The sequence below is a fragment of the Diadema setosum genome, chromosome 5 (genome assembly GCF_964275005.1).
Source record: "Diadema setosum chromosome 5, eeDiaSeto1, whole genome shotgun sequence".
Lineage (NCBI taxonomy): Eukaryota > Metazoa > Echinodermata > Echinoidea > Diadematoida > Diadematidae > Diadema > Diadema setosum.
This window is the reverse complement of record NC_092689.1, coordinates 24,862,530-24,992,987: the sequence shown is the minus strand read 5'-3', so window position 1 is coordinate 24,992,987 and position 130,458 is coordinate 24,862,530. Positions and strand designations below refer to the sequence as shown.

General features: G+C 38.5%; 6 protein-coding genes across 6 annotated transcripts; 1 reads left to right on the top strand and 5 right to left on the bottom strand.

The window, feature by feature from the left end:
* Positions 1 to 5,394: 5,394 nt before the first annotated feature.
* Positions 5,395 to 5,859, bottom strand: LOC140228803 (carbohydrate sulfotransferase 12-like). Its single transcript, XM_072309077.1, has one exon. It carries the CDS (start codon positions 5,857 to 5,859, stop codon positions 5,395 to 5,397), a length of 465 nt encoding a protein of 154 aa, XP_072165178.1.
* Positions 5,860 to 15,589: 9,730 nt separating this feature from the next.
* On the bottom strand, positions 15,590 to 18,028 carry LOC140228802 (carbohydrate sulfotransferase 12-like). Its single transcript, XM_072309076.1, has 3 exons — positions 18,005 to 18,028; positions 16,359 to 16,492; positions 15,590 to 16,082 (listed from the first exon to the last, which is right to left on the bottom strand). Exons 1-3 carry the CDS (start codon positions 18,026 to 18,028, stop codon positions 15,590 to 15,592), a joined length of 651 nt encoding a protein of 216 aa, XP_072165177.1.
* Positions 18,029 to 35,156: 17,128 nt separating this feature from the next.
* LOC140229215 (glutamyl aminopeptidase-like) lies at positions 35,157 to 75,454 on the bottom strand. Its single transcript, XM_072309486.1, has 22 exons — positions 75,031 to 75,454; positions 69,513 to 69,690; positions 66,809 to 66,905; positions 61,449 to 61,590; positions 60,675 to 60,806; positions 59,491 to 59,611; positions 58,862 to 59,016; positions 58,215 to 58,328; positions 56,918 to 57,052; positions 56,428 to 56,493; positions 55,404 to 55,469; positions 53,353 to 53,534; positions 51,622 to 51,707; positions 50,518 to 50,657; positions 48,281 to 48,336; positions 46,810 to 46,957; positions 45,458 to 45,531; positions 44,565 to 44,666; positions 40,080 to 40,250; positions 38,463 to 38,606; positions 37,127 to 37,208; positions 35,157 to 36,580 (listed from the first exon to the last, which is right to left on the bottom strand). Exons 1-22 carry the CDS (start codon positions 75,394 to 75,396, stop codon positions 36,434 to 36,436), a joined length of 2,904 nt encoding a protein of 967 aa, XP_072165587.1. The 5' UTR covers positions 75,397 to 75,454; the 3' UTR covers positions 35,157 to 36,433.
* Positions 75,455 to 90,132: 14,678 nt separating this feature from the next.
* LOC140228801 (uncharacterized) lies at positions 90,133 to 114,022 on the top strand. Its single transcript, XM_072309075.1, has 8 exons — positions 90,133 to 91,173; positions 92,452 to 92,614; positions 93,680 to 93,819; positions 94,820 to 94,855; positions 95,734 to 95,832; positions 96,510 to 96,645; positions 104,483 to 104,535; positions 112,982 to 114,022. The coding sequence occupies exons 1-8, from the start codon at positions 90,133 to 90,135 to the stop codon at positions 114,020 to 114,022; spliced, it is 2,709 nt and encodes a 902-aa protein (XP_072165176.1).
* Positions 114,023 to 119,756: 5,734 nt separating this feature from the next.
* LOC140228800 (uncharacterized) lies at positions 119,757 to 120,950 on the bottom strand. The gene has a single exon (XM_072309074.1). It carries the CDS (start codon positions 120,948 to 120,950, stop codon positions 119,757 to 119,759), a length of 1,194 nt encoding a protein of 397 aa, XP_072165175.1.
* Positions 120,951 to 121,255: 305 nt separating this feature from the next.
* Positions 121,256 to 124,411, bottom strand: LOC140228799 (uncharacterized). Its single transcript, XM_072309073.1, has 2 exons — positions 124,046 to 124,411; positions 121,256 to 122,878 (listed from the first exon to the last, which is right to left on the bottom strand). Exons 1-2 carry the CDS (start codon positions 124,409 to 124,411, stop codon positions 121,256 to 121,258), a joined length of 1,989 nt encoding a protein of 662 aa, XP_072165174.1.
* Positions 124,412 to 130,458: the final 6,047 nt, after the last annotated feature.

Genomic DNA, 130,458 nt, shown 5'->3' with positions numbered 1-130,458 from the left:
GCAAAAAACATACAAAATACGAAGGATGAAAAGAAAGACTTTATTTCACTATAAATCTCGTGATTTTCATCAAGTATTCGAGTTTGTCAAATAAACGATTTATTATAAAATTTCTTGAAAGTCTGATTAAAAGTCTGTTATACGAATGATTAGATTTAATAATCATAGGATCTGTCTTAAATAGCATATCAAATATAGAAGTGACACGTGCTGACACGAACCGTGTGTATCTGCGGCTTCTCATTCCGTCATGTACGTCAATCCACGTTATTCCTTAAATACACCCAAACTCCATCTTCGAATAACGTTATTTCATGTTCCGTCTTGGCTTCAGAATACATCTTCTCGAGCGCAGCCAAACACTTGATAAAGGCCGTGTCACACCTTGCCGGGCAAGCTTGCGTTCGACTTGCAAAGGACATTTTTTTTACTACCCAGAGGTCCCCGTAGATGAGCCGCACATGACAGTATACCTAGCACATATCTCACCCGTAGTCGCCCGGAGGTGCGCACGCAAATCTTTTTACCCGCAACTATGTTTAGGCCCTGTCACACCTTTCCGGGCAAGCTACGCGAGCTTGTTGCGTGTAGGGATTTTCCAGCATACCGGACAATTTCTGAGGGCGGACAAGGATTTGTGAGAGTCAGTGCATGCGTCTTACTTGCTGGACGCGTTCCACTTAATTCTACTTGCGGGTATACTGTGTGACCTGTGTACCAGTCGCGTGGGGGCTGACAACTCAGTGAAGGAATTCCTCTGAAGGAGTGGCAAAAGTCCCACGGAATGTCATTATCTTGGCTGCATACGGGGACTGCGAAGTACCTGCGTGGGGAGTTGCCTGCGAAGTGCTGCCGCTAAGGGCCTCCTACTGGCGTTCTGCGTGGACCTCTCCGGGCATCCCCGCGACTCACCCGGAAAAGTTTTGGTTATGCTCAGAACTTACGTGCGCACCTTCGGGCAACTACAAGCGAGATAAGCGCTAGGTACTGTCAGGTGCGGACCAACTGCGGAGAGCTCCGGGTAGCAAATTTGTTTCCCCGCAAGTCAAGTCGCAAAGCTTCCCAGATACGGTATGACAAGGCCTTGAGCATGCTCAAAGCTTGTTCCGAGTGAGGTCGTGGGGGTTTCGCTCGCAGAGGTACACGCAGAACACCAGCAGGAGACCCTTATTGGCAGCACCTCGCAGTCAACTCCGATGCAGGTACTTCTCAGAACCAATAAAGGGCTTTTTACACTTGTGTTTCTTAACCCCGGACTTTCTCTGACCCAGGACTATCGTTAGTCCCGTACCAATTTTTCAGCTTTTTACACTCGCCAATTAGTCCCGTACTATCTCTTGTCCGGGGCTAAGGAGAAAACTGACCTTTTTACACTCGTATTTCTTAGCCCCGGACTTTCCAAACCCACATGATATTCATAATTACGCTGTGTACTGTACACGTACACGCACGCACCGGCAGCACTTGATTACCTCGTTTCTGATTGGTCAGTGAGGGTCGGACTTCGTCTCCGTCGCTTAGCCCAGGATTATTTTTCGTTCTGTTTACACTCACTTGCTTGGCACCGCAATTGCGGTGCTAACCCCTGCTACTTTGCAGGGCCAGATAGTACCGTACTATCGGTGGGGCTAGCCCACTTTGGCAAAAACGAGTGTAAACAGAAGGTGGGCTAAGGATAGTCCCGTACCAACGGTGGGGCTAAGGCCCCCTTAGCCCCACCGCTGGTCCGGGGCTAAGCAAAAATTTACAAGTGTAAAAGCCCCTTTAGTCGCTCGTAACAGAAAACGGATCGGTTTCAAAGCTCTCACGCAGGTCACACGGAATGCACGCAAGTAGAAGCTAAGTAGCACGCGTCTAGTAGGTAAGAAACAAGTGCGAAACTTGCAAACATTCTTGTTCGCCCGCGGAAAATCTGCGTGCTGGAAAATACCTTCTCGCCTCAAGCCCGCGTAGCTTGCCCGGAAAGGTGTTACACGGCCTTTACATGCCCTCATCATGGCAATGCTAAAAATGAAAATGGCGATGAGAGTAGGATAAAAGATAAGAAAGTGAATCTCCGAAATTCATTTCTGTCGTATGTATTACATTTTTTATATTTCACGCAAGGATGCGTTTGCTCTAATTTGTAGCGTTCATCATGATGATTATTTCTTTTCCGGGGGGGGGGGGGGGGGGAATACAAAAATGGGTGGTCACAAAACACTTTTTACATCTTGATGTATCTAGATACCACCAGTTGTAGAATTATTTTATCGTCAGATACTTAAACCCATTGGGCCACTCGAATCTTGACACCATCAATAATACTCGGGCTTTACCTCGCAGTTATCAAATTATACTAGAACGCATCATTTACTTGTCAATATAATGTACACCTTTTTGAAATAAACGAAACACCTACCAGTCTTTGTAGAGAACATCCTCCTTGAAAGAGTAGCGTAAACAACATAGGCAGCAAGACCTAGTCCTACAAGGAGAGTGGACACTCGTTTCACCATTATTTTTGTTGTGTAGGCCTATATTATACGCAGGGTGATTCAAGTAAAGCTAAACACACTGTAGTAGTCAGTCGTGATTCGACCTGCTTCGGTTCTTAGCAGAAATACGATGAGTCTGTCAGGGAGATAAATTAATATAAATAGAGAGGCGGAGAGAGAGAGAGAGAGAGAGAGAGAATAGGAGAGGGAGATCAAGAGAAAAAAAAAGCATACTGTCTGGCATGGAGAAAATGAACTCGACTTTGAATAATCATTGATTTTCCAGGCGAAAGTGGCGATGTTATGATGATGGATTGTGATGAAGAGCAAACAGGACCACATGGGGCTCCAGGTCGTGAACACCACAACTGTTTCAACAATGATGCCGATTAAAGGGATCGTATAGTTATGGTTGAGACCTAATTTCAGGTTTCAAACATTTTTTGGTGAGATAATGAGAAACATTTTATGAAATGTGAAAGAGCATGTAATTCCATGAGGAATTCAATGTTTATTTGATAAAAATAGGTTTTGAAATGGCTGAGATATCCAAAACAGAGCGATTCTAATAAGTGTGGGACCCACACTTTATTACGATCGCTTTGTTTTACTTTGTTTTTGGATGTTTCAGTCATTCCAAACCCGATTTTCATGACATAAACTTTGAATGCCTCTTAAAATGGTATGTTCTGTACTATTTCATGAGTGTTTTCTTGGTATCTTGCAAAAAGTTAAAAGCCCAATTCTCATCTCCACCAATGCTGTACTATTCCTTTAATAATGCAAACTTCAGAAACGCGAACACCACTTCCTGAACTCGACCCACTGACTAATCCAACGTATTGACGCCTTGCTGAAGACTTTGTACAGGAAAATTAAAAGAAGTGATTTACTGTCGGCACGGCGTCATCTTATTTTTAAAATCAGCAAGCTCCATATCCACGTTTATTATCAGTGTACAAACTTTATACTAATATAGCCATAACATTAACCTCTTATACATAACTCTGTTGATATGTTTGAATGCTACATAGCGTACAAACAAACATAATGATGCACAAACAAACATAATGATGCACGTCACGAATCCGACATCCACGACTTAGGGCCTATTGTAGAATCCTACAAGTCATACAGCCAACGATCTCGACATCGGGCAAATAAGGCACATATGAGTCCAACACTAGCCAAACAGGGCCCACTTGTCCGACACTAGGCAAAAGGTCCATGAGTCTGACACTAGCCAAACAGGGCCCACTTGTCCGACACTATAGGCAAAAGGTCCATGAGTCCAACACTAGCCAAACAGGGCCCACTTGTCCGACACTAGGCAAAAGGTCCATGAGTCTGACACTAGGCGAACGAGATCTTCTAGTCCGACACTTATTACAACATGGGACTTAATGAACTTAGTGTCAATCTCGTGGACATTTTTTTTTTTTTTTTTTTTTTTTTTTTTTTTGCCTAGTGCCGGACTCGTGGGCCTTGTTTGCCCTTTGTCAAACTCGCGGGCCTTATTTGCCTAGTTTCGAGCTCATGCGCTGTATGAGTTGTGGGCTGCATGACTCATGGACCTTTTGTTTTCAATGTCAAGCTCGCGGGCAGTGAATGACTCATGGACCTTTTGTCTTCAATGTCAAGCTCGTGGGCAGTGAATGACTCGTGGGAGGATTAAAAGTCATGTGCAGATACATTATTTACTTTCATTCCAAGTGATGTCATGTTAACAACACCGAGTTATTCACTGAATTTAACTTATCGGAAGAAAGGAGAAGAAAAACAAAAAGAACAAACTTTCACAAAGTTATTGTTTACGTCCAACTTTTAAAACATATACGGATTGCGAAGAGCAATAGATGGCAAATCTCATTTCACTTTTTCCAGAGCATGACAGATCAACATATAATTTTGTTTCAACATGACATCAAAATACACAGGAGAAAGAAAGCCCTTCGGACGAACGGACAGACAAAACTAAGAAATTGCAGAGATAAAAATGAGCATAAAGGACCTATCAAAGGCCTATGCAAGTCATGGTTGATATCAGCTACTAGAGTTAGACAAATTAAAACTGGAGGACAGAGAACAAGGCAACTAACACACACACACACACACACACACAAACACACACACACACGCACACACACACACTCACATAAACACACAAAAAGAACAAAACGAGGCAAAAGAGTGCTTCTATTCAATGTTTTTTTTTAATGATATTTAGTCTGAATCAGTCCAAAATGATTACTATATATGAACTATAAAAATATACCGTACTAGTAAGTGCATATTGCTCATTTGAATAGGCCTCAGAATTATTACATCTTGACTTGAATAAGCCATATGAGAATTTTCCTATATACATAATTTAGATCCAAATTAATGGCCGGGAATATGATCACTTCTTCCTAAAAAAAAGAGAAAAAAGAAAAGAAATATGCAGTGACCGTAATCTATCCATCTATTTATCTATCTATCTATCTATCTATCTATCTATCTATCTCTCTCTCTCTATATATATATAATGATAATAATGCATACACAATGAGATATCAGTTCACAGCAGTAAATAAATCTGCCATTGACACAACAACCTCTTTCACGGAGTTTCCTTAATTACTACTGTTGTGAACTATATGTATATATATATATATATATATGATTTTGGAAAATCGATAGCTTAATGTTTGAATAGAGATATTCTTGCTATAGGCATAAATTGTATTTTTCCCGATTTACGGGCGAAGAAGTATGACATTATTGGATTGTTATGTTATATGCAGAGTGGAAGACATGTTCATTTCGTTCGTGGTGGCGTATGCAATTGCAAGTCATTACTATTCAATTTTATCAGTTTTCCTCGAAACACTGTACGCCTTTGTTTCATTCATTTCACTCGACGAATGTGACTCATTCAGTGATGAAGTAGTTCTTGAATGACACGTGGGACGTCATACCCAAAGAGGGCAAGATCTGTGACAATACCTGGATCTTGGATCAACTTTTGTAGAAGTTCTCTCGGCAGTCGAGAGTAGCTGTCGCGTAATGACTTCTCCTGCGAGCTATTGGTGACCCTGTGCTTGTGAAGCAGTCCCCCGGTAGACGGGGCGGTATCATTCAAAGCGTCTACAAGAAACGCCGCGTCTTCTCTCAATGTTTCAAATAAGCCAATGAAATCGTAGTGCATCAGGCAAGGCGAGCACATCTCGTTGATTTGTCGCCAATGGGCGTTCTTTTCGGAGGATGATGTGTAGAACTGAACAAACTCTGTGAATGAGAAATTTCTATACTTCAGTTTATCCTTCTCAGGAGATGATGGATCCTTACTTTTCAGCCATGTTAAGAGCAGCAATCTCCATTTGTCTGTACCATCTTCCATGATTTTATCTCGATAAGCCGACAACAGTCTCGAGAACGGGTTGCGCGCGAACATGAAACTCCTGTATGTTGTAATGACTTCACGCGCTCTTTCAGGATCAAACTTAGACAGAGGCACGAAAGACCTGTCGGCAGTCACGTGTACGCTTTGGTTGCGAACAATTTTCGACATTGACAAGAGCAAAGATTTCCAGCTGGTACAACCCACTTTGGGCACGAAACAGTATAACAGGTGTAACTGGGGTATTACCAAAACGTTGTTTAATTTGCTGAGCTGCTCAAGTGACAGTAATTCAGTTCGGGGGTCGAAGGTTATATCGAATCCCATTGACTTGCATGCATTGTAAAGCGTTCGCCGTCGTGTTGTCTGAACGGCACTGACAGTCGCATTCCAGTGTTTGAAACTGGATGGCTGTAAACCCAAGAGATGTTTGAAAGTGTTGGAAGGAAGAAGAATAAGAACAAATAATGAGTAAACTAAACAGAAAGGATGAGAATAACATTTTGAAATTCTGGCAAACACGCTACTCGTGAATCCTAAGTCATTAGGAAGAAACCGATGCATCGCGATGGTTCAATGGTGTTTCGTAACCGCGGGCGTCGATCCGTTTTCACGACACGGGGGTAAGTGGGGGGGGGGGGGGGGGGCAAAACTTGTAGTTGGAAGGTCTGTGCAAGGGAGTAAAGCAACAGGTGGAGGGGGAGGTGTGGGGGTATCCCCCTCCAACATGAGGGAGATTTATCATTTTCAGACCTGAATTCAGCGGTTTAGTGCACACTTTTGATTTTTTGATTTTTTTTTTAATGAGAGGAGAAGAAATATATTCACATAATTATGTGAATGAGTTTAGTGCACACTTTCGATTTTTTTGCACACTTTTGATTTTTTGATTTTTTTTTAAATGAAAAGAGAAGAAATGTATTCACATAATTATGTGAATGACTTAATCGCGGTTTCACAGCTCTTATTCCTTATTCTGTGTGTCAGTACATGTACTATATTATGTACTATACTCTACTAGTACATGTAGTAAGGAAGTTGACGGGGGGGGGTGGGGGCGGGAAGGGTGAGGGAGATTTTGTATTTTCATAATTGGAATTCAACAAACAATCTGGTGCACATGGTATGTTTGCCCACCCCCATACTTTCATGGGGGGGGGGAACCCTACCCCTCCCCCCCCCCCCCCCGATCAACGCCCCTGTTCTGTATGTAACGGATATATTTCTGAAGAACTCAATTTAATGGATATAGTAGTATGGTGTGACATGTTTAACGTATTGCACAACTCTTCTTGAAACCATGTTCATGCTTTCACAATATAGCGATGGATATCAGTGTGCCCCATAATTTCTGCAAACATGCGTTTCTTGCAAATAGATAAATAAACAATCAAACCAAACCAAATACGGGCATGTCAGCGTCTAATTAGCTGAATTAATTGAATCATTCCTGTTGTTACACCTACTGATTCATCGTGATACGAAATTTGACGAGGTGGAAATGAAATGAGGATTTCAGTTAACATCACCATTCCTCCTTAAAATTATTCTTTCGTTTTGTTTCATCTGACGAAAGAGCAAGGCTTACAAAATGTTAGTGTGTTAAAATCAAATGCGTAGCTGATGTTGATACTCACTCTATCTATTGCGTTTCGCAGTGCTCTTTCTTCGTATCCGAAAACTGCGTAAAACAATACATGACAAGAAAGACTGTGATCAGATGACATATGACAAACGTTTCCTTACACGTCTACACTAATTAAACGGAACTTTTGAAAAAAAAAAATCTTATGCCAAGTCGAGAGTACCAGCTCACTTCAACAGCTTTTGTTTGATTTGGAATGCTGGCACATTGGACGGTTATCAGCAATACTTACTGACTTTGATTGCTTTAATTTTGCTGTTGCTCATATTTTCACAGATTTGCATCGTATTATTTCCCTTTTTTCATAATCAGTGTCTGCATGACGGGATAGAGCAATCTCCTTTCACTGCGAAGTCTTTCTTTCAAAAGACATGTCCATGCTGTCCCACGATCATAAACTGTTAGCAGAATTGATTTGATGTCACAAAAATGAACCAATCTTACTTCTAATATATCACTCTATACGTAAGATCAATGTGAGCACTATCTTTGTCGTTGTTTAATCATAGACATTTTCCCTGACAATGAGTGACAATCTAATTATTTTTCTTCAAATATCCTGGTCAGTCTGATTATTTGATTAAGGCCGTTGAAGCTCTCTCCCAAATACATGGATGTGCACATTCACCATTCGTCGATCTTCAAAATGGTGCACTGTAGGAAAGGTTATATTATAGTTGTGACCCCCCCCCCCCCAAAAAAAAAAAATAATAAGTAATAATGATAACAATTTACTCCGAAATTCTGTGAAAATAATGCTGAATGCAGAGTAGCGATAGCACTTATTCTGGATAGCATAACATCTGTGGAAACGCCCTTGGGATTCTTTATTGGGCATTCATTAAGTCATTTGTTAGGGTCCGAAATCCTCCCCTATGAGTCTTTAGGTAATCGCCAAATGATTTATCGGCGATTTGCTTAGTCTTATAGTGACTGTATTGAAATGATTTTATTATCACTTGAATTGAAAATTTGCCTAAATATATATATATGTTTTTTGTTTGTTTGTTTATAGAAAATCATGAAAAATTACTGAAAGGCTTGTGAGACCTATGAGAGCATTCTTTGAAAGCCTCTTCCCTCACAGATCACTAGCAGACTCTAGTGAAGTAGTTCAACTTTGAACGAAGACCATGCCTATAGAATTTACTGATAGATTATTGAAAATCATAGAAGACCAATGAGAGATCTGACAAAACGATGTATTAGAGTGGAAGGGAATTTTAATACATACAGAATATTCCAACCATTGGGTTTGAAATGCAATTGACGGAGTCCTGGTTGAATATTATAGCCTAAAAAGTATGATAAACCACGAGGCCTGAAAGGTGTTCCCGACAGCTAAAGTTCATTAAATGAATGAGTTAAAATAATTTGAGGATGCAGTATACTTTATATCTAATGTTATTCCGTGGTGGTCAATTTGCAGCTTTCGTTTGGCGTCATTTATCTTTGGTTGACACGAAAATTTCTCCGATGGAAGGTCGAAGATGCCCAGAATGTTCTTCCCACGGAAGAATGTACACAATGTGATCTAACCTGAATTGCTTTATCCAATCACTGACTGGCATTTAAATGTCCCACACAATTTAATAAACTGCGTCCGACCTGAGAGTGTTTTCTTAGGTTGGCACTGACAAGATTTCGTTTCACTTGACTATTACCACTGTACTTACTATACTCACGAGGGGATTGCATTCTCACAAGCTAGGCTTTTTAGTAGTTCCCTCCATTTCCGACATTTTTTCCTTGAAACGATTCAGTTACAGTTTGCCTACGCATTTTCTTTAACAATGTTTTGTTTTCATTGCAACTGATTGCCAAATTGCCCTACATCGACGTATGTAGGGCAATTTGGCAATCAGTTGCAATGAAAACATCTCGACGGAAGATTTCATGAATTTGTATGTTTTGTTTTATTGTAAAAAAACTGCAACAATTTCGCCTGAATATGCAAAAGTCACATTGTACTCTATTTTAGTTTGTGTGTGTGTGTGTGTGTGTGTGTGTGTGTGTGTGTGTGTGTGTGTGTGTGTGTGTGTGTGTGTGTGGTTTATGCAAATGTCATAATGTGTTCTATACTTTTGTCGGAAATGAAATAATATGAAATGAAATGAAGAATGACCATATTCCCAAATAGGCAACACATGAGGTTTACGTTGAGAGGATAAGACAGTTCATTTGAGACAGACAGACAAGCAGACTAACAAACACCTACTTACACAATATACTCATGTACTCACATAATAATGTCGCATAATCAAAATTCGCCATCTCAGAGCGTGATAATAAATCAGTAGTTTCTGATCAAATCAGGCTGATTAAAGAAACGTTGCACACATGCATGAATACTAACCAGTCGATGTGGTGTGTGTGAAGACATCGGTGAAACTTGATAAAGTGCAAAAAACACAGGTGATGACACTGCATGTTATCAGAACAAATCGAACACCCATATTTCTTCAGGTTTGAATGCTTATCGATTATAAGTGATATGGTTTCGGAATCACTTCAGTAGCTCTGCCTCACTATTAAGAAAACCTCTGGACCATCCGATTAAGCATTGATGTGAAAAGCACCCGAGGTTATTTGTACGCACGCGGATTAAACTTTTGAGTTCACCAATCACAAGGACTCGAATATCTCCTGCCGAACACTGAGCTATTTCCATATAGATCCTGCATTTTAATGATTGTTTTCCAGCTTTCTCAATTAATCTATGACAACAACCAAGAAGGAGAAAAGGGGGAGCTCTGGGGGGGGGGGGGGGGAGATCATAAGAAAGATAGGGCACAGACCTTCCAACAGATCAATACCCGAGCGACGGAACATTACGCCTAAACAGAATTACGGCAGATGATATTGATTCCGGGAGAAGGGGGCAGATGGATAGGTCTGCTCAGAAACAATTAGCAGAAGTGTCAGTTCTATTCAAAAAGAGGGATATTTTAATGGATGAAAAGATCAATGCATTGGCGCGCCATCCGCAAAGCACACAAAAAAATCAGACTCTTCACTATGTTGTTGTTGTTGTTGTTATTTGAATTTATTTGGCGTTTATCATTCCTCGAGGAATATTTACGCCAAATCTATATTCATAAAATTTCTATAAATTTCCAAATTTTACCCTATATTATTTCCATTTTATTGCAAATAAATCAAAATTAATATATCATATCAAATCAAATAAATCTCCCTCACTGGCCTCGGTTCGAGTTGCCCAATCGACGATCGTATTTTCTGGCCAGTCCGGCTCGGTACCTTGAGCAGACTTCTCGGCAAGGAGGGGCCGTGATTGGCTGTCCACCTGCCTAGGCCACTCCAATACACGAGAGGGGCTCGATCGGTGCTCGTGATTAATCGGGAGTATTTAACGCGAATTTTATCACAAATGTACATGAAATTAGAAAAACAAAACAACGCTAAGATATGTATACATTAACGACTATACTTAATACAAGGAGGTTTTCGTCTTATCTCCCTGCTTAATTAGATACCATTCAATTTGCAAAGTAGTGGTAATGAAATGCTTGATCTGATTCGTCTCAAGAGCTGGTGATCACCTTACAAACTTTGTGCCAAAGTCAAAATCGCATGCGTTTGTGAGGAAATCAGTCCTGGGTCAAACAATGGATACGTAGCTCACCTTTCAGCTCTATAATACAGTATAATTCCCGATTGAAAACAAGATAACAAGACTACTTAAGGGGCGATCACACATCGCCGGTTTAGATGGCGGTTCATGGCGGTTCTCAAACCGCCGTGAACCATGTTCCAACGATGGCGGAAAGCACTTAAACGCGATGTACCTACGTTCTCAACACCTTTTGAACACGTCACTAACGCGGACTGACGCGGTATAGTAACACGGATCTCCCCGAAAGGTGGAGGAGTCCATACCAAACCCTTGTAGTTGGATGCAGTCAGAGCCCTTTCACTCGTCTTCAATGGGTTACAACAAGGGTGTATTGTTTTGTTAGGTACAAAAAGAGAATTTCAAAAGAAATTGCGAAACGTTGTAACACCCTGTGTATTTACAGATTGATATAAGTGATGCAATAAGCAATTGTCTTCAAGTTTCAACATGCTTTCTTTTCTCTCTCTTTTAACTTTTAAAATATCTGTATTAACTGTTATTAAAAAGACATACATGTCAAAGCAGAATCCAACATACTAGTACTTTACAAATTTCATGTTCATTTGCAGGTTTATATAGGAAGAGATGTAGAAGTACTTGCTTGTTTCAACATCTCTTTTTTTTTTTCCTTTCTTAATTAAGTTTTTACATATCTCTAACAACAGTCAATAAAAAGACATACATATCAAAGAAGAATATAGTATATCCACAAAGTTTCCTGTTTATTTACAGGTTCACGTAACATGATAATGGTGTATTTTTTTCAAGTTTCAACATCGCTTTTCCCTCTATACTCTCTTAAGTTTCAACATATCTGTATCAACATGTACTCTTACAAAAAGGCATACATAATCACGAAAGCAGAACCCAACATATTCACATAAGTCTTCTGTGTATAACTTACAGGTTCACGTAGCTGGCCATCTTTTAAGCTATCAAGCTTTAACAAAATTATGCACACGCCTTTTAAAGTAACTGATGTACTATTCAACAAACCTACCAACTTTTTGAAAATTAAATTTTCTGTTTTACTCTATGTGTTGAAATAAAAAAGTATAACGAAACTTCAGCATTCAATACAATATTTACCCGATCTAGTATTACGGGTTCATCTTTGCTTTTTCCCCATTTTTTATTGCTCCGCCACGAAGTGTCGCCGGAGGCATTATTCTCTTTTAAGTTCTACATTTGTTTTTGCATGAAAAGTAAATGGCGATGTTGACACGGTATTATCATGGATCTTGCCGTGCAAACACGGAGGAGCCGTTCTTTACACGGTGGACGGCGTTTTGAACACGGTCCATTTCAAACCACCAAGACCGCCACGAAAAATTAAACATGTTTAATTTTTCTGGCGGTTCTCCGCGGTTCTCGGGGTTTATGGCGGATGAGTGACGGATGACCAGGGTTTGTGTACGGTGTGAACACCGTCTTTGGCGGAGCACGGCGACTTGCCAAACCGCCATGAACCGCCATCTAAACCGGCGATGTGTGATCGCACCTTTACACCGTTCAAGCCAATAGCATCAGTCAAACGAAATTTATACTTTCCTCAGTCACATCAGTGAAAATGCTGCTAATCTTAGGAGAGTGGTATACAGAGATAACTGTTAAAATCAAGAATGACAATTACATTACGTGATGATCCCATCCGCTTACAAATATCATGTCCTATGCATGGATATATTCAAGATGTGTAATGATTTGGCGATTTAAGATTTCATGCCTCCGCCATCTCCTCGCCATCCAGACATTTTAACATTTAAATACAAGGCAAATGTGGAACGGAAGTGCCGGGTTCCTATGGCGTGTCTGCTTAGCCACATTCTGCGTGGAATTGGCAAACATTCTTGCTATTTTTGGAAAGAGGGAAACAGCGATGAAGAAAATGTTTTCTTAATCCATATCATGGGATTAAATTCGACATGACATAATTACTGTATATTCGAAGGCTATTTGAACTGTTTGAGTCAGAGAGTATATCACAACGGACGTTAAAACGGACGTGATTTTTTTTTTTTTTCGTCTTTATACATTCCACCTTGTGTTTTCCTTTTTGGCCAAATGACATTTAAAATACTTTAAAAATTAAAGTTGTTTGTTACGTGTGTGTATTCCGTTTAGTTAAAAAAATATTGTTGCAAGGCATATTATGTTCAGAGGCCGTTGTCCAAGTCAAGCGGTTGCTTATTGATAGCGGTCTCCCCCACCTGTACACTTAAAGATTTGTAATGAAATTTATGTATGATTTCACATGATTGTATACTTTTAATGTGACTTGTGAATAACACGTGTGATATTGTTATACTCATTTTCTGTTCTGAACAAGTGGACAAATAAAACTTACTGAAACTGAAAACATGACATGGTTTGCAAATTGAGGTTCGTGCTGTAGATTTTGACAAAGATTAGATAAGATTACAATGATAAACTTAAACAATACTGCTACGTGTTTACTATTTTGTTGGTTCATTTTCGTTTCAATTTTCGGTTTTCGATTTTCTGTTTGTTTTGCTTATAACCAACTTATGAAAGTTGACATTGTACGTAGATAAAACATTAGGAGTGCTTAAACACAATGGATATGAGTACAGACCATCAAATTGAGGCACTTTATTCCCATTCCGTACAGTTGTTCTGTGGTTGCTTACTCTTTATGCATTAAACCCCCTTCTTAGTGGTATGGAAACGTGATCCGCAGCAAAACTCAATAAAAACTTAACCATTCGCCTTTGTGAAAACATTTTTCTATAACGACAACTATTCCGGGACTTTAACGTGTGATACAAGAGCATGATTCCCGTATGAGTTGTTTTATAATGGTAGTTATTATCTCATCATTAAAGGCGGAAACTTTTCACATTTTCAAATTCAAACGCACTATAATTCATTGAGGAAACTAATCACACGCAATAATAGGAAGAATCTATGATCAACCTAATTTCCGTGACTACATTTGGTCATAACGTCAGAAATTGCCTATAAGCTGCCTGCAAAGGAGAATGAAATTCAAATATAATATGGATTGAGTGAACGCAGCAATATTTGAAGAACACGTCAGTGAAGTTTGATTAAAATCGGTCAATGCGTTAAGAACTTTCAGAATGTTGTCAAAGTTTCAGAGCGTTCATTGCTGGATGAGAGGACTACTTTTCGCATTTACCACTCAATATTCGGAAAATAGAAAGAGAATTCAACATTTCTTTGTTTCTGGTTCAATGAAAAAGCACTTGACTTACCTCTTTTAGAAAACAGGGAGAATTTAAGTAGCCTTAACGTATATCAATATAAAGAAGAGGAAATGTGTACTTTTCATTAAAAATGCGATTTTGATTAATTCTCTATATATTTTCTTTACATCGTTGTCACTGCATGACATCACGAAATGTTGTAGTCTTCTCATCCAACCATAAAGGCATAGAAATTAACCCAGCCATGATAGATCTGTGCTTGAAATGATTGAAAGTTTTTCCCACGGATGATTGTTTGGAGTTCGGCTCCAGTCTGTCGTTTTGTACCCTCCGCCAAACAAGAAGTCGACCTTTAGATGTAAGCACAGTATATTATATAAGTAAGTCTAGATCAATTTACTTTTTCGTGTATAGTTGCCCAAATAATACATATCAATGACTCTTTAACCCTCTATGTGTTACATTTAATTTCTGTCCGTAGATTTGTGGGTGAAATTAATTGTGCACATTTGATTCATTGGCATAGGAAGGGATAATTAGCGGTGATGAATTCAGAATCAGTGTGACTTAAAAGGTATGAAATTATATCACTGCATAGGATTTCATACTGTCCTGCCCATGGAGACGTCTTGTAAAGTCTTGCAACTGATTGACAAATTGCCCCACATCGACGTAAATAAGCACTGAATTGATCAGTGTTTTAGTAGTAGCCATGATAAAAATCATGGGCGTACGTACTCAAACAGGATTCGAACCTACGACCTCCTGATCTCCGGACAGGCGTCATCTCTACTAAACCACCGAACTTCCGCCCGACAGCAAGTATTGGTTCTAATCCTTAATGATTGTTATTTACGTCGATGTAGGGCAATTTGTCAATCAGTTGCAATAAAAACACCTCGACGGAAGAATTTTATGAATTTGAATAATTACGCAGTACCCGCTGCATGCTGTAAGGATTAGAACTAACACTTGCTGTCGGGCGGAAGCTCGGTGGTCTAGTGGAGATGACGCCTGTCCGGATATACATAAAAAAGAAACTCCTTTAGAGATATAATGAAAAGGAAGAGGGAAAAATTAAAAGGAAAAGGGGAAAAAAAAACAAGCAACGGATATAACATACGGAAACATCGCTCATTTAAATATATGTATGCATAAGAAGACATGTCTGTTCTTCCATGGGGTCCTAACACGATATTGATATTGAAATAAAAAGAGTTTGTTTTGACTGGATCTAGTGTAACCACGATCTCTAGTTCAATCGGTATGGTTGAGCAGCATCTTTATTGTATCTGGAATGTTATATCCAAAGAGTTCCAAGTCAATGGTCATTCCTGAGTGTCTGCAGAGTTTGCCAAGAAGTTTACTCGACAATTCGGAATAGTACTTATTCAATGATTTGTTTGCGGAACTATCTGTCATGTGCCCAGCAACACTACTATTGTATTCTGTCTGGAAGAATTCCTTCGCAATGTATTTCATCTCGTCTTTAAAGTTCTCGAAAAGGCCAATGAAGTCATAGTCGATCACACAGGGCATACACATCCGATAGTACTCTTTCCAGTGCGGATTCTTGTCTACGGGTGAGAGGTAGTATTTGATGAACTCGGCAAAGGATGGGCTCCTTCCCGATACCATGATCTCAGAAGCACTGTTGAAGTCCGTGCGTAACAGCCACTCGAGAAACCCGTCCTTCCACACAGAATTCGGGTCTATCGTCAACTTGTCACGATACGCTGACAACACGCGGCTGTAAGGGTTACGAACGAAAATGAAGCTTCTATAAGTTTTCAAAATGTCCAATGCTTCCGCGGGTGGAAAGCTGGAAAGCGGTGGGAATATTTTGCGCGTTATCCCGTGGATATGATACTTTAAACTACTCGTCTTGTCCATATGCTCCAAGATATCGGCGTTAGTGAGCTGTAGAATCCACCGCTTTAAAGTTGTACTGCAGACTTTCGGAATGTCACAATAAAATATTTTAAATTGTGGAATTACTATGACATGGTTTAGGAATCGGAGGTACGGTAGGACATCTTGGTGCAGATCGACAGTAGCGTTGACACCATGAGATTTGCAGGCGTGGCGTAGTGTCTCCTTCCGACGGAGTTGTATCATGGCGTGGTTGTAATTGTTCGTAGGCTCGACCAGTGCGTGCGCCTGCGGAATTGTGAGAGAATAAGTTGGAGCAATAAAGCGCAGAACCTCTACATGACATCAAGAAGAAGTTCGGGAAATTAACACCATGTTGGGGATATATTTCTCTCTTTTGACACAGGTATATAAACAGATGTAAATCATGGACCCCTAATGATAATTATGAGTCAATGTATGAATGACCAGCAAATGACATTGAATGAGTAAGGAGAATTTCTCGTACGCCTGTGCCTTATCCAGTAAATTGTTAAGGTGAATGTTACCATTCCTTTCCTTTCAGTTCATTTAGTCAATGAGGAAGGAGGAATGAGGAGGAATGAGGAAGGAAAAGATTTATTAAAATGCACCATCAGAAAAGCCAGCTTGTCTGAAGTATCATTTGCAATTTGCTTCGCTGATTTAAATGTTCATCGAGGGTAAAGAGTTGTCCTTGCATTATTCAACTTCTTTTCATACTTTTCTCACAAGTGAATGACCTTAATTTGTGAACCGTATATGTAATGCTTATTTTGAGAAAGCTCATAAATACGTATACAGTAAGAAAAAGACCAACACGCTATCATTATGGAGCCTTTACTAGTATTCTGTATTCGAACATCATTTTTGTCCTTACCTACATACACATACATTCAAACAGTGCAGGGCGTAATTGTACATGTCATGTTGTGGTAGATCGATACGTAAACATACGAATTTGTTCTTGCTAATTTCAGACTTGTCAGAAGTCCTTCTATAAACCAGGATTGAAGATATTGTGCGCCTATTTCTCATTATAATTTAACTACGTTTATTATTTTTTAAATACTATTTGAATTCATTTTATAGCTAATGATGAGTTTGTTCTATTTGAAAATACATCTTGTTTTGCGAACACATGCTATATCAACTCACATTTAATGTTTTATGTGGCTTTTGATACCTCTTGGCCCTATTTCACACTTCTTTTCTACACCTTCTGTACGTATTGTCTTTTAAGTTTTTCTTTGTACATGATATTACACCTCTGGAAGTTTTATGTCTAATGCTTATTCCAGATTATGGAGAACAATTAAACTGGTAGAAGAGAAATAGAATAAAATGAAATGATACAATAGAATATTATAATATGCAATGAGAGATAATGCAGAACCTTTAAGGGCAATAACCTAACTGCCTAATCTTGAAATAGCAGATTTCACCTCTGATAGAATAATCTAATTAATCCTAATTAAAGATACTTACTACATATCCATGACCTGTCACTGATCGGCTCTGCTGAGTGCTACACCCTGTAAACGTTCTTTGGGCGGATTTGTCTGCAGAGGAAAATATGTAAGATTCGTTTATATTCATTTCTTTTTCAAATGAAGTACAAAAATGATATGCCCTCAACTTGACAGCTGTTCATCCTTGTTGTTGAATTAAACACCTTGACAGGCAGCTATATTTCATGCAACATTATAATATTCACAGTAATATTTTGAGTACAACTTTATGTCGATTTAACGTCTTGTCCAAGGGACAGAGCATTCTTACCCAACAGCCGGAGTGGATTGGCATGATCACATGCAACATTGCTCAGCCGCACTCACTGCATGGGTCTCGAATTCAAGCCTATGCTTGTAACCATAGGCGTACCCAGGATTTTTTAGAGGGGGGTGTTCAGTGGCGTACCGTGGGTCAAGACATGGGGGGGGGGCGCACCTCATTGAAGCAACATCAGAATTGCATAACTGTACAATTAAATGCGAGCGAGCGGAGCGAGCGAGCTTGAAAATTTTGACATTTTACAGTCCCCAAACTGCCGTTTTTATATGTATATATATATATAGTATTTGCTTTGGAAATTAAGGGGGTTGCACCGGGTGCAACTGCTGGCAGTTGCTGGCAGTAACATCAGGAGAATGGCATAACGATTAAATGCGAGCGAGCGAAGCGAGCGAGCTTGAAAATTTTGACATTTTAAGTCCCCAAACTGCCGTTGGCAGCTATATTTTTTCGCTTTAGAAATTAAGGGGAGGGGGTGCACCGGGCGCAACTGCTGGCAATTACTGACAGCAACATCAGGAGAATTGCATAACGATAAAATGCGAGCGAGCGAAGTGAGCGAGCTTGAAAATTTTGACATTTTACAGTCCCCAAACTGCAGTTTGTAGCTATTTATGATAATAATATGTATATATATATATATATATATATATATATATATATATATATATATTTTGCTTTGGAAATTAAGAGGGTTGCACCGGGTGCAACTGCTGGCAGTTGCTGGCGATTAAACGCGAGCGAGCGAAGCGAGAAGCGAGCGAGCTTGAAAATTTTGACATTTTAAGTCCCCAAACTGCCGTTGGCAGCTATATTTTTTAGCTTTAGAAATTAAGGGGAGGGGTGCACCGGGCGCAACTGCTGGCAATTACTGACAGCAACATCAGGAGAATTGCATAACGTTAAATGCGAGCGAGCGAAGCGAGCGAGCTTGAAAATTTTGACATTTTACAGTCCCCAAACTGCCGTTTTTATATGTATACAATATATATATATATATAGTATTTGCTTTGGAAATTAAGGGGGTTGCACCGGGTGCAACTGCTGGCAGTTGCTGGCAGTAACATCAGGAGAATTGCATAACGATTAAATGCGAGCGAGCGAAGCGAGCGAGCTTGAAAATTTTGACATTTTAAGTCCCCAAACTGCCGTTGGCAGCTATATTTTTTCGCTTTAGAAATTAAGGGGAGGGGGTGCACCGGGCGCAACTGCTGGCAATTACTGACAGCAACATCAGGAGAATTGCATAACGATAAAATGCGAGCGAGCTTGAAAATTTTGACATTACCCCAAACTGCCGTTTGTAGCTATATTTTTTCGCTTTAGAAATTAAGGGGAGGGGGCGCACCGGGCGCAACTGCTGGCAATTACTGACAACAACATCAGGAGAATTGCATAACGATTAAATGCGAGCGAGCGAAGCGAGCGAGCTTGAAAATTTTGACCTTATACAGTCCCCAAACTGCCGTTTGTAGCTATATATAATAATATATGTATATATATATATATGTATATATATATATATAATTGCTTTTGAAATTAAGGGGGTTGCACCGGGTGCAACTGCTGGCAGTTGCTGGCGATTAAACGCGAGCTTGAAAATTTTGACATTAAGTCCCCAAACTGCCGTTGGCAGCTATATTTTTTAGCTTTAGAAATTAAGGGGAGGGGGTGCACCGGGCGCAACTGCTGGCAATTACTGACAGCAACATCAGGAGAATTGCATAACGTTAAATGCGAGCGAGCGAAGCGAGCGAGCTTGAAAATTTTGACATTTTACAGTCCCAAAACTGCCGTTTGTAGCTATATTTTTTCGCCTTAGAAATTAAGGGGAGGGGGCGCACCGGGCGCAACTGCTGGCAATTACTGACAGCAACATCAGGCGCTGGAGAATTGCATAACGGTTAAAATGCGAGCGAGCGAAGCGAGCAAGCTGGAAAATTTTGACATTACCCCAAACTACCATTTGTAGCTATATTTTTTCGCTTTAGAAATTAAGGGGAGGGGCGCACCGGGCGCAACTGCTGGCAATTACTGACAACAACATCAGGAGAATTGCATAACGATTAAATGCGAGCGAGCGAAGCGAGCGAGCTTGAAAATTTTGACATTTTACAGTCCCGAAACTGCCGTTTGTAGCTATATTTTTTCGCTTTGGAAATTCGGGGGGGGGGGGGGCGCACCGGGCGCAACTGCTGGCAATTACTGGCAGTAACATCAGGAGAATGGCATAACGGTTAAAATGCGAGCGAGCGAAGCGAGCGAGCTTGAAAATTTTGACATTTTACCGTCCAAAAACTGTCGTTTGTAGCTACATGTATATTTTTTTCGCATTGGAGGGAGGGGACGCCCGGTGCGCCCCCTGGATCCGCCACTGGTAGTCAAGGGTGTCGGTTTATGTTCATGATTGGGGGAGGTATGACCAGCGAGGGGGCGTCGAAGTGACCAAGCGGGAGAAGGATGTCCATAATCTGCACTTTATATAGAGCATCCTCTAATTTGTTTGTGTTTGTGAGTGTGTGTGTTTCATATAGATGGAAAAGTTAGGAAATAGCCAAGGTCAAGTCTTATTGGCAATGCAAGGCATAGACTTTACTATGTAAAACAACACTGCAAAATCAATGATCAAGCTTTGATAGCATATGTGTACAACCTATCAAACAGTGCGCAACATTGCAGCGACTCTTTTTGCCATTCCGATATTCTGAGTATACACTGCGCACATCCTGCTTGTATTCAAAATGCCAACCAGGAATCACGCTGAATCACAATCTTTTGTCGTTTCCGGGCTTTTTGAACAATGTTATACCTCTTTAATTATATGGTTAAAAGAAATCTTAGAAAAATATCTTCTTTTTTTTCTTGATCATCCTTTTATATCGATTTCAAAAGCAGCTTACTAACCCTTGAATTACCATTTTCGTAGGTTTTTTCTTTCTTTTTTTCCCCCTTTTTTTCCTTAATCAGCGGATGGGGGGGGGGGGGGCACGATGGGGGGGGGGGGGGGGGGGCACGTAGTTACCCCCGTAGTTACGCCACTGTTCCTAGACCTAGATATCTAATGAATTTTAGGCGCAATAAAGTCATCCAACCACAATTTGTAGACTCACACTCATTTATCTTTCAGTTTTAACTTTCAGTCATTGAAAAGATTCATATCTACTATTACTAAAGGTTAACCAAGTCCATGTGCTATTACTAATTACATTGAGTAGCAAGTAACTTGCTACTCCCAGAGCTTCCAGAGCTTGCTGCTTCCAGTAGGCTACTATTATACTGACTGTACTTGGTATATAGTCAGTGGCGTATCTTGGGAAAACGGCGCCCGTGGCAAGCGCGAAAATTGCGCCCCTAATTTCTGAAAAAGTATTCAACCCCAACCCCATCCCGGTAGGGACTTTAAAAAAGTCCTCATGATAAATGCTTTTTGAAGCACTTAAGAGGGGTCTTTTGAGGGTGATTTAAATGTATAGGCTACCCTAAATTTTGATATATTTTGGCGAGCGAGCGCAGCAAGCGAGCCGAAAATTTTTATATTTCAGCTTTATACATAACATGGAATTCTTGTCATTTTTGGTTATTAAATCTTCGAATTACAATTCTAGTGGCGTACCGTGGGTCAAGACATTGGGGGGGGGGGGGAGGGGCACCTCATGGCAGCAACATCAGAATTGCATAACGTAACAATATTAAATGCGAGCGAGCGGAGCGAGCGAGCTTGAAAATTTTGACATTTTACAGTCCCCAAACTGCCGTTTGTAGCTATATATAATAATATATGTATGTATATATATATATACAAATATATATAATGATATATTTGCTTTGGAAATTAAGGGGGTTGCACTGCTGGCAGTTGCTGGCAGTATAACATCACGAGAATGGCATAACGATTAAATGCGAGCGAGCGAAGCGAGCGAGCTTGAAAATTTTGACATTTTACAGTCCCCAAACTGCCGTTTGTAGCTATATTTTTTCGCTTTGGAAATTCAGGGGGGGGGGCGCACCGGGTGCAACTGCTGGCAATTACTGGCAGTAATATCAGGAGAATGGCATATAACGGTTAAATGCGAGCGAGCTTGAAAATTTTGACATTTTATGTTCCCAAAACTGCCGTTTTTAGGGATATTTTTTCGCTTTGGAAATTAAGGGGAGGGGGGCGCATCGGGCGCAACTGCTGGCAATTACTGACAGCAACATCAGGAGAACTGCCCTTCCGCATAGCGATTAAATGCGAGCGAGCGGAGCGAGCGAGCTTGAAAATTTTGACATTTTACAGTCCCAAAACTGCCGTTTGTAGCTATATTTTTTCGCTTTGGAAATTAAGGAGAGGGGGCGCACCGGGTGCAACTGCTGGCAATTACTGACAGCAACATCAGGAGAACTGCATAGCGATTAAATGCGAGCGAGCGAAGCGAGCGAGCTTGAAAATTTTGACATTTTACAGTCCCCAAACTGCCGTTTGTAGCTTTTTTTTTTCGCTTTGGAAATTAAGGAGAGGGGGCGCACCGGGCGCAACTGCTGGCAGTTACTGACAGCGACATCACGAGAATTGCATAACGATTAAATGCGAGCGTGCGAAGCGAGCGAGCTTGAAAATTTTGACATTTTACAGTCCCAAAACTGCCGTTTTTAGCTACATTTTTTTCGCTTTGGAGATTAAGGAGAGGGCCTGGGCGCACCGGGCGCAACTGCTGGCAATTACTGACAGCAACATCAGGAGAATTGCATATAAACGATTCAATGCGAGCGAGCGAAGCGAGCGAGCTTGAAAATTTTGACATTTTACAGTCCAAAAACTGTCGTTTGTAGCTACAAATATTATATATTTTTTTCGCTTTGGAGGGAGGGGGCGCCCGGTGCTTTTGGGCCCCCTGGATCCGCCACTGGTAGTCAAGGATGTCGGTTTATGTTCATGATTGGGGGAGGTATGACCAGCGAGGGGGCGTCGAAGTGACCAAGCGGGAGAAGGATGTCCAAAATCTGCGGGCACTTTATATAGAGCATCCCCTAATTTGTTTGTGTTTGTGAGTGTGTGTGTTTCATATAGATGGAAAAGTTAGGAAATAGCCAAGGTCAAGTCTTATTGTTGGCAATGCAAGGCATTTTAATATAGACTAGTATGTAAAGCAACACTGCAAAATCGATGATCAAGCTTTGATAGCAAATGTGTACAACCTATCAAACATCACATTGCGCAACATTGCAGCGACTCTTTTTGCCATTCCGATGTTCTGAGCACACTGCGCACATCCTGCTTGTATTCAAAATGCAACCAGGAATCACACTGAATCACAATCTTTGTCGTCTCCGGGCTTTTTGAACAATGTTTCACTATAACACCTCTTTAATTATATGGTTAAAAGAAATCTTAGAAAATATCTTTTTTCTTGATCATCCTTTCATGTCGATTTCAAAAGTAGTTTACTAACCCTTGAATTACCATTTTGGTAGGTTTTTTTTTCTTTTTTTCTTCTTTTTTTCTTCTTTTTTTTTTTACCATCGGATTGGGGGGGGGGGGGGCACGTGCCCCCCCCACCCCCCCCCCCCCCCCCGTAGTTACGCCACTGATTCTAATCATAGTGACGGCCTTATAGATAACGATTTGTACCAACAGTGTCCAACCCCATCCCGGTAGGGACTTAAAAAAGTCCACATGATGTGCTTTTTCAAGCACTTATATAGAAGGGGTCTTTTGAGGGTGTTTTAAATGTTATAGATATTGAAGAATTTTGGCGAGCGAGCCGAAAATTTTTGTATTTCAGCTTACAAAACATGAATTCTTGTCATTTATGGTTATTAAATCTTCGAATGACAATTCTAATCAAGATATAGTGACGGTCTTATAGATAACGATTTATACCAACAGTGTTCAACCCCAATCCCATCCCGGTAGGGACTTTAAAAAAGTCCACTTGATATGCTTTTTCGAGCACTTAAAAGGTGTTTTTTTTTTTTAGGGTGATATAAAATCTGATAAATTTTGATAAATTTGGCGAGCGAGCCGACAACTTTTGTATTTCACCTTACAAAACATGGAATTCTTGTCATTTTTTGGTTATTAAATCTTACAATATTCTAATCGGGATGTAGTGACGGCTTCATAGATAACCACTTATGCCAACAAACTAAGGACTTGGAAAAAATACTCTGAATTATTACGAGTGCCAGTGAGTGAGCCGAAATTTTTATATTTCCACGTCATCATTACGTTTTGTTCTTCTTGATTTGTTTTGTTTTTTTGATAAATTTTGGCGAGCGGGCGCAGCGAGCGAGCCGAAAATGTTTATATTTCAGCGTTACAAAACATGGAATTCATGGAATTCATGTTTTGTTTTTATCTTGTTTGATTTGGTTTTCTGCCCCCCCCCCTCCCCCCTTCTCCTTCCCCCCGTCCGGGCGAGATTTTCTATTTTTTTCTTCTTTTTTTTTTCCTCGTTTTTTTTTTTTTTTTTCACGTGCCCCCTTGCCCCCCCCCCCCGACACGCCACTGTTGGTAGTTGATACTACTGACTTAGCATGCAATGTGCATAATATAATAGGCTGCAGCGCAGCATGCATTGTACACACATAATATTACGCATCATACACAATTTACGGTACCGCGTACGGTATAATACCGGTAAACGGTGATTATTATGCGCAATGTATCTTCGCGATTCGGTCAGAAAGCAAAGCAGGGATCGGGAATGTCTACTGTTTGCGCGTCAGCTTCGCGCGCGGTGCAGTAACGTAGTATTAACACGTACTGTACACGAGTTCTTTAGTGCGTATGATATTATGTAACTCCATAATGTATCATCATCCACACAAACATTAAAACAAGGAAGAGAGAGCTAGAGAGAATGAGAGAAAATGAACGCAAAAGAAAGGAAAGGCGGAATTCAAAACGGAAATAAAAGCGGTAAAGACAGCTTTTCTTTCATTTGTCAACATCTAAGCATTGTTGAAGAGGGGTGTTGAATAGCTCAAACACCTCCCTTTTGCCCAAGGGGGGTGTTTGAACACCTTAAACACCCCCCTTTTGGCAAAGGGGGGTGTTTGAACACCCAAAACACCCCCCCTCGGTACGCCCTTGCTTGTAACATACTCAAGTAGTCGCCACTGAGCCAGCTTCCCGCTCAGCCTTTAAGAAATCATGATCCCGAACCAATTTTACACTCACTCCGAAATATTCATCTAGTATCAGACACAGCACAACACGTCATCATATCCAGAACACCCCTTGACTCAAGACATAAAGAGGAAATCCACCCCACCCCCCGAAAAAAAAAATCCAAAAGAAGGAGGAAAAATCCTTACAGAACCTTCAAAAAAATGACAAAAATCAGATAACAGATACGGAAAATATGACATATTAAAAATTAAAATTTTCGGGAAACATTTCTTGGCCAATCCCTATGAATATTCAAATGAGGGTGTTGATGTTGTCATGCCCTCACGATTTTTCATCTATGTTATAAAGGAAATTCGGAAAAATTGCTATTTTGGGCTAATACAGGTAAAAGCATATTCCCGAACCAAAATATGTCAAACGTAACATTTGTTCTTTATTTTTTTTTTGGGTGGTTTTAAAGCAAGTTTTATTTTCATGCGGATGAAATATGAATTTTTTTATCATTTCTGTATATGAAAAGAATAAAAAATTCTGATAACTTAACATCATTAACTTGCAGTTTAGAATATTAGTAACGACTGGTCAAGAAGTGTTTTCCAAAAAACAACAAACAAACAAACAAACAAACAAAAACAAGAAATTTCAGAATGTCATAACTTCCTTATTTTTCATCTGATTTTGATCATTTTTTCACTCTTCTGCAGTTAATTAATATTTACCTTTCTTATTGATACATTTTTTTTAGCGCATTTCTTCTTTAAAGGGAGGGGGCGCTATACATCATTTCTCACAGTAAGACAGCATAGCTTGAATTGGATGAGGTGGTGCTGGGTGCAGCATTCCTTTCCGTGATCAATCCCGTGGAAAAACAATGGACGGTTTGAAGTCGCGTGGAAAATGTAAAAATCTACTTGCCTATTTGTATTCATACAGGGGATGATGTAAAATCATTTTCTTCTTTTTTTCCTATCATTGTGCATTATTATTACCATTACCGTCATTGTCGTTGTTATCATTATCTTCATGTTATCATTATCTTGATGTTATCATTATCTTGATGTTATCATTATCTTCATGTTATCATTATCTTCATCTTTATGTTATTGTGTTGTTCCAACAGGGAAGGCCCAATATGAATTATATTTTTCTCCGTACGGACCTGTTGTCGTCCGATATAATGCAAGAATTCAGATCGGTGACTTATCACTCCGCATGAACGAGACATCTTACAGTTGGGAAAATGTAAAACGATTGATGTAAACATAAACAGGGATAAAATGTACCAAGTTGCCCTGTAAGTAAACAACAAAATCACATAAAATAACAACGAGTACAGGGAGAAGGGTGCTGAAGTACTGACGGTTCTTATGAAATTCACTTTCAAAATCATTCACAATATACATTGCCATTTTGTTACTACAATTGGCCAAATTGCAGAGTTTTCACTGAAAATTAACAGAAAGTGTAGAATACAAAGGGATCTGTAAGCTAAACTTTTTGTTTTAATGAAACAGTGATACTTTTCACAGCTAGCCAGCAGCAGAAAACAGTATCTCATCGGCCTGCACTCCTACAGTCGTGAAAATCCTTGCTTGAAATGTACCAAACAAGGAGAGCATTCTCGGTGTCCTGATCAAACAAGATATCAAACTAGCACAAGAACGAATGCATCGCACAAGTGATTCTGCTAATATAAGAGATCACCTACAAATTTTCTCGAATTTGACAATGACTCTTAGGAGGAAGGGATTATGGCTGCTAATTTATCGACTAAGAATGTGACATATATATATATATATATAGAGAGAGAGAGAGAGAGAGAAACAGAGAGAGAGAGAATTGCATAAAATAATTTTTCCGATATCACTGCACATGCAAAAATAGGAAGAACATTCAAATTCCGTGAACTTCTTCCTTCACAACAATGTCCGATTTTGAAGACTTTGCAACTACATCTGTTTGTTTCATTTTACCCAATAAATTATGTCGAACTTAGAGATTCATACTGATTTAACAAAATCACCAGCTCCTTACCCCTGGTTACGAAATGATACCCGTCACGGAGTTTGAAGATGAAGAAGGCGCATAAGATGAATACAATGACGACACCCTGTCGTCTCCTCTTGCTCAACATCACTGTCGTTGTCTGCTTTTCCTCTTGTGCAAAAGTTCAGTAAACGATATACTGTAAGTGCGATTCAATTCAATATCCTGGTTGACTCTGCTAGAGCAAAATCAAACGAAAAGATCCATTAACGTTTCCCAAAAGTCAAACTTAATAAAAGAAAATCTTGGTATCTTAAAGTGTCCCACCATAAAAAAAAACAAAAAAACACAGTGGTATTTGAAGCAATTGTGCAACATAGAAGAAACCGTGACGTTATTATCCGACAACCTGGGGTCCATACACTTGAAGTCGTCACATAAAAGCCTTTACTTAAATCTCAGAATGGCCAAAGTCTCTGTGATGTAGCTATGACAGACTTTCAAAGAGAAGTAAAATGCATTTCATGAAGTCTCTCAGAAGTGTGTCCTATGCACGAAAAGTCTCTGAGACTTTCATGAAACGGACCCGCGCTCCGTAGGTTTCTTCAACAAAATTTTGTGACACTTATGTGTTGGTGAAGTATTTAGAAATTACAACCAATTCCTCCAAAAAGGTTATCTTTCTTACCATGCTATACAAGTAGAAGTTTTCTGAGGTGAGGTGTGCTGTGATGATGCTGATCTGCAGAAGTATACGTACTACGTATGTCAATGTTGACATTGATCCATAAATTGATCCATATTTTGTCCATTTACACAGCACATCTATACTTTATCCGTATGTCAAGCCAGAACTCCTTGGTCAAGCCAATCGCTGTTTCATTATTTTTAGTGACAGGCCAAGTGGGCGGAGCTTATTTGTGCGTGACTGCAATGGAAGTGGGATGGGCCTGGGATCATCTGTCTCGGGGTTGGCGGAGATGAGGCTGTGAGGGTGTCCGCCAGTGGTGGCTACCTGTGTTGCACAGTGGACATAACACATACACACACACACACACACACACACACACACACACACAACACACACACACACACACACACCCACACAGGTCAAGTGGGCGGAGCTTGCTTGTCTGTGCGCGTGCATGACCGGCTGGTTGTAAAGTTTGGGTACGTATCGGGGGTCTCGGAGAGTGTTTTGTTTCAGGTTTGGCAGGGATGAAAGCACACAGCTAAAGAGAATGACTGCCAGCAGTGGCTACCTATGTTGCATTATTGACACAGCACATGTATGCACACACACACACACACACACACACACACACATGCATGCATGCAAATGTACTATACATGTACATAACTGTGAGTCAAAAAAAAAAAAAAAAATCGACTCTCGCGAAAGTCGCATTTTCTTTTTTCTTTTTCAGTCCCTAGAGCTTCGGCTCGTGCGAGGTTTGCTGTACCCAGGTACATTTTCCATAGCCTGTAGCTTGTCACTACAATGCACTTTCATACTCATTGTTGCCTCTCTGTACTACTCCCTCTGAGGAATATTACATTTCAGTGTTGTCATGGGAACTATTATCATGTTTTCGTTGTTTGTTTGTTTGTTTTTTGTGCTTGTGTTTGTGATGTAATGTATTTTTGTAAGGCAGCTCACCACAAGCTTTGCTTTTTTGAGGTTCTGCCTTCCTGTACAATAATTTTATGCATGTGATTTCCTACATGAAAAAAAGATGGAAAATAAATGTTATACAAACTTGAACTTGAACTTGAATGTGATACATGTCCCGTAGGCCTTTTCAAACTTTCCACACCTCATGCAGTATACTTTCGTATACACTGACAGTATGCCAGTTTTAAATATCATTCAAGAAAAAAGTGAAAATCAATGGCGAAGGTTTACACAGATGCCGAACATCATGCTGGATGGTATGGCTAATCAATACCAGATTTTTTTTTTTTTTTTTTAGTTGAGTTCCGTGAAAATTTGAAATTACCCTGGTAAACTGAATTCCTTGTCTGAAAACAGGTGAAGAGTTTGTTTGCAAAAACCGATAAGTCCATATTTGCCAAATGGAGATATTTGCGATTAAAGGTCAAGAAAAATATAGAGAATAATAAAAAAAAATTTACTTCTTTTGACCATAACTTTAAAAATATACAATTATATGTAGTGACCAATGTATCATTTAAAAGGCATTATTTTGTACATTATGACAGAAATTGTACTTCAAAATCTTCAAAAATGGACTTATCGGTTTTTGCAAACAAACCCTTCAGGTATACATCAGGGTTATTTTCAGCAGATTTGTGTCATGCGTTAGCGGCAATCATACATATACGTCAGTATATTATTCTGCTCTGTAATAGCATAGTATGAATTATTGCCATGTCATAATACTATCTATAGCTCTATCTCAGTTATATACGCATATTCTTAAAACGGATCTCTGTTAGCAGGGTAACGAAAACGGGAGTATAGATCAGCAAGTTCAGCACGTGTAAGCGGTTGAACTTGATCACTTTCTACAACGTAGATCCATCAGTTGATGTTCATGATGTACAATATCAAATACAGGCCAGAATTCACAAAGGTGGTACAAATGAAACCATGGTTTAAACCATGGACAGAAACCATGGAGCGCGAAGTATCGCATGGAACATTTCGTCCACGAAAAGATAATTTCGTTGACAAAACGGTCATTTTGTCGACGAAATGACCAATTTCGTAACAAAATATTCCGTGCGACACTTGGCGCTCCATGGTTTTTGTCCATGGTTTAAACCATGGTTTCAATTTTGTACCACCTTCGTGAATTCGGGCCAAAGAGATAGTACTTACTCATTTCTTGTAGGAGAAGCCCCAAGAGCCTGTTTGAAGACTGGAAAAGGCGTCGATGGACCAGGTGTCATACATCGCACCCAGCTCCATCACGTGTGTTTAATTTATCGAGTAAGGTGATAATCGATGAATCCACCGACACAGCCTCGATGATTAGCGCGTATGGACAAGGACATCAACAGGCTGACTGAATAATAATTGAACAGTTCTTGGTACCTCGATTATGAAGGAAATGTACTTGTCATTAATATAGCAGAATGTGCGATTGTTGTGATTCTTCTGGCTTGCATGCAGCCACTTGCACGAATCATTCAATGCGAACCATCTCGAAAATTACGCAACAGCTGAAAAACAACACTAGGTTCGCTGTTTCGCCCCCCCCCCCCCCTCCATTTTTAAAACAAATAAGGCTCCTGGGTTTACAAATAGTTGTGACCCAACAACTCAAGTTCAACATGAAAAGCAGCATGATATCATAATTGTTGTCGTTGATATACAGTCTTTTATGATGATCCTCTGAGTGATTCCATACAAACCTATTACTCATGTGTTGGCATATTGTATCAAGAGCTCAAAATGCATGTCAGTGCATGTCAAATTCTAGCTGAAAGTATCGCCTTTGATATGACCATTGTTTTTTTTTTATGTTAACATTTCATATTATTTACTCGGAGCATCTTTCAGCCACCTCAGTATAGATTGGGTTGAATTTTCCTCCCTAACGAGAGGACTTGAACCAAAGATTAAAAAACAAACAAACAACGGTTTAGTGTTTACGCCTAGGTCTTTCCGATATGATAATCGAGTCTAATAGACACGATAGTGGTGCATGTTTCTTGCGGAGACTTCGTTGTGTACTGTCATCTATTCAAAAGATGGTTATTTGTACTCCCATTCTCAGCACGGCCAGTCGTTAGCATAAGCTGAGGAAAGATCCAGTCAAATTGGTTCTTTGTTACGTAGCACATGACATTGCTAATTGTCGAGAAGTGCTGCATGTGCTGCTCATAATGCTCAGTTACGTGTTCCGTTTTCTTGACACTGATGTAGAAAAGTTGAGAATAGGATCAAAGCTATTATGTAGGGATTAAATGGAAAACTAAAACAGCAACATTTAAATTATTTTAAGAACATTAGTTTTCCAACCTATAACAACATATGGATTAAATGGATAATATCGAACTTTGACAATGAATTCTTTGCTTACGAGGAATTCTAAATGTGGATAGAGGATTTCAGAATCATGTAATGACCCCCCCCCTCCATTTTGCTTCTGTTCGCAAATAAGTAGACCATCCAAAGGGGTTTCAGTTTTATTCGTGGTCATTTCTTGTCGTTTTCCAGCGTCATTAATTTTGTGGTAATAAGTCAGTCCATCTATTTGAGGCACATCTGGAGGTGTTTAAAGTGCAAGATCGATAAAGCAGCGCGGAGAAAACACAAATCTGGACTGTCAATACTTGATGAATGTACATGCAAATCGTAGATCGTGCTTGCAAGTGCAGATGGGCTTATAGCACGTGGGAATCAAGAACCGAGTCTATATGTATAGTGGAGCATAATATTTAGAAAATTTGTATTTGTGATTGCCTTCGGTTCCTTAGCCTACTAATAATCTAGAGTGGATGGCCGATTTCCTGCTATGAGGTACGATTCACGTTGCTGGTTGACTACATTCTGGCACAACGTACGTGCTTATTCCAGTTAAAGGACAATTCCGGAACAGTTTCAACTTTAACTCTGAAAAGTAAGAAGAAAACTGTGAAAATTTGATCCCATAAAAATTTGGAAAGTTATGAAATTTTGGAGTTTCGTTAATTTTCACAAAACAGTTCTTGAGAATTTACTATGAATGTGTAAAATTGACATCATCGCTTCGTAAATTGCAATATAAACCCCTCAAAAAAGTTCTGCAATTCCAGTTTGATGTATCATAGTTCTCTTTGAACTACATCATTTTATTCAAATGTGACATCATAACAAAGCCTTATTAATTTTCTTTGCAATGACAACTCACTTGTTTACATTATGCATTCTTGGAATCCACAGTATATATAAATAAGTATGAGGAAAGGTCAAATGTGAAATGTTGCAAAATGAGCAAAAGTGTTTTGTATAATCCCCATTTGTTTTGTCTTTTCATAGAAGGCAGGTGCTTGGAAAGAATGCATTGTGAGATTATCATTATATTCCAGGTTTTATCCATGATTTAAAAAAATGCAGTTTGCAGATTAAAACTAAACATAAAAGTTGACCAAACAATCATTGAATGTAAAAGAACAGGGAGTCTTTGAAAGCGTGCGCAATTCAGCATTGTTAATTATATAGTAGTATTTTTCCATCGTAACAGTACATCATCAATAGCGGCATTGTTGCAACTTTTCACTTTTGATCTGTCCCCATACTCAGCTGGTTTACACATTCCAGGAACACTCAATCATAGCAAGTAAGGTGTCATTTTTAAGATAATTAATCAGGCTATATTATGATTTATATATAAGGAATACAATGTCTATATTAGAAAAATATGATTCTTCAAACTTTAATGGCAGAAATTATTTGGTGGGGTTAGTTTGTTCATAAAATCTTGATTCTTATATTTGCTCAAATGCAATTGGCCCCTTTAAAACATGCTTATACATGTATATATCGGACTGGTTATTACTTCGAAGCTAGCTACAAATAACCTGACATTTCACACTTCTATACAGCAAAATTGATTTTTTTTTTTTTTTTTTTTACATAATTAATGGAAAATTGTAAGGTGATGATATAATTTGCTCAGGCATGTGGACATTCATACACTTGTATATCCACTATTTGAGAACTGTTTTGAAAAAATTTCGATCTGACCAATATCTATTTTTTGTTTTCTTGTAAAATTCTGAATTTATGGGTAGTTTTGTCTTCCCAGGGAGTGTTTGTTTGTTTTTTTGTTTGTTTGTTTTTTGGTCTTCACTTACAAATTGCAATAACGTGTATTACATTGATTCTAAGTACAATATGAAACTGTGAAAATTGTGTTAAATTTGCATCCCAATAGATTATTTATACAAGAAGACGGAAAGACACAAATACTTACATAAAATGATTTAGTAATGATGATATAAGATTTCTCGTCTTTTTTCTGATTTGTTCGACTTTGTTAAACATTATTTGTTTGTCAATTTGGCACTGTCAGACTAAACATCGCCAAGGAGTGCCGTTTCTCTGTGAGATCGACCCCCAAATCCCATACAGGCAGTATGTATTACGAGTCTAGTCATCCGGCCTAACGAAAATTGATAAATTGAGTGTTAATTAGTGTGCATAAAATTTAATAGTCTTCTTCGCCTTCCAAATGCACAGCAGAACGAGTACACTTTAAACTTCCATCTATGTACTACTACATCAGAAAAGTGAATAACTAGTCAGTTTTCCTGTCGGTGATATCTTGTAATTGAGGCATAATTCAAGAAATGAAGAAAGTGTCCAATGTAGTAATCATGGTTTTGTTTGATAAACCAAATGAACTGAGGAATCGCTGAGTAAAGTCAAGCAGCGAATCATTTCACCTGTATACATGTGCAAAAACTTTCATTCTATCACACCACGAGCGAGCAGACATGAAAACTATGCAGCAATCAGTGGATGAATCGACCAAGCCATTCAATTTATTTTTTTCCCCAAGCATTTGTGTGAAAAAAGATTGTGATGTCTTACGTTAATTGTTCACGGTAAATTGTCTCCTCTGCAGCAGCATCATTGCGATGTATTTCAACACAATATCAAAAGAATAAAGAATGGACTTTTTATTTGGATCACCAGACATGACTCAGAAAAGTAATAAAGCGGCAGTATTTTGATTTTGGCCACGCCAAACTGTGCACGTGTAGCAAAGGAAATGAAACACCAATCAGTAACAGAAGGTATAAACAACTCAATTTGTTCATTTATTTTATTAATTTTTAGTCACTTTATGAGCCTAAATATTGTTGAAGGATAAAATCTGGTTTATCATTCTAACCCTCTAAGTGCTTATTAATAATTTGTGTATGTGTGTGTGTGTGTTGTGTGTTGTGTGTGTGTGTGTGTGTGTGTGTGTGAGTGAGTGTGTGAGTGTACAACGTGGTGTGTCTGCTAGATTAACGTCAGCTTATTAAATATGAAATCCGGGACAATTGCAAATAAAAAGTTAGTCTAAAATGAAAGAGAAAGATTAACAAGCACAACAGCAAACGTTTGATCAAAGTGGGATGAAATTGTGAAGTATTACTTGTACAGATCTTGAACAGTAAGTATGAATATGCAAATAGTGACTTCATTTTTTAATCAAACTCAGGCAAGCCCCAAAACAACATAATGTTGTATACTTTTAGACAAGTAAAATCGATCGCATTTTCGCCATAATTTGGTACACGATCAATGAAAAATTGTGAGGTGATGACATCATCAGCTTACTCCTGTTCAAGGTATGTTGTACAAAAAATAACACATCTTTGAGATTTCATTACGTCCTTAGTTTTAATCCGGTTTTGATCAAATTTTCACTGTTGCGCTTGTCATATATTATTCTTTCTTTTCAGACTCACTTTTAACTGGTCTGAAAATTCCCTTTAAAGCAACTGCTAGCAGCTTGTAAGTGTAACAACACCCTACGAATCATGTCCTTCTGATGAAAAAAGGTCGGAAAATTGACTTTATAACTTGGTTTCATGAAATATTTGTTTAGCATTTACGAGTGGCATGTTTACAAACGCTATAACATCGTGGTAAATTCTCCAGAACCCATTAATGAGCAAGTGTATGAGTTATGAGTCATTATTCTTAGATTTATGAATTCGATTAATTCAATTAACCGCCAGCGTGAAATCGATGTCACTTGTTGAACGAAAGAGGGATGGGGTGGGGTGAAGATTGCATTCGCCTGCATTGTGATTTTATTATTTCAAACGTTTGGATTTCACATCACATGTACCTGTGTATGTTTTATTTTGTAATCATCATGTTTAATGACCTTCTAAGTGCTTAATAATGATTTGTGTGTGTGTGTGTGTGTGTGTGTGTGTGTGTGTGTGTTTGTGTCTGCTAGATTAACGTCAAGCTTATTATATAGGAATCCGGGACAACTGCAAACAAGTCTAAAATGTTAGTCTCAAATGAAAGAGAAAAAATTAACAACCACAACAGCAAACGTTTGATCAAAATGGGATGAAATTGTGAAGCTTTATTTGTACAGATCTTGAACAGTAAGTATGAATATGCAAATAGTGACTTCATTTTTTAATCAAACTCAGGCATGCCCAAGAACAACATAATGTTGTATACTTTCAAACTATACTTTCAAACGTTTGGATTTCACATCACATGTACCTGTGTATTTTTTTTTTTTTGTAATCATCATGTTTAATAATTCAATAATGTTACCGTAGACATTAAAAGTACATTAGAAACACATTATGTACATCGCATGGTATATAATGCTCATTATTGACTATGCATGCAAACGCGAAGTAAAATGGAATTCAAACCTAATCATGAAATCCTTCTGTACTCTTTTGTTTCAATCTGTTCAGCACAACCAGCGTCATATGACATGAACCTTGTAAGTGCTACTTTGTTTTCGTAGAAGATATAAGACATGTTAACTTTATTCATGTAACTTACTCTACTATTAAGGCAATCAACCAATGTACAGATTCAATGATTTGTCACTCTTTCTTTTTTCATATTAAGAAAGTCGCAGTTTGCTCTCCAATATTCTGAAAAGATAAAAAATAATCATTTCAGCATACCTTTTTAATATTTCTGTTTATATGGCTCATTAAGCTTTTGCCAAGAACATGGATTAGAGATCATCACACTGCCTGGCAGGCCTTTACATTTGAGGGACATCAGAATATATTGCCTTTCATCTATTCAGGTATACAGACGATTATGAATCTTCAGGCAGTTCTCGGCTGGGATATTATACTTCTTTAATACAATGATGAACGCCCCTATTTCAAAGAGACTGATATTAAGTCATGATTACGTTTACTACTCACAGAGTGAAAACTTGACATGTGATTTATCTTTTTTTTTTTAAAATCATTTTTGTGCATTTCGAGACACCACTTTATTGCAGTCGTATACATTTCATGTTATTAAGGCAACATTAAATATGGCACTAGATGTAACCTTCTGGGCGTCTGGCGATGTTGTTCATACAATCTCAGTAAGATATTAGATAGAGTTTAACTCAAAATGTTTTACCCTTTAAGGATAGGATAAGCGAGTATACAGCATACCTCATACCCAGTTTCCATTGGCAAACCAACTACACTGTATTACTATTGAAGATAATTAAGGCAATACAAAGATTAAACTTAGTGGAATCTGAGGAAAACTTCAAAAATAGGTACACAACAGCAAAGTGCTCTAGTGAGTTGAATTTGCGTGGAAGTGGGGAACCCGACAGTTGTTGCAGTGCAAATATGGAATGAGGAAGCTACGCCGCATTCTGCTGCAGCCATTCGTATACGACGTCGGCGTTACGCTCAACCCAGTTGATGTTTCCCCGAACCTTTTCTAAGGCCTGTTGTCTGCCTCGCGCTCCCGCTCCACCATCTGGATACTCAGCGAAGAAATCCAGCATCTACAGCAATTTAAGCAAGCAAAAAATCAGTTTTGTCAAAATATAGAATTTAAGCTCTGAACTGTTTAAGAACCTTGGACCTGTTGAATTATTATAAGATGAAGTTCATCTTGGCTTGAGAGAAAGTTAAGTCATATGCCATTATAAGCAAAGCTCAGCAATTCAAGCAACTCTGTCGTAGCAGTGTTACCTTTAGCAAGTTCTTACAGAGGCCATGAAAACAGAAGCATTTCATAAATCACTTTTTTTTTTAATATTACCTTCTCTGATTGCAAACATGTAATTATGAATATGTCGCATACACAGACATTTGACTGCAAACGCAAGCGCGTTTGACACGCGCAGTGTGCCGGGCTCTAAGCGAGCGTGCAATGGAGCAAATCGTATGGATCCAAAATTGCACGGTAAATGGATCCACAATTGCACGGACGATGACGTCATAGTAAAATGGGCAGAATGATCAATGTCAAACAACCAATCAAATGAGAAGGATCTCTTCAGGCGTTATATAAACCCTCATGAATGATTATTAGCAAAAGCACATACCTCCTGAAGTTGGAGCTCGGTGGAGAAGAACTCGGTGAGGCCCGGAACCACTCGACCCAAATATCTGTTGCTCACAGTAAACCTAAAGCACCAGACATTATTGGTCAATGACGTGACAAAATCACGTTTCTTGACCTATCAAAGTTACTGTGAACACCGATATGATTTAAATTGGATATCGCTGTCACAATGAACACTTCTATTTCTGAATGCGCCTATTGCACTTTATGCAATTCCCGGATGTTGCGATAAAATTCTTGAAAACTAACGTCTGACTTTTAAGTTTTATGCACGTTTAAGACCAGGTCAGAACAATTAAAAGCACATCTTTCTTTTTTATTTCACTGGCTGATAAAGCTTCTTTGGCATATATGTACTTTTTACTTTGAATGTCACATGTTAGAAGCATCATTGTATATTATGTTCTACCTTTCCTATACTGCGTTTTATATATATATATATATATATATATATATATATATATATATATCTACACACAATTTTCACTAAATAAAGACATTATTACCCAGTAAATGTGGGCATTTTGAAAATTTTAATTTCGCCTTGTTTTGACAGGTTTCTTTGCAAATGTCGGGCATAATTTGCATAAATAAAAATGTTAGACTGAAACCTATTAGAAAAGCGTCCTGCTGACCCTATAACTTGATTACATTTTCAGAAACAGATTTTTCCAACATTTCATTTTGTTTCATTTATTTTTTTCCATAAACAAAAATATCGCTGTAATATGGTACAAAATTATTACCAAATAACAACGATGAATTGTGCAAGAAGATGAAGTGGCTTAAAGGAAACACAAATACGTACATAAATTCAAATAAATATCAAACAGCCTCATATTGTATGACACCGGGATTGATAACTCCGCACCTCAAAGATTTCTGAGGGCATAACAACTTCTGTTCTTTCTTTCTTTCTCTATAATATGTCTCTCTCTTTCTACTTTTGTTTTTTCTTCAAACAATATAAAATGTATTCTCCTCTCTATCCTCCTCTCTCTTCTGTCTGTCTGTCTCTCCTTTTGTTTTTCTGCTGACTCTCTGATATATCGCCTAGGAAATAATGCCTGATATTATGACTCATTGAAGAATTTGACAGTTTATCATTCATTTTCAGTACAATATCTTCATGTCACTATGTGTGATGGAATCTACAGAAATACGAAATTTCCTCTGCAGAAACAACAGCATGTTACAAGAAGATATCACATTTCCTTACTAAGCATAACATTTCTTGAAACAAATCCTCTTGTAAATGATAGATTATTGCTGAACATTTGTGGGGGGGGGGGGGGGGGGTTAATGGCTAAACTCACCTTTCCACTAAGATCGGCCAGTTTTTCCTGACCCAGTCCCACGCGATAGGGTTTCCGACGGGGTTGTCGCCCACATAGCCAATTACGGTGAAGAAATCCTGGTCTCTTACGAAGCTGTTCTCAGACAGGAGTGTATCGAGATAGCTAAAGGGGGAACAAATGTATGCTTTCTTCAACTTGATACTTAATTTTGCTCTTTGGTATTGCTATTTGGGGTGTGGATATTCTCGCAAACGTTGTTGAGATCGATTCATGGTTTTGCACCTAAGATCTAGAAGAGACACAAACTGATATAGCAGGAATGAGAAAATTTCGATGGCGAAAAAGTTTCAACACGAACAAAGAAGAGTTCACATACAGTTCTGGTAACTCTCAGAGGACTCAGTTTTAACCCCTTAGTATAATTTACAACATATTGTGTTTTCTTGTATTTTTTAGGTAGACGCTGAAAAGGAGCTTTAGTATATTAACATTAATCTAAATGCCATTTGGAATACATCGTACCGTTTGAACCGTACCGTAAAAACAAACAAACAAACAAACAAAACTAGGTAAATTGTTCGATGCAAAAGAGCACTAAGAACAGAAATCAGGCTATGCGGTTATAATATCAGTGGTAGAAATACACGGAATACAGAGCAATAAGTCTACACAGATTGTAGATGTTGGACCCGCTAGATACATGGACCAAAAACTGAGCACTTGATTTCCAATCAAAGGCTACCGGTCCCTCTAGATGTGGCTCACTTCTGGGCTGGCTATCTGATGAGCATTGTGTGTGAGCCATTGCATTCTCTTCTACATAAACTGAGCATTGTGTGTGAGCCATTGCATTCTCTTCTACATAAACTGAGCATTGTGTGTGAGCCATTGCATTCTCTTCTACATAAACTGAGCATTGTGTGTGAGCCATTGCATTCTCTTCTACATACTACTGAGGCAGGCTTGGGACAGAAGAAAGGCAACAAAATAAGTTCTATGACTCATTATGAGTACACACACACGCACCGTATACGACTTTGTACATAAATACATACGAAACGGAAAGGGAGAAGTGTGTCAAAGTATGTTTGCACATGCATGCGATGGGTTTGATTTCCGTTTTCTGCTTTTGTGTAACATTTTGGCTACTTTTGCTTCAAGGGTGGGGTAGGGTATGGGAGTAGGACCTGGTCCAGCTGGTTTATTGCCACTTGGTCTAATGTCAGATGCTCTACTTCCAAGTTCGTCTAACACTACTACGGCTAAACTCATTTGTCTACTATCAACATCGTCGAATGCCGTTTGCTCTAATCCTTACTTGGTCTAATGCCCAGTTGGCTAATTATAGTTTCGTCTTATGACCAGATGGTCTAACTGCAATTTGTCTCCTTGGATTTTTCACATTTTTTCCTAATAAACTGTGGGTCACTTAGACGAAATGGGCATAGTCAATCTGTAAGTAGATCAACTGGTAATGAGGCTTACAAGCAATAAACCATTGGACTATAGATTATAATGGTCGTTAGACGAGCTGGTTGTAGACGAAACGGAGTGAGACCAAGTGGGTTGAGACTACGTAAATGGCTATTAGGCAAAGCGGGAGTAGACAAGTGATAAATCCCTGGTCTGACTTACTTGGACAGGATCCAGGGGATCCTAGTCTGAGCCATGGCATAGAGAAGTCTCGTTCTTTCAGAAGATACGTCCTCCTGCAGGTATCGCAGTCGTAGTTGATTCCACTCCTCCTGACCGCCGATTTTCTGCATGCCAAATTCAAACACGTCGGAACGAAGGTTTGGCGACACGCTGCATGACAACGAAACAAGAAATAAAATTTCTTTTATATCCAGTAATCTCTTCCAACATTGTGAGATACACGATAATAATATGGACAAAGAATCCGAAATTAATCATCAGTTGCTATCAAATCGTTGAAACAGATATCAGTATATTAGCATTGACAGCATAAGAATTGCACCTGAATACAAAGATCTTGACCATCCATCTAGACATTTTGTTATCCCTTCACGTATAAAATGATCCAATGTTTGCTTTCGCTCATGTAGAAAATACAGTCGAACTGTGAATTCGCATAACACATCGATGCAGTGGCGTAACTACGGGGGGGGGGGGGGGGGCATGGGGGGCACGTGCCCCCCCAATCCGCTGGTAAAAAAAAAAGAAAAAAAAGAAAAAAAAAACTACCAAAATGGTAATTCAAGGGTTAGTAAACTGATTTTATAATCGACATGGAAGGATGATCAAGAAAAAAGATATTTTTCTAAGATTTCTTTTAACCATAATCTAAAGAGGTATTATAGTGAAACATTGTTCAAAAAGCCCGGAGACGATAAAAGATTGTGATTCAGCGTGATTCCTGGTTGGCATTTTGAATATAAGCAGGATGTGCGCAGTGTACTCAGAACATCGGAATGGCAAAAAGAGTCGCTGCAATGTTACGCAATGTGATGTTTGATAGGTTGTGCGCATTTGCTATCAAAGCTTGATCATTGATTTTGCAGTGTTCTTTACATACTAGTCTATATTAAAATGCCTTGCATTGCCAGTAATAAGACTTGACCTTGGCTATTTCCTAACTTTTCCATCTATATGAAACACACACACTCACAAACGCAAACAAATTAGGGGATGCTCTATATAAAGTGCAGATTTTGGACATCCTTCTCCCGCTTGGTCACTTCGACGCCCCCTCGCTGGTCATACTCCCCCAATCATGAACATAAACCAACACCCTTGACTACCAGTGGCGGATCCAGGGGCGCACCGGGCGCCCCCTCCCTCCAAAGCGAAAAAAAAAATACATGTAGCTACAAACGACAGTTTTTGGACTGTAAAATGTCAACATTTTCAAGCTCGCTCGCTTCGCTCGCTCGCGTTTAACCGTTATATGCCATTCTCCTAATGTTACTGCCAATAATTGCCAGCAGTTGCGCCCGGTGCGCCCCCCCCCCCCCCCCTCCTGAGTTTCCAAAGCGAAAAATATAGCTACAAACGGCAGTTTTGGGACTGTAAAATGTCAAAATTTTCAAGCTCGCTCGCTTCGCTCGCTCGCATTTAACCGTTATATGCCATTCTCCTAATGTTACTGCCAATAATTGCCAGCAGTTGCGCCCGGTGCGTCCCCCCCCCCTCCTGAGTTTCCAAAGCGAAAAATATAGCTACAAACGGCAGTTTTGGGACTGTAAAATGTCAAAATTTTCAAGCTCGCTCGCATTTAATCGTTATGCCATTCTCCTGATGTTACTGCCAGCAATTGCCAGCAGATGCGCCCGGTGCGCCCCTTCTCCTTAATTTCCAAAGCGAAAAAATATAGCTACAAACGGCAGTTTTTGGACTGTAAAATGTCAAAATCTTCAAGCTCGCTCGCTTCGCTTGCTCGCATTTAATCGTTATGCAATTCTCCTGATGTTGCTGTCAGTAATTGCCAGCAGTTGCTCCCGGTGCACCCCCTCCCCTTAATTTAAAAGCGAAAAAATATAGCTACAAACGGCATTTTTGGGACTGTAAAATGTCAAAAATTTCAAGCTCGCTTGCTTCGCTCGCTCGCATTCAACCGTTACACATGCCATTCTCCTGATGTTACTACCAGTAATTGCCAGCAGTTGCGCCCGGTGCGCCCCCCCCCCCCCCGAATTTCCAAAGCGAAAAAATATAGATACAAACGGCAGTTTTGGGACTGTAGCGTAAAATGTCAAAATTTTCAAGCTCGCTCGCTTCGCTCGCTCGCATTTAATCGTTATGCAATTCTCCTGATGTTGCTGTCAGTAATTGCCAGCAGTTGCGCCCGGTGCGCCCCCTCCCCATATATTTCCAAAGCAAAAATATATAGCTACAAACGGCAGTTTTGGGATTGTTAAAATGTCAAAATTTTCAAGCTCGCTCGCTTCGCTCGCTCGCATTTAATCGTTATGCAATTCTCCTGATGTTGCTGTCAGTACTAGTAATTGCCAGCAGTTGCGCCCGGTGCGCCCCCTCCCAATAATTTCCAAAGCGAAAATATATAGCTACAAACGGCAGTTTTGGGACTGTAAAATGACAAAATTTTCAAGCTCGCTCGCTTCGCTCGCTCGCATTTAATCGTTATGCAATTCTCCTGATGTTGCTGTCAGTACTAGTAATTGCCAGCAGTTGCGCCCAGTGCGCCCCCTCCCAATAATTTCCAAAGCGAAAATATATAGCTGCAAACGGCAGTTTTGGGACTGTAAAATGACAAAATTTTCAAGCTCGCCCGCTTCGCTCGCTCGCATTTAATCGTTATGCCATTCATGTTACTGCCAGCAACTGCCAGCAGTTGCGCCCAGTTCAACGCCCTTAATTTCAAAAGCAAATGTGTTATTATATATAGCTACAAACGGCAGTTTTGGGACTGTAAAATGACAAAATTTTCAAGCTCGCTCGCTTCCCTCGCTCGCATTTAATCGTTATGCCATTCATGTTACTGCCAGCAACTGCCAGCAGTTGCGCCCAGTGCAACGTCCTTAATTTCAAAAGCAAATATATTATTATATATAGCTACAAACGGCAGTTTGGGGACTGTAAAATGTCAAAATTTTCAAGCTCGCTCGCTTCGCTCGCTCGCATTTAATCGTTATGCAATTCTCCTGATGTTGCTGTCAGTACTAGTAATTGCCAGCAGTTGCGCCCGGTGCGCCCCCTCCCAATAATTTCCAAAGCGAAAATATATAGCTACAAACGGCAGTTTTGGGACTGTAAAATGACAAAATTTTCAAGCTCGCTCGCTTCGCTCGCTCGCATTTAATCGTTATGCAATTCTCCTGATGTTGCTGTCAGTACTAGTAATTGCCAGCAGTTGCGCCCGGTGCGCCCCCTCCCAATAATTTCCAAAGCGAAAATATATAGCTACAAACGGCAGTTTTGGGACTGTAAAATGACAAAATTTTCAAGCTCGCTCGCTTCGCTCGCTCGCATTTAATCGTTATGCCATTCATGTTACTGCCAGCAACTGCCAGCAGTTGCGCCCAGTTCAACGCCCTTAATTTCAAAAGCAAATGTGTTATTATATATAGCTACAAACGGCAGTATTGGGACTGTAAAATGACAAAATTTTCAAGCTCGCTCGCTTCCCTCGCTCGCATTTAATCGTTATGCCATTCATGTTACTGCCAGCAACTGCCAGCAGTTGCGCCCAGTGCAACGTCCTTAATTTCAAAAGCAAATATATTATTATATATAGCTACAAACGGCAGTTTGGGGACTGTAAAATGTCAAAATTTTCAAGCTCGCTCGCTTCGCTCGCTCGCATTTAATCGTTATGCAATTCTCCTGATGTTGCTGTCAGTACTAGTAATTGCCAGCAGTTGCGCCCGGTGCGCCCCCTCCCAATAATTTCCAAAGCGAAAACATATAGCTACAAACGGCATTTTGGGACTGTAAAATGACAAAATTTTCAAGCTCGCTCGCTTCCCTCGCTCGCATTTAATCGTTATGCCATTCATGTTACTGCCAGCAACTGCCAGCAGTTGCGCCCAGTGCAACGCCCTTAATTTCAAAAGCAAATATATTATTATATATAGCTACAAACGGCAGTTTGGGGACTGTAAAATGTCAAAATTTTCAAGCTCGCTCGCTCCGCTCGCTCGCATTTATTTATACCGTTATGCAATTCTGATGTTGCTGCCATGAGGTGCCCCCCAATGTCTTGACCCACGGTACGCCACTGCATCGATGGATAACAGTTTTACGCATGCAAAGCAGGGAACACCATCCTCTGTTAGCAAAACGTATATTTTGTCCTGGTTCGATGAAACCTGAAGGAATGGAAGTTTTAGCTCGAAGTTCGACTGCGTAATTTAAACATTAGTAAAATGTCGGAGGAATTTGTACTTGTTATCTAGTGAAATTACGAGGTTATACAAAGATGCTGATGGACCAATGCATTAAAGATGAAGAAGTCATGAGAAGATTGAGGCTCGCCAAGATACTTTCTGCAACGAGTCAGTATCTGTGAAGGCTGTTCACTTGATACTGAAGACGTAAATGTGAGAACATGCTTGGTCACTTCTAATGGAACTGAAACCAAGTCGATACTGTATCTACTCTCCGTGAATGATGAGACGGGAGTACGAATGATCTACTTACTATGAGCCATTCAGATAGTCATTAAAAAGGCGGACTGCCTGGTTGATGCATTCCCGATTTCCATGTTTACATGCCAAGTCGATAATGTCAGATCGAAGGAACCTGCAAGACAACGACAACATAACCTTGATCTGATAATCACTACGAAACGAGAAATGGGGTCACTCCATATCGTGATGTTGGTACTCAAATTCAAATATAATATCATTTATGCAACCAGCTATATATCTCGGGTGGTAGCCAGAAACTTACTGCTCACAAATATAGAAATGACAGAGGTGAAACAGAAACGTGAAGTCACACGACTTTCCTTTGCATCATCTCCCTAAGCACTAGTGCTTCCTTATATTTTCAGCTTTCTTGTTTGAATTAGCTTTAGTATTCACTGAAGAGGGTAATTTCAAACATAAAAGCAAAAAAAAAAAAAAAAACACATAAGATTTTTCAGCGGACACCACAGTTTTGGGAGGATTGATTTTTTTTTATTATGACAAATAGAGTGTTACAAAAAAGTGGTGAAAAGGCTTGCTTATAAATTCATAATTATTGCGACGTATTTCAAAATCAACAGCTTGATATTATGTACTTATGAGTTTGAGGTGCTATGAAAAAGGTATTCTCAAAATTAAACTTATGTGGTGTGTGACAAAACTCGAAATTGAATAATGCTGAATTTGTACATTGTGTTTAAAGAGGCTAGATGAAATCATATAGGACGTTAAATCCTCACGACCGACTTTACTTCGTTGGCTTCATAATTGCTTCGATCATTCTTGACTTTGAGAGAGAGAGGGGGGGGGGTTTCCCCTGTCATACATCACTTGTTTCCCCCTGATTACATCATACGACAACCCCCTACTGTGGAGATGAGATCCTGTTGTGTTTTCTCTTACCTATCCACATGAGAGCCTGTGTCAGTCCAGCCTAGCTCCTCAAATATACCTCTCGTTAGGTTTTCAATGTAGTCCTTGTAGAGACGGAAGAATATATGAATGTGAATATTGATTCTTCTTATTCGTGAATGTATGATATGTTTGAACACTTGACTCGTGCTAATTGCTCTACTACTGGTCTGACTATTTTATGTGATATTTTTATGGTTATTATTCCCACCACTTCGCAGAAAAAGAAAAACACCCCCGACATTTTTCACGATAAATCCGTAACCGCAGCGACGTTTCATGACTTTTTTCTTTTAACTCTTGCGCAACTATCGTGCCAAATTCGCGACCCCCGGGTACGCGGCTCCGAAGTTATGCAATATTTTGTAAGCGCGTGCCAGACCCAAAATTACTCAAAAACGTGATTTCATGTACAAATTCAATGCAAATTCTGTTTCTAGCCCTAATTCATAAATGCATCATTACTTTTACTTTCATTGATTAAAATCAATTCATTTCGTGTTCTTTATGATTGGAATAGTGTCGCCGAAGATTTCCATAAAAAAAACAACAAAAAGCAAAAATTCGAAAACAATGAAATACACAAGAAATCTAAAAGCAATAAAATTCAAAATTTTGATACCGCCATTTTTTTGATGTACAGTCAATAAGAATCGCAAAAACAGTACCAAGACAAAAAAAAACGCAGTTTTGGACCTTTATTTACAGATTACAGCCAATTTTTTAAAGATTATCTATTCAGTTTTGTGGATTACGTTGTGGGTGACGCGCGTGCCAGTTTTCTCGCGATCACGCGGTCAACGGTCAGGATCGGGAGGAGGTGAATTACCCCCCCCCCCCCCACAGTCTTGCTAGGCATCAAAATAGCCCGGTCATTTTAGTCGAAAACACATTATTAGCTTGCCCGATTGCCATTCCTAATTCTTCCTGCAGTTTTTTCGCCCAAATTCAGTTCAGTTCAGTTTTTATTTCTGTATTTCAAAATCAATACAAATCAACAAATCAACAAAATACTTACATAGTCATTTACACAGCTAATATTCGTAACGTTTGGATCTTACATACATTTTCTTTTCTTTTTTCAAGGACGAATATCATATATGAAAGGAAGCAATAGGAAATGATGAAAATGAAATGCAGGGGACCATCATCATAAGCTAAGCTTGACGAGGAAGATGGCCCCAGGTAAAGAGATACATAAAGAAAATCTTGCCACTCACTGAGTGGGGAGTAATTGTGCGAAGGGCACAATAAAGAGATACATAAGAAAATCTTGCCACTCACTGAGTGGGAAGTATTGCGTGAAATTGATTTCACTCCATCAGGCAATGGGTTGCACTTACCCTGTAGAGACCGTAGCCCGGATTGAATCGCATTAGCTCCCCCATCCAGAGTAGACTGTCTCTAGCTGTGTCCCATGGTACAAACTCCTGCTCGCGTGTCAGGTACTTGGTCATGTCAAGGGGTATATTGTACTCCAAGAGGTTTGCCCTTCAGCGTTCAGTGATATTGAGGAAAATAAGGAAGACAATCAGAGCTATAGGGTTGGATTATTACATGTCTAGTGTATACTCCGACCTATCTATCTGTCTGTCCGTCAGTAATCAAAGTATCTATTAACTTTAAAGGGGAAATCCAATCCAAATATAAGTTAGTGTGATTAGAAAGAGTAATGTATTACGAGTTCAGCGGTAAAATTTTGATCGAAATCGGATGAAAAATAAGGAAGTTATGACATTTTGAAGTTTAGCTAATATTTGAGGAAGCAGTTCTTGAACGGTCAATATGAATATGCAAATGTCAAATTGAGCATGTCATATTCTTACAACTTGCCATATAGTTTGTACATAAAATTATTAAATTTCAAGTTTTCTTCATTCAAACAAAATTATGCCCGAGGCTCAAATCCTGATATATCTAACTGCACTATTCTGAAGTTATTCAACAGGGAATAACATCATGTTTCACACTTCAATAACAGAAACATTGAATTTTCGTCATTCTTCGTACATAATCAATGGAAAATTGTGAGCTAATGACGTGGTCAGCTCACTCATTTGCATTTTAATATCCACTGTACAAGAACTGTTTTGCAGAAATTAGCAAAACTTGAAAATCTTATTTCTTCCGTATTTTTCATCCGATTTCAGTCAAATTCTTACTGTTGAACTCGTAAGATTTTACCTTTTTATCAGACTAATTTTGGGACTGGATTTTCTCCTCTAGGTGAGTATAGTGCGCGCGGGTTTGTTTGTCTGCCTGTCTCTCTTTCCGACTACTCTTTATGAAAGATATGGCACCTGTTCTTTCAGTCCAAGTCAAATTATAATCGAATCAAACATGAAATGACTCCTACATTCATTTGATGTGTTTTGGTGTGTATCTCTAAGATGAGGAAGAAAGAACATTTTCTTAACTTTAGCAGAAAACAAAAGAAGAAAAAAAATCACAACGAAATCTTATATTGCAAAACTTGCGTCTGTACATTACAATGATTCAACTGTATAGGAAATTTTCATGCATTCATTTAGGCCAGGGAGGTGACTCACCTCCCTGTTTAGGCCTACACGTTAAGTATTCAAAAATGGTTCAAGTTATTCCTTACTAGATGCTGTATCGGACATTTGATTTTGCTACAATTATTCTTGGTGTTGAGTGCAAAACTAAAACTAAACAATCGGTCCGTCATGTGATTCTCATTGACAATGGCTTATCTCCAAAACAAGTAAAGTGTTATCGCGCCATCTTCTGATTAGGAATCTAAACTCGGAGGCTGTAATCTACGCTTTCGAAGAATATACTTGGATACTTTACCTTGCTAAGTTGAAGGCATCATCGATAAGACCAGCTCGTTCAACCGACATGATATCCTTTGTGGAGAAATAAGAATGCATTTACATTATCATTATCTCTACTTCAAGAGTGGAGGAACTGCAATTCCATAATAATGTTTATGTTGACTTTGATAAATAGAGCAAACTCAAACGCACGGTATGGTAGTCGTGTATCCAAAAATCGGACTTGAAAAAAACAATATTCTGGAATCCAAACTTTCACATGTTTTCTCCTAAAAGTAATAAATAAGACGAAGCAAGTGACGGTGTCATCCCCTCCCAGCTTTCTGCTTACTTTCTACACAAATTAATATAAAAGACTTTGTTTTGATCTATTATCTTACAACCGCACGGAGGCCAGCTATTCTACCCCAAAACTCATTGTTTTTAGGCTAGGCACAAGACTACAATCAGTCGATGCGAAGGATACAACTTATTTTTGTTGATTCTATGTAAATAATGCCGAAATCTAGTTAAGATTTATGATCAGCTCAATAGGAGACTGACTGATGGCATCATCAACTCCGCCAATTTCCGTATGTGACGATTTCTAATATCGATGATTATGAAACATGTGAATTCCAAAACGCCATAAGTTTTTTATTATTATTTCAGATCCAACTGTGACAAACTCGCTACCATTTCATTCGTTCGTATGGTTTCAGTCTAATCACTGAAGTGAACAGTCATGAAAATGATGCTGAATTGTCTTTAACATCTTTCCCACCTTAGGAAGCTATAGGGCGTTAGCAGCATTTGTCCTTTGAAATTATACAGTTTATATCTACTATTTAAATGGGTAACGGTCATGGCCGGCGGAACCGTGGGGGCCGTGGGGGCTCGGGCCCCCACACTTTTTATTACAAAGGAATACATAAGGTGTCATCATTTTGGGCCCCCACACTTTTTTTTAACCCGGAAGTACGTAAGTGGCACTAAATAGAAATAAATAGAGATCTTGAAGTTTGAGCGCGGTAAGATGTTTTTCCACTGAAGACCTATTTTTTTTAATCTTTCAATTTTTATTAAACAACATCAAACAAAATTACAGAGATCAAAAACATGATTATACAAATAAAAATAAACAAGAAAAGAAAAAAAATAAGATTTTAGGCAGCATACAAAAACCAATAATGTCGATTATAATTTACTAAACAATATACATTGTATCAAGTAAAACAGTGTTATAACGAGGTTTTTAGGAACATATTTTTACAATTAACCCTTTGCTTCATCAGGTCCGTAGTCTATCAAGATACAGAAACAAACAATAAAAAAGGACCAACAAAATATGTGGCACATCCGGGACTCCGGATTCAACTACATCCAGTCTCCATTTTCGAAAATGTAAAGCAAGCTTACCCTTTTTCTTTGCCAAAAAATACTCTAAATCCTTGTTAGTCTTAAGACAAGCTTTCAATCCCATGAACTCTGGGGTGGTACCCTGAAATTTACAAGTATAAATATAATATTTTACAAGAACAAAAATATAAGTTGAAATTTTGCTTGTCAGCCGATGAAACCCGGAAATGGAAGGGGAGAGATGAGCTGAGGACCTTTTTTCTTTTTTTTTTTTTTCTTTTTTGCTTGTTAGCTCATGAAACCCGAAAGTGGGCCCCCACACTTTTGAAAACGCTCCGCCGGCAAGGTTGAGTGGTTGTATCACTCCGGATTTTATTGGGACAACATTTCTAACATGAGTCTTGTGCGAGCTCTATCACGAGGCTGCACAGGACAGAAAAAACAAACAAACCCTACAATATTTGTGGCTCAAGTAAATCGGTATATTCGAATTAATATAGAAAGATCAGAACATAATAAATGTGTGTGTGGTGTGATGTAACATTTTATCTGAGTAAAATGTCATTAATGCGTAACATAAATCAGTCCATGATGATACATCAGAGATGTTGTCTTTCAACAATGACTTCACGACAGAGTATATATAAAGCAACCTGTGAATTAACAATTATTTAATGTGATGTCTTGTCTACTAAAGACAATTAGGATTACTTCCTAATGACTAGTGAAACTTGCTTTCTGTGGATACATGGGCTGCGTGGGAAACGCTAAATCATTAAATCATTCACGGATGATAACGCGTTTGATTTTTTTTTTCATTTGACATTCACGGAATATTGAGAATCTAGCTGTAATGCAGTACATAAAATTATTTGACCACATTGTTGAACAACAACTTTCGCGTAGTGTGTTTACCGGATTGGCGGTGTCTAACTGCTCTAACTGCTGGCTGAGGGAGTTCCATGTGGTTGTGTCATAGTTGACACGGTAATATCCCATACGACCCGTGTTGGCCACCAACCAATTCCCTTCGCTTCCATCCTTCTGGTATTCAACTGTGTAATTAAAGAAATATTAAATCGAGATTAACACTTTAGTAGAAAGAAACGAAATATTATAATCTCTTGAACAGTTCTTATTATGGGAAACTTTATCTTTCCCCGCGGACGATGTGGACCTATTTGATAATAAAGCGCCGCTTCACATGTGTCTTCAGCTCTCCCTTTGTAACGATCATTTTCAATATAAAATAAAAATTCGATTTTTCTGTATTTCTGTTCTTATAGGGATCAACGCATGTGATATTTATCAACTTTTCGACCATTACTTTAGTACCAAAATCTTGTGCAGGGCCCGCTGAAGAAAAAGAAGAAGAAGACCTCCCCCCCCCCTCGATATTTTAATACTAAAAGAACAAAACTCCCATGATTCCCTAAAATGATATGACAACCTACACTCTCTCTCTCTCTCACACACACACACATGCACACACTCTCAAAATAAGTTTCTAGGTCCCTTTTAACACTCCCTACCAATCTAGATTCCTTTTATTCTTTTTTTGAGGGGGGGGGGGGGAGGGAAGAAATCTTCTTTCTAAGGCATTTTCATCTATGTTTCTATGCAACCAGAACTGTCACTCTTCGTCCGATGGGAGTCCTTGTTACAGGATTCTTTACACCCACTCTCATCTTTGATTCATACAAACCTGATTCAATTTCTTAGCTCTTGTATAAAAAGCGCGTTCTCTTTTCAGCGTATGCCATGCCTCATAAAGCTCTTCAACATATACTTGCACTTCATCTACGACTGAACTCATATTTCATGTTATTTCATTTTTAATTAACAAAAGGTAAAAACAGTGAATTATTTGCATATGATATTGACACAGAATTAATACAACATTGCAAGAAAGGCAAACAGCGAACGGAAGCGCAACCTATTATCCATGCTGTGACTATTGTGACTATCGAAACAATGTCGTTGGAAATGGAGTTCAATACTGCTCTTGATATTACTTACAGTTTCCTCCTTCCCATCGCATCCATTCTCTCCTCTCGTTATCATCGTTCTCGAATTTATGATACAATGGGATTTCCCAGCTGTAGCTGTAATCGAAAGAACAAAATATATAGCACTGTATGAAAACTCGGATTGAAACTAAGAAATCATGATATTCACATCAGATGCCTCGTGACAGAATAAAAATGAAAGTGCATTGAAACTTTCCTGCCCTTCAGTTCAAGATTTTTAACTTTAACATTTTTATCAGTCTGTCAGCCTATATACGTAAGTCTAACTGAAAGAGGGTTGTTGCAATTGAATTGCTCTACTTCGGGGGGGGGGGGGGGCATTTCATGAAGCATTTTGTCCGACAAAGTTGTCGGACAAATTTGCTCTCAGCCAATCAGATGAAAGGATTTCAGTAGCCTGTCTGTCAGAAAAATATCCGACCAAGCTGCTTCATGAAATGCCCCCACTGTACTCTGAGTGCTTGTCTTGCTCCAGTCATAACGACTTATTCCAAGATGACCAGGGCCCTGTTTCATAAAGCTGTTCGTAAAGTTACGCATGACTTTACGAACGACTGAAATATGGATTGCCAATATGTGTGCCCATTTCCCCCTTATGTTTTAACAAAGTACGACTGAATATCAACATTTCATCTACATGGGGGCAAAAATACACTTCTATGTAAAAACCTGTGTTAACATGTAATAATCATGTTCATCTGCAAATTTCAACTACAGCTACTTAACAATGATTAGGAAACCCACTTGGCTTGCCATATTTAAGTCGGTTGTAAAATTGCGTATGACTTTACAAACCATTTTATGAAATAGGGCCCTGATCGTAATAAGTCCCGTTATTACTAAACTAATAAGCACAATTCTGCTTAATAATCTGATGCCCTCTTTACCATACTCTAGCAATGGGCTTTTGGCACCTCGATCACCTCAACTTACTTTTGCTGAACTATGGGGCACCAAGTGTCGCATGCCCTATAACGAAATGTTGTCATTTCGTAACGAATTTAATGATTATTTCATCGACGAAATGTTGTCATTTCGTATTTTTTCATCGACGAAATGTTGTAGAAATAAGGCATGCGACACTTGGCGCCCCATATACTGAACAAGTATAGTTACTGTGATTTATATGAGAGCTAATCCCGGGAAGGTATAGTATTGTACTGCATGTATAGAGTTGTAACACTGTGATTTCATTTTTTGAATATTAATGTGGAACGTGCAATACAAAATTTATCAAATTGATAGAGTTAAACTGGAAAAAAAAAACACAACAACAACAGGATAGTGTAAATGTTGTACGAATCTGTCCCATAAGAGAAGAAAGTTAAATGCAGAAGTTTTTACCTGCAAAACAGCACTGCTTGTCACAACCAAACTGCATTGGTCTTAGAAATCAACATGTTGGGGGACATTTTCTGAAATTTACTTACAGGATATCAAAGACACAAGAGCAGTGATCGCTTTCTAACAAACTTTAGCAATGGTAGCTCGAGCTCCGAGTCAAATATATTGAGATTATATATTGTCATTAGTGATGTTTGTTTTGTTTTTCTTTTTTTGCCACGAGCTTTTGCCACGAGCCTTTTGCAAAGGCAATTCACAAAAATTTCAGCACACGCACACACAGAGCGCGACCGGCGAGCTGCGAGCTCGCTCCGTTCCGATCGCTGTGTGCGTGCGAATCCACTGCATAAAAAGGCTAAGAACGTTCTAAACCTACTCAAATTCACTTCCGTAGAGATCTGCGCTCTTATTGGCCGACGGGTCAACAAGGAACCACTCTTGTGAGCCGACGAGATCAGTGTCATTCGTCCTCATGGTTACGACAGGAAATCCCATCTGCAGCGTCCAGGTATCCATGACTCTTTTCACGTCTATAGGGGCGTTGGCTTCAATAGAAGCCTGCATAAGAGAGAGAAATAAATGAGCCTGATCTTCAGAATCTCTCAGGGAAAAGGTTCAAAAAGGTCTGATAGTCTCGCAACGGGATGTATGTTAATAATATATAATCATATCAAACTGAAAATTCCCTTGTTACAGTCTGATATGATTATATATTTGTATGAAATGTACCCAATAATATGAAATGATTTATTCATAATCGTATCTTATTGTACCACTGCGAATCCATTGATTAAATGGTCATTATAGACTTATGTTAGTTAGACCAATACTGCTAACGAGTGCAGCAATATTAATACCAGTGAGTCATTTTATATTTACTTTTTATTGGAAGATTACAAACAGAGTTAATTCAAGGCGCATTTTTGTTGTTGCTGTTTTCTGTGTTGTTATCGTCCATACCTCCGTAGTTTTCTTTTGTAATGATTGCATTGGTTTGACTTGTTCTGTTTTGTCAACTTAACTGACATTTTTTTTTCTTAAATCTGTCAAAGGTATGTATGTTACAGTACAATGGGTAAGCTACTCACAAGGGCTTTTCCTTTCTTGCTGCTTCCCCCACCAATGGCATTGTCTTTGTATGTAGTCATACCGCCACATTATTTCTACTTGTATGTCGTATGTCCTATGAATTTTTCTCTTTTTGTATCTCATTTTGTACATTTATGTTTTATTGTATGCTCTGTATATTTTTAATGCTTGGTGCAATATAAACTAAACTAAAACTGAATTATATCACTTCACAGCCCTGATGAAGGTCTTAAAAAGACCGAAAGCTCGGGAATAAACTACATAATACGTTGAACTGGCTACGTCAGTGAATGTCCTTATCTTCTCGCACAGAATAAATAATAAAGGAGCTACACTGGTTCTGTACACGGTCGGGACCCCTTCTCGCACACACACACACACACACACACACTCTCTCTCTCTCTCTCTCGATATATATATATATATATATATATTATAAACATTTTTATATAATAACTTTATCCTCCTAGAAATAAAGATGAGTAAGCTTTTACATATATTTGGGGGAATGGCAACTCACATGGCTAAGTATGAGCTCCACTGAAAAACTTCAAGCTTAGTTTACAAAAATTGTCCTCTTATATTGTGATAGAAGCATGATGAAGAGAATTACGATCAACATTATCCACATCAGACTGTATTCACAGAAAAAGATGCCTTTTTGAATATTGTCCCATCTTGCTATGTACATGTGTGTCTGCTTGATTTTTTTTTTCTTTTTTGATGTGGTAACATGCTTTTCTTTCGACTGTAATTACGGAGATACGGAGGTCAACATTTATTAAAAAAAAAACAGTTCGTCAAATGCATGGATAATCAGTAGGTTTAAAACTCATACAATTGCTGATAGATTGGGTCTTTGTTCTCTTCATGAGAATATTTGAATTATATGCATCTGCGACTGCACAGAGGAGCCTTTCTGAATGAATGATAAACGTATATGTCCTAATCACAGCGATAATGACAGAAATATTGATAACAAAGGGAGCGTTCCAATATGTATGAGCTACATTTAATTCGGTGTTGTTAGGCCTAATCTATAAACCTTAAGATTAGGGGTCCATTGACAATACGTAAAGGTATTTTTGTTGTTGTTGTTGTTATAATAGCTGCAAATCATAAAACAAATTTTGATTATCTACTCTCAACTCCCTATAAAAACGAATCGCGTTATCAAGCCTCTAACGATCACCACAGTCGATCAGCTGATGATAGTGTGCGAATGTGTGTCACGCTAGAGACAAAGAAGCATTGTAGGCCCCTATTTGTGTGCGTGTGTGTGTTTGTGTATGTGCGTATGAATTCCCAAAGTTGCACTAGATCTTACAGACAACTCACATTTGTCAATTCAGCCCACAAGTCATCCGAGACTGCAGTACTGTAGATGTTGTTTTTCAAGAAGTTCTGTGTGAAAGAAGACGTACATCATCATAACGAAATCATTTCTCATGGAATCATTGCAGCCATAACATTTATTGATGGTATACATGATATTCAACTATTACAGTTATTTCTAGTATAACCATAACACTATACTGGTATATGATCACACAGATTCAGTGGCGGATCCAGAGATCTTTATTTTTATTTTTTTTAAACAAAAGAACAAAATAGGGGGAGGGACAAGTTCGCCCCCCTTTAATTTTTGTAAATGCGCCTTCCCTTTACGGAATTCCTGGATCCGCCCATGCAGATTTATCGATTTCATACAAATACTATCATCATTGTGATAATTAATTACATTTTACAACAAATCATCATGTTTTCATCATAATGATATGCCATCATCATGAAAAGTAATCGTGGCAGTGATTGCAAGTTTTGCATAACAGACCTTGCTATTGACTCCTTCTTCATAGAGAAGTCACGAATTATTTGTTGACTCAAGAGAACATCTATTTTCAATAAGCAAGACTTGCCAAAAGGTTTAGTGAACTAGAACGATTTCCTGGCAAGCCATTATGGCCTGGCGATATCATCATAACCATTTTTTTTTTTCAATGTGCCAAAATATACCCAGGGGATCAGATCATTAAAAAAAAGAGATTAGTTCGAATAACTTCTGACATTCTTTCTTTCTTTCTTTTGGTCTCTGATGGCAAGATGTAATGAATTTGTCATGATATTTTATAAGTATCTTCGAATTAGATCAATGAAGATGCAAATCGGAAGTTCAGGTAATTGCGTGTTTAATAACTACATTTATTGCCATCAGCTTGCAAGTTATTTCATCGTTATATTCGTTTTTATTGTTTTCGATATAAACGTGCACGAAGCAAAAAAAAAAAAAAAAAAAAAAAAACGAAGAAACCAACAAACAAATAAAAATCTGATAGGTTTCAAGAACTATATTGAAGCTTACCGTGACTCCTGCTCTGAACACGTCCTCTCCCAAGATATTATTCATCATGCGTATTACTGACGCTCCCTAGAGTTGAAATGATGTACATTGAAAAGACACAGGTCATAATTATTTCTAAGCAACGCTTTGACCCCCTCCCCATCTTACTAAACGGCGATTCCGCTGCAATCCTCAAAAATCGAGAAAGCGTGACATAATATCGTGGCTTGATAATTTCAAATCTTCTCCTTCATACCCTGAGCGTTTCTGAAGCGCCAACGGTCGCCACCATCTTACTAGTCAACACAAGATTTTGAACATGTACAAAACATTTGCCATCTCTTTTATTCACTTAAAAGAATGATAATAGCAAAAAAAAAAAAATCAAAGCGAGTTCGAAACTTTATCTTTCTGCCTTTTCTTGAAGTCTCAAATATATACAAGATTGCACTGATGAACAAGTAGGCCTAAGTTACTTTGTAAGTATAGATAGTGTAAGTCCGCGACTCACTTTACTGTACGGGATTGAGTCGAAAATCTCATTGATTTCGTCGGGGTGGTTGACTTCCACAATAATGGGATGTGACGATACAATCTGGTCCAGACCCATTACGTAATGCAGGTCAGATGTCACGAATTGCTCCATCTGATGAAAGAAAGGATGTGGTCAAGTACTACATCATATACATATAGGCCTGTCTGTGATCTGCATGTAAAAAAAAAAAAAAAAAAAAAAAAAAAAAAATTATTTATAGTTTTGGTTGAGACCTAACTTCAGGTTTCTGACACTTTTGTTGAGATAATAACCTCTTATGACATAATAATGTAAGAGCGTGTAATTCCAATAGCGATGCAATGTTTATTTCATAAAAATTGGTTTTGAAAATGGTTGAGATATCCAAAGCAGAGCAATCCTAATAAAATGTGGGACCAACCTTTTATTAGGATCGCTTTGTTTTACTGTGTTTTTGGATGGCTCAGCCATTTCAAAACCAATTTTCATCTAATAAACTTTGAATTCCTCTTAGAATGGTATACTGTATAATTATTCCGAAAGTGGTTTCTTGGTATCTCGCAAAAAGTTAAAACCCTGATCCTTATTTCAACCACTACTATACCACCCCTTCAAAGTGCATTGAGCAAGAAAACCTGAGCAATATCAAATCAAAGGAAGGAAGAAAAACAGTATTGATGAAGAGTGAAAGTAAAACGAAGCTTTACTTTTTTACATTCGCATTAAAATGATGCTAGAAAGAAAAACAAAATGACGCAAAATTACTAAGAACTACACCATAAAATTCTTTCGTGACGATATATCCAATCTGGTGTTACGGAAGAGAGCGCACTACAAGGGAGTGAAAAACATGTATCTGCATGAGTACAGGGTGTCAACCGAAGAGATTGTCCAATTTCTTAGTAGTACATGATCTCTTGGTTGAGATTTTAGACCACAGCATAGAGCCGTAGGCAGGAACATTATGTCCAGTGTCCGGAAGAACAAGAGGAAGCGCAGTGACCCAGTGGTGGAGGGTGGTGGAGGGCGTTGGAGAGAAGTTGTTCTGCCTCTCACACGAGGGAACTTTTATCTTTTGCATTTTTAGAAATGGAATACAACGATGTGGTGCACACTTTAGGAGTAACATTTGGAATAATTTTAAATCAGTTGTATCATGAATAATAATAACTGTTAGTTATTATTGCAAGTTCCAACTGTCACCCTCAGCCCCCCCCCCCCCCCTCCCCCCAAACTGGGCTACAACACCCAACACAACAACATCCAACACTACAACACTTTGTAGGGAGCGTACCATTTTCCAGGTCGGCTCAGCTTGGTCGACCCCGAGGTATTCCACGTAGCTTGCAAACCCTTCGTTTAGCCAGAGATCGTCCCACCAGTGACAGGTTACGATATTGCCAAACCACTGTCAGCGGACATTCAGAGAGGCAAAATAATATGATTATATTAAGCTTCGTAGCGGTCATTGAGCAGGACATTCCAAGCTCCCATTTTGTTTTCGTCACGACTTGGTTAGCACGGACAACACTTGCATAATTTCCCTATATTTAACATGTTGCATACGATGACTAGTTATCAGCTTATTCCTTACTAAGTTATAGTTATATTACCAGTAGGCCTATGCATTTTTTCGATACATTACAAAGCAAGTAGCATATATGCCGAAATATTGTGTTACCTGCAAGCATTTACACATTTCATTTAAACTGAATTTTACGCAGTAAGTCATGTACAGACTTTTGGTCTTTGTTTGGTCTCATGATTATAGAGTGTCTAAAACATTTGATCTGAAGTTAGCGACATTCACTTTGCCTACTACCATAAACGGAACAGCTCCTGATTGCGATAAGTGCTTGTAAAAGCTGTCAATCAAAATAGAAACGGCGCTATAAAAAAATTGTACGTATGTATCATTATCCTTATCATTATCATCATTACCATGTGGGCGAGTTCGTGGGAGACCACAGCAGCGACACGCTGCTTGTTGCTGTTCGCCGACTCGAGGGGATCGTAGAGAAGGTTCGTCTCGCGGTACGTAATCAGACCCCAATGTTCCATGGCTCCGCTACTGAAATCAGGGATGGCGATCATGTCTGTGGATATAAGGAGGTAAGGGCTGATTTATCTCTCTAGAAATAATCTCTATTCTTTGTCCTAATTGTTGGCTTTTTTTTTTTCAAACAAAGCAGTAGAGTTCCCTCAAAATCGGGTAGGTATTAATTCATACCGTAGAATGTTATTGTCTACTTAACCTAGGATTATTCTAGAACTGTGATTTTACCACAGGACTTATAATAGGCATCTATCTACATTAATGGTAATTAGTGAAACATGGTTATGTCTCCTTAGGATCAGTGTACTGAAAACCCAGTTATAGAAGCAAACGCTCTGCGTGTTTAGTGAAATTGATAAAAGACATACAAGTGAAAATCATTGCTTCTTAAAAGGGCATTGCTATTGCGCGGTATAGGAGTGTACAAGCTTTTTTTTTTTTTTCAACAGATTGCAAAAAAAAAAATAATGATTTGGTCTGCTTTGAGGCTTTATGATTCTGATGGCTTACTCACCAAGTTTGGGAAGTGGGTATGGTATATCAAAGTAATACTCGTAATACTCAGTGATGTTCACACCGATGCGCAAAGAGTAGTCCACTTGATCGATGACATCGGGAGGGGCATACACACGGAACTAGGGGGGGGGGGAACAGGGGAGAGAAGAGAAAGAAAAAGAGAAGGTAAAGAGGATGAGGAGGAGGATGTTGGAAAAAGAGGATGAAGGATGATGTAGGAGGAGTGGTAGTGATGGGAAAAGAGGGGAAGAGAGAGAGAGAGAAAGACGGAGGGGATAGAGAGGAGAAAAGAATCATGAACATGGTTCATGGCAAGAAAGAGTCACATTTTGTAAGCACAATAGTAATAATTTGATTAATATATCAGATAGAAAGCTACGAAATTGTGAAGTTTCGCTCTTTTGATGATGTCATCGCCTCACGACTTGCCATATGGCTTGTACGTAATCATCATCTTATATTTTTTCTTTTTTATAGTTACATACATTCATCCCCCAGTCTCAAATCCTTTATCTTACTAATCATTATTCTGATGTTATTCTGCCAGATGTTTTACGCTTTTACAGAAAAAAAAAGAATAGGAGAATAAAAACATAAATAAAAATAAAAATAAAATTTTCATCCTCTTTTCGCGAGGTGATGTCATCAACTCGCTCAGACGCATATTCACAAAAACTATTTGGGAACTGGTCTGCAAATGTTTGGGAAACCTTATAATTTCATGACTTCCAGAAGTTTTTATCCAGGTTTTTAAATCTAATATTCTCTGTTGTGCTTGTAAATGTTACTTTTCATGTAACTTTTAACTGCTGCAGCTTACCTATCACGAGCTGTCACGTTTTATTGTGTTCACCACTGTTTTACTTTGGCGTGCCCCCTGTGTTTCTAATTCAAAGCGTGACTTCTAGTGGAAATTTTTTATCTCTTTTTTATTTTTATTTTATTTTCATTTTAATTTTTCTTTTCTATCTTTTTTTTTTTTTTTTTACAGTTTAAAAATCCAGCCCGGGATCCACGACAATCACGGCTTGTCATGTTTGCCCAAACCCTCCCCCGCGTTGTCTCACGTCCATCCCGTTTTGTCCACGATGACCTGAAATGTGTTGCTGGAACATGGTATAAACGTTAATAGTCGAATGTTCCTTAGAGCTTGTAAGGTTTGTTGCTACGTATTGAACTTACCGGAATACCGCTCGTGAGGTTCATCTCTTTGTAGTCAAACTGGCAGACAATGAAACACGCCAGATACGAACTCATGGGAACAGACGGGTTAAAGTGCGTTATCTCTAGGCCACTTTCATATGACTCGGTGCGCTGGAGACAGAAGTAGACACATTTCAATTATTAACGTATACAATGTACTTTGGACAGCAATATTATTGTAACCGTCGAGGGTAACAGCTTCAGTGTCATTGCTCTTCTAGATGGCGCTGTTTCTCTATTATCCTGATATATACAGGTGTGTACATCGGGCCCGCAAGGCACACAACTCTTCACCTGTTGAAGCTGTTATCCTCGACGGTTCGAGGGGGTTGAAGAGGGACGAGACATAAAACATCTTATTCAAGGAGGAGATTCGAACTCCGAATCCTTCTGTTTGTCAAAAATCAACGCGCAGACAATACACAAAAAACAACAACAACAAAACAAACAGACACGACCAAAATACCTCTGGATTACCTATAGACTTCAGAAGACTTCATTGGCGGCCCATATGTTTTGTATTGAATTAAAGTTGCTCTTAAATACAACAATATTCTCACTCTTCATCATTGCTCAAATACAATCGACGGAAACAAAGAGGCAGAGGGAGAGGGAGGGGAGAGACGGGGGGGGGGTCGGGAGATTGAATGAGAAAGTAAAAGAGAAAGAAAGAAAAACGAGGCAAAGAGGGCGCACGTGATAACAGTAAAGACTGACAGACAGACCGGGGGGGGGGGGGGGGGAGGAACTTACGTTTTTATCCATGTTGGAGAGTGCAAAGTAGTCGGGAGGATGAACAAGAGAGGTGGTGTACCGTGCTTTGAAGGCGGGCTCGTCGAAGCAGGGGAAAGCCCGGCGAGCATCTGTCGGCTGGAACTTACTCGTTGCGATTGCCCTGGAAAGCATCATCAAACATCATTATAGCGAGCAGGAAAAGAACGCATAAACACATCCTTTGCTTATGTTTGCATATTGACATGAATTTCCAAGATGACTATTGATAAGTCACAAAGTCATTATTATTATTTTTTTTAATAAACGCGTGCGTTACGTCCTGTACGTATGTGTGTTTATTTATATAATATGAATTCATCCATTATCTATTATTTTCTAAACTACATTGTGTATCTTCCAAGTGTGATTGTGTTTCTGTGATCATTGTTAGTTTCACGGATACAATTTCATCTCGATATGATTGGAACGGAGTGGAGAGAAACAGGGTAAGAAAGCAGTAAACCGTAGTCATGGGTTTCGGCTTGGTTTACCATGTACAATTTGTACACCGTACGAACACGAGGTCGCTCTGCATTGATAACTTAAGATAAAAGATGTTAACGTCAAGTTGTTGGGAGTTTCGTAACAAGACTGCAAAGTTAGTGCTGAGTTAAGTGTAGGTATACACTTTAATGGAGGAATTAACACGCCCTCGGTCCATGTCTTTTGCATTTCTCTTTGTTGTGTGTGTGTGTGTGTCTGTGTGTGTGTGTTTGTTGACTTGTAAAATGTATTATATATACTTAAACAATTGAGATATTCTTCAATTACGTTTGCGCGAAGCAAAAATTGCTAAAGATCAATGTTTGGGAATCCTTTAACTGTATGAAATTAGATAAATTGCCAGGTGATGATGGTTTTATTATTGAGCATTTGGGAAAAATTGTTTAGCAACTACATGATTTGTATATGCTACATACGAGTTTTATTCGGTTGATGAAGAGAATTGAAGTATATTTCGTTTACAATGGTTGGAAATATAATATTGTTTTAAGATGTCTCATTAAGAAAAGTATATCAATTTTTATAACAAATGTCATTTATACAGCAATCATACACTTTATGAAGTAAGATAGTCAAAACGTTTTTTCATTTAAAAAAAAAAAAAAAAATCACCCACATTTTGTAAGGCCGATACGGTTTTGACATAAGTCTGGTGATTTCAGTATAAATTACATGGAGTTATATATTGAATGAAAATCTTTTCAAGTTTGATTGTGTTGAAAATAATCAGTGTTCTTTTTACAAGTAAATGGTCTAAACATATTATAAACATTTATTTCGGGATTGTGTGTATGTTAAGCATATGTGGTAAGGAATTATTGATACGTTTGAGTTGACAGATATTCTGAATGCAGAGTGGAAAGATATTACGAAACGTTTTTTTTTTTTTCATTAAAAAAAAAAAGAAATCACCCACATCTTGTAAGGCCGATACGGTCTTGACATGTGGTAAAGAATTATTGATACGTTTGAGTTGACAGATATTCTGAATGCAGAGTGGAAAGATATTACGAAACGTGAAGTTAAAAGATATTCTGAATGCAGAGTGGAAAGATATTACGAAACGTGAAGTAAAAAAAAAACCAAACAAACTTGTATGATAACAAGAGTATCTTGACTGTATTTGCATAGACGTGGCCAAGCATATTTATTTTCTTTTTCTTGCAGCATTATCTTCCCAGTATCAGATAAGTGTAGTTAACTTTGCCCTCGACGCACCGATCGAACCAACAGGGAAGGTGTAATTAGCAATCAAGGAAACTAAGCGCCTCGATTTCTGATGAGTTTGACTATTTAAAAAGCAGTCACTCACAGCCCATGACGATGGGTGTAGCCCTTTGTCAAAGGGTGACTGGACACCCTTTGGTTAAGATATTATGGTATAAAAGTCGTTATTAACTATTCGATCACGTTCCTTAATAACCTTATCAACTTGCGAGCACAAAGAGATAGCCATACAGCCACCACGGTGAGATCATATAATCTGCATTACTTACTGCTTAAGTCGTCACTTAGAATCTAATATTATTATTTTATGACATACTCAGACGGAGCAATAAGTGTAGACGCACACACACACCCACGCACACACACACACACACACACACACACACATACATGAACGCACAATTTTCCCTAACATGACAAAATACAGCACACTGCAAAAGTTAAAGAGGTCTTCTGTTATGTTCAGAACTCTGTTTAAAACAGAACAAGTAAATGATAAAATTGAGTTGCAATATCACCGAAAGTGATGTCTAACTATCTAGGCTAGCTTCAGTTAATTTCGACACGATCGATGGGATATGAATTAGTGGAGGCGACACATCACATTTTAAACTTCAATTCCTCTGCCTCAATACGCTTAATATTTTACATCGTTTATCATGAAACGGTAGAAGGGAGGGGGACGACCAGTGAGCAAATGTTGACGGCACCAGAGCCTGTTGTCTTTGAGTAATTACCATGACATACAAATAATTTCTTGATTACGGCCTGTGTACTTTGCATGATTAACGCTAAATTTTAGTCACATCTTGCTGATCGATCGACTGAAAATCAATGATCCCAAAACCAACCGAACTAGACGTGACCTTGACTTTCACGAAACGATGGCAGCTGACCAGCAGGTGAATAATCGTTTATACACCTAAAATAGAGCAAAGACCTATTCATTGAGGCGACACAACGTATACGTATATGTGTATATGAAATATATATATATATATATATATATATATATATATATATATATATATGTATATATATGTATTATATATAGAGTACATTGTCCACGTGTTTCGGCGAAATGATAAGATAAAAAACAAAACTGGAACAAAGTTCATGCTGTATTCACCTACGGTTTATTTCTGCACACAGAAATAAACCGTTGGTGAATACAGCATGAACATTGTTCCAGTTTTGTGGGTTTTTTTTAAAGATTTTATATACATGTATATTATACAAATTAAGACAGAATTTATTGAATAATTACATTGTGTAAGTCCACTGAAATTTCCCTGTATCTTGTTTATGTGCCTTTTGCTGCTGTGTTGGTTGTTGTCATTCAAATCAGTTAAGCCTCACTGTTTGCGCTCTGAAATTCCTCCACATCAATACTCTTCTTCCTACCGTAAGACTTCGGAACGCTTGAACACCTGGCTTTGTTGTGCTCAACTCAGTGCTATACTGCCTGGTAATTCTTTTTTGAATGTTAGTAGGGCCTACTTGTATGTTCACTCTTTAGGCTTTGTATGCATCCAGTGAAGAGAAATGAGAAGTTGAGGTATATATATATATATATATATATATATATATATATATATATATTGTTACTACTAGTACTATTAAAGTGCCAAACGTGATTCCGCATCATTCTTGAGTTGGTGTTGATAATATTCAAAGAGTAAAGTTCGCAGCGGTAGGCATAATCACCGTTATCTGACCTAAAAAGTTAGGAAAGTTGAGGCATTTCAAATTGACACTATCATGACTGTTTTCAGGCAACAGCGATAGTGAATACGCCATGGCCTAAAAGTCTGCCATTAACATGCGTACATTCACTGATTTGTATCTTTGTTTGTTGTTTTTCACACACGGAATCAAAACATAATGTTTATATTCTTTGAGACATCTTTCTATATAATTATTATATAATAATTGTGCTGCAATAATCTAGCACTTACAGCATTGCCCACAAACCATTGGGAAGGGCGTTAGTTGATGACATCATCATTCCAGCTAATTAGCATATCTGGATGTGACCAATTTGTGGAAAGATGCAGAACTTCAAAATATCAAATAATGATGTATAGTGTTCTGTTCATCATCATTACTTTCCCTTATCCCTTAGTATGGTCAATACACTTCATGACGAGGATCTGCAAGATCGTCTACTAATGAAATAGGAAAGGTATCCTGATTATATCCAACAATTCTATCTTCACCGTGTGACTATGAGTTTTTATGCATGGCTGAATTTGCAGTCGTCACATTGAGATGGGCAGACGATTACAACGTTTGTTTGTTTGTTTGTTTGCTTGATTTTTTTAAAACAAATGTTTAAGGTGATATGATAATGTTAATTCGTTGCAGTGAATTTGAACTAGTTAAGGGTACTTCGAGCTTTTTATGTATCCAATGAAGAGGTTCTGGTATAGTTGACGTGCTTGGTGCGGGAATCTTATTTCTTAGTATTTATCGGCAACAGTAGTATCACACACTATGTACCCAATCAATGGTATAATACGCCAGATGACATACAGCACAACTCTCTCACGAACACACACACACACACACACACACACACACACACACACACACACACACACACACACAAATAGTCAGTATGTTAAATAGAGCGCTTGATTAGTTGAAGTTGCGTGAAAAAAAATAACACAGTCCACTTATAGTCAACACGAAACATTTGCACGAAGGGACGATTTATAATTAGTTGATTACGAGACTCTTTAAACTCTTTCCAAAAACAAACAAACAAACAAACAAACAAATGAAAAAGAAATCACAAAAAACAGATCTTGATTTTGTTTCCATTTTGAACCTCTTGGCCATCCCAGAATCAGAAGAATAAAAAAAAAAAAGTCATGCAGTTAGGAAGGCCCATTACATGCTTTCAGTAGCGTTATATAAGCTAGACAACTAGACATAATACTTTGCACTTCCCTGTATCATATAATTATCTCTCTTCTATCCTTTCTGAAGGTTACCCTACCAAGTGATGGGAGGTTTATCTCCCTATTCTAAAAGTAGGATTAGGAGGTGTCTGTTTCTAGAAAAGATCTGGACTTTGCATACGATAACGTGGGGTGCACTGTTCACACATGCAGATCCTCATCAATCGATAGAGCGGACGCATCCCCGCACCGCGCTGCGGTACGCAGTACGGGTGCTGGAAAGGGAGACCCTGTTTCCTTCATCTCTATGGTACAGTCACAACAAAAATTCAACTAATTTCTGTTTTGCTTTGTTTTGATACCGTCATTGTCAAGACTCCTGAAGAAGGCGTGGGACGCCGAAAATTTGAGTCGAATAAACTTACGCTTTATTCGCGAAAAATGCAGTACCAGTTTGTTCTTTTACATTATTAGAAAAGGGCTCTCGCCGATATAACAAACTTCTTGGCACCACTGAAATCACTTCGTTATAACAAGAGTCATACAGTGTGTGTGTGTGTGGAGGGGGGGGGGGGTAAAATATGTATGCATACATCTATCCATATTGACATACACACTTTAAATATTGCCATACATGACTGTGTAATAATCACATGTTTCAAAATGAAAGCACCTTGTGGTAGGGACAATGATCAAACTCACCTGTCCGTACCGTCAGCGTCCTGGTAGACACTCTTGTAAAATCCCACTATGGTCTCATTCAACAGACCGTAGAAATCGATGATTATTCTGTAATTGCCTGGGAGAAATCAGTGAAATCAGTAGAGATTTGACAACATTAACTTGCATAATTGCAATAACACTTGGGGCGCTGTAGTGACTAAACACGGTCGAATAGGTTTTCAATAGCACGATGAAGATGATGATATTGATGATGAATCCTTATTTTCCGAGCCTGGGTTTGAGAGTAGCAGCAGTGAAGGATTTAGTATGAGAACTACTATTACTCTTACCATTACCATGTGTTATTTCCTTCATCATACTACCTCTACCATTGTCATTATTACACATAGTCACGGGAAAGAAACAGAATATTCACATTTGCAAAGGCCTTAGAAATTGAGCCTAATATTCAATTCAATTCAATGCAATTCATTTATTTTCATTCTTCTCTTTTTTCCAACAGAACACAACACAGTATAAATTAGGAATTATATCACAAACGTATACATACAACTTTGCAAATTATATCAAATGATACAAATAAAGTTATATGTAACGCCCGTGTTTCGTTGCAAACGCGACAGCTAACAGCGCACTTGCTCCTATATGATAGTCGTAGCCTACTTGTGGGTAAGGGGATGCAGGGGGGCGTTCACTCAGCAAAAAAGAAGAAAAAGGGGTGACGATCCAAGAACAGGTCCCTAACCTTGCGAGATAAAACACCTGTATAGAGAGCAAGGGGAGAACACATCTTGCTTGATCAACACAGTTCTGCAAAGTGAAGAACTTGTGCTGACCCACGCCAGATGATGTTCATTCAGCTCTCAGGTAAGAAAGGGATTTGTTTATCAAACAAACGCCGGGTGCGAAGGTGGTCGCTTGGTGGCCTTTTCATCAGGAAAAAAAAAAAGAGTTTACCAAGGAGGGAACTTGAACTCAGACTAGAGCAACTGTATGTTCTCCAACATACCCGTGTCACACATGTATAATGCATGCATACTTGCAAAAATAATACAAGGTTATGTTTCAGTTGAGGAAAAAAAAAAAGAATTGAGAGGTCCACTAAAAAGCAAGCTTGTAGATTGTGAACCACTCAAAGGAAAATCTAATGAAATACTTATTTGCATATACTTAGCACAAATATAATAATCACAAGACGGAACAAATCAGGAGACACACACCAACATGACACGACTAGACAGAATGGATGGAAAAATGAAAGGAAAAAAAAGGAAAAAAGAGAATGCCTACACGCTGATTAAGGAAACGAAACAGGGAATTGAAGAGGTGCTTCGAACAGCTGGTGACTGCACACAGCCGTGCTAAGATTATAATGGCTATTTTCATTATAATGAATTCGGAGATTAATTGATTGATGGTTGGATGATGAACCCTGTGGTTGATGAGACTTAGCTAATGAAAACGAAACATCAGAGAGGGTTTAACAGAAAAGATTTCAACTTCCGCTTAAAAGAATACAAAGATGGAGAATTTGTTATTTCGCAGCTTAATGAATTCCAGAATCTAGGGCCTGTGTATATAAATGTATTCTGAGCCAATAAAGTTCAACTCAGATAATCGTTGATATGGAACCTGTTTTTATCTTCATTATTTTTCTTTACTATGATCAATGCGTGTATGGTAAAAGAAATAATAAACACTACCAAAAATATTTTCAAAACAATTCAATATATATTTTTTAAAGTCATTCTCAGATAATCACCAAGAAAAGTCTTTGCAATATGATAATGATGAACATAGAACATACAGTAAAATAGTGACAATTTTCTTAGCAATTGGATTGCGACAGGCAGTGCAGTAACGAGAATATCCAGAGGTGCTGGTCTCCATTATTTGTTTACGCGGCCTTACACAGACGATTAAACTCTTTCAACTATCGATCCCAAATAAACCACAATATGCTATCTGCGATCGTGATTAAGCCATTTTCCCAGTGTCCATTATCTACGCATTCTTTATTTATTTATTTATTTTTTATTTTTTGAGGGGTGAGACCGTATGTAAGCCTCCGTATAGTCACATTCACATAATGTCTATACATTTATAGGGTAAATGTACGCAGAAAGCCAACAAGAGAACTTCAGAAGACAGTGTCAGAAGACCCCCCTTCACCCAGCCCCCTGAATTTGATGAGCTCGATCTTTGCTCCCTGGGTCAGTCTGGTCAGTTTGATTTGTGTACACATTACGAAGGCTTGCTTGGATAAGGCCTCTAGACTGATTTAGATATCTCAGATTTGAAATCTCTCTCAGGTTTATCAAAAGTCGATTTGATTGAAAAAATAATGCACGATTTAAACTATAATGCTTGTTCACATTGTTGTTCACATACTAACTCTGTGGACATGAGCCAGTTTCTTGATTGTATTTCGCCCTTCAGTGACACGTAAACCAACGTAAAGCTTGCTCGCCGTAACAACGTTAACAAACGGTCTCATTCATAATGTACTTTCATTAGGCATTTCAAGGGCATTGCAAAACACGTCGATATTCTCTATGCTCATGAGTCAGATACCCTCTTCCATCTGAGATTTAAAAGAAAAGAATATATTAGTATGGGTAGGAATTAAAATGGCTTAATGAAAGGATAGGGATATGAATTAACGTACAGCTGTCAGGATAGCTGTCAGGATAACTAGTCATGGCATACAGTAGTTCATTACCTATGTTCAGGCCGTTCGTCAGTGGAATGACAAGAAATTCGTTGGGCTCATAGAAAAATGGATCAGCATCTTGCGGCTGGTCAATTCCATTCTCATCGATAATTTTGACATTGTAAGTTCTCATCGCTTTGATGTGGAGGCGTGGGTACATGACAGGTGTATTTCCAGTAACTTCGACCTAGATAAAATAAAAGAAAGAAATATAGTGCAGATATACGTTTGCTGTTGTAGTAGCGTTTTTTGTTTTTTTCTTTTCCACTTCAGGTAAGATATCTATCCACTCGATATGTCGTAATTGCATACAAAGATAAGCAGTAGGCCTACTTGAACCATCTTCAAACATCACAACAGGTCAAAGTTATTCAATCCAGGTGCTTGGCTTCAGTGCACTAAAAGGAACTTCCAGTACAGTAATGATTTAGTCTAACAAGTAAGAGTAAAATCTTACAAGTTCAACAGTGGAAATTTGATTAAAATCGGGAAAATGATTGGGGAAGTTATGAAATTGTGAAGTTTTGCTAATTTCTGCAGAACAGTTCCCGTACAGTTGACATGAATATTAATACGCAAATGAGTGAGCATCACCTTACAAGTTTCCATTAATTGTGCCAAAAAAAAAAAAATAATAAAAAGTCAGTGTTTCTATTATTGAAGTATAGAACATGTTATTTCTTCTTGAAGAACTTCAGAACAATAATCCGTTGGATATAATCTGGGTTTTAGACTGGGGCGTAATTACGTTTGAATGAAAAACTGGACATTTCAAAATTGTAGGTGCAATGTATATGGCAAGTTGTGAGGGGATAAGCATCATTAGGTAATTTCTTTACTACTTGCATATTCATATTAACTGTTAAAGAACTGTTTCCTGAAAAATTAGCGAAAATTCAAAATGTCATATATAGCTTCGTCAATTTTCATCCAATTTAGATATAATTTTCATCTTTGTGCCAAGACGTTTTCATTCCTTCTTTTCAGATTAACTTTCAGCTGCACTGGAATTGCCTTTTAAAGAAGAAATCTACCCCACAAATAAATAAACTTCAAAAGAAGAGGAAAATATTCTCTACCAAATGATTAAAAAATGACAAAAAAGGGACGGTTCTACAGCCACTGGTTAAGAGCACAATTCATTCTTTTCTTACCAGTCATAACTGTGTTTTTGATTTCTAAATTTCTGACAAATACCGGGGACAAATAGTGAGAACGTGTGCAAGTCTCATTTTCTTTAATGCATTGTGATCCACTTTGTGAGCAAGCAATTGCCAATTGAATTATAACCCATCGTGCCATCGTGCCCAGAAAGCTTTTGTCCTTTACACACATCAAAACACTCAAATGTGAATGCAAACAGTCTTGAATAAGATAAAAGGAGGTGAAAGATAAGAAGTTTAATCTTTATTTGCAACTCCTCCTGTTTGCTAAATAAAGCCTTCTCGTGACCAGGCAAAGGTAACACCAGTTGCTACTCAGCGATAGCCGAAGTTTGCGAAGTTCCTCCTGCAATTGGCAATTAGTATTGAGTTAAAGAGTTTAAAGGGATGGTACTGTTTCGGTTGCGATGGGGCTTGATGTTTCCAACGTATTTTGATGAAGAGTTTTTGAGATAATGAGAAACTTCTTATGAAATATGAAAGAGCATCTAATTCTAAGAGGAATTCAGAGTTTATTTGATGAAAAATGGTTGTGAAATGGCTGAGATATCCAAAAAAAGTAATCCTAATAAAAAGTGGGACCCACCTTTTATTCAAATCACTTTGTTTTACTTTGTTTTTGGATATCTCAGCCACTTCAAAACCAATTTTCATCAAATAATGTTTGAATTTCTCTTAGAATTGTATGCTTTTCAACGTTTCATGAAGTGGTTTCTAAGTATCTTGTAAAAAGTTAACTGAATTCTTACCTCAACCAGTACTATACCAGCCTTTAATCGAGTGAATTATCATGATGAAGGCATCCATTGGCTTTCCATTATCACAGATTTGTATTAGATTTTGGAGAGGAAAGTTAGCTATAACTAACTATAACAAATTACAAGATAAACCATTTTGATGCTGCAAAATCTCCCTTGATCCTCATTATCACGAAAGAAACAAAAGATGGCATTAGAAAAATAGAAACTAGTTTTAATTGGCTTTGCTTGAATATCATGTGGTATCTTTTACTTTTCTCTGTATGCAATACTATATAATCACAACAATTCATGGTCGTTTCATCCCCGTTTTTTAGCCACATATTGGTTTATGTTGTAATGCAGGGATTGTCTCGTGACTAAATTAACATCTGTGTCCTATATAATGCATCTGACTGATATTATCAGTGACTTAACACGTACATGGGCATAAAATATGTTCATATGTTTTATTTGGAACATTATTGTTTTCTGACACTGATGCCATTTTCGAAACATCTTAAATGTTTGGCCCAGTGACTTTTTTGAAATTCTTTGTTTTAAATATTATGAAAACTGTTGCATTTCACTTTATATATCTATAATGAGTATTGGAATGTCTACCTCATTCCTCAGCGATAATCATCTGATCATTTCCCATAAATCAGTTGGGTTTTAAAACACTTACATCAGTCATAACTGTAGGGGGCTTTCAACATTAGAAGAAAAGATGATTCAATGGGCTATACAATGAGTAAGGAGCATTGCTATGTCAGTGTATGAAATTAATTGTATTGTTAGGCATACTTAAGCCTCAAAAGAATCACCGAATAGTATGGGTGAAATAGATAGATATAAACATATCGCCCAAACCGAATGCGTCTGTATACGACCAATGACTCTGGGATTTGGTACAGATAAGCAATATCTCATCGAAAATTTAAGAAAGCGCTATGAAGCCATCTGCAATGCTTAGTGTCATTGGCCCGCCCCATATGTACGCCTACACAGCTTGAAATCGGTGGCACTGTAATTTAAACTATACCCTTATCCCGGGTTAAAAGGTATCATTCCTATAAGAGAAAAGGTCAAGTGTCAGATAAGATTTCTCGGGTGTCGTGTCAGTCAGTGTCTGTTTATATTATGGTGAAATGGTCTGTGAGGTTCAGGAGGATAGGCCTACTTTGGACCATAGAATGTGTGTGTGTGTGTGTGTGTGTGTGGGTGGGTGTGTAATCACGTTTATCAAGACAACGTTCTTTAAGGAAGTATCAGAAAATATTCAGAAATATTCCGCTGATAAATAGGGGAGCGTTTGAATCGATGTTTGTGGTTATCTTCGTAGAGCCGTGGCCCCAATTACACCAAGCTGATTGGCCGAGGCACACTGGTCATAATTGTCCTTTTTTACAGAAGAAATCCTCCCCAAAAATAAATAAACTCTACAAGAAGGGAGGAAATATCCCTACAGATATGACATGAGGAAGATATGACACTTTGAAATGTCACATTTCTTCGAAAAACATTTCTTGACCAGTCCTTACGAATATTCAAATGAGCGAGTTGATGATATCGTGCCGCAACAATTCTTCATGTATTTTACATATGAAATTCGGAAAATTGTAATTTTTAGCTTTTACAGGTAAAGGCATGTATTCCCGTACAAAATGCTAGTATTATATTAAAGTTAACATTTGTTCTTTTTCATTTATGATTGTTTAATGAAAGTTTTATTTTTCATACAGCTGAAACATGAGATTTTTGTCATTTCCGTTAATGTAATGAATAAAAAAAGTGAGTGCATGTTATAATCAAATTGCTGATTTCGATATTCATACCGACTGGTCAGGAAGTGTTTCCGAAAATTGTGAAATTTCAAAATATCATATTCCTTATTTCCTATCATTTTTTCACTGTTCTGCACAGATTTTTTTCTCTTTATTATATAAGAAAATGATAACATTTTGGAGTGGATTTCTTCCTTAAACAGTTGCAGGGGCTGTTGCAGGGGCGCATTACGTCACAATGGACTCTATTACTAGTATCAGTTTCTTGAAGCGCTGCAAATGCGTGTGCACGGATCTGAACGTTGTTTGGAAAACAACCCGAATTATACACACACACAAATTCACACTTGTTAAATTATAAATCAAATTATAATTATAATAAACCCTTTCAACAACAATTTTTCACACTGAAAATCAAACTCGGCAATTGACCTTGCGAACATAACGAGGCCATTTTTGAAAGACTGTTTCTTCACAGAGGGGGAAAGGGACAAACCTCCATGACACAAGAATGCTGTTTACAGGCTGAAACTGTACGACAGGTAGTTGTGGAATGACTCAGCATCAATTTCCCTTCCAGGGCACTGAATCCTCCTTAATCCTTTCTCGCAAGATGACAGCTATCAAAGTGTAGTGTGATGGGTGGGAGACGATTAATGCTGCAAACAGGTGGAATATTCTTCACAGGTGTAAACATAAACTTCATGTCTGTTCATATAACTCTTGCAACACAGCCTTACAAGAAAGAAAATGATGACTAGATTTCTTCTTTGTTTGTTTCAATCAAACATATAGACGAGATCGATCCCATGTTTTCGTATTTCTTGCGTCATGGAAAACACGAGCATGTAAGAAGGAGGGATTATCATCCTATTTCAGTTCACGTAGAGAGCATGTGTCCTTTTCATTATCTTTAATAATTTTGTGCAATTCTTTCTATTTTTCTGTATATCGTTCCACTACTGTGACAGCCGGTTTTCGTATTTTCAGCGAAAATGGCACATGTATACATCAACCGCACGCAGAAGTCATCAACTTTTGAACAGAATGATATTAGACCTCATTATGATGTGCTCTGCTAATAATTTTGCGCGTGCAGTAAATCCCTTTAACCCCTTTAACGTGAGTAAGTGAAGGATCCAGGGGATGTTTCAGGCTTTGGGAAATTATTTCACTTCCGCTTTTGAAGGAAGGCCAAGAAATCTCATAGTCAGTCGATGTATAGTCAAGGACTGCTCAAAAACAGTTTCAGGCGTGCATAATCAGACACAGTCACCTAGTGAATCCAGGAGGGGAAGGGTAACATCAGGTTTACTTTTGCCTGTTAAGGTTGTCGTGACAGTAAAACATACATTGATACTCCTCAGGACTCCTGACGGCGTAGTGGACTCAAGCAGAAAGAAACTTTGGCTTACGAGTTAAGGCATTGGAGACTGGTATATGATTGGAATTTTGTAGCTTCTTTTCATCAAGATTTCTCTGTCATTTCTCCTTTAATTCAACGTAATTTTTCTGTTTTCATCTGACTATTATATCGTTCATCAATCCTCTTTCGTAATTGTCCGTTAGGAGGTATAGTTTTCGTTTGTTGGTAATTATTTTCATATTACTGCTTGGTGAGCATGCGTGCAAAATAAGATGATCTTCGGGGTGTATTATCGACTATCTCGGGAAATAGACAAACAATAATATTACAACATAATCATTAACGATAGCCATGACGTCATCGTTTACTGTCCTCTCCACAATATTTGTCTTCTCGTTGCTAAGAGAAGTTCTTGTTTAGATATTGACTTTGTCTAATAGTTTCTAAAGTTGAAAATAGGGGCTTGGAACGAACCTCGATTTCTACGTGACCAGTGAAGTCCTCTGTGGTCAGATTTGGGTGCAACCTCAGGTGGTAGTGATGGGGGATAAGATTTTCCGGTAACCGTAAATTCTCCCATTCGTCGGTGTTGGCCTTCTCTACCGGTGTGTCTTTGGGGATTTGGTCCCATTTAGGAGAACCAGCCTCATCCATGCCATCTCCATTGACGACAAGGACCTCGTCCCCCGCCTCCACCTCGCATGTCTGTGACTGGGGCAGGAGGCCACAGAGCAGCCCGACCATCAGGCAGAGGCACGCAACGAGTACTCCAGCAGCAATCAGCTGACTGCGGCGGAGGAAGTAGCCACCACTTTTCCGATAAAAGTCATCCTCGATCATAATTATTCCTGTGATTGTCTCTCTTTTCCCACAAGAACTCAGTTATGCATCGGTTGTCGATTCAATAACAAGTGAATGCGGTCTCTTCGTTCACAGCCAGGACTCCGCGCTCGACTATTGTCGCCGCACTGTTGATTCAAGATGCTGATAGCGGCGCGTTTCTGGACGCACGCACAAACCTCCCCTTTCCGATGTTTCGCGATATTGAAGCTCCTTGGTTTCTACAAGGAGGTATACAGGCCTACTTGGCAAGACACTTGGTTTCAACTGCTTTGATACATGTCTTCCGTAATCAATCCTTCAACAAACAGTAATATTGCCACTGTTATCAGAGTAATCTCGCTGATACGCCCCTTATATGCCGGTTTACGATTCAGCCAGTGGTCTAAATTAGTGATTTGGGACTGATATTATTTCCAAGCATTGGGTCAAAAGCCATGTTAAAGTCCTACCCTAAACACAAGCTGTATGGTTACTCCGCAGGTTTATCTCCTACTTGGAGATTGTTCTTATAGGCCTATACGTACAATCTCTTTGTTCTCCCAGCGGCATTCTTCAGCATAAATTATCATTTCTTTACCCCTTTATTTTTCAACGAGGCATGGATCTTTTCCAGACACCAAACCCCCTCCCCTCCACGTACCCTCCGAAAATGTTTAACTTCTTTTACGTCATGCCCTGGGGTCATGCCACGGCTGACATCATCTATGTAGTTGTTTAACTCGTATAAATCATACTATATAAGCATAGCAGTACATGGATTGTTTTACTCATTCGTTATCTTGAAATGGACCGAGGTTTCCTAATGGCTGTTCCGTGGAACAGTTTTCGTAACAACTTAAGGTTATTAGTCGTCAATAATGGAAATAAAAACAGTTTTACCAACCTAATGTTTCTCTATAATGATGCATTTGACTGAAGTGATTTATGTCAAGTTTGTACAGTTTCGGCATAATGGAAGTGTCTCCGGGTAGAATTCTAGTATGGCTTGATATTTGTTGAGATTAAATTCATAGAATAAGCTCATAAACGACTGATCTAATATCCAGTCCTTGGAGGATATCTTGCCAAAATATCCTTGCCTATATAATAGACATTATGTGTTTACCCGATCATTAGGTGATCCGAGCTAGTATCCTCTCAGATCACCTTCTGATTCTGTTTTTCCTTTATTCTTTATTTCTCCTCAAATCTTGTGTAGAGATTATCTCAAAAAGCTCTTTGACTATCAATTTCAAACTTATACCATAATTTATTATGTCCTAAGGACGACAGTTGTAGTTTATTTTGTAATCGATCGTGTTTATCTATATAACCATCTATTGTATAAGTTATTCAATTCTATCTATTTGTATTTTCATCTAGCAGTCTATTCATTCGTTTATCCTGACTTCCAATCTTACAATTTCTTGATCTTTGATATAAATGGTGAAACAATGTGACAGCAGCAGGTTCTTGGAACAAAACTGTACATTCTATAAAATATGTGTCCAATCTTTGTTGATAATCACCGTTTGTTCGTGTTAACTAACTGTATTTCAGATTTGGATTAACGAACCCTGTTTATTTTGGAATCAAGGAACTTCTCTAATTTACGGACTGACATCTACCCTATTTCAGTTTCGGATTAATGAACCATATATATATATATATATATATATATATATTTTTTTTTTTTTTTTTTTTTTTTGTACTGTGAACGTTAGAAAAAAAACCCGATACTTTCGTAAATCATTTTGGTTGCAAGAAAAATCCCAACTAAATAAATTACGTTATTGCTGCCTGAGCGACCTACATAGCCGGGAAAGATTGGGAGAGTGTCATTTTATTCTTAGCCTCGGAGTATCGGAGTATCTAAAAACCCCTTTATCCAAAGAGGCATATCGAAAGTCTGTATGGTATATTGATGTATATTGACTGAATTCTTGCAGTTACTCCCTTTAAAAATACAGTATAATCGCATGTAGGTTGATGAACAGTGAACAATAACTGAAGACTTGATATTTTCAAAGTAGTTTGGCCAGCTCATTTACCAAAACACAAACTAGGCAAAGTGCGTGTTGAAGACTTGGTGTGTTGGGTTCATTTTCATTGCATCGATATCAGAAAATATATAGGGTTTGTGTTTTTATGCTGTCCTCATCACTTGAATAGCGGCAAACTTCAATATGAATATCTCTTTGACAAGGACATTTTGCTAGACTGTCTAAAAGGAAACACAGTTTTCCCGTCTTTTCGAATACTGCATTTGGGCCCTGTAGGTTAACTCGAACAACAATGATTCAAATATTTTCAATTTATCAAACGCAGATGTCTTTCGTGTATTCTACCATAGACACACACACACGCACACACACATGCACGCGCTCAGAGAGAGAGAGAGAGAGAAAAGAAAGTGTCTAACTGTGAACAGCAACCCATTCAAACCTATTATACGAAAGTATTTGCGCTGGATGATATAAATCAGTATATTTAGTTCAGAAACAATTTGAACCATGATGTGCATCATCAGTCTGCTTTCTACGGAAATTATACAACAGTTTGAAGATGAGCAGGAAAACGAACTGTTATTTCTGTCACATGTTTGCTAAGAATGTGCGTCAATCATTATGTGTGATTAAAGAAAGTTGACGGTCGAGCCTAATCGCACACACCATATGCCTGTGTTTTGAAAATAAATAATAACGATATTGAAATTTTCTTGAAAATCACTTAGGACGGACAACATGTTTTTTTTTTTTTATTGGAAACATTGACAAACAAGAGATCTAAATTCATGTTATGTAATAAAATGACATCATAAAGTGTTACTTGATTTTTCAACTCTACGATTATGCTTGTTAGAAGTTCGTTATATGGAGGTCAAATTATATCATTTATCTCAGTTAATTATGAATTAATCTGAGCAAGGTTCAAGGAGTTGGTACATTATTTTTTTTTCTGTGATAAGAGTAGTCTTCGCCATATTGCAGATAAAAAACAATAACTTGTAAGTATGTAAGTCTTTTTTTTTTAAATCTGCAATACTGTGGACCCTTTAGTACTCTTATCAGGGGAAAATCCAATCCATTCTGATATGGTCGAGACTCGCACTTTAAGATGAAATTGCAGCAAAAATAGATCTAATTGATATATATATATATATATATATATATATATATATATATATATATATATATGGACTCGTAAATTGCAATTAGAAAATTATTGAGAGAGAGAGGGAGAGAGAATCCGGCAACCAACAACGCAATCTGCACCTGCTGTACGAATGTAGAACCCATTTTTATTTGAGGGATCGAGGGAACCAGCGGGAGTCAGGGCTTGCTCATATTTCTGTTGTCATGGAAACGAAACGGATTTGACATGACCTCAAAATACTTGAGATGTTGAGTTCATTTTCCTTCACTTATATTTGCAGAACTGAACATTGTGAATCTTCTGGTTGATGATAAAGAAAAATCAACACGGGCAGCACTTTTCTCATAGACTATTATTTCAATTTCAATTTCAATTTATTTTACACTTCTAATGTATTAACATTGCATCAGAAATGATAGCACAAGTTCTTTTACCTTGTCAACGACGTACAAAACAAGAGAAAATATACATACATGATAGTAACACAATAATTATAATGATAACTGTACCTGCTCTATTACCTTGGCACCAATACTGTGATCTCTGTGATATGATTATGGTTGTATGAATTGGAAAAAATGACTGCAAACAATAAAACACCACGTAATACACCCAACCAGGCATGAGTAGGTTATTTAAAACAAAAACATTGCATTTCTAATTGTTGGCTGTCCTTTAATTGTCACAGGATTTAAGGTCGTTCACACCACTACTAGTAACTTTATAATCTCAAGGGAAAAAAGCACAATTTTGTGGTTGTAGACCAAGTGTTTTTGTGTTTTTATTTCAAAGGTGGGGGGATACTAGGCTAGTACGCAATGAAGACACGCAAATACGCCACAGACATGTATGAAAATATGAACAATTAAGTACGCACGATACATCCTAATACTGACGAACTGGAATACAATCGTAATCAGAGCAGGCCTAATTGTTGTTGCTGAAAATCTTCCCTCCTCTGTATGGCACTCTTCTCCTCCACGTCATCATCAGGATGTTCCATGTATGACGTAGAAACAATTAATTGTAATATACGAGGTCACTTAAGAGAGAGAGAGAGAGAGAGAGAGAGAGAGAAGGGGGAGGGGAGAAACACAGATTATTCAATTTTTTTTATTTCATTTTCGGATTGACGGACCTTCGGAATAACGATATTCTATTTTCACCTTAACGAACCTTTGGAATAACCAACCTTATTACCCATTTTCAGATTAACGAACCTCTAGATATAGGTCCTACAGGAAACGTGTGTGTTTCGGAATTAACGAACCTAATGCTGCGTTGATGGACACCATGTTCCCGGCGGCCTGGGCAGTCGCTGCCCCATTTGCCCGTAATGCGCCTGTGGGTATAGATGGAATGTTCTCCTGTATTTTTCCCTCTAGTCTTGTTTGTTCCAGTCCTCCATCCGATGAACATGTAGCTATAGACGCCATCAAGGCGTCTGGTCAGACTAGACTACACAATATTTTCCGTCGCGTTCCACTACCAACCGCCCATAGTTTGTTACGGCATGATATACCAGGGGCGTCACCAGCTTTTTTTCAAGGGGGGTGCGTTTTGACACTTTAATAACGAGTTTTTGGACAGACATTTGGAATATAGGAAGCTCTCCCAATCCCTAGACTTTTACTGTTTTGGGGGGAAACCAAGCGGGGAAAGGGCACCGGCGTAGCTAGGATTTCATCTTGGAGAGGGGGGGGGGGGGGGTGTTAGTATGCGAGGGAGCAAGCAGGGGGGGGGGGGAGGGTGTGGAAATGCCTGTTGTCCCCCCCCCCCCCCTCCTCCCACGGTGACAACTTTTTGCATTTTGATGTTGTAATTTAATGGTGCAATTTATTTGACGCAGGCTTTTTCTTGCGTGTTTTTATCGACTTGAAACTGTCCCACTTGATGTTCAATGTAGCAGTACATTTTGATGGAAATTGTTGTTGAACAATGTGCCTATAAACTACATCATTTCAATAAACTTCTTGTATTGATTCTTACGCTGATGTCATGAACGCGGCCAAGCAACTTAGCGATAGGAGTGAGCGTGGGGGAGGATGTGGGAGGAGTGTCCCCCTCCCACGGTGAGCACTTTTTGTATTTTGATGTTGTAAATAGTGCAATTTGATGCAAGTTTCTTTGCGTGTTTTATCGACTTGAAACAGTCTCACTTGTTTAAGTTATCAGTACATTTTGAAAGAAATTGTTATTGAACAATTTGCCTGTAAATGGCATAATTTAGATAAACTTCTAGTAATAATTCTTAATCTGATGTCATGAACGTGACCGAGCCCGAGCAAGCGGAACGAGCAAGGGAGGAGGTTGTCCCCCCTATAAATGGATTATAGAATGACGGTGTGAAACGACAAATTACTGGCAGCAATATCAGGAGAATGGCATAACGATTACATGCGAGCGCGCGAAGCGAGCGAGCTTGAAAATTTTGACATTTTACAGAAAAAACCCCAAACAAACTGCCGTTTGTAGCTATATTTTTCGCTTTGGAATTTAAGGGGGGCGCGCATCGGGCGCAACTGCTGGCAATTACTGGCAGCAATATCAGGAGAGCATAACGATCAGATGCGAGCGAGCGAAGAGAGCGAGCTTGAAAATTTTACATTTTACAGTCCAAAAACTGCCGTTCTTATATTAGCCATATTTTTTCTCTGTGGAAATTAAGGGGGGGGGGGGGGCATCGGGCGCAACTGCTGGCAATTACTGGCAGCGACATCAGGTGCATAACGATTCACTGCGAGCGAGCGAAGAGAGCGAGCTTTATTATTTTGACATTTTACGGTAAAAAACTGCTGTTTGTAGCTATATTTTTTTCGCTTTGGGAAGTAAGGGGGGGGGGGCGCACCGGGCGCAACTGCTGACAATTACTGGCAGTAACATCAGAAGAATTGCATAAAGATTAAATGAATGATTGAAAATTTTGACAATATACAGTCCAAAAACTGCCGTTTGAAGCTATATCTTTTTTTGCTTTCGAAATTAAGGAGGACGCACCGGGCGCAACTGGTGTCTTTATGGCAATTTCTGGCAGCAATATCAGAATAGTTTAAATGCTAGCGAGCGGAGCGAGCGAGCTTGAAAATTGTGACATTTTACAGTCCCCAAACTGCTGTTTGCAGCTATATTTTTTTCGCTTTGGAAATTAAGGGGGGGGGGCGCACCGGGCGCAACTGCCGGCAATATACTGGCAGCAACTTCAGGAGAATGGCATTACGACTAAATGCGAGCGGGAGGAGCGAGCGAGCTTGAAAATTTTGACATTTTACAGTCAAAAAATTGCCGTTTGAAGCTTTATTTTTTCTCTTTGGAAATTAAGAGGGGGGGGGGGGACGCCCGGTGGGCCCCTCCCCCTGGATCCGCCACTAGTAGTCAAGGATGTCGGTTTATGTTCATGACTGGGGGAGGTACATGACCAGCGAGGTGGCGTTGAAGTGACCAAGCGGGGGAAGGATGTCCAAAATCTGCACTTTAAAGCATCCCCTCGTGTTTGTTTGTGTGTGTATTATATACATGCAAAAGTTAGGAATTAGCCCACGTCAAGTCTTTTTATTGGCATTGCAAGACATTTTTATATAGAATAGTATGTAAAGCAACACTGCAAAATCAAAGATCTAGCTTTGATATAACAGAAGCGTAAGGCACAAAGGTGTATACATTCTACATCACATTGCGCAACATTGTAGCGACTCTTTTTGCCCTTCGGATGTTCTGAGTACACTGCGCACATCCTGATTGTATGCAGAATGCCAACCAGGAATCACGCTGAATCACAATCTGTTGTCGGCTCCGGGCTTTTTGAACAATGTTTCACACTATATACCTATTTTTCACTATGGTTAAAAGAAATCATAGAAAATATCTTATTTCTTGATCACCCTTTCATTCAAAAGCAGTTTATAACCCTTGAATTACTATTTTGGTAAGTCTTTTTTTTTTTTTTTTTTTTTTTTACCAGCGGATTGGGTGCGAATTGCTTTTGACCACGATTTTTTGTTTTGTCCCTGGTGCACAATAAAAAAAAAAAAAAAAAAAAATAGAAAAGAATGATTATTTAGCGTCCGGCGTTGAGGTCGCTCGCAGACTGAAGTTTTTTTTTTTTTTTTTTAAAGGATGTGAAGGGGGGTTCGTTCGCACCCAACGCATCCCCCCCCCCCCCCCCCCTGGTGACGCCCATGTATACGCGCAGTCGTGTTTTGTTGCATTCACCCCGTTTTATTACGGCATACAAGGTTCTTCATTAGCAGTTGGACTGCCGTGGCAGTTTTATTCTTTACAGTTTAAAACTCTGACGCGGTGCAGTTACCAAAATATGCCGTGACATGTTACAACACATTTTGGTGAATTGCACATTTTGGTAAATTACCAAAATGTGCCGTGACATGTTACAACACATTTTGGTAAATTGCACATTTTCGTAAATTACCAAAATGTGCAGTTACCAAAAATTAATGTGCCATAACAACAAACTACATTCTTCATAAAGGTATGTACATACAACATATCTCGACTGTACTGCTTTGGGGTTTGGAGAAGAACATTTTTAAAGTTTACCCCCTTTTCCCTTGGGGGCCCTCCCCCTGGGCCCCCTGGGGGCCACATACTCCACATGAACAACTTTAGGTCCTTACCCCCTAAGCATGATTCCCACCAAGTTTGGTTGAAATCTGCCCACCGGTTCGGGAAGAGAAGATGAAAATGTAAACAGTTTATGCACGACGCACGACGCACGACGTACGACGGACGACGGACGGCGGACGAAAAGCGATCGCAATAGCTCACTCAAGCCTTCGGCTCGGGTGAGCTAAAACGTGTCTTGCCTGCGTCTTTACTGCAGGACCATATCACCTATAACTCCTTGACCGTATAATAACTCTCAAGCCCATCCATTGGTTTTTAGTTCAGTTACCAAAAGAATGCAGATTGTCCAAAATGTGCAGACAAATCCACTTTTAACTGCACATTATGATAACAGTTGATCCCGTCAGGTATAGGTGCACTATCGGCACATTTTGGTAAATTGCACATTTTGGTAATTTACCAAAATGTGCAATTATGTTCTCAATAAATATCGCATTGTTTGGTAATGCAGCGGTCTAATTAGAAGCCGCGTTTTATACCCAATCATTTCTCGAAGTCAGACAAGACAAACAGAGGAGTCTTGACACACAACACAGGTATGTTGTAGAAATACCATTCGAATTCAAATTCGAATTCGACATGTACATAATCATATCTGATGTAACGGAATTAAGCAGAAATAAATCAAATCAAAATCAAACTCAAATTCCCCTTTTCAAAATCAAGTATTATTATTATTTCATGCCTTGTATAAGTGGCCCAAACAATGATAAATTCTAGCATTTGCAACACCATATTTTTGGGGGTGTTTTTTTTTTAAATCTTATAACATAAAGATGTCTTTCAAAATATTTATCTGTCGGAAATTACTCACGTATTGCTTTGATCATGTGTCACATGGGATATGATTGCTTTGTTCACAACGCAAATATGAAAGGTTTTCTCGCCAGACACATTTCGTGACTTGAATTTCTTTTCAAAATATCACTCGATATGACATTTTCTGCATATTGCTTTAATAAGATTTCACATGAGGTAGGAAAAGATTGTCCACAATGCTCATAATCGAAGATTTCTGTATGCGCATCTTCTCGCCTGACATAAATGTTAAAACTTGGATGTCTCACCAAATTTCTCTAAATAATCTTTTGATGATAATTATCTCGTATGGGGTACCTTGTAGACAACGCAAACATATAACTCTGCGCATTTTTCTCGCCAGATATAATCTATGTCATGACTTGCATTGTCTCATCAAAATATCTCTCAAACAGATATTTCTTGCATGAAAGGTGTCTAGCGAGAAAACACGCAGACAAAAATCTTTCATATTTTTATTGTGGATAAAGTAGTCATAATCCATGTGAAACATGACCAAAGCAATATGCGAGAAATTTCCGATTGACAGATATTCTGATAAGATATTCCTTTCATGAGGTATGTCTGGCTATTGAATAAAAGAAAATGGGCAGATAGAAATCTTTCATAATTGTATTTTGGACAGCTCATTCACACTCCAATTTATTAAATATCATCAAAGCAATATGCGATGAATGTCCAACTGAGTGATAATTCTAATAAGACATCCATTTCATGAAATATGTCTGGCGAAAACATATCCAGATGGACATAATTATGCGTCATGGACAATGCGTTCAAAGCCCTTATGAAATTTCATCAAACAAAATCAATGTGCGAGAAATATTTTAATGAGACATGGAAAGTCATGAAATAATATCATTAGCTATGGAAAAAGCGCCAATAGGAATCTTTGATGATTTCATTGTGAAGAGTGTATTCGTAACCCATATAAAATAAATTATAACCAAACAATAAAACAATTTGTAAGCGTATCACGTACTATCAGGGCAATTAACCCCCCCCCCCCCCCGCTAAATACTGGTTAGTGATACGGTTAGAGTAAAGATTAGGATTAGGGTTAGAGTTTGGGTTGGGGTTGGGATTAGGTTCAGGATTAGGATTAGGGTTAAGATCAGAGGAAGGGTATGGGAGAATTGCCCTTAGAGGCAATTGCCCTAGACCCTTTGCGAAAAAAGAAATCCGATTAAGAGATATTTTGATGAGACAGCCAAGGCATGAAATGCGTCTGGTGAGAAAACGTGCCGACAGAAATCTTTCATATTTTTGTCATGAATAAAGTAATCATAACCCATGTGAAAGATTACCAAAGCAATATGCGAGAAGTCTCCAATTCATAGATATTCTAATTAAAGATATCCCTTACTTGAAATATGTCTGGCAAGAAAATTCGCGGATAGAAATTCTTCAAAGTTTGTGTTGTTCGCAATGTATTCATACCTAACATGAAATATTAGCAAAGCAATTTGCGAGATTTTTTCCATTGACAGACATTTTTGACAAGACACCCAAGTCATGAAATGTGTCCGGAAAGAAAATGCACAGAAAAAAAGTATTTCATATTTGCCTCGAGTAAAAAGTAATCATACACAAGATGAAACACAGTCAAAATAATGTGAGAGGAATCTGTTGTATTGAATTATGTTGTACTGTTGTATTTTGGATGTACGTATCGTTTGGAGATACATGTCGACTGTACGATTTTGCTGTTCTGGCCAACCATAGATATGTCTGCATCTACATGCATTGTCAATTTATATTCAAATATTCTGCAAATTGTTTTAATCGCATATATTCAACAATGTATTCCTTGTTACTTGTTCTTATGTAATTTTTGTATTGTGGAAACTTTGAATAAACTTGAACTTGAACTTGAACTAGATGATGCGAGTGAGCGAACGTGTACGCGTACCCGTTCCGTACCGTACTAAATGTGCACATGTTGCTGCCGCTGGTGTAGTAGTGTCGCCACTGCATGTTCCATGATGATCTACGACGACGAACGTGCTACGTGTAAAACTGGCATGACAGACATGGACTCCAGTAATTTACAGTAAGTGTGAAAATCTTATCAATACCACATATTAGAATTATCACCAGTGGAGGATATAAGGAATTACTGGTATAATTATATTTTCGAGTACAGCGTACTGTTTTTCTGTTCCTGTGATCAGCAGAAACCGCATTGATGCATTGGAACCCGCAAGTATTTTTTAGTGTAGTCCCACATATTCGCATTTATGCACTCATGCAGTGTGGCTGACTGCTGCTGTGCACTGCACTTGTTGTAAGTTGTATCAAAATGTATGTACCACTAGAGGCTTAGATGTAGATGTAGACTAGTCTAGGCCGACTACAATTTTGTATCAAAGAGTGGTATTTATCATGGTAAAGGCATATCTAAGCCTAAGCCTAAGGAACAGTTTACTATCTAGGCCTAGACTATATGCCCTCTGCTCTGGCTCTACTGTGATTACTAACGTCGTTACTTAGGCCTAGAGCTAGATCTAACGTACTTAGACTAACCTTGATCTACAATCCACTTCCTATCTTTATTTTTAGACTTTAGTTTTGTAACGTTAGTACTTTTATAAATATAGATTTAAAAGGCACATGTGATTAAAGTTTCAAGCTCAAGCCATCAAGGTGTAATAGTAATACGTTTCGTTTACCACTGCCACAGTCGTGACGTACAGTACCAGAAACAGACGGACACATGCCTAATTGGTGAGACTGAGTTAATAGAGCAAACAGGAAACGTCGTTAGAAATAAGGCAATCATATGCAGGCAGTAGCGTTACTGCTTGTGTGGTAATCGTGTGATAATCCTGATGTCTCAACAACTCTGGTCGTGACTTGTGTTGGTGTTAATTGTAAGAGTGCTCACAATTGTAATCACCTTGTACTGCACTGTCAAAAGTGTAGTGATGCATCACTTCTATTTGAAAAGATGTTCAGTTCAGCATCATCTTTCTGTATTCTTGTCTTTCTGTCATCTTTCTACCCTACTGAATACTATTCATAGTCGCAGTTGCTAGAGTAAAATATCCCGTTTGCGGCAGTTTAAGCATTGTTAGGGGTTTTTCCAACTAGTGTAGTAAACAAATCAGGCAAATTATTTTCAACCATTTCATATATCATAGACAAGATTATTCATTAACGCAATTGTTTTCATAAAAGAAATTTACCATTGACCAACGCAGTTTTCATGATTTACCAGAGCAAAACCCGTCACAATTTTCGCCGATAAGGGCGATATGCGACGTAGTATTTCTGCTTGCGGCACGATGTATAATCCCTATGCAATACGCGCGTGGTCCGCGATCTTTAGTTGAACGCCTTCACATGTCTCGCGAACATTGCGTAAGCGCCAATTCCCATTGCGAAAGCACGTGAAAATAGTGGGCGCACATGCATTGGCCGCAAACAAGATCGCAATTCTGGCGGTGTTGTTGATGTCTTTCTCGTGTTTTTCTCATTTTTTTTCGATGGTAACATCCACTTTCCGAAAAAAATGGCGGCCCACATCGGCTCGCGAAAGTTCTATTTTACGTGAGGATATGTTTTCAAAATCCATGAACATCGAGAAAACAACAAAAAATCAAGTTTCTTGGACCATTGTTTCTTAACTGTTATGTTAAGAAGTACCGAAAATTTCATTTTGGATGCGATATGTTGTCATTTAGGTGAGAAAATTTCACTTTCGTCAGAGATCGTGCCCATTTTATCGGTTGGTTTTTGTTGATTGCTAGTGTGTTAGTATATGTGTAGTGTGCATGTAACAGTGCAATGCAGTGTTAGCGGTATATTACCGTGTATGTTGTACCTGCCGCGAACGGCTGCAAGGCCGCTTACTGACGCAGTTACTCTACTGTATGTAAAGTAGGAGAGTCTATTCTGTCATCGGACATTTATTTTTCATTGCTGTGGAAAGAGTTCCATATGTACCCCCCCCCCCCCCCCATAACCTAGGACTCCAGGGTCTGTGTTACCCTGGGCCCTAGGAGTAGGACTGACTTTAGGACACACAGATCAATCATCAATGTTACCCTAACCCTAACCCTAACCCTAACCCTGACCCAACCCTAAACTCCGACTAATAACCCTAACCCTAAAGCCACCTGAATTTAATCATTTTACTTAAATATAATACGTATCACTTTTTTCAGTTTTATGAGGGGTACATATGGAACTCTTGCCGTCCTGGAAATTATGAATTTCAAAAAATTGTGAATTAATCCCTCTTCAAAGAGTTATCTTTTATCGAGGTCTAAAATCACATTATGAAATTCCGTACAAGATTTTTGTCATGGAATAATTGACATCTTTCACATCTGCACACCACAATTACTATTCATACTAATGATTCACCATACAATGGCTGTACACATTCATACTTGTATTCACCTGCATTCACCTGTCTTGTCAGGCCTCTGGAAGGACATTTGTCTTGTAATGCCCTCCCACTTCACTTCATTTCCACTGTAGAGTCAATGTCAAACTTGAAAACCTTTGGGTTCTTTATTACAGTATTGACTGCTGCTGTTTGAGAAAACTACTATGCAGCAGTACAAATTTGTAGGTGACTCTGTTGTACTTTTTTTTTTTTTTTTGGCAGGACCGAGTTGTCAACAAAGAGAAAAACAGTAAATGATTCTCATAATTGATATTGTATGGTAAAAAGTAAAGCATACTGAACATTTCAAACAATTTACCTGGTGAAAACATGCGATAAATCTACTATATCTCCTTGTGAATCTAAGATAAAATGTGAATTTCCTAGTATTTCTACATTTTGGTATTGCATTTTGGAGATTTCGGCCCATACATTAGTATTAAGAACAGTCTGCAAAGTCCCACACATAGTGAATGTAATTATTACATCTGGAGATATACACATCCGGAATTACCATACATGTCTGGAACATGTATATCAGCTCAGTCATGTATTGCACTGCATGATTCTCATCTTGAAAGTGGTCACTACATGCAACTTTTATTCCACTGAATTTGAGTGCATCAAAGAAGGAAAAAAAAAATATCTCTGAGCTGTGAGCCAGTTTCTCCCAGATCCAGTTAGGCCTAGATTTATGCTACATCGGGCTTAAGGTCTTGCTGGCAGTGGAAATGGGTGCATGAATGCATCACTGCTTTGCGATACACAAATTCAGTGTGTCCTTTGATCTATTGCACTGTTGGTCCGCTTGATTTACCTGTTTGAATAGTTGTCTATTGCACTTCCATTAAGAATGAGTGTGGGATAACTGATTCTTCAGAATGTCATGTCGCCCAAATTCATCTAATCACATGGCAAGGATATAAACATGTGTTGTATACTGGCTTTTATTTTTTCTGTGATTAACTCTTCTTCTATACATAATTATAGCATTTGATTTTAGTCAGATGCCAACATTGTCTTGGTCAGGCATTTTTTTTTCTAATGGTTCATTCATATACAATTTGTGCGTTTATGTGTAACCTGAGTCACGTTTATACCATGATTATTCAAAGACATGTTTACAAATCGATATTTAATCAGTGGTATGTGTCTGTCATGTACATGTAGACCTTTAGTTTGTTAGTTTTTGTCTGCAATCACTCATCATTGGGGATTATCCTGATTATTTGGAGTAGTTCTGTTTTTCTGATTGTGCCGTACTGTCAAACCAGGGAGGTGGGAAGAGATCTTCCCTTCTCCCTGGTCAAACATTTGTTTATAAAAAATGCCTATGTTGACAGAGCAGTATATTTCTTCTGTCCTCAAATTCTGTAAAATGCTCAATGGAAATTATACCTAAGATGTGACCAAAAAAAAAAAAAAAAAAAAAAGTTACCTCTCAATACTTTTCGTTCAGGGATAGACAAGGTTTCATGATGCCATGGTGTTATTAAGCTACATGTAGTGCACTGGCTCGTTTTCTCTCGTTTCCAGTCAGCAGGTACACTGCAGATGAAAAACTGAAAGTATTGTTGGTCTCCATTTGTTCTTATCATTCACTTCGTTCCTCACTAGATTCATAACTAATGGGATAGTAACATCTTGACAGGTATTCTCCCTGACCTCCTATCTTCTAGTAACTACTCATTCTTTCTTTCAGAAATTAAGGACAGGTGCCACTCTCATGATTTCCGTGCAAGATGTACCACATGGATGAAAGCACAGAGGAGGACTGGGAGTTAGAGCACTATGGATTGGAGGGAAGCCATCCTTCAGAGTCAGACGATACTGACAGTGAAACCATTCTGTACAGACACATCCACTATGGACAGAGTGACACGGGAAATTTTCACACCAATGATGCTGTGGAACTTCTTCCATATTCATCCAGACATTTCAAGACGTGTGGAGAATTGCAAGATGAGAATTGTAAGAACAAAGCACACTTATCTTCCTCCAAAAGGAATGTTGATAAAAGAAAGCAGAATGATATGTGCAGGACTTCTTGTGATGACTGTGTCAGTGATAGTGAAATAGAGAATAGCAAATACAAGGTAGGATGCAATGGTAAACAGGCTATGCCTAGCAATATATTTGGCACTTCATCCAGTGATTCAAATACCCAATGCCACCAGAAGCATAGCAGTACTAAGAGTGATACTGATGAATCTGATGTGATATTTGTGGCAGAGGAGGAGAACTGTAGTAGAAAGGAGGGCAAAGTGTGTGATCATAATACAGAAGCTCCTTTTAGAAAACATTCCCCAATTGTGGGAAATCCCAAGCGCAAGGCTACAAAGGTTGACAGAGAAGGTTACAAGGCCATGTCTGTAGTAGAAGGGAGACAAAAGCGTAAAAGCTCCGTGAATGTTAAAAGAGTACATCCAGCAGAGGTCATCGAGGTACATGACTCCTCTGACTCCACAACAAAAGACAGCCCTTCACCCAACAGCAAGCAGACTCAAAGTTCTGATCCAAGTCCGACAAAAGAGGTGGGGCTGGATTTCTTCATTGACAGCAAAGGTATGCATCTTGATGAGATGAGGAAAGACAAGAACGATGCACAGCTAGCTTGGAGGCAAGAGAAGAGGAAAACGCAGGAAATGTTGAAAGAAGCCTCCGAGCTGGGCTTTGTTCACTGGAGCAGTGATGAGGAGGACTGCATGGTAATTGAATCATGCAGTGAGGAGGAAGGAATCAATGTCCACATTGAGGATAGAGGCACATCGGTCCAGGAAAAGGTAAGCAACTAAAATATGTGCAAAGCTCTACGATGAACCTCACGCCTTTCTTGGGTATAAGTCCTGCTACATTCCAGTAATATGCATTTACTTAACCAAAATGGACCTTGTGTAGTATTTATTGTTATTTTTTAAGGTAAATACTTACATTTGCATAATCGGGCATTTAGGTGTGTTTCTGTTTAATGGTTACAATTCGTTAACTAAACACAGATTTTGTCTGCAAATTGTATTTGCTTCCCATGAAGTAATATTGATGGGACATTGAAAGGAAACACAATGTGCTAAATATCACAAAACATGAGCATACTGTATTCAAATGAATTGAAGCATTGATCTACAGTATGTGAGTGCACATGTATCACTGTATTTTAGTCATGGATTATTGCCAGTATTGTTTCATGAGCCAATGTTCAGTTATGACAGCAGAATCATTTACGACTACTCCGCCCACTGGCCAGCGCTGCGTGTCTGTAAACAAAACATGGTTACAATCACTGATCTCAAATACATGGAGAGCAGTGGTTACCTGGGTAATGTCATGGTACAACGTTGCAGTAATAACCCTAGCTGGCTAGGGTAGAAGTTTGCAAAAGTTACCACAACAATGCCCTGAGCAACATTTTTCAAGGACCGTTTTAACAAGCAGGGTAAAAAAAAGTTAATACTTGGATGCTACCTGGGCATTGTTGCAGTATTAAGGCCCTGTTAAAACAGGGCTTTAGACTCTGCCTAAATATTTTGTATGTGATTGCAGAGGGAAAATTTAGACTTTTTTACTGGTAGCTTCTAGTAAGGCAATTATTTGCTCATGTGATTTTGGAGTTACGCAGATTATATTGTGTGATATCAGTCGTGTTAAAGAGCATAACTTTGCTAGAGTGACAAGACCTCATATCTACAAAATGTCAAATGTTTGGGAGAGCAAAAAAAAACCTGGCAGCCAAAGCACTATATCAAATAAAATAACCTTTCCTTTGACATGCCATGGTGGCTGCATTTTTGGGGGAAGGACAGCTAGGATATGGACAGAACAGCCTGGCTGAGAACAGCACTTATTAAACTGAATATCTGACCATTAATCCAAAAAAGTCATTTTCATTTCAATTTGAGATACTAGGTCTTGTCACCCCAGTGACGTTTATCATTATGGTGATACTTTATTTCATGTTTACAGCAGTGTGAAAAGAATGATATTTGCCTGATATTATCTTTCCTCCTGTCATTTTCCATCCATTTTTATGGGTATCTATTGTCTGTTTTCACCTTTTTCTGAAGGGTACCAAGGCCAGAGGTCAGTCGAAGGAGAAGCTTGGACGCTACTACGTCCAGTCAGAGCAGAATTATGTCAAATGCCACAACTGCATGGAGGTTGGTCATGTCAAGGCTAACTGTCCCAAGCCACCCTATGTGCCTGCGTGTATCTTTTGTGGTGTCAGGGGTGAGTACTTGGTAATACAGTATTTATTATTTCTACTGTATGGCTGTTCATTTATACATATGTAGGTCAAGAATTCTTCAGAAGTTAAAGAGTGGAACTTTGTCTCCTAGCTGCCAAGAAAAATAGGTGATGACGATGGATAATGACAATGATTATGTTAATTAGGGTGATTATAATGATAAAGAATGAGAATTGAGAGAAGGAAGGCAGAAAAAAGGAGAAGAGAGGAATAGGAGTGCTGTTTTCAGGACATACCAGGAAACTTTTGAAACTGGATGCTTCCTTTTCAGCTCATTTGAGACAATTCAAGCTATAGTCAGCCATTGTGATCATTCACTGTCCGGTGTCTTGTATTGTGCTGAACTGCTCTTGAAAAATAAGTGGCAGGACATAAACATAGCAGGACATAAACAAACGTGGCAGAATCATAAAATAACAAGTTCACCTAAATATAAGTGTGGATTGAGTGAATGCAGTAATATTTGTAGAAAACATTTAATAGTGAAAGTTTGAAGAAAAGCCAACAATCCATCCAAAGTTATGAGTTTTTGTTTACAATTTGTGATGTCATACTATACATGGAATTAGATATGTAAAGAAAATATAAAGAGAATCCACTTTTTTTTTTTCTGACATTCCCCTGACTAGTTTGTGACATACAGTATGTTAGGGTAATATTATTTCCCCAGCCTTCTGGAAGAGGCAAGGGTTAGGGTTAGACATACAAAAGTGTCCTTTTGTTATGTGAGAAAAGCGAAATATGTTGAATTTTTGTTGCTGGGCCTTGTTGTATCCTGTGGGGTCATAGTTTTAAGTTTATATAGCAATCATGAGAAAGGAATGTAACAGTAAAATTATGTGTCCAGATGAACTCATATCTAGTAATATCAAATGCTTCTTGACTTGAAAAGCATCAGTTTTCTTCATTTAAGAACTTATTCATAGCAAATTTTGCTTTAATTATGTATATATTTTTAGTAAATGCAAGCCATGACATGATCATTTTAGAATTTCTTTTCAGTGTGTATGTTGCCTTTTCCTATCACGCACGTTCATAATGTACAGGCCACACAGACCGTGAATGCCCCAAAGCGCTGTGCTTCAACTGTTCCCTTCCGGGTCATCAGGCCAGGACTTGCCCAGTGAAGAGAAACCTACGCTATGCTTCTTGCAACAGATGCCAGATGTCTGGTCACTTGAGAAAGGTCATACTTGAATCACAAATTGCCATTTTCCTTTCCTCATTTGTTGTACAACAAATATTTGAGGACAATTTAAAGTTTGATCAAGGAAGAGCACTCTCCCGACTCTGGTCATTGTAGAAAATCTATTACATTGCTAAATCTACTAGTTAACTGAGCTGCAGAACATTCTGTTTTGCTTCCTAATACTAAACAATTTGATTGACATTCTTAGGACGGTCTTAGGAGAAGTTGTATTCCTATATGAAAGGGAGATTTAGGGGAGGATCAATGTAACTATGATTGCAACAGGTGAGAATCAATGGAATTGTGATGATAGTAAGTTTAAGGGTAGTACTTCTTCAAAAATCTCAGGAACATGATGTGTAGTTGTGCATGCTGCCTGCCCAGAACCTTGGCCTCACGCAGCAGAAAACTAAAAGATTAAGTCAAATCAAGTCCTAAGTAATTGAGACACAGTTTCAATGTCTGTTGACTTATTTTGTCATAAATAAAACAAATAGGGTATTGACACAAACAATATAGCACAGATAAAGTCTTCACAAGTATTTTTGTTGATGAAATCAGAGAACTCAGATATTGTGTTCTAGCCATTTGAGTCTTGTTTTCTCAAAGTTTATTTCAACTTATTCAACAAACAGAATATGACAAAAACAAAAAACTGAGTTGGAAATTATCCTGAGATGAGTAATGGTGCTCAGCATTTTCATTTTGTAGGGGGAAAAATGGGATACCTATTGTAAGTAGATTTTTCAATATCATTGCAATTGATTTGTTGCTTTATTTCAGAGCTACAGCTTCACTGTCTTCGGCATAGCAAGGAGGAAAGCTCACACCTGACATCAGCATTTGAGTAGATTCAATCATTATCAAAATCTCTGGACTAAGTCTTGGATATGTGAAATCATTTTGCAACAGTGTATGGACATGTAGTTAGCAGTATCAGTTTAGATAGCTATATTATTTTTATAACCTCTCTATTTCTCTTTTCTTTTAAATGCAGATGTGTCCGGACCTTTGGAGACAGTATCATCTTACGGTAAAAAAAAAAAAATAAAATAAAACAAAAAATAAAAAGGAATAAAAAAGCATCTGATATCGCAGACCAAACTATATTGTGTACTTATTTGCACAAAAAGGATTTAGCAAGGAAAATAAATGTGATACATTTAATGGATTAAAGATTCTTCCTTCTTGACAGATATTTCATTTCAAGTTCATAACAGAGATAAAGATCAAAGTTGTTCTGCATGGATCACAAGTAGTAACCCGCACTCATGTCTCTAAATTGTCATACACTGCACATATGAAATTCTGTGAGTGCAACTCGATGAGCATAACAAAAACATGTAATTGTCATATGTTTGATTGCATTGTGTGAAGGCAATATGTAACAAGAGAGAGCATCACAAGATCATGAAATATGAAAAGCAAAGCTTTAATTCCTTGTATGTGCAAAAAATCAGAAACCTTAAATACATCATTTGAAAATGATTCGAGATGTGCATAATTCCTTGTTTGTTATGATAATGATGATGGTGATGATAATAATAATAATAATAATAATAATAATAATAATAATAATGATAATAATAATAATAATAATAATAATAATAATATTGATAACAATAATAATAATAATAATGATGATAAGAAGAAGAAGAAGAAGAAGAAAAAAAAAATAGGGGGGTATTTATAATGCCCTTAACCACTCAGTACCATGCGTTTACAGTGTTCACCATTACATACAAAGTCTCCTGTAAATACTCCAAGCTTGTGTTGCTTCATGAAATGAGATGAAAATATGGCATATAAATAGTTTATGAAGCTTTATTTATTGTAAGGTGATGATGATCGTTAACTGAGTATGACCCTCTTCTTTTCATCTTTTTCTCTCTCTAAATCTATCTTATTCAGACTGAGCATGGACCACTTATGACTGCAACAAGGTCTGAAAAGAAGACAAAGAAAGATGTCTATTGCTCCAATTGCAGTGAAAAAGGACACAAGTATTATGTTAGTATGCATGCAGTGTTCTTCATGAACATTCTCATCCATTTGTTTTGGGGGACTTCTTTTGGTCATACTAACCAGCAATGTCTACGATTACATAATGTTGGTTTTCTCCATCTACTCTCTGTCTGTCTGTCGGTCTGTCTGTCTCTCTCCCTCTCTTTCTTACTCTCTATGTCTCTTACTTACCTTTCTTACATACTGTAAAAGTGGAAATTTTCGCGGTGTTGAAATCTTCACGCATTTCGCGCGACCAAACTAGCGTGAAAATAAAAGCATGTGAATATATTTGCTTGCTATGTGTTCTCGTACTTGGTGTCCTGATTCCGCTAAATTAAAAACACACAAAACTCTTCGTACCAAGTGCGAAAAATTAGTTGCGCGAAAATATCCACTTTTACAGTACCATGTAGTCTTGTTTGATTATGGCTTGAAATTGTCCTGTTATTTGCAACACATCTCATACTACATACATGTATTTCTTGCTGTATGCTCATCTGCTTGTTAGTGAAAAGGGTGATGTATGTAAGTGTGTGTCAATCTGATATTGAACCAAGGCATTTCTGTCTCTAGTGGCACAGTGCTGGTCTTGCAGTGGGAATTTAGACAAAACTTGCCTTTGTTCCTATTGTCCTGTGATGTCAACCATGTCTTTTGCCTGTAAACATTTCTCTTGACAGGACTGCCATTCTGAGAGGATGGATGATTTCATCATGTTTACCTATGATGAGGTCTGCCAGTATGACACCAAGTTTGTGAGGAAACAGACAGCGGAGGGAAATTTTCCATTTTACAATCACCATGGAGACTGGAGAGGTATGTTTGTATGCAGGTAGTCAAAAAGTATGATATGTATCTCAAAATTTGTCTTGGTATGTATCTGCTAAGAAACTGTTGAAGATCACTAATTACGTTCAGATGGTGATCCTTAACTATGGGGCACCAAGTGTCGCAAGGTCGATTTCACGATAAACTCATCTCATCAACAATTCATCTTAAAATCAGTCATTTCATTGTCGAAATGACTGATTTCTCACAAAATCAACCATGCGACACTTAGCGCCCCATAGAGGTTAAGGATCACTGTCCGAACGTGACTGATGTGACATAACATGTATATGCATGTACAAACTCATGCACTACCCAGGTTAGGGATTAACCTTGTTTTTTGTATTTGTGTGTGACCCAGTGAGAGATGAAGTATATCTGTCTTGCAATCCTCAAAACGGTAGTCTGAGGCTCACAGTATAAATTAATTTTGTGTAATGATGTTCTTTTCTCTTAGCCTTATACCAATTTCTTCACTACTCCCTTTTTGTTTGATAGTCCCAGATGCTTAACCCTAACCCTAACTATGCCAGGCTATTTAGGTAGATGATAGAGCTGGGGGGGCTCCCAGGCCCCCCCCCCCCCCCTCCAGATCTCAGCCATCGACTGCGCGATCGTGACAAAAATTGGCATACATGTTGCCTGTGACATAATCTAAAGTACTATGAAGTTAATTTTTAAAAAAATTATCATTATTGTTAGATTATGCTAATTTATGCATAGTGATGCATGAAATCAGACACTTTGGTATAAATCACTAAATAAAGCTCAAAACAGGCACATTTTTTGTGTAAATACATGTATTGTTTTTAGTGTCTTATTAAGTATTTTATTGTTTTTTTAATTTCTTATGTATTTCTCTGTTTTTTCGACTGTATTTCTATGTTTTTCATTGTTTTTTCGATGAAATTTGTCCACGACATTGTTCCAAACAAGAAAATGTGTTATTAATTGATTTTAATCAATAAAACCCCCAAATAATCATGCTTTTATGAAATTTGCCTGTAAGCACAGTTTGCATTGAAATTGTACACGAATTTATGTTTTTGAGCAATTTTTGGTCTGACATGCACGTACATATTTATGCGCAACTTTGGAACTGCGCGCCCGGGCATCGCAAATTAGTTGTCAAAAGATGCAGGAGACTCGAAAGAAAAAAGTCATGAAACGTCGCGGCGATAGCTTTTCAAACCCCCTCCCCCCCCGGCCTAGTTAGGGTTAAAGAAAAAGGTCTTGTAGGGAGCATTTCAGTGCATCATTTCTCAGCGTGCCATATAGGTGTAGAGTGAGTACTTATTATGTGTTTTTTTACTTGTTTATCCTTTATGTAGTCTTAGTAGGAAATCCTGCGTGAATGTTCTCCCTGTTTTGATTACTGTATAAGCTGTTGTTTTCGCGAGGGTTTAATTTTCGCGAATTTCACAAATAGTAGAGCAGATAAGCCGAAGAATTGTGCAAAATTTGACTAAAGCATGAAACTTTCACCATTGTTAGTACATGCTATAAGATTAATTTTAAGATCGGGAGGTAAGTCTGAATTGACCTCTGATGACCTCTAGAGGTCAATGACCTCAAAATCTAAGAAAATTGATATTTTGCGTGATTGGTTAATGATAAACACAGTAATGATGTACTAAAACTTAATTTTTGTCACAGTGAAATTGTCTTTATGTTCCACAGAACCCTGACAGGTTTCTACCTTTGACCTCTGATGACCTCCAGAGGTCAATGACCTCAAAATGTCAGAAAATTGATATTTTGCATCATTGGTAAATGATAAAACACAGTAATGATGTACTAAAACTTAATTTTTGTCACAGTGAAATTGTCTTTATATTCCACAGAGCCCTGACAGGTTTCTATCTTTGACCTCTGATGACCTCCAGAGGTCAATGACCTCAAAATGTCAGAAAATTGATATTTTAATGCGTCACTCATAACTGAAACACGATAATTATGTACTAAAAACTAATTTTTGTAAGAGGAATTGCCTCAATGTTCCACTGAGCCTTTCGAGTCAGATTTCTACCTTTGACCTCTGATGACCTCAGATGACCTATGATGAGGCCAATGACCTCAAAATGTCAGAACATTGATATTTGGTGCAATTGGTTGATGACAAGCATGATTTAGATGTTATATTCATTTGTATTACAATTGAATTGTTTTCCTATTCCACAGAGCAAGAGAAATTACTCACGTGTCTCTACCTTTGACCTCTGAGGAAGGTGACAGGTCAATGACCTCAAAATATCAGAATATTGATATTCTATTGATAGTCAATGGTCAACTTTGTATTACCCGATGTGCAATCATTTATGTTATAATAGAAGAATCTTGTCATTCCATGGAACATTGGTCATTAGCCTGTGCATTTTATCCACTTTGACCTCTCAGGACAATGAGAGATCACTGAGGTCACATGTGTAGGCTTACCTGTATTGATGTTTGGCTTCATTGGTGAAATCGTAAATGCTTAATCATGTACAAATCACGCATTGACGTTTTGATCAAAGTATGTATGCATATTCCACAGAGCATTGGTTTATAGTAACAGGTCTCTGAAATGTGAGAGGTCAATTACTTCAGAAATAAAGCTTAAGTTTCTTGAGTGATGGCAGTGACCTCAAATATAACTGTTATGTTTGGGTTAGTTATGAAGACTAGCAAATATAGGCAAATATGGCCATTATCTCGACACTCGAGGAAAACAAGGCCCACGAGACTGATATACAGAGTGTTTAATCTATTCAGTGTAAGTCTCATAGATTTTTCCCCCATTTGTCGGACTCATTATGGGACTGGTTTGCCTAAGTGTCAAGCTCATGGGCAATATTTGCATAGTTTCCAGCTGGTGGGCCCGTATTGGCCAGTGTAAAGCTGGTGGGTTGTTAAAGTATGACTGCGATGAATGACTCATGGTCCTGGAGTACACAGTCCACAGCTGCGACATCATGGACCATCTTGAAAACTTCGACATACTGTGAGGCCCAACATGCATTCCACATGAAGCAATCCTGTGTATTGCAACTAGCTATTGCCATCCGAGACCTACCCAGGGAATAGATAAGCCTTCATGGCAAACCATGGAGAAAGCGGATTGTGCAAAATATTTTGGAGTTCCAATAGGAGGCTCAGCTGGAATCAAATCGCCACAGCAGCTTAAAAAGGTTATACTTCAACCAAAGACTCTCTCCAGACGAAGATACGAGTATCATAAAGTTCAGTTGTTTTGCTACTCCATGCCGCTCAGGACTGTCCTGGAATATGCATGCATCATCTGGGATCCATTCACCCAGGTGAAACATCATGAAGTTTGGAATGATCCAGAGAAGATACGCACTCTTTAGCTGCAATGACCATCATATGCAAAACAAGCAGTGTTACAGCCACACTTGAAAAACAAAACAAAGCAAAACAAAACAAAACTACAATGGCAATCCCTGTAAGAAAGTACAGCACAGGCAAATTCAGCGATGATGTTCTGCATCAAGAACCCCACAATATCCACTCCGCAGGAAGTTGTGGCTCTATTGCTGCATTCTTCAAAAAGGGCAAATGACCAAAAATGTCAGGCATCATTTGCAAGAACACAAAGTAGGCCTACTCCGAAAAAAGGTGGCGGCTACTCTCGGCCACTGTCTCTTGTATCTCTTTGAAACACTTCAGGAGATAGATACTCAATATTCAGCTCTGTTATTAAAGATACATAATATGTCTCTCTTTTTGTTTTTGCATTTGTTTGTTGTTTTTTGCTTCATATAGCTCTTTGGATATCTTCTTTAACCAATTAAGAAAAGGCTGCATGGCAGAATATCACAAGATTACACAGTATAATGAAGAAGAAGAAGAAGAAGAAGAAGAAGAAGAAGAAGAAGAAGGAGGAGGAGGAGGAGGAGAATAGGAAACGAGATCTGCTGTCAATGATGCAGAGCCAATACCAATCAGTTCCATGGCAGATCTTAGTCGGCACTGCAAAGGTTTGGATGTCTCTTTCTGTTGACAAAGGATATTCTAAAGCTCCAAGTAAGTCCATGGGGTGGTTTACATTGTCTGGGCATAGAGGGTTGGGCTGGGTATATGAGGATATGATGCTTTGTTATAACAATTAGGTCTGAGATATCTGGGGGGTTTTTATGTTCATTTTGACCATCCCGCATGGATCTCCAACGAAAAGGAATGATAATGTGTTAGACCCAGCCGCCACCGTGTTTTTTCAATAGATGTTGATATTACAGCGTAGTTGAGAAAAAAGTAACCGCTCATTGTCCTAGATGGAAGTCAAAATTGAACTGTGTGTGGAATACTCTGCATACAATTTTGGACACACACACACACAGACATCAATATTCTTACATTTTGATGCATATCTTTCAACATCCTCCAGAGGTCAGAGGATCATCGCTAATGTTCATGTGAAATGAGTACACGCCTTTTGAATTGCTCACTTTTATTGCTATAGAAATACACAATATGCGCATCATGTCAATCATTAAATATTGTATCAGTTTCATTTTCAGTCTTGGATTATTTTTTCTATGTACAAATAAAATCTTGGCAAAGTAAACAACTTTCACATCAAAATATAAACGAGAATACTAAAAAAGAAATAGATGTAATAACGTGCAAGGCAAATACCAGGCCTACATCATCTTAAGGTATACAGGTGAAGGAAATCACCTTATTGATAAACAATTTACTTGACTGGGATAGCGACCACTGAACAATATTGTTTCTTAAAACTCTCTCTTCTTTTCAACAAGTGGAATAAAACACATGCACATACCGGGGCATCAGTTTGGAGGAGGGGTGGGGTGGTAGCAGGGATAGTTGACCCCCACCCCATTAAATTCTGAGATGTGGACTATGTTTTGTTGTTGTTAGTTTTTGTTGTTGTTTTTTGCTTTTTTCTTTTTAGACAGAAAACTGCCCAAGTTTTTCACTTTAAGTGTGCATCGGATTGTTAAAATTTAATTCTGAAATGCAAAATCTCCCTTCTGTGAGAGGGGATATCTCCTTTCGATAGACTTCTTCCCCCTGCTTGGTTCCTTCCACAGATATAACATACTTTGGGGAATGATAATTTCCCTTATTCTATGAAAATGTTTTTAAGAGATATTTTTATTTGAATTCCAAAGATGAAAAGGCTTTCCTATATATGCACGATTGTTCATTTTGGAGGGCAAGAGGCATTTGCCCCGCCTCCCGAGAAAACGAGGGGGAATGGTGGGGACATAAAACTTTGCCTCCAAGTATTTCCTGAGATGGAGTTTTTTTTTCTTCACTTTTTTGACAGAAAATGAATTGTCACTGAACATTTCAGCTATAGTATGCACCAGATTAAAAGGCAGAATCTCCTTTGCATACCCTCTCCCCCACACTATCTTTCGTTATGTCCCCTTCCATATACGCTCAGTGCTTTTGTCCCATTTTTGTTCTATATCATCACAAAGTATGTACTAGATCTTTAATTTCAGTTCCGACATATTAAAGAAAATCCCTCTTGTTGGAGGGGGTGGTGTATCTTTCAATTAACAATCCCTTCTCGGTTTCTACCCTTAGATTTGGTACACTCCTTTTACTGATAATTTCCCAAATATTCCATCATAAATGTGTATACTAGATTTTTTTTTTTTTACATTTCTATTCTTTCTGCAAAGGCTCCCTCGCATGGGAAGGATTGGGGGACAGCCCCTTTCATACCCTCCTCTCGCTGTATCAACCTCTCCTCCATGCATTAATTATGGCTACACATTTGGGTATGGACTTTTTTTTTTTCAAAATGGTAGTTCAACCAAGAGTGGCACGAGATCATTGAATTGCAAACAAAAGAATGCAAAAGCTCCATAATGTGGGAGGGGGATACTTCCACCCACATCCTTCTGTCGATTGGTCTCCCTCCATAGATGGCTGACTTACTACACCTTTTTGATACAAATTTCGAGGTATTCCTTCAAAAGTGCCTGTGTGCCAGGTCGTTGAATCTCATTTCTCAAAATACAAGAGCTCTCTCGAATGGGAGTGGAATACCCTACCCTCGCCAACGCTGCGCTTGCTGGGTTCCCATCCATATAGACTTGGTACACCTTGGTGATCCATGATTTTCTAAATATTCCCCAAAACGTATGCATCAGATTCTTAAAAAAAAACAAAAAAAAAACTTCGTCTTTGGGAGGAGGGTAGGTGAGATGCGCCCACACCCCATCAACTTCCGTATAAGTGATGACGCACACATTAAACAAGAGCTACACTGAATCACTGATTTCAGGTCTAAACCTGCAAAAATCCAATCCCCCACCCACATCCTCCCCCTCCCCCTCCGCTTCATTCCTTTGCACCATGAACTTATGCTTTTACATATTTTCCAAGTCCCCCCCCCCCCCACGTGAAAACAGATCGACACCCCTTGCTCATACCCGACTTAGATAATTACCTGAAAAGTTCTGCGGAATGAGTAGCCACTTTTTTGGTAACAGAAATGCATGGTTAGCAAAGCCCTACATTATAAACAATTATTAACTATTAACTATCGCAATATCAATATTAACATCCTCACATTTCATTCGAGGTATTTGACCTTGTGTGATTTTCATAGGTGAACGGTAATGGCTCGTTAATAAGCAGGGCCTACGAGTGCTCTCTAGAACATCATCATGTTTACCATTGACGATGCAAAATTATTCTGATATTTTGAGGTCATTGACCTCTCGAGATCATCAGAGGTCAAAGGCAGAAACTCGTCTGTGTGCCTTGGAATATGAAGACGATGTCATTGTACACAGATATGCTTGTTTTGTACATCTTTACCATGTTTGACCTTTCACCAATGATGTCATACTTCAATATTCTGATATTCTGAGGTCATTGACCTCTCAAGGTCATCAGAGGTCAAAGGTAGAAACCTGTCAATGCTCTGTGGAATCAGAAAATGGTTTCCCTGAAGTATAGATGCATGTTTAGTGAATCATAACCACATATATCATTCACAAATGTCTAAAAACATCGATATTTTGATATTTAAAGTTCATTGACCTCTGGAGGTCATCAGAGGTCAAAGGTAAAAACCTGTCAGTGCTCTGTTGAATCTGGAAATGATTTCTCTGTGGTATAAATGCATGTTTAGTGCAACATAACCACATATATCATTCGCAAATGTCTAAAAACATCGATTTTCTGATATCTAAAGTACATTGACCTCTGGAGGTCATCAGAGGTCAAATCAGACTTACCTCCCGATCTTAAAATAAATCTTATGGTATGTACTAACACTGGTGAAAGTTTCATGCTTTAGTCAAATTTTGCACAATTCACGTGATTTTGAGGGCTTATCTGCTCTACTAAAATCAGTGTTGGACCGCGAATGTAGTAACACCTGAAAATGTCACCATGTGCTAGGGTGATAGTGCACGTACAATAGCCTCAGTGTCAATTTGCGAAAACAACATCTCGCAAAAATGTCTGTGACCTCCTCACTCGCAGTAATATCTGTATGCGAAAATAACAGCATATACAGTAAGTTCTTACTGGTATTCAGCTGCATGTAGAATACCATCTGTACTGTGAATCACTTGACAGACCATATCATGGCAGGTGGAGTCTTTTGTATCCATTATGAATATCATTTATGTGAAGTAACCATTGAGGATGGACTGATTTTGCTACAACACGCATTTCCCACAGACTTCTGCCCGAGTATACTCAGGACTCATCCTCAATGGGTTTAGAATAAGACTATCAATGTTTTGTCATGCCTGTAGATGTATACATTTGATGTTTTTTGAAGAGAGATATTATAATAAAATGTTTTATCATTTTTCATACACAGATATCATACTGCGGGATAGGCAAGCTTTGCTACATCAAGGTCAGAAAAGAAAGGTTTGTAGTGAATGGTTTTCTCTGAATTTTTCTTGGAGTTGAATCTTTTGTAGGCTCTTAAGCAATCATCTATTTGTGGCATTTACAGCTGGAGATTTTATGGGACTTTGGCTGTTTAAAGTAGGTATCCCTCAAGTCATCACTAAAATTGATGGTTTGTAATTGAGAAGGTTTTCAAGTGTATCAAATTGTACAATTTTGCAAACCTCATTGGACAAGAATATTGTGTAGTAGACTAATTAGATAACTCACTCATTAAAAATTTGATTGATGTTTTACAGAAGTATTTGGTGTTAAGATGAATTTTGACATTGAAGGCTGCCTGTGCACTTGCAATTATCATACATTGTATTTCAAAGCTCTTGTGACTGATGGAAAGAACCTAGTAAAATGAGACTTACAACTATCAAAAACTAAATCTGTCCATTTAGGGAGGGGGAGGTGGACATGATTTATCTCGTGCAACTGATTGACAAGTTGCCTTACATTGTCATAAATATGCACTGATTATACAGTGTATTACATTGTAGTCGCATACTCTGGATTTAAACCAATAATGTCCTGATTACAGGACAGGCATCATATCCACTGAAGCACCAAGCATCCACCCAAAAGCCAGTGCTGCTTGTAATCTCAATAACCATACAACATGTACTGCATGTTTATTCAAATAAATGAACTCTTGCTTTGAGTTGTTAGCTTACCTGAGCCATAGGCTCAAGTGAGCTATTGCAATCACTCATTTTCCAGCATCTGTCATGCATCATGCATCATATGATGCATGGAATGTAAGGAATGTAGAAAATCTAGAAGTTAGAAATTAAGAAAATCTTATTTTTAGAACCAGAAGTGATAGAGCAAAGTTGATTAATTAATACTATTAAGTACATTGATGACTGTAGTTTCAAGTTTGTTCATGGTGGAATCAGGAGTGCCCCTTGTAGCCCGGGGTTAAATTGCCACCTCAAATAACATTTTCATCTTCTTGGGTAAGCATAGTCAAATTTTTCTGAAACTTGGCAGGTATCATCGCTTGGGTGATAAAATACATATTTTTACAAATGGGCACCATTCCTCACCTGGGGGTCCTCTGGAGCACAATGCCCGAGGTGAGGGGGTTGGCGGGAGACAGACAAAACCTCCAAATTAAGGAATCTTTACAAATCTTCACGTAAACCATAAGTGATTTGAGTTGTACAGTTCGTTTGTGGCAGACCAAAATGCATGGTCGGATTTTTAGCAAATTTAACAGGGATTATTGCCAGGGTGATAGAATTTGTATCTGTGCAAATGAGCACCATTGCCCATCTGGAGGCTCTAAGGGACACTCTACCCCTTGGGGGAGGGGAGGGGGGGGGGGATAGGGGGAGGGATGGGGAGGCAAAGCTGCCAATTTTAAGGAATCTTTTCAAATTTTCTATGTAGCACCAGAAGAGATAAGCTAAGTTAGTGCTATGATTAAGTACATATGTGACTGTAGTTTCTAGTTTGTTTATGCATGTAAACATATTTGTGCTATATGCTAGTGCATGTTTCCTATATTGCCCTGGGGGTTGGATGATTTTGAACACATCCCACTCGGTTGCCTTTGAATGGGCACCCCTTTGACTATATGATGATTGTAAAGCAGTGTCTCTACCGTTTAAAAATCATGAAAAGTAAAGTGTCTGTATTTACCACTCAACAAAACGACTTTACATGCATGTACAGTGTACAAGTGAGTTTGCTTTGGCATATACATGTGTAATGCATGTTTTGTTAATCTGTTTTGGGATCACGACGGTCAGGGTAGGGGTGATCTAGGCACTTTCCAAGGGCTTGACAAAATAGATATTGTAAAGCAACGTCTCCTATATCACCTTAATTGCATTTTACGAAAATAAAAGCGTATGTGCTACACAGGAGGAAGAGGCATGTAACCATGGAACATTTTTCGCGGTTGTATACTGCATGTTTTTCATTGCCTTTAGGATGTATGGTGTTACTTTGAGGGCCATTCTCCGATAAAGCGTGCAATTACCGTTGTAGAAATGACAAAAAATCAACATCAGAGATTTCATTTATTTTTCATCATTTCAGAAACTTTAATCCCTTAGGAATACAAAACAGTCAATGGGTGATTTTTGAGAGCCCATACTTTTCCTAGAAACATTTCCAAACGTCCTTTTTTTTTTTGCATAATCACTATTATTAAAACCAAATATCAGATACGTTACTGGAGGTAGCATCACAAAACTGTTGATTGTCTGCTTATTTCTTGCTTTAGAATGGCAATGATAATGTAAAACTAAAAGCTTAAACATCTACAAGCATCGTGGAAACATTTTGGAGTCAGCTTTGATCGAATCTGTAATAAGAATGATCGTAATCTATCAAATGAAGGCTAAATAAAAATCAAGAACATGTACATATTATGGCTTGAAATATGTTTCCCTAATCTAACTTTTTACCTGCATTTGAATTACAACAATAATCTCATTGATTATGTATGCAACTTAATGAACAAGTATTATAACTCTCATAAATAGCAAATGCCAGGTAACATCTCTGTCAGATTAAATACATTTCGGATGGAAAGAAGAATGGTGTGTGGTAACGTATCTGACGCATCAGACGTTCCGTTAGTATGCAATTTTAAACCCAACACCAATCATGCCGATATATTCATTTTAACTTGTAAGAACATCACAATATGATTATTTTTGTTAAAACACGGCATTTCTAAACGGAAAAAAATGTTCTCATCATCAATAGAAGATTAGATCATTCTTCAATAAAACTTTGAGATGTACGTAAAATACGAGTCAAGCAGGCACAGTTCCACAATGCTTCTTTTCTGATATAGTTCCGAAATTTCGTTATTATGATACACAGAAAATGGTAAGAATGAAATTGGAAAAGATATAAGCAAGTGATAAATATAAATTCAAATTCCATTGTTCCTGTCTGTAATAAATTAGGTCTGAAGAACCAATAAGCGATGGTAACGTATCTGACAAAGTATTTATGTTTATTGACATAATAAACTACCAATTTACATCAAACCCCGATCACTCAAACATATAATTCAAAAACCTGATGCAAAACGTTTAATAGAAATTGTTAGACATCAAATCCTATCGATATTTTCAGAACATAAACCAGCAACGAAGGGAGTGATCTTGACTTTAACCATAATACTAACCCCATTTTATGTAAATAAGATGCAACACTATGATGAAAGGTAATAATGAAAGGTAGACCGTTCGTGTAGTTGCGTTTGCTGTGAAGTTGAAAAAAAAAGGTGGGTACCAAAACTCAGCCTCTAAAGTCTTTCTATGTTATTGTGGAACATAACACGCACATATGCACACACACAAACACAACAAAGCAGAAAGAAAATGAATTTGTAACATGTCTGACGGCACTTTTTGTAAATGCCACAATAAGTGATAGTACATTTCTGGTTTAGATGAGTATAGGTTTTAACCTTTTGCAAGATAATAGAAATCCACTTACACAAAATACTTTAGAGCATATAACTCTATGAAGAATTTAGTATTTACTTCATGAAAACGGCCCCGAAGTGACTGAGATGTCCAAAATAAAGTACAAGAAAGTTGCCAAATAAATGGAGATGAGCCACCACATTTTGTTCGAAACTTATTCTTTTACTTTATATTGGACATATCGGCCACTTCAAAACCGATTTTCTTCAAATAAACTCCTAATTCCTCTTAGAACTATCCTTTCAGCAAGTCATAACAAGAGAGCCCGTTGTAAACCGGTTAAATCCGCGCGCAAAAGCGTGGCGCGTATAACCTTTTATTTTGTTGGTAACGTATCTGACACTTTTGGTGGTAACGTATCTGACGTGCCGTTACCGTTCTCATACTATTATCTACTAAAATATTCATTTTCTCAAAAAAATTTTGTTGTGTGATTAATCATTGCCTTAAGTATTCAAAAGTATCTGAGCTTCGTTTTTATTTACAGCATACTTTTTTCTAAATGAATCAAAGTTTAAGTAATGTATCTGATGTCAGCTTATCGTAACATGAGGCTTCCGCGTCTTCGGATCAGTATATTTATTTTGTAACAAGAGATTCAATGAATAAATCATGGTTCCATGTATGTGTAAGGTTGACTTTGTTTAACACATGAAATTACACTGCCATGCGGCATTTCTTTGATCTTCTCTCAAGAGTCTGAAAAAAGGGTAACGTATCTGACTGCGATTTGGCGACATGATATAAATTATCTCTTAGAAAAATATCAAAACATCATATTGTTATGTAATATTATTTATCATTCAGACACTCGAGGGGCAATGTAATGAGGTACAAAAGATTTGATCTGAATGATATGTTAACAAGTAACAACTTGTTACATATGAACACTTCCTGTCCTGGGGACATGGGGTTTTTAGGGTTACATCAAACGTCGGATCGTATTTCTAATATTATCCCGGACATCCCAATAGCTTTATTGGTATTTATTTTACAGGTCCGACCTCTCAGATGAATTTAAGCAAAAAAATAGATTTCTGTGGGACAAAATATCGATTTCAAGTGTATAAACATGCTGGCGACACGAAAATCGCAGTTTTGCACGCTTTATCGGAGAATGGCCCTTGAGCACCTCCCACGAGGTGGTCTCTGCAAGTGAACCCTTTGGACTGCATAGATATTGTAGATCAATGTTGTTATTTTATCTCTACCCTGGCAATTCTTATAGAAAAAAAAAAGTGTCTTGATATGGCAGGAATCCAATTCAATCCAATTCAATTCAATTTTTATTTCATTTTTCGACAAGAACAGATAGACATCACTTTCTTTGTAACAGAAAATGAGGTGCATAAAACTATGTCGCATGAAAAGAATGTACAATGATTACAGCACCATACGATAATTATACATAATCATAAAACTCAAGTGATAGTCATAAAACTCAAGGAACGACCTTTTTTTTTTTTTTTTTTTAAGACATGCACTTTTGGTATTGGTATTTGCATTACAAAGGGTCATGTATAGAGGCAATTAATGTGGGCACTTCCCATATAGTAGGCTCCCTTCGAATGATAATCACTATGTCAGTGTAAGTCAAAATTGCAGAGCAATATATCGTCTGTTGACTCCATTGAATTTAATTAAATAAAAGTTTCTTTGCTAGAGGACCAGAAGGACCCTATTTTGACTGGACTAATGTGATCTATGACAAAATGTGTATCCAGTTTCAGTTAACAGTGCTTCATTTCTTTCAGAAGTACAGTATTTGTTGTAGCAAGGAGGTTTAAGAGATGGAGTTCGAACTGGCTGTAATTATTCAAACAGTTGTCACTTTTCTATTGATGTACAAAAGAATTCCACAGGTGCATCTGTGCCTTTGGTGACGGGGTTTGATGCCGCCGTCTTGCTGAGCAATCTGAAGATTCATTTTGAACGTTAACTTAATGTTGGCTATATTTTGCTTGTTTATCTATTAAATGAAACGAAATCTCACTTAATGATAAAGCTCATTAAACAAAGGCCAATCCCTTCAAGAAATATGTGCAAAAGTGTAAATCAGAGCTGTATCATGTGAAAGTGTTTCAAACTGTACCCTCCCGGAAAGCCGGTTTTATCACTTTTCCACTTAATTCCTCCAAATAAAACTGATATGGAATAATCTTCGAGTATAGTTCTATATTAATAGATATATCAGATTAGTGGCCGGGCACGGCCAGTTGAGTAATTTTCATTTTCATTTCATCATTTTTTGCGCAATTTCTATTCGCGCATCCCCGTGTCTTTACCATTTTATACCACCTATCTTTTATAAGTAGGGATGGCGAAAAGTAATTACCATCACAAAGACATATTTTCGTTAGAAAGTGGCTGATGATTATGCAATGAGACATGAGTCAATTGTCTTCCTATCTGCGCGGCAGATCCAGTGTGCCACATGCTTCAAATACTTTCGAGTGGCGGCATCAAACGTGACTTCAAAGGAAATACGACAGTTGTGACCCCACTCTCTTGAACCTCCTTGGTTGTAGTAGTCCATGGAGTATAATGAGCTTGCTTTGGTATCGTACAGAAGTCCATGCAAGACCCGTTTCACCAACATTGATTTCAGTGAGATCAGTGCCACTTGGTGTTTTCAGTTTCACTACGCAAGTCCTTGTGACTGAAACATACCAATCAGAAAAGTGAGATAGCGAGACTGAAACCAGTGAAGTGAAACTGAAACCAATGAAAAGTTTGTTGGAACACCCTACAGGACTGCAAGAAAGGAACAGCCATGAACTAACCATTTTTGTTGGGAGTGGGGGCTGGGGGCAGAGGTGGAGGAGGGTCTCATTTTATGAGAAATTGACTTGATCTATGTTCTATGCCTAATTGACTTGAACGAAATGTCAGCTTGTCGTATGATTGTGCCAAATGCAAATCAAAAAACAAAAAAAAATCCAGCTACTGAGATGGAATATACATAATACACCACTAATAATGAAAATTGTGATTTCTGGACAGCTGTATAATAAATAATGGCTACAGCAGGGCTCCACACTAACTTTTATTTTTGGTGGCCCGATCGGGCCACCAAAATCATTGATCTTTATTTTTTGGTGGCCCGAAAGTAAAATCTGGTGGCCCGAAAAAAAAAATAAGAAAAACATAGGAAAAACTAAATCGGTCCTACTAAACATAGAAAATAGATATTAAGTATTTCTGAAGTGATACAGGTACCCATGTCTAAACTAAAGGCAAACATCCGACCTTTTTTGGTGGCCCGATTGGGCCACAAAAATCTTCATTTCTGAAATTTTGGTGGCCCCGGGCCACCGGGCCACCGTTAGTGTCGAGCCCTGGCTACAGGCAAGTTTGAGTGTAACCATGGTAGTTATGGTCTCTCACAGGTTAGGTCTCAACTCCAGTCAATTGAATTTACATACTTATATAAATTTAAAATAGTGTTTATCGTTGAGAAGGTGTTGCATTTTTTGTTTGAGAAAAACATTGTTTTCATCATAAAGTTGCCATAGAAATGACCTAATTTGGGCTCAGATTTTTTGAAAAAGAGGTCACAAATGGGCCCAATTTTGCTTGAAGAAAGGCAGGAAATAAGAAATACATACACTAGCAACTTATCTCATGATTAATTTCAGTTGTATAATGAACACTTGAGATATCCTAAAATTCCCATTCATTTTTCTGGTTTGGGGGGTGGACATATACTTTCAAAAAATTACAAAATATGTTTGTTATGCGATAGTTGCCAGTTGACCCCCAAATTCAGCCTCAATCCGCTGGCCTATATCTCTTGATTACTGGACAGGTGTTGCATCCACAAGATAACCGAGTGTCCACCTGACAGTCAGTGCAACAAGACAATGCAAGAATTCATTAATTTTAATAAATACGCAGTACCCATTTCATGCTATACAGATTAGAACTAAGTTATCGCTGCATATTTGATGCATCACGTGTTACCCCGGGGTACCGTAGTACCCCGGGTAACCGCGTTGTGTAGCGCCACCTCACGTCCACTCGAGGACAGCCAGAGAAAAATGCATGCACTGCGTGTGCGTGTACATAGCATTCCCATGCCACTGCATGTTATACTATGTGTGCATGGAAGCTGCCATACCACTAGCGTATGCTTTAGTGCAGTGCAGTGCAGTGGCTAGCGCGCGCTAGCTCCAGCACCAAAATAATTTCCTCTTTTTGGTACCCAGGGTAGAACCTTTTTAAAAAAATAAATAATTCAACAAAATGGCTGATTTTTATTTGGTACCCCGGGATACCATTTATGTCATCATTTATGCCAATGTAGGTCAATCAGTTGCAATGAAAACTATTCGGCACAGGAATTTCATTAATTTGAATAAATATGTCGTACATACTGCATGCTATAAAGATACACTGGATAACCAACACTTGAGTTTAATGGCATCATGCTCCAACAATTCCTTGCCATTACAGGGGAATGTACCTCCAGTAGGTCGTTCATGAATATGATAAAATACATAAGTGAAGTATAGGGAAAACAGGATAAATCTATTCAAAAGCTGTGAATTTGAATTTTTTTTGAAAATGCATGTGTCATTATTTTGAATAACAAGGTCACAACAGTTCATGATGTCACAGTAGGAAAATGATATCAAGAAGATATCATGAAAATTGAACATAGCTTATATTCTTATTTTTTAGCATGTAGTAAAAGAACTGTTGACTTGCTTCACAAGACAGAGGCAATTATGTTTTTGTCAACTCCTGTCAATTACAGGAAGTTGGAATCTATGCAAATTTTATGGACTTCTCTGTACCTATTTCCTTTATATCATTTTGCTGCTGGAACATCATACATTGATGTAGCCTTCTTTTATTTTTTCTGTGTTCATTGCATGCACATATATTTCAGTTAACTTCCCCTTCGAGGCATTTAGTAATGAGATGTGTTATTTTTTATGCTCTTCCTTCTGTAGCTCCCTGCACAGGAAGTAGATGATGTTAATGGAGTGGAGATAAGCAGGGGAGAAGAAGGTTCAAGTAAGAAACGCCAGCGGGTCACCGCACCTTCTGTCCAGGCAGGGAGTCAACATCACATAACACAAGACAAGGTTACTGAAATACAGGTAGGAGTGAACGAAATCAGAGATGACAAAAACATCAAGAGTATCGCCGACAGAGGCTCAAGTGATGATGACCCAAATCCTGCTGGTCTTTGTCTGCCCATCATAAGAAAGAAATCGAAGAAAAAGAGCAAGAAACCTCACCAGTGTGTCGTGTCAAACAAGATTCAGAAGACCAGCAAAACTGAAAGAGAGAATCTACCAAAAAGAGGGGTTAATGATGCATTTCCACATCCAGCAGCAGCAGACCAGAGAGAGGAACAAGTATCCAAGAAAGAGAGACGGAAACTTCGCAAAGAGAAATGGCTGGCTAAGGAACGGCAGCAGGAAAGGCAGAGACTTCGCAAAGAGAAATGGCTGGCGAAGAGACAGCAGCAGTCATTAGCAAATGGGAGTGGTGATGGTTTCACAAAGCACGATACTAGAAATCCCGGAGGTCACACATCCACACGAGGCTTTGTTCTTAACAGAACTTTGTTCCATGATGGTAGTCACTGTACTCAAACAAGTATCTCAAACTCTGAATTCATCAGTGAGGACTTCCCACGGAGCAGCTCCCAGTGCGATGGCATACTGTTTTCTGGGAGGGGACAGAGGGAAGACGGCGTCCAGAAAGGGCACCAAAAGAATAAACTGGGTCAAAAGATTAAGAGCCAGCTGCTACATCTCAGGGAGAGGCTTGGAGTGGGTGGGGCTGAAGCAGAGGGGAATGGTAAGAGGGACAAGAGAAGACCCAGACGGAGAAAGAGTAGGACCAAAGGGGAGACAGGGTCAAAAGACATCAGTATCAGTGGTTTGTTTGTTGCGACGCAGTCTTCCGCTCCACCTGTGGGAAACCATGGCGATGAGTTTCAGCATGGGAAGAAGAGAAGAAGGAAGCGCAGAGGAAGATGAGTCCAGATTAGGTGTGGTTCACATGGATGACATTCTCTCGGTGACTAACCCACAGGCCAACCCAGAAAGCATATTACCCTTCTTTAAGGGTCGTATCCCTCTCAGGCAAACGTTCCCAGTATTCCTTCACATTTAATGTTATGATGTTGATGCGTCATCGACATGACACTCCTACATGTGAGGATGATCCCAGCTTCATGGGTAGACTTGAGAAAGAAAGGTTTTCTGGGCATTATTATTCTCTTTTTTTTTTTTTTTTTGCTTCATGTAATCTTCCAAACATACCATAAAAAAGGGACAAAAATCATTGTACTCTCATTTCAGGATGATTTATTCAATGACATTTTCAGTTACCCTAGTCATTTTTTTTTTTTGCCTGAAATCAACATTTGCTATTGCAATTTAGTACCTTGTATGTCTGAGTCTTGTGCAACAAGAGTCACCCTTTCTTCCACTCCTGGGTTGTGATCCTAGTAGTTCAGAATTTTATCAGTCTTTGGCTTCATGCAGTTTACTTCCGGAAAAAAAGTAAAGATATTCTCTGCAAACAAAGTCTGAGCGATTCGAGTCCAAAGAGAGAATTTCTAAAATGAATTTAAAAAAAAAATGTTTTTAAGAAGATAAACATAGAACAGAGAGCTAAATTGTACTCCATAAAATTGATGTTCGACATAATTAGCCATTAAACTCTTCAAATGTATTAGTGCTATTTGGTTTTCCACTGAGGACCTAGTTACAAGCTATTTCATGGACTTGTAAAACACATCAAGCATTTCGCTACTTCAAGTTTGAAGTGAATGAAGGGGCTTTCACACTGGACCTGTGTAGAGTTCCATACTGTTGTGCACCGACTGTGCTGTGCCTACATAGCAATACGTGGATTAATGCAAAGGGGCAGGCAAAATTGATGCAAAAAACCCAACATGTATATTTTTTTTTTTTCGCATAGAGCACAGGACACAGAAAATATGCAGTTTATACACAAGTTTTCACAACATTACTGTACACTACGCCTACACAGTAGTATGCAATGCTACGCTACTGTGTGCTAATAAATGCCTACGCAACCATTACACTACCCTGTGTCAGTCCAATTTAAAATCCTTTGAGTCTGGATCCAAGGATTTACCCAAACACTTTTTCTAATCTTGTGATAGTTATAAGTTTGTTTCCTTCAACATTTTTGTTTTTTCTAAATAATGAGTACAAAACATATTTCGGCATAGTAGCTATGCCACACTACACAGCTCTATGCAGGCCTGGTGTGAAAGCCCCTGTAGTTGTTATGAGTGGCAAGACTCGAGCATATCTGATAGTCGGGGATAAACTTTAATGGCTTGCATACAATTTAAATATGCTCAAAAACTGCTATTTTCAGTGGATTCACAACTCGGTATCACCCACAGGAAGCAAAATGGAACAAGTTTCTAATTTTATTATATTTCAAGGTGACTTTGTGCCACCATTACTTAGTAGTCTGTGGTTGATGTTACATTTGTTTGCTTGATAATATGCATCATTGTCATGAGTTTTGTAACCACCTCCTCCCCCCCCCCCCCATGAATGTATGTGGAATGATTGTGCATTTCTATTTTTGTGCCCCAGGGGATAATGTTAAAAGGTATACACATATTGGTATGCAGTACTTTTTATGCCTCCGCCACGAAGTGGTGCCGGAGGCATTATGTTTTCGGGTTGTCCGTCTGTCCGTCCGTCCGTATGTCCGTCCGCATTCGTTTACGCGATAACTTGAGTAATATTAACTAGAATTTTACCAAACTCGGTCCAAGTATAAAGTATGATGGGGCAATGACTTGATTAGATTTTGGGTGAAATCAGCCAAAGGCCAAAGGCCAAAGGTCAAGGTCAAATCATGAAATTGTATTTGTTTACACGATAACTCAAGACTGAATCGAGCAAATTTCACCAAACTTTGTCCGAGTATGATGTTTGATGAAAAAATTACTTGACTAGTTTTTTAGAGAAATCGGACAGAGGTCAAAGGTCAAAGATCAAGGTCAAATCCTAAAATTTATCTGTTTACGTGATAACTCAAAACTGGATGAAGCAGCTTTCACCAAACTTGGTCCAAGGATGATGTATGATGGGGCGATTAGTTAAGTAGATTTTAATGACATTGGCAAGAGGTCAAAGGTCAAAAGGTCAAGGTCAAATGCTATAAATGTTGCTATTTCCCCCATATCTATGCAATGCCTGAAGGTATTTTCTTAAAACTTAGTGTAGACATGTACTACTGCGTAAAGATTCTCCAGAGAGAGTTTCATGTCATAAGGTCAAAGGTCAAAAGTTCAAAGGTTAGGTGAAAATGTTACAATTTCACTTTTCTCGCAAATGGTTCGATGTATTTTCATGGAACTTGGTACATACGCATGTACTGACTGGCAGGGATTATCTAGGGAACTTAGGGGTCATGGGTCAATAGTCGGGGTCAAAGGTCAAGGTCAACTCCTCAAAATTTTACTATTTCCCTCATATACTAGTATATATGCAATGCTTGCATTATTAGTTTTAAAACTTATTAAATACATCTATTACCTAATGGAAATTCGCTGAGAAATTTTCAGCCAGAAGGTCAAAGGTCAAAGGTTAAGGGTCAATGGCCAGGTTTAAATGCAAAGAAAAAATCTATTTTGTACTGTAATTACACTCTTTCTTCATACCTTGAGAATTACTCATTGCATTAACTTATTAAAGGGTCGGTCAGAAGTCAAGTAAAAATCCTCAATTCCCCAAATATATGTACCTGCACTCTTAGACATTTATAGCAAACCCAGTTCAAGGATAGTGAACATTCAAGTTATTTCTGACAAACCTGTCATTTCAATATTTTGCCAGTTATGTGAAACCTGTCATCACACATTGTGAAGACATTGTACTGTATACACCTATTGGGAGAATCATGCATTATGGTGGAGGCATCAGTCGCTATAGCGACATTTCTAGTTTTTCCTTTTTCTTGTTTTTTTTTTTTCATTTTCAGCAGTTCTCCAAATTGGAAGATCAGATTTTTGAAAGTGCAATGTTGCTTTTAAATATTTTTTTTTTATAGACATATGAAATTGACACAGAAAGGGAAATTGCTTTTGTAGATGTTTTAAACCTATGTATTATTTGTAATCCTAATTTTTTTTTTATCGCTTCCATTTTATTTTATTTCCACGCTTTACTCATTGTATTTCTTGCTTTATATTCAATTTTCATCCTCTTTTGCATGCCAGAAAAAGAGGATGTCAAGAAATATGTTTAAGAAAGTCTGAGTAATTATTGGAAATATTGTTTATTAATGGCAAAGATTACTTTGCCAAGAGAAAAATACACAAATAAATGCTTAATATGCTGAAGAGGATGGACGTGAGATTTGTTAATATACTCAAATGCCTGGAATGTAGAGTAAATCTTGTGTGAGTTGACACATACACTAAACTAGAGAAAGTCTGTCAACTTTATGCAAATGCTGACCTAGCACATTATACTACTGTAAAACACGATATATTCGCGGCATGAATTTTTCGCGAATTGGAGGCGACGGCCTTTTTTGCGGCATGAAATTTTCGTGAACTGCCACTGGCATTCAATGCATACAGTGTAGAAAAGAACTTTCTTGTGCATTTTAATTTTGCAAATCTTGGCGCTCGCGAAATTCAAATGCACGCGAACATTCCTTGTTTTACAGTATCTTACAAAGATTCAGTGGTATCATAAGTCACGTACAGTTGTAGGATGATGTTACCATTTAACTTCCACAAAAGGCAAATTTTTGTGGAGTAAATCTTGTGTGAGTTGACACATACACTAAACTAGAGTAAGTAGAGTAAATCTTGTGTGAGTTGACACATACACTAAACTAGAGAAAGTCTGTCAACTTTATGCAAATGTTGACCTAGCACATTATACTACTGTAAAACATGATATATTCGCGGCATGAATTTTTCGCGAATTGGAGGCGACGGCCTTTTTTGAGGCATGAAATTTTCGCGAACTGCCACTGGCATTCAGTGCATACAGTGTAGACAAGAACTTTCTCGTGCATTTTAATTTCGCAAATCTTGGCGCTCGCGAAATTCGCGAAATTAAAATGCACGCGAACATCTCTCGTTCACAGTATCTTACAAAGATTCAGTGGTATCATAAGTCACGTACAGTTGTAGGATGATGTTACCATTTAACTTCCACAAAAGGCAAATTCAGCCATAAGGTCATGTAACTGTTAAGATTAGTGTATTCACATGCCAAAATGTATGATCAGTCCCAACTAGCAATCTTTTCTTGCTCACAAGGTGTACATGCCGAGGTCCTATGTGTGATCTTGTGTATGTTGTCCACGATTAAATACACATATTCATCCTTCCTTTGGTTGTTCCTTTCACTCCACACGTACACACAGTCACAGACGGTAGGGGGGTATTCGTCGTACTAAACAGCTACACGCCTACAGGCACTTTACACGCTCCCATATACTGACATCGATGTTTCTTCCATGCTATGTACCGGCATCCTAAACCTCCAATAGTTGTACTGCGCACCAACACACTGATCGTCCACCACACGTACTCACATGCGACACACGCAGTGACAGTAATCACAGGTTTGCATCTCATCTGGCGGTCAAATAAACAGCTCCCTTCCTTTTATTTGATCCGAACCAAGTGGCAAATATCACACGATATGAGTATAAAAACAATGTGAGCAATGAGAGGTTAAAGGAAACTTGTAGGTTTCCACCCCTACCTCTGGTTCTCTACCTTCTGCTCCTTATGACTCTTTTCCTACCTATTCCTAACAACAGGTCTTCACTTCACTTCTGAAGCTCTTTTCTTACCCTGGAACCTCACCTCTCCTCTCTCCCTAACAACCAACATGTGTCTTTTCCTATATTCAACACTAGATGGCGCAAATGAAACAAATGAATGGAACGGCTCCTACATACCGGCCCCTTAATTTTCAAAAGGGGGTAACCTCCTTTTAGCCAAATACAAAGCCAGCTGTTTACAAAACATAGTGTATACCAAATACTATACACAGCTTGCATAAATGTGTAAAACATGTACATGTATGCATCCCTGCATAGCAAACAGAGCGAAATGCATAACATCTTCAAATGTACATTGATCAACTAAACCTGCCAAATTTACATCAGCTTAAACTTGACCTGCCCTTAATCTAATCAAAACATAAATGTGTTTACAGCATGGCATTCAACCATACACCATACACATACAGTTTTGTACCACTACTGAATGATACTGCATATACGTGTGCACCAATGCATATCAAATATCAACATAATATAAAACCTTATTCATACATTTCTCATGAACTCTGTTAAAATATGCTAATTATAGATACCCCTATTTCTTTCAAAGAATTATACATCCTTCCAGTGTTGCATTTTTAAACAATACTGTTTTGAGCAATACTGTGATAGCACCGAATTTCTGCCCACACACAAAAAAACCCCCAACAAAACCAAACAAAATTAAAGTGGGTTAAACATGGGCAATAAAATGTGTTTCCATGACTATTGTCCACCAAAGCATCTGTCAACATAGCCCAACCCGAGCAACATCGGTGTACTGTGTAAATACCCAAACACTGTGGTAAAAGTGCAGACTTGTGGTTCTGACCTTCTCTTTCATTTCTGCACAAAAAAGATAAATCTCTTGAAATCTAACAAACATAATCTGCTTTATCTACAGCCTCATGAATGCCACAGCTATGTCGCAGCTGTTAGCTCCATTCGAGGGATGGAAATCTGCTTCAAAGGGGCTACTCTAGCCTTGCTCATCAGGAAGCTGCATTTTACTTCGCCCTGGTCGTTCACTGTCCTGATGTACGATACAGTGCCATAACCTTTCTCGCTGGCATCGGCAAAGTGGTGGAGGGTGATTGACTTCGCTGCCCTGAAAGGCCCCGGCATTAGACATCTAGGCATCTTGAATTCTGACAGATGTGGGAGTTCCCGTTGCCATGTTTGCCATTTCCTCAGCAACTCTGATGGGATAGGTTCATCCCACCCTAGTCCCAGCCGACACAATGTCTGTAGGAGCTGCTTTGCTTGCAATGTGACTGGAGACGCACATCCAATGGGGTCAAACAGAGCACAAACTGTCGAGAGAATTCCTCTTCTAGTAGGTGGTCGTTCTTTCATCTGGATTTTGAATCCAAAAGCATCATCTTCTGTGTGCCATAACATGCCAAGTGCTCTCTCGGTTGGCATTCCTCCTTCCTCAAAATTGAGATCCTTGACAACCTTCACTCTCTCTTCAGCTGGGATCTGCTCCAGGACTTCTCTCTTGTTGCTGTTCCACTTTATTAAGTGAAATCCCCCCTTTTGACATGTCTTTGTCCGCTCTTCTGCCGTCTCAATTGCCTTTTCTACTGAATCGGTAGAATACAAGCAATCATCAACATAGAAGTTACGGTGAATGATTTCTGCTACATCCCTACATGATGACTTCACATGCTCATCCGCCGTTCTCTGCAATGCATAGTTTGCGCATGATGGAGAAGAAATAGCGCCAAACACATGTACGCACATACGATACTCGATCAACGGCTGTTGAAAGTCCCCATCCTTCCACCACAATAATCTCAGAAAATCTCTATCTACCCAGGGCACTAGGACCTGAGAAAACATTGCCTCTATGTCAGCCATGATGGCGACCTCTCCCAGTCTGAATCTTGTCAGCACTCCAAATAGACTGTTAGTCAAGTCAGGCCCCTTTAAGAGTTTGTGGTTTAGGGACGCTCCATGATATTGTGCTGAGCAGTCGTATACTACCCTCAGTTTGCCTTTCTGTGGGTGCAGGACTCCATGATGTGGCAGGTACCAGACTTTTCCTTTTGTCCCTATCAACTCCTGCTCTCCTATCTTTTCAGCGTATCCGTTCTGAATTGTTGTCTCCATGCACTCCTTGTATTTCTGATGGAAATCAGGCTGTCTTTGGAACTTCCTTTTCAAATGTTTAAGTCTCTGTTCGGCGAGAGGCCTGTTATTTGGCAAGTCTTTTTCCCTTCTGAATGGGAGTCCTAGTGCTGATCACGAAGCCTGATCGTCTTTCCTACATCTCTCAGAAATTTCTCGTCCTCTATGGAAATCTCCTCCTTGTCATTCGACAGCAGCTCTGTAAAATCTGTGTTGTATAGACTGCTCAACTTCTCTTGAATATCATCCAAGCCTTTAACCTGAGCTCTATGCGAGGTGATCCACTGTCACTTCCTATTGTCATGCCTCTGACGTCCATACACCATCCACCCTAATCTTGATTGACACGCGAATGGCCCACCACCTTGGCTGCTGATGACTCGCAAGGGCTCAAATGCCTTTGGTACATTGTTTCCTATCAATATGTCCACTTCGGCGTCTATCTCTGGCATTTCTACTTCCTGTAGATACGACCACTTCTCCAAATCGACCTTTCTCGGGATATCGTCCTTGGATACGGGTATAGATGCCCTTGTATAGACCTCAGGAAGGGAAAAATCATCTTTCCCCTTGATGTTGCATATTTCCAGATCATGTAATACGTGTGTTCTTACCACCTTCTCATCAGTCATGGTTTGCAGATGTATCATCCTTGACTTTCCTTTAACCTGCAACTTCTCCTTCAGTGCTTCAGTGCAAAATGTCCCATTGCTGCCACTGTCAATGAAGGCATATGTGTTTACTTCTCTGCCAGTTGCCCTTGATCGCACCACCACAAGAATAATGGCTGGCTGTGCATCCATCGTTACTCCACGATTCGTCATCGAGCAAGTATGGTTCTCCACAACTTGTGTTCCTTCTCCATTCCTTGTTGACTGCACTGCGGTGTCAAATTCCCTTTCTTTCCTTCGAGTCGTTTCAGATTCAGCATTCTCTACCTGGCTCTGAGCTTCAGACTTCCTCTCATCTGAGTGTGCTGGATTCCTATGTAGCACTGTAGGATGATTATTCTGACACAGCTCACATTTCAACCTTTCTTTACAGTCCTTGGAGAAATGAGATCCTCGGAGACAAGCAAAGCATAAACCCTTCGTGCGACAAAATTGCACCTTCTGATCATGGGGCTTCTTGGTGAAGATTCGGCAGTCTGTCAGGTGATGATTGTCCTTGTTACAATACAAGCACTTCTTCCTTTCATCATTCTTTAGAACAGTGCTGAAACTCTGCCTTGGTTTTGAGGGAATAGCCTTGGATGGGTTAGCACGTCCCTCGCCTGACTTTAGTGTTCCTGTTATATCACCATACAATGGGTTGTTTACAATTCGTGATTGCCTACTCACGAAACGCACCACGTCAGCAAATGTCAGGGGTTCTTCATGCACTTCCTGTATGGTGTCGACAGTGTACCTCCATTTGTCTCGAAGCTTGAATGGCAGCTTGGATATCACCATCTTAATGTGCTGTGTATGATTGATTTCTTGATCAAGCTGCAAGTCTTTGGCCAAATTGCTCAGCTCGGTCACAAATAGTGAGTAGCTCTGTAATCCTTCAGCATCCTCATTCTTCACGTTTGGCCAAGCTTCAGCTTTCTTCATCATTCTGTCGAGGACCTGATGCTTATTACCAAACTTCTTCCCCAACAATTCCTTTGCCTTGATGAAAGCCTGCTGATGGTTGTCGCCATACATACAGCTCCTCACAACTTCATTAGCCTCACCTCTTGTGTACTGTTCCAAGAAGTACAGCCTGTCTGAGTTATCGGTAGTCTTGGATTCAATCACATGTTCAAATGCCCTCATGAAACTGTGGAAATACATGGGATTTCCATCAAAGGGTTGCACATTCCTCTGTGGTAATGATGACTTGATATGACACTCCAACAGATGCTGTGTGACTTGATTTTGCTGCATCTGTATGTCACAAATGTACACACAAGTAGTTATGTACATGTATCAAGGCTGTATGCATGGTTGTTTTAATGTGTATGTACACAGGTGGACCAGAATAATGGAGAACATTCTATATGATATAGATATAGTACATACAGGCTGACCAGATCAGTGGAGAATTTTCTATGTGGTATACAATGTAGCTACAGTACATGTATGCATGTGACAGGAAATACATTATAGCTCACTCAATCCAGAATGAGTTAACCCATTCCAGAAAATTCTAGGAAGTTCTTACATATTTGGCTGAATGAGGCACTGTCCCTGTAGCCCAATGTGATTGGTAGTTAATTTTGGCAATGATGTTATGCACATAGTTAGGCAGTGAGTCATCCAGGATTCCTGGAACTTGGACTTGCTAGTATGTTCAGGTATGTGGCCCCAGGTTGGAGAAAATTACAGAATGTACTAGAAAGGGGTGAATGGATAGTATATAAGCCGGAGAAATTCTGAGGTAGGGAGAGTACCCAACACCTCTGCTCTGAGAGTTACGTCACTTCTGGCTCTGAAGCGACTTGTTATAGTCAGTCCTGTGTTACCTGCTGACCTGCTATACAAACTGTGTTTGTGGAGATAAGGCCTGGGAGACATTTTGCCTGCAGAGAATCAATTTGCCTACGTTGGAGATAGACTCCATGTTTTAGTGTCAACGGACATTGTTACGGCAAAGCTGTGACGGGCTGGATTCTTTGCTGGACATTATAAAGTGAATCATCATTCAACGCATCAACTGGACGTGGTCGTCATAACGTTTGGATTCTACACGTTTCGCTGTGAACATTATACCGTGGACATCTATCGTGGATTTTACCCCGGATTTATACTGTGGATTAATGCAACCTGTGCCTTTGGAGTTACATCGGAGGAATCATTCATCGGTGCGTCAAGGATCATTCATCGATGCATCGAACATCGTATCTGAACATTTTCAAAGGACTACTTGATAACATAATATGTAAGTGATTCTATTACCGATTTGTAATTGTTTCTATTGATCATTATTGTACTGATGTGAAAGCCGATTACGAGTCTGTACCCACAATATCACTGTTAATAAACCGCCTGAACATTAGTTGATTGTTTCTTTTGTGCGATCATTCTCAGAGTGATTTTGGTCGTAACATGTACCTCTGTCAAGTGACTGGCCGCATTTATATCTGCTCTTAAATCTCCTTCCGCAGGACTGCCTGTGATTGGGTTTGGTGTCTGGTTATGAACTTGCACTGGTGTAGCTGGAATGGGATTAAAGGCTCGAGGGAATGGTTCTTCAAACTGCTTCATGGCGTCTGCCTTTGCAGTAGCTGCAGCAAGTTTTATTTCAACTTCCATTTGTTCCTTTCTCCTTAGCAGTTCTTGTTCCTCCCTTTCGAGGGCCTGTCTCCTCTTCAATCCTTCCAACTTCACCATCAGTTCTGCCTTCCTCCCAGCAGCCTCCATGAGCACACTGGTCACGCTGGTCTTTGAATTACGTGATGCTTGTGACACACTATCCATAGCATGTACCTCATCACACTTCGTTGGGGGGCGGCATTGTTCCGTGTGACTCCTCAGTCTCTAAATTTGTCCCAGGGAAATCTGAATCTACTGGCATCCATGGATCCATGCTCCGAAGAACAACACTTGGTTGCAGTGAACCATCTAATAACTTCGAACTTGGAATTGGTTCATCCATTCGTGTATCTCCAACGAACCTTACCAGTGTGTGAAATCGAATAGGTTCTAGATGAGAAAGCCTCTCACGTCCTTCCTACTAATGATCCTGCCTCTGAATGCAGACCTGATGAGTGAGATGCTTATCCTTCATCTGCTACCTCTCCCTTCTGTATTGCAAAGTTCTCAATTTACTTTCACAACGTACTGGTAGAACCTTCTTCCTATCTTGCTTCTTATTATAGATGGTCCTCCTCCTTCCTATTTGTTTGAAGTCTGATCCTGTCTTCTACCTACTTCCTGTGCAAGCCAGTACTCCAGTAGCTGTTCCTCATTGTGAAGCCTTGCCTCTATGACTACGATCCTCTTTCAAGGGTAATTCTGTTCCATATTTATGTGCCTTGGTTTGCATTTCTCTAGTCATCTTTCTCATTTGTTCATTTATGTTCTATTGTTGGTGATGTGCAATCCATTCCACAATATGCTGTAGGTCTACATCTGACTGGAGTGTACAGTTTGGGTCTTGTAGTCAAAAACCAGATAATAGATTCAAATATATACCATATCCAGACATACGTCTAGTCTCATATCCTTCTCCTTGGTATTTGGAGTAATAGACTTGGTCCCACATTTCAGTCTCTGGGCGGAACGCTTCGTTCACTCAACATGTTTCATACTGCTTGTTTCATCTATTATGAACTCATTTTATTAGCTAGGTTCTACCCTGTGTATAGTGTATGTAGGGCTGTACCTAGTTCCATAGAGTACAATGATATTTCACAAGAAGTATGCCTGCCTTTATCCAACAGGGCGGAATGTACACCGCACTGTATAAATTCTAGTGCTTGTACAAGTACTCACAGTCACACTCGTACTCGCAGTTTACTTAGCAAATCCAAACGCTGAAACCATTTGTTGCATCTGACTCTGTGTTGGCTCCAGTTGAACTCGCCTCGATGTAAAACGTTAAATTACTCTGTTAGACCGTCGAGGGTGGGTAATGACCAACGTTATGCTGCCATCGTAAATGCCTTGACTTGTTGAGAGTTGAAATGTAGATTTCTAGCAGTTCTGATCCTCAATATCCAACTCAAAATCGTAGTAGACCTGTCCCTTTAACTCATGAACTGTGTAGCTGAACTGCTAACCAAAGTTTCCTTTAACGAAGAATGTACACGCCGAGGTCCTATGTGTGATCTTGTGTATGTTGTCCACGATTAAATACACATATTCATCCTTCCTTTGGTTGTTCCTTTCACTCCACACGTACACACAGTCACAGACGGTAGGGGGTATTCGTCGTACTAAACAGCTACACGCCTACAGGCACTTTACACGCTCCCATATACTGACATGGATGTTTCTTCCGTGCTATGTACCGGCATCCTAAACCTCCAATAGTTGTACTGCGCACCAACACACTGATCGTCCACCACACGTACTCGCATGCGACACACGCAGTGACAGTAATCACAGGTTTGCATCTCATCTGGCGGTCAAATAAACAGCTCCCTTCCTTTTATTTGATCCGAACCAAGTGGCAAATATCACACGATATGAGTAATGAAAGCAATGTGAGCAATGAGAGGTTAAAGGAAACTTGTAGGTTTCCACCCCTACCTCTGGTTCTCTACCTTCTGCTCCTTATGACTCTTTTCCTACCTATTCCTAACAACAGGTCTTCACTTCACTTCTGAAGCTCTTTTCTTACCCTGGAACCTCACCTCTCCTCTCTCCCTAACAACCAACATGTGTCTTTTCCTATATTCAACACTAGATGGCGCAAATGAAACAAATGAATGGAACGACTCCTACACAAGGAATTGACCTGGATCTGTAATGGCATCAATACTGCCTGTGATTCACATGCGTTCATGGGTAATAGATCAAAGGCACCAAAATACACTCGGCAAAACAAAGAAAGTACACTCGGCGAAACAAAGAAAGTAAACACTTTTTCCATTACATATTTTTCATAGAATATTTTGCTAATAAAGCTTTGTGTCATAATTATTCCTTAGGCTATCAACCCGGTAGGTTAATAAGATTTTCCTCCCTTGTATCTGTTTATATCCTCAAACAAAAACAGTGTGAAACTAAAGGGGGAAAATGAGAATTGTTTGTCAACTCAAATTCAAATGACATAGGGAGTAAGCCGCAAGGGTGATAAAATGGAAAGAATTTCTGTGTTTCATTCTTTTGATTCAGAAATTTTAAGAATTCATGAGACAAATTCAAGAACTAAATATTTGCAGCTTTCTTAATTTGAAATAACATTTCCAATTTCTACTATTTTTGTTGATATTGCTCTCTTCTCTAATGTCATTTGAAGTTGGATTTGACAGAAGAGTCTTCATTTTCTCCATTATTTTGCTTATCTTTATCTTTGGGCTCTACAAAGACTGTATAGTAGATCAGTGGGGGATTTTTTGGAAATTGATTTGTGTTTCTTATTGTGTTAAATTTGTCTTTGTTTCATGGAACAGCGCATACGCATAAATGACAACTTGTAAATTTTTGTAATTTTAACTTTTGTGCCTTTGAAGAGAAAAAATGTGTTTGCTGATGCATACAGTTTCTCTTTTTATTGGCCTACCAGGTTGATAGCCAATTAAATCGCCTTTAAATGGTATATAAAACATCAATATTACGCAAAATATTCTATTCACTTGAAAAATTGTTTACTTTCTTCCTCTTTTGCTTTTTTTTTTTTTTTTTTTGCTGAGTGTACTTTGCACATGTTCAAAAAAACGTTAAACTTCTTGCAGTGTTCCACTTTGTTTTGTTTTTGTTTTTGATGGTTTTTTATGTAGAAATGGCATTGAGACAGTATAGAAGTGGCAAAGAAATTTTTAAAAATAGAAACTCACGTGGCATCAGATCTATTGAGATGGCATTGATGATATGTTACATGCATTATATGTTAGAGAGAGAGAGACACCAAAATGAAAACTGAAAATGCATTACAGGGTAAAAACACATGCCTCTCAAATACTGTACGAGCTGAAATTTTCGCGTACAGATAGTTTCGCAAATTGCTACTTGGAGGACATTTTTGCGTGTTGTTAATTTCGCGGTTCAAAGGCGATTCGCGAAATTCGCAAAAATAAAACCACCGTGAAAATTTCAAAAATAAGCAACATTAAAGCTAAGAAATTTTGATGTGGCATAGGTATAACGTCCTGATCTGGTCATGTAATCAAATCAATTCAACTAGAATTGAATGTTACAGATCATTAACACTGTGATATTAACAGGGATGAAGGGAAAACAGTTTCCAAAAGACAGAAACAGCTGACCACATAGTGTACGTCAAGGTGAAGAGAGATACACATACACACTCAAACATGCATATTTGTATCAGACAGAAACACACAGTCACATGCTTACAGGAGAATGAAACCCAAATATACATTTTGATTGAGAGAATGCAGCAGTATTAGTAAAAACAGTTTAATTTGAGAAAAATTGGACAATTCATTCAAAAGATATGATTTTTTTTTTAAAGTTGTGGTGCAGCCATTGCTGGATGAGAAGACTGCAACATTTTTGTAAAGTCATGTTTGTACAATGATGTTGACAGAAAATATAAAGAAACCATATTTTCACTTTTATAGCATAATCAAAGACCCCTTGACTTACCTCTTCAGAAAGCAGGGGAATAATACTACCCTAAACCTATCTAAAAAAATAAGTCAAGGGACTATTTAGGCCCTACTTTTTATTACAAAAATGAAATTTTGGATTCTATTTATATCATACTTATGTGACATGAAGAACTGTACAAGCCTTCCTATCTGTTGATTGCTGCAACGAAACTTTCAAAATTTGTAGTTTTTCAACAGATTGTCCAATTTACCTCAAACTTCATTGCGTTCTACTAATATTTCTGCATTTACTCAGTCCACATATATATTTGGGTTTCATTACCCCTTTTGAGAGTATCTACACCTGTACATACAAGATTTAGATTCAAAGGTATATGCCAATACCAAAGAAAATTGAACCACATTGCTGATGATCAAGATAATGGTGAGACAATTTGAGAAAATGGGGTCATAACATTGGCAAATGTAATCACTATCTGTATACACCAATTTTCAAAAAAGAAAGAAGAATTGTTATGCACAGTGATTATTTGCCAATCTTATGATCTAATGATTGATCATGACAATCCTTGAGCCATTTTCAAAATATGGATAAAAAAGTGAAATTTCAGTAGTATGCTCTTGACCTTTGACCCAATGGCTCAAAGCTTTCCCTACAGAAGCATTATGCTGTATAAACAAATTTAAGTGTATACAGGTGTAATATTAGTCCTAAGGTGCATCTCTGTAAGGAGAAAATATAAATTCACTTTTTAGTTGGGAATTTCAGCATTTCAACCTGACCTTTCACCATTGACCTTTGGACCTCAAACTTCCCGAGAGATTAATTACCATGCAGTAAATGTGCATGTATGTTTCATTAAGATATCTTGAGCCATTTCCAAGATACCTTTGACCCCATGGCACCTAATTTTTTGGGGACAAATATTCACCTGGTAATACATATGATTATACACTAAGCTTCATGAAAATGCCTTCAGACATTACAGAGATATTAAGAGAAATAGTGAAATTTTAGAAATTGACTTTCCAATATGACCTTTGATCTTGAGCATGTGTGCCCAGGAGTTGACAAGCACTGATTCATCAGCTCATAAATATATGTATGCCAAGTTTCATTTTCATATTTCAAGCAGTATGTAAGTTATGTTATCCCCCAAAATTGATTATGGATGTAAGGACAGACAGGCAACGTGTAAACATTATGCTCCCAGTGATGCTTTATGGTGGCTGGACATCTAATACATGGCTCAATGCTAATGTTAATGTCTAGCTTACACATACCTTGGTATATTGGACTTTATTCTATCCAACTATCTATTATATATATGTAGCCCAGCCAGTTGGCTAAGGGGCTTTGATTACCAAAAACCAGTTTATGTAGTCCTTTGATTTGATTCCATTCTTTGTGCCCAGTTACAAACTGGAAGCTGCACACTTTGACTTATTTGACTTGAGCTATTTCTGCACCCTTTCACCAGAGGTTATGCGGTCTTTCTACTGGGGTCTAGGCCTAGATTACCCCTTATCTATGAATCATAAAGGCACTGCCCATTCACACAGTGTTTATGAGCTCAGTCAGTTACTACACCTGAAGATCATGTCTCAATGTGAATTCCCCCATCTTACTCCCACAGGTTGTCCCATTTACACAGTAAGCAAAATTTAAAACAAAGTTAATTTCCTTGTGTGAACAATGTAGTCTAGGCCACTGACTGGCCAGGCCCAGAGTAAATAGGGACCTTTGTCCTAAAACTTGGAATTATTAATGACTGAGGTCAGAATAAAGATAAACCCAAAGAAAGTGAAAGTAAAGAAATGGGAGATTATGCAGACTTCTACCCCAACCACAATATTAATCACTTAGAAAGGTTTGCACATAAACCAGATGCATCAATGGACAGTTCAAGGCAAGTGGCTTAGTAATCATTTTTTGGAAGAGTCCGGAAGGAAGGTAGGCGGAGCCAAAGAACATTTGACCAATCAGAATTTGCTTTATACCTTTTTGCCCACCCTAAGATGTAATCAACCAATGGTACTTGACAACCATCGGTGACTGACATGTAAAGTTAACCAATTAGCGTATGAGTTGTAGAGAGAGGGTTTTAATATTAATGAAGATTGTTTAGGGTGGAGGTGAATAAGATGTGGAGGTGAGAGAAAATTAGATGAGAGGGCGATTTCTCCTTTGGACTCGGAAGGGAAAGATCCTTCTAACTTCAAATGATGCCTTTCTGGGACTTTTTCTCGGGACTCCAGAGGAGCAGAAATGTTCCAAAACGT

Bases quoted from the DNA above. Each gene is read 5' to 3' on its own strand.
- LOC140228803 (XM_072309077.1), bottom strand. From the start codon at position 5,859: ATGGAAGATGGTACAGACAAATGGAGATTGCTGCTCTTAACATGGCTG.
- LOC140228800 (XM_072309074.1), bottom strand. From the start codon at position 120,950: ATGGAGACAACAATTCAGAACGGATACGCTGAAAAGATAGGAGAGCAG.
- LOC140229215 (XM_072309486.1), bottom strand. From the start codon at position 75,396: ATGATCGAGGATGACTTTTATCGGAAAAGTGGTGGCTACTTCCTCCGC. The intron at 56,494-56,917 runs GTGAGTCGCGGA...TTTCAACTCTAG, and splicing joins ACTCAATCCCGTACAGTAAA to GGAGCGTCAGTAATACGCAT. The intron at 38,607-40,079 runs GTAAGTCAGACC...TTCCCCCTTTAG, and splicing joins ATCCCCTGGATCCTGTCCAA to CTATCTCGATACACTCCTGT.
- LOC140228801 (XM_072309075.1), top strand. From the start codon at position 90,133: ATGTACCACATGGATGAAAGCACAGAGGAGGACTGGGAGTTAGAGCAC. The intron at 95,833-96,509 runs GTTAGTATGCAT...TTCTCTTGACAG, and splicing joins AAAAAGGACACAAGTATTAT to GACTGCCATTCTGAGAGGAT. The intron at 104,536-112,981 runs GTTTGTAGTGAA...TTCCTTCTGTAG, and splicing joins ATCAAGGTCAGAAAAGAAAG to CTCCCTGCACAGGAAGTAGA.
- LOC140228802 (XM_072309076.1), bottom strand. From the start codon at position 18,028: ATGCCAATCCACTCCGGCTGTTGG. The intron at 16,493-18,004 runs GTAAGAATGCTC...ACAATTCCGCAG, and splicing joins CAATCCACTCCGGCTGTTGG to GCGCACGCACTGGTCGAGCC. The intron at 16,083-16,358 runs GTACCTCCGATT...TAACCCTTACAG, and splicing joins CTGCACCAAGATGTCCTACC to CCGCGTGTTGTCAGCGTATC.
- LOC140228799 (XM_072309073.1), bottom strand. From the start codon at position 124,411: ATGGATAGTGTGTCACAAGCATCACGTAATTCAAAGACCAGCGTGACC. The intron at 122,879-124,045 runs GTACATGTTACG...TGTGACATACAG, and splicing joins CGGCCAGTCACTTGACAGAG to ATGCAGCAAAATCAAGTCAC.